The sequence below is a fragment of the Mirounga leonina genome, unplaced genomic scaffold (genome assembly GCF_011800145.1).
Source record: "Mirounga leonina isolate KUSES-001 unplaced genomic scaffold, KU_Mleo_1.0 Mir_173, whole genome shotgun sequence".
NCBI lineage: Eukaryota > Metazoa > Chordata > Mammalia > Carnivora > Phocidae > Mirounga > Mirounga leonina.
The window spans coordinates 76,329,958-76,463,141 of record NW_023270447.1 but is presented as its reverse complement, the minus strand read 5'-3'; the positions used below and the strand labels follow the sequence as shown (position 1 = coordinate 76,463,141).

Genomic DNA, 133,184 nt, shown 5'->3' with positions numbered 1-133,184 from the left:
CCCCTGAAAATTAATGCACTGGGACTCGGCTGGAGAAATCAGTCTCTTGTGGGTTCTTGGGGTGACTGGTGAGTTGAGTTTCTGAACAACACCGAGGACCAGAACCTATGCGATGATTCTACCGAGGTGCAGTTTACCCTCGGGCCCAGCCTCTAGCGGCCACCTTGCCTCTGTTCATCAAAACAGAAATCACCTACTGACATCATTACTCTGAAGCTGATGACTAAGGAGGAGACTCTTTTTTCCAAATCCATCCAACCCACTACCATCACTTTCATCTTCTAAACTTGCAGCTCTGAGCATTACAACATTTCTATCTCTGTGAACATGAACACTAATAAAAATATCATGATGCTTAACATGAGAGTCGAGTTTCAGTGTGCTAGAGAAAGGGAGCATGGGGCACCATCTCCCTGGGCCGCTGACTCAAAATGATTTCTATAATAGCGCCGTGTTGAGAACATGGGCTCCTGAATTCAGCCTAGTTCTATCCTTCGCCACCTGCATGCCCTTGTGCAAGTTACTTAACCACCCTGAATCTCGGTTCCCTCAGTGAAACAAAGTGATAATCGCACCTGTCTTGTAGATGGCTCATGAGGATTGTGCTTTGTGGTGCCTGGTCCCTGGTTAGGACTTCAGAAATGCTAGTTTTCGGGGCGCCTGGGTGCCTCTGTCAGTTAAGTGCCTGCCTTAGGCTCGGATCATGATCTCAGGGTCCTGGGATTGAGCCCCACGTCGGGCTCTCTGTTAGGTGGCAAGTCTGCTTCTCCCTCTCCCTCTGTGCTCTCTCTCTCTCCCTCTCTCTCAAATAAATAAATAAAATCTTAAAAAAAAACCCAAAAAGAAATGCTAGTTCTCATCACTGCTACTATTCTTTCACTTTGGGAGATACTGAGGGAAACTTTTATCTTCTCTGCTTTCCCTTCTGCAGATTATTCCCCAGGATATCTCCCCTGGGTTAATAAAGCGAATTTGCTTTGCTAGGGAACACAGGAAGCTGGCCAGGGAGAGGAAACCCAGCAGGCTGGAGGGGGGCATTAAACGTGTTTAATGATAACCCATCAGCTAACTCAATGATGGATTAACTAAGACGACTTCGGTAACACTAATAATCCTGCAGTTGCGTGAGCACCGCCAAACCTCACCTCGGTTACAGGGAAGAGAGCACAGAGACGAAATTTGAATTCAGGAGTCCCGCCTCCCTCTGGTTTCCGCTGAATTTACCTGGTAGCGTCTTCACTCGGCACACGTAGGGGGCGCTCTCTTTGAACCAGGTTGGAACAAAAATCATGATGGTCCCAAGGAACTCTGTGTCAGGGGTCAGGCCAGTGAACTCGTAGTCTCTCTGCTTCCCTCCAAGGTGCTGAATTTGACAGAGAAGCCAGAGTGACTCCTCTTAGGCACCAGTCGCCACCCGGAGCCCAAGCAAGCCTGTGCACACCTCTGCCTGGGTCGCAACACTCAGTACAATGGTGCCACCAGCTACCCAAACCAAGAACTGGTGGGTCAGTCCGTAATGCTCTGTTCCTGTTCCCCTACCCTCTGCACCATCACCACCATCATCACCAACATCATCATTATCCCTCCTTCTAGTTTTTTTCCTCCTCCTCCTTCTTTATCCAACATCAAAAACCCTGGACTATCCATCCCTCTCTGGCCTTCCTCATCGCTTCTGCCTTAACTGGGCCTCAACACCTTGAGCATGGACCCTTGCAGGGGCTTCCTTATTGGTCACTTGTCTCTGGTTTTGTCCCTGTCCACCTCCATATTCATCCTGGTGCCCAAGTGATATTTCTAAAAGATCAGTATAATTCCAATGCTCCCCTATTTAAATATATATTTTTAAAGATTTTACTTATTTATTTGAGACAGAGAGAATGAGAGAGAGCATGAGAGGGAGGAGGGTCAGAGGGAGAAGCAGACTCCCTGCCGAGCAGGGAGCCCGATGCGGGACTCGATCCCGGGACTCCAGGATCATGACCTGAGCCGAAGGCAGTCGCTTAACCAGCTGAGCCACCCAGGCACCCCCCTATTTAAATATTTTCATGGCTCGGCCCATATCATGGGATAAAATCCCGGTCCCTGCCTCCCTGTCCACTTACCTCTCTCTATGGACCACCTGGCGCTTTGGGCTCCAGCAATGCCAAACACCTGCTCTTCCTACCACATCTTGCCCGCTGAAGCAAGACCTTGCTCCTTTGCAGTTGCTGATCCTTCTGCCGGAGCTCCTTTTTAAACTCTTGCCTTCTGGTGTGTCTCTAACCTCTTGACCTTGAACTCCTCCCTTGGCTGCCTTGTTCCACCATCTGGTTCTCATCCTACTTCTCATTGGTCTCAGGGCCTCAATTCTGTTGTTCTGCAAGATTTGCTCTTCATCCAGTTTTTTCTCTCTCCACTTACTCTCTCACTGGAGAGTATCTGGACTATCTGGACCCATGGCTCCTGAGATCACCAATGTGTAGAAAACTCCCAAACTTAGCAAGAGCTGTCAAGTTGGACGTGCACTTCCAGCTCGGTGTTGGATGGCACCTCGTGGGCAAGTCTAACTCAGCATGTCCAAATGTATTGATCTCTTCCAGAAGTCTGGGTCCCGCTCCTTCCCAAACCCCAAACCTGCATCTGTGTGTGATTCCCTACCTCTGTTCATAGTGTCTTTCTTGTTCCAGGATTCAAGACCCAGAGCTTGAAGCCATTTTTGACAAAGCCCCTCTCATATCCCTTGTTTCTAATTGGCCTTTAATGATCCATAAACCTTCCTTTAAAGGGCCAGAAGCTGTGTTCTTGGGTGTTCAAAAACTAAGAATTTTTTTCTTTAGTTCTGTGCATTTCAGCTACGTCTTCCCCTTTCCAGGTACATGGAAGCCAGAGTTTAGGGTTATTTTTATTTTTCGAGGAGGGGTGTAAGTGGGTGAAGAAGTGTATAAACAGATTTGCAACTTATTGTTTTGTGTAACTCATACGGTTGAAGGTGCACACGTTAAAGATCGTGTGACACAAGTCCAGCAGAGTTGCCAGGTCCCAAGATTCCTCCTTCCCCAGATGTTTTACTGCCTCTGGCCTGCTTCAGGCCCAGTGATTTCCAGCCCCTAACATTGCAGTAGGCCCTAACTTTCTACCGTGATCTCTCTTTCATTTTCACATTTGGCCTGTCCTCTTTTTGCTCCCGGCAATTTATAGCTTCTTTGGACCAACCTCCCTAAAGCAACAACTATAAACTCTGGCCAAACCACCTGTCGGCATTGGAGAGCAAGCAAAAACAGGCAGATACCAGAGAAAGGAAGCAGGGAAATTCACTGGGTGAATTTCTCATCTTTTAAAATGTCTTTTAGCTTAAAAGCAGGCTTTCACCTTGTTTGATGGCTTAAACCTAAATAGAAACCTTGTAATCTTACTGGTATGAATAATAAGGAGACAGAGTTCCGGGCAATCCTAACAGCTAGAAAGTGAGGGGAGAGATGGCAGATAGGAGAGATCCACAGAGACAGAGGCCCAAGTTCTGAGTATAAACTTGGCCCAAATCCCTGCCTGGCCCCTGAAGCGAGTAGGGCAAACTCCAAGCAGCCCAGGTAAAGGTGAAAGAATGGGACGGAGATTTTGGAGTTTGAAGTTCAGCCAAATTACCTGTCTGCTAAAACAAAACAAAACAAAACAAAACTCTTTGGAGGAATAGAACAGAATCCAGATTCCCTCCACTATACCATTCGCAACATCTAGGATACATTCTAAAATTGTTAGACATGCAAAGTAAGAAAAAACGTGATCCATATTCAGGAGAAAAGACAATCAATGGCGGCCTACTCTAAGATGACCAAAGTACTGGAATTAGCAGACAATGATTTTTCTCTCTCTCTTTTTAAGGTTTTATTTATTTATTTATTTATTTGAGAGAGAGTGAGATTAAGAGAGCAGAAGTGGGGGGAGTGGCAGAGGGAGCAGCAGGGGTAGGGAGAAGCAGGGAGCTCAGCAGGGAGCCCAATGAGGGGCTTGATCCCGGGACCCTGAGATCATGACCTGACTGAAGGCAGAGGCTTAACTGCTTAACTGACTGAGCCACTCAGGCACCCCCAGACAATGATTTTCAAGCAGCTAGTGTAAATATGCTCAAGGAAGCAAAAGAAAATGTGCTCATAATGAACGACTAGGAAATCTCACTAGGATGTAGAAACCAGGAAAATTGGAAACTTTAGAACTGAAAAATATAATATCTGAAATAAAAATCCCACTTGAATGGTCTTAGTAGCAGATTGGAGTTGAGAGAAGAGTCAGAGAACTTGAAAGCAGATTAATAGCATAAGGAGAATAGCGGTGATGGTCACACAACTTTTTGCATGTACTAAAAACCATGGAGCTCTACACTTTAAAAGGGAGGATTTTATGGTATGTGAATTATATCTCAAAAAAAGGGCAGAGATGGGGGCCTGCGTGACTCAGTCATTAAGCATCTGCCTTCGGCTCAGGTCATGGTCCTGGGGTCCTGGGATCGAGCCCCGCATTGGGGTCCCTGCTCAGCAGGAAGCCTGCTTCTCCCTCTCCCACTTCCCCTGCTTGTGTTCCCTCTCTCGCCGTGTCTCTCTCTGTCAAATAAATAAATAAAATCTTTTAAAAAAAAGGGCAGAGATGTCAGAATGCTGTCTTCAAGAGATGCACTTTAAATATAAGACACAATTAGAGCGACAATAAATGGAGGTAAGAAGATATGCCAGGCAGGAATGCCTGGGTGGCTCAGCTGGTTAAGCGTCTGCCTTTGGCTCAGGTCATGATCCCAGGGTCCTGGGATTGAGCCCCACATCTGTCCGTTGGTGCCCCGCTCAGCAAGGAGTCTGCTTCTCCCTCTCCCTCTGCCCCGCACACCCCCGCTTGTGCTCTCTCCCTCTCACGCGCGTGCACCCTCTCTCAAATAAATAAATAAATATAGTCTTAAAAATAAAAAAAGACATACCAGGCAGACTGTAAGTGTGAGAAGGCTGGAGTAGCTCTATGAATAACATGTGAAGTAGACTTCAGTACAAAGAATAATACTAGAGAAAAAAAAAACATTTCATAATGATAAAAGGGTCAATTTATCAGGAGGCTGTAATAGTTAGAAATGTGTATGTGTTTGAGGACAGAGTTTCAAAAGGCATGAAGCAAATCTGCAAAGAATTAGAGGGGAAAAGAGACAAATCCACAGTCCTAGTTGGAGATTTTAATACTCTCAGCAATGAAAAGAACGATAGCTCTTCCCCAAATCAGGAAAGATACAGAAGATCTGAGTCACACGATTAGCCACCTTTATCGAATGGTTATTTATAGAGCGCTCCGCCAAACAACTGTAAGACACACTTTCTTTTTTTTTTTTTTAAAGATTTTATTTATTTATCTGAGACAGAGAGAATGAGAGAGACAGAGAGCACATGAGAGGGGGGAAGGTCAGAGGGAGAAGCAGGATCCCTGCGGAGCAGGGAGCCCGATGCGGGACTCGATCCTGGGACTCCAGGATCATGACCTGAGCCGAAGGTAGTCGCTTAACCAACTGAGCCACCCAGGCGCCTAAGACACACTTTCTTTTCAGTGCATGTGGAACACTCACCAAGATGGGCCATAAATGTAGAACTGCAATCATGCAGAGTGTGTTCTCTGACCACAAACTGAATTAACTTGTAAATAAGATATTCACTAAAGCCCAAATATTTACTAATAGACAGTGTGAAAGGGACTTGCCCTGCTCAGTAATTTCTAATTGCTCCCCTGACTACAGAGATAAATAGACCTTCCTCTGTCCACCACCCCAGACCGCTACCTCCCAGCCTGTCCGCCCAGGCTTCCCTCCCTCGCCTCCCCTACGTCAGCGGGTCTCAAACGTCACGGTGGGTAAGAAGCACTCCGGTTGCTGACTAAACACTCAGACCCTAGAGATGCCACTGCAGAACTGCATTGAGTAGATAGGAAGAAGGCCCAGGCACCTGAATTTTAAATAAATACTGCAGGAGATTCTGATGCCACTGGTTTGGGGCCATGTTTTGAGAAACTGTTCTGCATGAGAAACTGGTCGGCATGTCTCTATCCTGGGCAGTTTTGTGCTTTCCAGGAAGGTTTTAAGTTTTCCTGCTTCTCTCTCTGATCATGGTGGGGCAGTCTAGGCCAGGGAGCGAAAAATGTGGGCTGTGAACAGAGCTGGATCTGAATCTTGACTATGCTATCATTTGCTGAACAATCTTGAGTTAGTGCCTTAACCTCTCTGAGCCTCTGTTTTCTCATTCAGAAGACGGATATGGTAGCCCCCACCTCATAGGGTTATGGTAAGGAATAAATGATGTAATAGGCCTGTATTACTTGACATGCCACAGAAGTTGGTATTGGCACCAGAACATTTTCTGATCTGGAAGTTTTTCCAGAACTCTGAGCTGCCATCTCCCCTCCCACCTCCCTGCCCCTACTCCACGCCACACAGTACCTTATTTTCCTCTATCTATAGCTATTTGAATTCTTGTTTTAGCTCCTTTCCCATCCACTAGATTATAAACATCTTGGGTGTGGGAATAGTCATTCAATGGAATTGCGGACTGTGGCATATGCTAGGGAGAAAACACATATTTCCTGTATACAAAAGAAATACCTTGTATAACATTTGGCCATTTATGCCCTTGCCTTCCACCTTTCATTGTTAGTGATCTTAAGACACTGCCTGTATCCAGTTCCTGCAAATGGTGAAGACCCAGCAAAAAGAACTGGAGCAGTAGAAATAGATTTCATCATTTTCCAAAGTGGACATCTGAAGATGTTAGTAGAGGTTGCTCTCCAGGGTATTATAAGGTATTAGGCAAAAAAAAAAAAAGTTAAAAAATTATGCAAAATAATAGGGCGCCTGGGTGGCTCAGTCGTTAAGCGTCTGCCTTCGGCTCGGGTTATGATCCCAGGGTCCTGGGATGGAGTCCCGCATTGGGCTCCCTGCTCGGCGGGAAGCCTGCTTCTCCCTCTCCCACTCCCCCTGCTTGTATTCCTGCTCTTGCTATCTCTGTCTCTGTCAAATAAATAAAATCTTTTTAAAAAATTATGCAAAATAAAAGGAGTCTCTCTGGTCAAGAAATTTGAGAGAAGTCGTATTCAATAAATTGAAACTGGAGTCTTGGCTTTGCAGGACTTGTCAGAGACTTTAGCAGGCTCTTGTCTGTGTGATCTACAAGAGGGAGGGCTGTGTTTTGGAAAATGCTAATTTACATAAAACATCTCCTTTCTACTTGAAGCAATGCAGATCTAATCGACAGGGAAATGAGTTTCCCAGGCAGGGAAGGACCAGGGAGGCACATATATTTACCATTTGGTAGGTGTGGTTGACCTGGAGCTCTAAGCGGTAGAATAGGTCAGAGAAGACATCCTCCAGGCTAAGCCGGTGGCCATCCCCTGCGCGGATAGGCGTGGAGGTGGGATGGATGATCATCTGGATGGATCTCACCTTGGGGATACAGGTCACATCAGGTGGTTTGATGGTAGCTGGGAAAGGGAGAGAGAAAAGCAAAAAGAAAAGACTAGAATCAGCCAGCAGTGTTTGAGGTTGCCCCGGACCAGGGGACATGACTGACTGCCTCCCCTCTCCTCCCACCCAACCCCAGCTATGCTTCTGAAAACAACAGCTAAACAAACAGGTGAAAAGAGAATAGTACTTCAAGCAACCGGTGTTTGGGTTTAAGGCTGGCACAGGGGTGCCCAAGGGTGAGTGGGCAGAACCCAGGGAGAGGGGCACTGGCCTCCTAGATTAACGGTGCCCTTGTCCCTGCCTCCACAATCCCCACCTTGAGTCTGCCCAGAGCTCCCTTCTCCTTGGTCTATTGGCAATGACAGCTTTGGAGACTGAGGGTTCAGCTATATAAACTAAGTAATGTTCGAGGTGCCTCAAATTATTGATATGGCCTCAAAGGCCAGGTCTGAGACTTCAACCTCTCCAGATGTGATTTTCTGAATAACCAAATAACCTTTACTGGTTTACAGACCCTTTTAGGAATTTGATGAATGCTACGGATCTTCTCTCCCCCAAAATGTACATATACAAAAATTTTGCACTCAATTTCGGGGATTCATGAGCCCTACTCCCCCTGAAGCAAGTTTATAAAAATCCCTCAAGGGTCCACTGACCTCCGAATTGAAAACATCGGAGCTAGAAGAATGTTCACTTCGGTTTTGTTTATAAAATTGAAAAACTGAGTTAAAAGTCCTCAAAAAGGGAATTGGGGAAGTAAATTAAGACTACCTCCATAGAACAGATCATTTTGCAGCCGTGAAATGTCATGCTGTGGAAAAGTACTTAATGATGTGGGCAAATGTTCCTGAGGGCATTATATGAAAAGCAACCAGCCAACCAGGTCACAAAAGAGTAGAGACAGTGGCTAGTAACCATGATTATGTTTAAGTGTTCAGGTTATTTTGGACTTCTTTTATTTTTCTTTGTGCGTTTCTGTATTTTCCAGATATGTATTAATTGAATAAGCCAAGAAAAAAATAACTCATTTAATTTAATTTTTTCTTTTCTTAGAAAACCACGTGGCTGTGAAGTCCATTAGTGAACATCACCACCTACTCAGCTTGTGTGGGGAGTTTGGCAACTCATATTCATTCATTCATCAATTACGTAGTGGGCATCTCCTCCATGCCAGGCCCTTCGCGAGGGACTGAGAATGCGGGATTCCACGCCCCCGCCCGGAGGCAGGTGGGATACAGGCCGGCAGATGCCCTCACTGTGGATGGTGATAGGAGCTACGAAGACAATGAACAGTTGACCGTGACAGAGAGTAGCAGATGGTGACATCGTGAAATGAGGTCGCTGGGGCCGAGAGCGGGGACTCCCCCTTAGGAGGTGATGTGGAAGCCCAGACCAAGACTGAGGATTGGAAAAGAGTCAGGGCTGGAGTAGGGCACTGAGTTAGGAGCCCTTGGCTGGAGTCGAGAGGCCAGAGGAAGGTGAACTGACCTCGGGAGGCCGGGATGGAGCTGGAGAAAGCCAGCTGCGCACGGGATGCTCTCTAGTTGAGGCGATCTTCCCTGAAAGCCTCATCTAGAACTGCCCCCTGCCCTTCCGGGCCTCCCCCCGCCCCTCCCCTGCAGTGAGGGGCGCCCACTCACTGTGTTGCAGTGAGCTGAACCGGTCGGTCATCTTGGTGGCTGACCGGCCTCCTGCGCTGAGGGCAGTTACACGGGCGTAATAGAACTCCATGAAGTTGCCTGTCTCCATGGTCAGGTTGCAGGATTTCCGGGTGATCCGCTGGCAGCCCTCCTTCGCCAGCCACTCTCTCTCTCCGTACCTGTAGGCATGGGAGGGGCCAGAGCACACCTTGAATGATTGAGCCTGGCACTGGGCCTGTGGTTTATTAATAATGATAACGATATCTAATATTTTTTAATTTTTATTTTTAAAGATTTTATTTATTTATTTATTTATTATTTATTTTTATTTTTTTTTAAGATTTTATTTATTTATTTGAGAGAGAGAGAGAGAATGAGAGAGAGAGCATGAGGGGGGGAGGGTCAGAGGGAGAAGCAGACTCCCTGCCGAGCAGGGAGCTTGATGTGGGACTCGATCCCGGGACTCCAGAATCATGACCTGAGCCGAAGGCAGTCGCTTAACCAACTGAGCCACCCAGGCGCCCCACGATATCTAATATTTACTTAGCATATTCTGTGTCCCAGGCCCCTTATGTGGCTGATCTGTTAGTCCTCACAATGATCCCGTGAGGTTCAGACATGGTTCTCCTTCCTTTTCAAATAAGGAAGCTGAGGCTTAAAGAGGTAAAATTTGGGCAGGTGTTTGGAGCATGCATTTGGGGAGCCAGGACTTGAACCTAGCCAGTCTGAGTTCACATTCTGGGCCCATCGTTACCATAAGACTTTGAGGCAGGCACTGTTACACCTATTTTACAGATGAGGGAACTGAGGCTCAGAGAGGGGAAGTGACTTGCCATGGGATGAAGTGGCGGGACCAGCGATGGAACCCAGGTTTGCAGACCCCTCAGCCCATGCCAACCTCTTCCTCTGCGTAGGAAGAGAGATGGGCAGGAATAGGGGCAGGGGCTTGAGGGGGTGGGCACGACTCTTTGTTGACCTAGTCTCCCCGATAATAATAAAACGATTTTATTACCTGCCAGGCACAAGCACTCGTGACGGTCTTGCTTAATCTACCTAACAATCCTATGATGGAGGTACTCTTGCTGTCCTTACTTTATGGGTGGGGAAACTGAGGCTTGGCGAGATTACCCCATTGCCCCATGTTATAAAGGCCAGAGATGGCAGGTAAGCCTGGGCAGTCTGACTCCAGAGCCTGCACCTTTAACCATTATTTTATCCTCCCTTTGCAAAAGAAGCCACAAAGGAGCAAAGCTCTGTCTGGCAGGAGTGGTGTAGGCTCTGTCACCTCAGACGGGGGGTGGGGGGTGGGGCGGGGCGTGGGGACATATGATAGAGGGGGGTTTTCTTGGAAGGGCTGGTTTCAGAGCAGAGTCCGAAAAGGTCATGTGGGGGGAAGCCTACTTTTTATACTCGACGCTGTAGACAATGTCTGGGGCGCTGTCCAGCCCGCTGTCCCACGTCAGGATGTTTTCGAAGTTGCTGGACTGGAATTTTACGTGCTGAAGAAGATCCGAGGTGTCCTCAGCAATGTGAGCTGTGGGAAGTGGGAGCAGGGTGAGCAGATGGGCACGAGGATCCTGCCCCCAGCCCACCAACGAGCCGTCCAATGAGGAGGGCAGTACCAGCACCCCCTCACCAGAGACTGCAACTATCCCTGTCCCCCTTCGCTTCTTTTCAAATTTGTTATTGAGCTATAATTCGCAGCCTGTAAAATTCACCATTTTTTTTAAAGATTTTATTTATTTATTTGAGAGAGACAATGAGATAGAGAGAGCATGAGAGCGGGGAGGGTCAGAGGGAGAAGCAGACTCCCCGCTGAGCAGGGAGCCCGATGCGGGACTCGATCCCGGGACTCCAGGATCATGACCTGAGCCGAAGGCAGTCTCTTAACCAACTGAGCCACCCAGGTGCCCAAAATTCACCATTTTAAAGCATGCAAATTGGGGGTTTCTGAGTATATTCACAAAGTTGTGAAACCATTACCACTCTCTAATTCCAGAGCGTTGACATCATCCTAAAAAGGAACCCTGTGTCTGTTAAGAGTCCCTCTCCCTTCCTTCCTTCCCCCAGCCTGAAAGCAACCACTAAGCTGCTTTCTGGCTCTCTGGATCTTCCTATTCTGGACTTTTCATGTAAATACATCCTGCGTCCCCACGGCAGCGTGTGAGTGCTGCCTTTATTCCACGCCCCTGACGACACTTGTGACCATCTCTCCTTCACTTCTGGACATACCTGAAGTGGGCGTTCTCACCCACGGGATATTGGAAGGACGCTCAACTACACGTTGGCTGTTCAACTAAAACATCAAAGAATAACTTTCCCAGAGTCAATAATTCCAGACAGGGCTGGAGAGGACGTTTGTGAGCCCCTTTGTTGGCTGAACCAGTCCCTGCCCGCCTGGCACCGGGAGGAAGGCAGAGCACAGACTTGCCCGGGGCAGGAGGTGCTGACGGAGGCCACATACGGGCAGGGCGACCCTGGGAAACCTGGTTTCTTCATCTCTAAGGTGGGGATGATTTGACTTACCTAAAGGCAAAGACTAATGACAAGAGCGGCCACCGACACCTGTGAAATGTGTTTCAGGTGCCAGGCACTGGGCTAAGTCTCTTCACTAAACCCTCCTGACAACCCGAGGAGGCAGTTACTATCATTACCCCCATTTTAGGGATAAGAGAAGCAGAGGCTCAGAGAGGTTTACCTGCCTAGTGTCTCGGTTAGTATGAGACAGAGCCCGCAGTACTCATCGTGGTGCTAGCCTGGTCGTGGGGGAATCCCATAGGGCGGGGAGGGGGCAGCAAAGACCAAAGCCCCAAGAAGAGGACCAGGGAGGGGCCACTCTCCCCGAAGCAATCTTGAACTACAGATGGAGCCTTTACTTACAAAACTCTTCTCTCAGCCCTCCCGGCTTGGTCTGTGGAAAGGAAGAGGGGTTGCAGGAAAATGGTGGCCAGAGCCGGCAGCTGGCTCTGAACATGCTCAGAAGGGCCTGGTTGGCTGGGGTGGGAAATAAGCAGGTGCACGGACCCAGTTGCGTCAAGGCCTTGGGGCCTTGTGTGCACATGTCTTTGATGTGTGTGTGCCTCGCTCCACCCCGGACATGGCCATGACCACCAACAGGCCCAAGGTGTAAGGAAGTGGACAGTTATTTATTCCCCACTCCAAGTCCGCATACAATATTTCTGCAAGAGGGGTCCATGGGCTTAGGAGGCACCTGTGGGGATGGGGAAGAGTATCTGGATAGCCTGACCCTGCTGTGCATCCACTGGTTAAACCTAAGGCCACACTCCTCTTTGAATCTGAGTTGGTCAGTCCCAACAGCTATAGAAATGTTTGTGTTCCAGGCTTCCTGGAGCTCCCAGAACAGGACCTGGGGGACTTGGGGGTCAGAGAGGGCGTGTCTTACTGCCTCTAGCCAATGTGATGGCTATGCTACTGAGCCCTGGGGTGTGGCCGACATCTTGTTTGGATTTGAGTCTGGGCAGAATTGGGGTCTGATCTGGAGGGAGTGGTCCTGGATTCAGGGCTGGGTCTTAAGATGAGGGAGGGAGTACACCTGAGGTCAGAACTGAATGGTAGCTTCTGGTGGGGTGATAAAGTGGGATTTGAGAGAAGACCAGGGTCTATCTGGGGCTGGGCTTAACTACCACTAAGTGGTGGGTTAGGGGCGGCATTGAGAAGGTTGCTGGTTGGGGTCAGTATCCTGGTGGGCTAGTTGTGGTGGGAGAGCCTGGTGGCTGGGGCTGAGACATGCTCGGGAGGTAAGGGACCCAGGCTGGGAGGAGGTTGGCACCATTTTCCAGGAGGGAACTGAAGTTGTTTTCCAGAAATGAAGTGGGTGGACCTTGGATGGAGTCTTCTTTTAGGGGGCATTGAGGGCTAACAAGATCTCTCCCTTAGGATGCCTGGGTGGCTCAGTCGGTTAAGGATCTGACTCTTGATTTTGGCTCGGTTCATGATCTCAGGGTCCTGGGATCAAGCCCTACATCGGGCTCTGTGCTCAGTACAGAATCTGCTTGGGATTCTCTTTCTCCCTCTGCCCCCTACCCCCTGCGCTTGAGCTCTCTCTCTCTAATAAATAAATAAAATCTTAAAAAAAAAAATCTCTCCCTCTCCTGCCCTGCTCATTCCTTTCCCCCCTTAAAGCTATCACGTATTCCTCAGCCTGCTTTGTTTCTGCACTTCCTGGGTGAAAGTCTACATTGTGAAATCCTGGGGACACATGTGTTGTTTAGAAACTGACAGACTGGTAGCCTCTATGAAAGAAAGTTTTCATATTTGCTTGAAAAAAACAATTTTATGTCAACAAGTTGGGAAACAAACAAAAATAATCCAAAATATTCTAGAATCAGCCTAAGAATGCTGGGGCAGAGGAGACCTGGGGTCCAGAAAACCTTCTTGGCTCTTAACAACTCCTAAGGTTGTTTCCCCTTGGCCCCCATCTGTGAGGGTCAAGAGCCTCTAAGACTTCCAACCAGAATGGAGTCTTTGGGGGATGCGGTGAGTCTTCCTCACTCATCAAGGGCCCAGTGCGATGGGAATGCCCAGCTTGATACCGGAGTTGAACAGATTGGAAGGGCCCAGGAAGCAGCTGGAAACACTGTGGATCCCACCAGCTGACACAGGGGACAGCAGCAGAGGGGGCTGGGAAGCCTCGGCCCTTTATGGGCTTCATCCTGCACTTGAGCTAGAAGGGCCCTTGCAGAGGCTATCCCTCCCCGCTCTTCAGTCTGGACTATGCGTTCACTTCCTGCGAAAGTTCCCTGAATTTTATGAAACGTCTCAGGAGCAGAGAGCCAATCTGGGATCTCACATATCTGCCTGAAAGTTCTCTATAATTATAAATCAAGAAATCCACTTTATTGGATTTGGAAGCTATGCCCTTTAGTCCTGTTTTCAAAAGGGCCCTGATGTTTTAAGATCTTTTAATGCAGCAGACCTGGCCCTTCTGGCAGAAAATGCTCTGTTATTTTTAAAAAATTTTTTATTTCAATTAGATTTAATTAGCATATACTATATTATTAATTTCAGAGGCAGAATTTAGTGATTCAGCCGTTGCATATAACACCCAGTGCTCATTACTTCAAGTGCCCTCCTTAATGTCCATCACCCAGTTACCTCATCCCCCACCCACCTTCCCGCCAAGCAACCCTCAGTTTGTTTCCTAGAGTTAATGCTCGTTTATTTATTTATTTTTAAAGATTTTATTTATTATTTGAGAGAGAGAGAGAGTGAGAGCGACACAAGCAGGGGGATCAGCAGAAGGAATGGGAGAAGCAGACTCCCCACTGAGCAGGGTGCCCTACGCGGGGCTCGATCCCAGGACCCTGGAATCATGACCTGAGCCAAAGGCAGACTCTTAACCGACCGAGCCACCCAGGCGCCCCAATTAACGCTCTTTTAGATCTAGTGTGAGGGGTCAGAAGAGGCCCCCTTCGGGTCGTGGAGAGAAACAATGGCCGCACTCAAGGTTTGTCCATCTGTCCTTCTCCCCCCTCCCCTTGTTGGGCCAGTGCCGGCCAGAAGCAGAGGAAGGGACGGTACAACTATCAGAACTATTCGAGGGGTCCAAGGATGTCTGCCTCCCGCAAGCCAATTCTCCACCCACTGAGGTGAGGGCATCTGGTACCCCAGTTCAGACAGCTGGCTGCATCCCCGAGTCTTGAGGTTAGCTGAGTCTCCAGAAGAAGCCAGGTCTGAGGGACCCTTGCATCCTCCCCGATACCCTGATGTATTCCCCAATTCTCCAAGGAAACTTGTCACCCAGGGCAGCCCTGGTGGAGGAGAAACTGAAACTGGCCGTCCTGGGGATTGCATGTGTGTGTGTGTGTGTGTGTGTGTGCGCGTGCACGCGGGCGTGTGGAACGCTGATCAACCCTCCTGGGCGTGGGGGTGGGGAGCGTGACCACAGGGCAATGGGCACTCACCTGCCAGGGATCCCGCAGCCAGGATGGTCAGTAGCGTCCTCATGGAGCCGGGCTCAGGGCCCTCTTTTGGCTTCGGCTCTGGGCTGCGCACGGATGGAGCGCTGGGCCGCTTTGCCGCCGCCGCAGCACCCGCTTGGCCAGGCCTCAGGGGCGGGGAAAGGAGGGGAGGGTGGGGCCTGAGCGGGGAGCCAGGTGCAAAGGTGTCTGGTCTGTGTGCTTCGGAATTCCAAGACCTGGGCAGGATCCAAGGGAGTTCCCTCCCCACTTGCTGAAAACAGGAACAGCGACAGGCCAGCTTGTTTATCCGGTCTGGTGGCTGGTTCAACCCAAGACTTCTTCAGTGCTTTATCAGGAAGCTCAGAGGCAAAAAAAAAAAAAAAAAAAAAAGGGCAAAAACTTGACATTGTGTTTCAAACACCTGCAAGATGCCTGTGACTTTTGTCCCTGTGATTTTGTCAGGAATTTATCCGGAGGAAAATATCTGGAACAGACAGGGGCACAGAAAATATGTTCCAGAATGTTCCTGGTTAGCAAAGGAAAAGCTGTGACTCCCTGGCTTTGTTCTGGCAGGAGATACAGGATGTTTGCTGCTCCTCCTTGTGCCTCATGGCAAAGCAGGTTCCCCGTGTGGGATGACAGCTTCGGGGATAGCTTTCCTTCTAGAGAGGCTGCTGGAAGTGAGAAGCCCAGGTATTCTTATCTTGAGCCTCTGGGGCCCGGGACCTCCAAAAGGTTTGGAAAAGAAACAGATCTCAAACTTCAGTGACTCTGCTGTGTTAGCAATGGGGGCAAAATTCATGAATGGGTTTTTGGTTTGGGACAATGAGAATTCACACTGCTCACCTGAGCGGTTACTCTGCCATCTAGAGCTGTATCTGTAGGGATTAATGTGAAGTTCATTGGGATGGGTATTTAGGAAATGATTTTCTCCTTCTTGCTGGGCCTCAGGGAGGTTGAAGGGGCCTGGACTCCCGTTAAGGTGGACATAATCAGAGATCTGTGTCCCTGGGAAGGGTTTGTCTGGCCCCAGCCACACAGCAGGAGGCTGAGGACTATGCAGGAGAACTGGATCCTAAGCAGCCTCTAGAGGCATCGAGAAGCCTATGGCTTCTGGATGTAGTAGGATGTAATATCCTGCAATCTGGGGACACCTGGGTGGCTCAGTGGGTTAAGCATCTGCCTTCGGCCCGGGTCATGATCCCAGGGTCCTGGGATTGAGTCCCACATCGGGCTCCTTGCTCAGCAGGGAGCCTGTTTCTCTCTCTCTCTCCCTCTGCTTGTGCTCTCTCTGTCAAATAAATAAAATCTTTAAAAAAAAATATCCTGCAATCTGCGTTTAAGTTTTTATTTTCTGTGTTGTAAATGTTTTCTTTCTATCAGCTTTGAGGCTTTGGTAAAGTTTGTTTGACCAAACAGCCAAATTTGAGCTGTGCTTTGGGGGAATGAAGGTATGGCTTGTGCCAGTCATTTCCTGTAATTTCAGAAAACGATAAGAATGTGGGAACATTCAGACTTCATTTTTAATAATAAATAGGAAAAAAAAAAAGGAAGAGCCTCTATGTCTAACAATAGAGGGTTGGTTAAATGAATAATGGTTTGTCCACCCCGGGCAAGATGAGCACAACCTTGCAATTGAATAGTGCTGGAGAAAATGTTTGGCGGCCAAAGATTCCCCATATTTTGTCAAATGAGAGGAAGTATGGCATACACTATGTACAGTACAAGCCTGGTTAAACACACATACATATACAGGCGCCTGGGTGGCTCAGTCCGTTAGGTGTCAGGCCATGATCCCAGGGTCATGGGATCGAGCCCTGCATGGCACTCCCTGCTCAGTGGGGAGTCTGCTTCTCCCTCTCCCTCTGCTCCTCCCCCAACCCCGCATGTTCTCTCTCTCTCACTCTCTCTTTCATAAATAAATAAATAAATAAATAAATAAATAAATAAATAAATAAATAAAATCTTAAAAAAAAAACCCCACATACACACATAGAGAAAAAGTCTTAAATGATACGATTACAATATGAATGTATCAGTGGAATTATCTCTGGAAGATAATAGAATTATAGCTGGTTTTTATTTTCTTTCTTTTGCTCAGCTGCATTTTCTAAGGTACTTATAAGCACTATATTACTTTATATTAAAAAAAGCAAGGTTACTGAACAAAACAAAAAGGCACAATGAGCTGCCTTTGTCTAGGCTGTACCCCCCTCCTGCAGTTCCGTTTGCTCTCCCTTTGGAAGTCTTTCAAACACTGGTGGGAAGGTGTCCTCTCCTGGGAGCTGTTCAAGACGATTTCAGCTCGGGGCACCTGGGTGGCTCAGTCGTTAAGCGTCTGCCTTCGGCTCGGGTCATGGTCCCAGCGTCCTGGGATCGAGCCCCGCATCAGGCTCCCTGCTCTGCAGGAAGCCTGCTTCTCTCTCTCCCGTTCCCCCTGCTTGTGTTTCCTCTCTTGCTGTGTCTCTCCCTGTCAAATAAATAAATGAAATCTTTAAAAAAAAAAAAAAGACGATTTCAGCTCACCACAGGTTCAACTTAAAGATCCTTCTAGGGCTCTGGTACTGCACATTGGCAATATCCAGTATTATTGCCCTGTTTAGGACAGGAAAGGACAGACTCAAGTCAGGGCAAGGTGAGACATCAGCACCATCTTTGAAAAACCCTAACCCTTAGCCCTTATCCCAACCCCTAACCCTAACCCCTAATCCTAACCCTTAACCCTAACCCTAACCGGTTGCATGAAGAAGAGTCTAGCCCCCTTTTATGTAACTACCTCCAAACAAGAAAACCAAGGGGGCAGTGGAAGCACATATTAAGGAGGCAAATTCTTTTGATTTAAGGAAATAGCTCTCAGCATGATAGTGTAGTTGACTTTAGGATGGGCTGCTCATGGTTGCTGGGGGTATTCAGTGAATGGTTGTGACCACTGTGAGATGTTCCATAATAACTCCATTCTATGGTCTTTTTTTTTTTTTAAAGATTTTATTTATTTATTCATGAGAGACAGAGAGAGAGAGGCAGAGGGAGAGGGAGAAGCAGACTCCCTGCTGAGCAGGGAGCCCAATGTGGGGCTCGATCCCAGGACCCTGAGATCATGACCTGAGCCGAAGGTAGATGGTTAACTGACTGAGCCACCCAGGTGCCCCCCATTCTCTGGTCTTTAAAATGCAATGGTTCTTGTCTCCCCAGGGAGGGAGAAAGCATTTTGAGTGCAAAGAGCACCCCTCGTATTTCTCTGTACACTGCACAGGGCTGAATATAGAGCAACTATCCAATACTGAATTGACTTATGTAGCAGCGGATCCACCCTGCTGATTCTCTCTGGCTCAGATTGCCAGAAAAATTCATTTGTTGCTTTCTGATAAATTTCTCCAATGCACCTTGCATCACTTTGACTGTGAGCCTTTGTCCAAGCTGTATCGCTGCCTGGAATCCCCTTTCCACCCCCCTTTCCTATCTAATTCCTGTTCGTTCTCCAGACCTCTTCTCAAACTCACTTCCTCCAGGAAGCCTTCCTGGTGTGAGCCTCTCACTAGGTTGGGTTAGGAGCCCCAGCTCTGTGCTCCCCTGGCCTCCTGAATTTCACCCATCCTCATGGGTGTCACACATTGGGTTTGTTCTCCCCATTGCCGACTATGGGGACAAAGGTGTAACTTGCTCTCCTCGATATCACAGCATCTACCAAGAACTGGCAGAAAGCAAGTGCCTGGTCATGCTGGATGGATGAATATGCTGGGGAGAGCTGGCCAGTACTGGCGGTGGCCACCCTAAGCTGTAGAAAAAGTACATCCTAGGGCGCTTGGGTGGCTCAGGCATTAAGCGTCTGCCTTCGGCTCCAGTCATGATCCCAGGGTCCTGGGATCGAGTCCCACATCGGGCTCCCTGCTCTGTGGGAAGCCTGCTTCTCCCTCTCCCTCTGGCTGCTTGTGTTCCCTCTCTTGCTGTCTCTCTCTCTGTCAAATAAATAAATAAAATCTTTAAAAAAAGAAAGAAAGAAAAGAAAAAGCACATCCTAAAATGACAAATACTCAGGAATGTGACCTGCTTCTGTCCCTTCTTTCAACACCCAGGGATGTCAGAACCTGTTTTGCAGAAGGAAGAACACCAGAGGGAGGTGGGGTATGCGCTGGCGGAGGGGAGAGCACCCCTGGTTGATAACTCAGCAGTGAGAGAGCCTGAAAGGGGTCCCTGATCGCTCATGGATGGTGAGAGCAAGGAACTAAGCCCTGGCAGCCCACCCTTAAGCCTCTTCTTAGAGAAGAGCCTGAGAATCAGACTCACCCTGGAGCCCCTGGTTCTAAGCTGGGGCTGTGTCAATCAGGGACATTTACTTAGTGTTCCAGGTCGGGAGCCTGGCTCTGCTCCCAAACCTGCACCTGACTCCAGGTGACCTTGATGAGTCTTGTGTCCTCTCTGGGCTTCAGTTTCTTTGTTTGTAAAGGAGGCTTGGTCTAGACGTCCTCTAAGGGTGCTTGGGGTTTGAGCAGTCATTTTGGGGTTGGAAAGCTCCCCTGACATTCCAGAATTCCCTTCATGGCTACTGTCAGTCACACAAACACAATTTTAGCTCAGCGTTTATTGGTTCTGCTTATAATTTCAGCTCTCTCTCAGGGTAAGGAATTCCTGAAGCTTATTACATGCTTAGAAGACCACGCTTCTTTATCAAAACATTAAGGAGATCCGTGTCTCATGCTAGAACTGGGGGTCCAGTTTCATACGTGCCCCGGGAACCAGGAAGTGAACAGAACGTGTGCTTTGGGCAGACAGACCCGGGTTCGAATCCCAGCTCTGTCACTGAATCTGAGGTGTGCAGGTGGCTTAATCTCTGACGCCCAGCTTTCTCATCTGCAAAAGGGAAGTGAGAATCTCTATTCCCCAGTGTTGTTGGGAGGATTAAACACGCCTATGTCTCTAGACAGTTTCTGAGGAGGAGCTCTCACCGGAACCTCCTATTGCAAAATGAGGAACCAAAGACCAAGGGAGGGCCTTTAAAAACCTTTGCAAAAACCCGGACTCCTGGGTGTCTGGGTGTGGGGATGGCGGGAGTGATGTTTCTCTTAGAAATCTGAGTTGCGGGGCGCCCGGGTGGCTCAGTCGTTAAGCGTCTGCCTTCGGCCCAGGTCATGATCCCGGGGTCCTGGGATCGAGTCCCACATGAGGCTCCCTGCTCAGCGGGAAGCCTGCTTCTCCCTCTCCCTACTTGTGTTCCCTCTCTCGCTGTGTTTCTGTCAAATAAAATATTAAAAAAAAAAAAAAAAGAAATCTGAGTTGTCTGTAGTTTCTGAGGCCAAATTCCAAAGGATGAGAGAAGCAAGGGCATTGCATCCTAGAGATTAAGCTCTGTGGCTGGAGTGGGGGAGGACATTCCATGACAGGGCCTGGAGCTCAGAGATAGGAGCTGGGGTGCGGGGAGTCTGAGCCCCTATTGGGATCTGGCTGCTGAGATGTCTACGTAGTGCCCAGAGAAGCCAAGGCTTACAGCGGGGTGGACTATGCTTTGCCAGAATGGATGGGACTCGCCCTGGAGGCATTGACACCTGGAGAGGGGCCTCCCACCACCTGCTCATGGTTTTTCCCTCCAAGGCATGGTACTCCGAGATGTTCTTACCTTAAGATCCCTGCCTCCTCCTCCTCACCTACTTAGAGAGGCAGGGAAGGGGGGGGAAAAAACCTCTTGATAATTTATAAAAAGCTGTCAAACCTCTGCATTATGTATCATCATGTGCCAAGGGGTGGGGCTGCCTGGGCTGGAATGGGTCCTGGGGCCAACCAGTATCTCTTGAGTAATGGACTCGTAGAACTGACTCACTCATGTAGATACACTTTCTGGTCTTTTTTTTTTTTTAACCCCCCAAACTCTCATCACGTTAGCCCCATTTAGTGCACACAGTGAATGAGTTTAAGGAAGCTGTAAGCAAATAGCCAACGATCCAGTCCTAAACGATGGGAAATAAGAAGTTACAGTTAGGGGGTAAGGGTACTGTTTTGTCTTCCACATCTGCTCCCTTCCTCGCCATTTCACTCACTGAGTGGCACTGATTCACATGCGACAGGAATTTGGGATCTGGGATGGTGTCATCTAATATGCAAGATCTCTGGCTGCCTTATATATAACTCAGCCATAGCCAGCCCCTTACTGACTCCAGTTCATAGATTAATTCACTCGTTCATTCCTTCATTAATTTATTCAATACCAAGCTTCCACCCTGCGCGAGGTGCTGGTGCCAGGAGGAAAACAGTCCCTTCCCTAAAGGAGTTCTCAGGATGTAATGCCCAGTACCCTAAACCTCCCCTCTCCCAGTTCCAGGAACCCGTGTGATCCAGCGGCCCTGTAAACCCACCACTGGCCGGAAGGTGGGCAGCAAACAGTCCAAGAGACCCTCCAAAGGTGACCTGGCTTCAGAAGGTGGAGTCGGAGGTGATTGGGATCACTTGGAGAGGAACTTCTACCCTGTTTTCTGGGAAGGACCTACTGCACATCCATTCAAGGGTCAGATGCTCCAACCTCACCACGAGCTACAATATGGATGGTCTCTTTGTGAGTTGGCAAGGATATTCGGTTACAAGAAACAGGCAGTCCAGGGAGCTGATTTAAAACTACATTGCTGGGGGTGCCTGGGTGGCTCAGTCGTTAAGCATCTGCCTTCGGCTCAGGTCATGAGCCCAGGGTCCTGGGATCGAGCCCCGCATCGGGCTCCCTGCTCAGTGGGAAGCCTGCTTCTCCCTCTTCCACTCCCCCTGCTTGTCTTCCCTCTCTTGCTGTGTCTCTCTCTGTCAAATAAATAAATAAAATCTTTAAAAAAACCCCAAAAAACTATGTTGCTGGGAAGCCAGGGACAGGGCTGTAGCTGGGCCTCAGGAATGGACGGGAGCCAGGGTTTATCGCTTGTCATCTCAGCAGCTCACCTGGCTGCCACATTCCTGTTTTTTCTGCACACTGTGCTTTCCTGCTCCTTGGAGAGGGCGATGGGGCCACAGCAGGTTGGAACTTACCTGTTCTAGATCCAGGCAGCCAAGACTCTGAATTCCACGGAGAGGGACCTGTTGGATCAGCTCAGGTTGGGTCTAGCATCTGCCCTGGCCCCGGTAAATGATGACGATCAGCAGGCACCGTGCTGGTCAGTTCCTAGGTGGTCCTGGGAGAGTCACTGGAAGCTGGGAGCTTCTTCTCAGCAGTGATCTACTGGAATGAATTCAGGTTTGCAAGGCCAGCCATGGAGGATGTTCTGTATCCTTCCCTGGACCATTGTTGCAATAGGGTGCGATGCCAGGGTTGTGGGTACAGCTTGGGCCTCACTGTAGCTGGTGACCTGGGTGTTCTTCCCCCGCCCCCGCGGCACTCATCTTTCTCATGCACTCAGCTTGATGGATTTCAACAGCACAGATCGAGGACTCGCGCGGGGGGTGGGAGTGGGGGCACTCTGCACAGGACTGACAGGGTTTGTGGATACGTTCCCCACCCAGCTCCTGCTCCTGGCTGAACAAATCTGGAGAGTCCCACACTGAAACCCCAAAGCCCTCCAGGGGGACTGAGCCCCAGTTGCCCAGAACAGTGATATGTTTATGTACCTGGACAGTTTGCCTTCCCTCCCTGCCTGGCTTCCCACTCCCCTATTGGTGCTTTCTGGAAACACAGCACTGCTTTATACCCCCAAATCCTAGTCTCTGGGTCTGTTGCTGGGGACCCAACCCAAGACCCTTGTGATCTAAGAGCTAGATGAATGGGGAGGAGCTTTTGAGAAATAAGAGCACACACATCTCCATACAATCCTGCCGTTTTCTCTAAAAATAGAGCTTTTTATTTAGAACAATTTAGGGTAAATACCCAAGACCATTAGGAAATTATTTAAATATATTATCAACATAGAACAAAATTAGACACGAATACAAATACCTAAGAACAATGCATAATCTCAGTGTGCTAAAGAATCATAATGTTGCTTTCGCATGGGGCATCACCCACCCATCCTTCCAGGTGGCCCCCGAGCTCGGGCTATGCACCTCCCGGCCGGCCACTGTGTGCAGGAGAGGGCTCTGTAAACAGTTAAGTGCTGAGCACACCTGGCAAATTATGATATTGAATATCATGCTCTTTCCCAATGCTTCCCACGGCTTTTTGTTAATGATTTAAGGATAAAAGAGCTGGCATTGAGAATTACTAAAAAGCTCAGCCTCTCTCAGAAATGAAACTTTGAAAGCTTGCTTAAAAAAAAAAAACAAAAAAAACACAAGGCTGGTTTTTTTTTCTTTTTTTTAAATAACAAGGTTTAAGAAAAGAGATAATGTGGTTCCTTCACAGAGGCCTAAGACAATAGTGATGACAGCTTTTAGTTTTTCGAAATTACTTCCACGAAGCAGCTCAGCTGGGTTCCAGAAAGAACCTCAGCATGCTGAGGTTCTTCTTCTTCTGTGCTTAGGGATGTGGACAAGCCTCAGCTCCTGCAGACATGTACACGTGTGTGTGTGTGTGCGTGTGTGTGTGTGCGTGCATGGATGTTTGAGTCCCAGCAGTGGTGAAGGCCTCTTGCCAGTTTGTGCTCCTGGAAATACTTGCTGAGATCCTGGCATTTTGTTGACAAGGCCAAGGGCAAAGTGGTTGGCCCAGCTGGCCAGAGACCAAAGATCTCACCCGTAGGGACATACATAGTGAGTTGACATTTCTTTGTTTGAAACAAAGACAGGTATTCAATTAAAAAAGTGGTTTGCTGGGCGCCTGGGTGGCTCACTTGTTAAGCATCTGCCTTCAGCTCAGGTCATGGTCTCAGGGTCCTGGCATCGAGTCCCACATCGGGCTCCCTGCTCAGCAGGAAGCCTGCTTCTCCCCCTGCCCCTCACCTCACTTGTGCTCTCTCTCTCTCTCTCAAATAAATAAATAAAATCTAAAAAAAAAAAGTGGTTTGCTAACTTCTTGAGGAGTGGAGCTCCCTAAGCACAGCCTCACACGGAAGGCCATGGGGGTGCGCCAGGGCTCAGGGAGGCCGCTCTGGTGGAAGTGGGGGGTCCTATGGACCACGGATCCCCTGCAATTGAGACTCGTCCTGTGAAACCCAAGACCGTTTGAGAACGGTCTCAATGTGGCTTGAGAACCCCTGGAGCAGATGCCCTTTTCCAGATCTTTCATTTAATGGTAAACCTTCATGTTGCCTTCAAAACAGTACACCTCTGTGGGTAAAATGGCTACAAAGATGCTTTCTTCACAAATGGAGAAATCCAAGTCCTGGCAGTTAAATGGCAGGGCCCAGGTCACAGAACCACGATGGTTCAGACCCCAGCCACAAAATGACAAAAATCTCGGCCCCTGTGGGTAAAAACTCAGCTCTGCTCACCCATACACTGGTGGGTATGGGTTAATAAGACAGTGGTTTGAGAACACCCCTCACCAGCCCCCAGGTAAGGATCGTCACCTTGTAGGAGCGCTGACCATACTGACTCCATCTTTGGCTCTCCATCTTGTTCATGTTCGCTCCACGACCTCTCTTGAAGCTATGTGTTCTAGGCCCTTGGAGATTCATATACATACCTTAGAAATGCCCACCAGGGCTGGGATGGGGGGGGGAGGCTTGTTTTGGCCTCCCAGGAACCTGTTAGAGACAACATAGTCTTTCCCCTTCCTGATGCACAGGTGGTACCACAGGATCTGATGAAAGGTTAGCTGTCAAAGAGGTGCACTCCAGCCCTCTGAGGTGTGTGCAGACCCTCTGATCTCACCACAACGCCCTTCTGAGCGTCCCCTGGCTCTATCACACCTGTGGACTGAGGCCTGGATTTCCCAGAGTAAATATGTCTCTGCACGGAACATCGTCCGCCCAAGCGCCCCGTCAGTGAGTTACCCTGAATAAAACTCTGTGAAAACTATATGCAGCGGCCTGCTTCATTTCCCGGCCTCAAAGTGCCCTCTCAGTTTGGGGGACACTTTACTGCTTCTCCCATACCTTTTAACATAACGCTGCCAGAAGGTGCTGGATTCTCACAACTAGAAGGGAAAATGGGACTTCTTTATAATCAAAGAGTCTAAAGTGCTGTCTAAAACAGGGATCACAGGCCCACGAGTCTAGTTCTCTGCCGGGTTGTGACCCCAACCCCAACAAATCAGACCCCTGGAAGGTGGACCATTTGGTTCCTTCTTTTTTGGGAAAGGGGAGAGGGGTCAGGGTCCCTCTTGGCTGGGCTCTGGCTTTCTGAGAGTGCAGTTTCCTGACCAGGAGGAGGGAGGAAGTGAAGGTAGAGGCAGGAGGTAGATGAGAGGTGAGACCAGCTGAAAGGTGAACGCTAGTCGCTCAGAGTTTAGGGGTCACAGGTGGGAGATGCCCTGCAGTCCTCTCAGAGCCTGGGAGGATGGAGAATCCTACCAGCCACCGTGCAGAGGGTACCAGTGATGTGACAGCCACCATACTACACGTCTCTCTCGGGACTCTCAGCTGCAGGTGAGAAAACCTAGGTACCGTGAAGGAAGGTGGCTTACCCAAAGTCACAGGACTGGTAAATGGCAGAGCTGGGATTTGAAGCGAGGTCATCTGATCATAAAAGCTGTGTAATTCCCTGAGTCAGAGGCTGGAATTTGAATAATGACTACCGTTTCCCTTCCTGTCCAACATCCCTGGCTTACTAGATTTTTCTTCACTGGGGCCCACCCTAGAGGACTCATGAACCAGGAGGCTGGGACCTGGGGGTGGGGGTGCTCGGGAGGTGCCAGAGAAAGGCACGACACTGATAAAGATGTACTCCAAATTCCCTCCCTCCAGATCCAGATGGCCCCTTGTGGTGTTAGCCCTTGGCGTCCACTGTGACCTGACCTCACCTGTTTCATGTTTTCAGGGCTGATTTTTCTAACTGGCCTGTCACCCCAAAGCCGATGGGGTGATGCGACAGCCAATCAACCTCTGACCTCAGCCCATTCTTGTCTCCACCTCTCTTGGAGCTCAGCCCAAAGTCGGTGAGTCAAAAAGGATGGGGTGGCTTCTTACCGCTCAAGCTAATTGACACCAACCCTGGGGTTTCCGAAATGCTGCAAGAACCCTCCACGGCCTCGGTGGTGATGCTCCCAGGCTCTCAAGTCTCGGTGGCATCTCAGGTCCTAGGAAAGCTCAGTGGCACCAGACTTGGAGGGAAGCTGGGGAACAGCTCACCTGGCCATGTAATGCCCCAGGGTCCCACCTCTGACCTCAGTCTTCCGTAGGCTCCCAGCCCCCCAGTTGCTAGGACTATCATCCTCAATTTCTGATTCCCTCCCTCCTCCCCCTCCTCCTCCTTCACTTTCTTCCTCCTCCTCCTCCTCCTCCTCTTCCTCTTCAGGGCTGCTGTCCCAGCAAAAGGTCAGTGTGTGAAGAGAAACTGGGGGCTCCCCAGGGACCAGATTCAGCTCTGGTGCTGAGGAGCCCCAGCTGGCCCAGGAGGAGAGGTCATCTTTCAGGGGACTGTCCAGGAAACTCAAGTCCTTGGAGAATTCAGGCAGTGGGAGAGGCTCCTGACACCCGTCCCCAGCTGGCCCTTGGCCTGGCTTCTTCTTGGCCAAATAGCAAGAGGACCCAGGCTCATCCCAGGGGGAGGAGCCCCCCGTGCTGGCCCAGCTTCTGTCGGAAGCATCCGCAGCAGAGGAGCCTTCGACCTGGACGGGAGGACTCCAGGTGCCAGCTGCCTCAGAGCACCCCGGGATCTGGTGCTCCTGCCCTGGGAAGGGGGGTGGTTCAAGGTAGGGCTGAAAGCTGACATTGTCGTCTGCGTCCTCCTCCTCCTCCTCCTCCTCCTCCTCAGCACTGTTCTTCTCTGATCTTGCCTGGACGGTGGCTGGGGTCCTGACTCCAAGGCTTGGCCTGACCCTTCTGGTCAGTTCCTTTTGGGAACAGAGGGTCAAGGTATCCAGGGACTCAGGGCCACTGGGCTGAAAGGTTGCCATGGGGTATCTGTACCCAGAAAAGTCCTGATTTGGGAAGGGGAGGAAAGAACAGAAAATTCAGGCTTTCCTAAAGGATGGGTTCCCCTGACAACAGACCCCGAGACAAGGAGTCAAATGTAAGTAGTTCTGTGGGGGAAGTGATCCCAGGAAACCCCAGTAAGGGAAAATTCAGTGGGGCTGGGGAGAGCCACCAAGAGAGGCTGTCATCAGGCAAGTTACCCGTAGGGCAGCTGGGAGCCAGTGCAGCCCACGCACCTCAGGGCGCCGTCGGGTGAAGGGTGGCAAGGGTGAGAGCGAGGCCAGTTCCCCGGCCGGCCACATGCATGGGCGCAGTGGACACCAGAGGCCAGAGGCAGCACCCCCCACCCCCCGCCTGCGGCAGGTGTTGGCTGCTGGAAGTTGAGTGGTGACTCTCCATGTAAAGAGCAGGCGGAGGGGTGCGGCAGAGCACAGAAATGTCTAACACAGAGCTTGTAGTTCAGCTGGGATTTCCCTGCAGCTCCCAGAGCGAGGGACGTTAAAAACACTCCTGTGTGGCAGATACTCAGAATCCATCCTCAAAGCCATCCTGACCTGAGAGCCCACTGAGCCACACCTATGGCCTAGCCACCCTCGCTGGGCCTCCATTCGAACAAGTCAGACCCATCTGATCTCTCCAGGCCTCCCCCTGTCCCAGCTTCTAAGGGAGTGAGCCAGCAGACAAGTAAGGAGATTCTGGGGTCAGCCTGGGCAAGACTCACCCTCGGTTAAACTGTGAACTAAGTGTTGGGATCCTTCTAAGATTTCCGCTTTTGGCAACACCCTCTGCCCCTCCCCTTTCTGGGTACTCCTCCTGAGTCCCAAGGCTGGGGGCTCTGCTCTTGGCATCTGACAAATCCATAGCAGAGATGAAGTTATTTCACTATGGGGACTTCCAGCACTCCTCCCTCCCAGGTATATTTGCCATTTGAATTTGGTGCCAAAGGAATGAATTACTAATGGTGGAAATTTAGACATGAAGATAGGAGATGTTTGCAGTCTGGACTATCTTGACACTCTATCTGACTCATGTCTTTAAGTCCAGACCCATTTCCTTATTCTTCAACAACCCTCCCCCTCTGTTGCACACACCCAGACTTGCCATACCAGGGCCCATGGCATCTTTGCCCGCTGGAACCAGGGGTTCTCTCTGAAGCGCTTCCAGATCACATAGCCTATGGCAATGACCAACAGCAGGGGAAGCAGAAGTGGTAGCAGCACCGGGAATGCCCAGCTGGCTCCTAAGTAATGAAAAATAAGAACTACAGAAACATGGGGTGCCTGGGTGGCTCGGTTGGCTGAGCTTCTGACTCTTGGTTTTGGCTCAGGTCATGATCATTTCAGGGTCATGGGATTGTGCTCAGCGGGGAGTCTGCTTAAATGATTCTCTCCCTCTGTCCTCCCTCCCCCCCCCCAGCTTGTGTGCGTGCTCTCTCTCAAATAAATAAATAAATCTTAAAAAAAAAAAAAAGAACAGAAACAATGACCATGGCTCCCACCTATAACCATATATGTGCTGCGGGCTTCACATGCATCATCCCATGTAATCCTCCTAAGAGCAAACCCATCCTACAGACTATGGAAACCAAGATTCAGAGAGGTGATGTAAGCTACCCAAAGACACACAGTGCATGCGGTGGAGCTGGGATTTTAACTGAGGGGAGTCTATCTCTAGACTCATGCCCTTAACCGCCATAGGATGGAGATAATATGTGCGGTGGCGGCGGGGGGTGGGGGGGTCCTCACCTCCGTATCACTTGGCACTCACCTGGGGCCTCCAGGAAGAAGCAGGTCGGCTTGGAGAAGTCGCTGTATTTAGGATCACCAAAGGTGTAGATGGTTCTAGCACTGAGGCAATGGTGTCCGCTGGTGGCTGGCTGCAGGGGGATGTGGACTGGCTGGCCGCGGGGAGTGACCGGAAATCGTGTCTGTTTGGAGAGACAGCAGGGGGGTGGGCAGACCCGCTGTGGGGACAGGACAGTGTGGGGCCAGGAGGATACTCCAGTGATCCCGCGTCTTCTTTGCCCGCCTTACAGTTTCAGCATTAGGGAGCAACATCATCTGGTGTCTTCCCCACTGAGTCTTGAAGTAGAGACGGTATGCACTCAAGAGCAGCCCTGCCACTCAGAGTCACCCTCGTGTGCACCCCCCAGGGGCCTGCGGGTCCCCGTTTTGAAGGGCAGATTCCTCAGGCTTCCTGCCCTCAGGGCCTCCCAATGTATCTGGGGGTAGAGAGCATCATTCAGTCCTTACGGACCCAGAAAACTCTAGGGCTGCTCCGCCCAGTCCAGCAGCCACTGGTCCACACTGAGATGGGTTCTGAGTATAAAATGCACACTGGCTTTCAAAGACGACGTGAAAAAAGAATGCCAAGCATGCCAGGAACTTTTATATTATTTACATGTTGAAATGATAACGTTTTATTGGATGAAATAAAATAGATGATTAAAATGAAATGAACTTGTTTCTTTTACGTAATTTAGTGAGGAACATTGAAAATTACACGCGTGGCACAGCGCTGGTCTAGGATGTTTGTGATGCTCTGGGAGGCAGGGACTATGTCAGAGGAGGATCTAGGGTCCAGAGTACATATGCAGGAGGTCAGGAGTGTGGATGTTGGTGGGCTCAGTGAAAGAAGGAGGGAATAAGAACAGGGGTCAGTAAACTACAGCCCACGGGTCAAATCTGGCCTGCTGGTTTTTTTTTTTGCACAGAGCAAAAAAAAGTCCCTGGAACACGGCCATGCCCGTGTATCGCCCCATTGTCTGCGGCTGCTTTGTGGGTTAGAGGCAGAGTCCACTAGCTGGACAGGCCGCCTGACCCTTGAAGGAAGAAAATATCTGCTATCTGGCCCTTTCCAGAAAACGTCTGCCAACCCCGGCCGTCAATCAATGTGTACAGAAACACACACGTGCATGCACGAGAAACAAGTCTGAAATGGCATATTTGTGGTAGTCTCTGAGTACTTCTAGTTTCCTTCCTGGAATGTGTCTGTGCTTTCTGATTTTTTTGGTAATGAATCCAGTGCTTTGGCGAGCGGGCCTCCTACAGCCTATCGTACTTCAATCAGATTTCATTGGACCAAAAGGGTTTCGTAATTAAAAAATATATATATTGGGTAGAAAACAGGTGTGCTGTGACCACCTATAATGCGCAGGGGCAGGACGTCCCATACTGGCTTCTTAGGTGGAGAAGGGCAAGCGTGGGCCACAGGCCAGTCATACTGTACAGAGTCAGGGGGTGACTGCCAGGAGTGAGAGGTATGTGGGGTGGGCTTCCTGGAGGAGGTGTGCAGAAAGTAGGCAGGGAGGGTGAGAGGCACTGGGGTTTGGAGGGGCCGTGGGGACGGAGGTCCAGTCTGGGGGCAGGAAAGGGGCTTCTTACCTTGTTCCTGATGCCTTCCTTCCAGAAATCCACCTCATACTTCAGATCCGGTGGGGGCATGCAGTGAGGCAGCTGGTAGGTGGCATTGACGCTCAGGATCTCCTCTGTCCGAATGACTTCCAGGACAGGGGGAGCTGGCTCCACTGGCAGAACCAGAATAGGACCTGTCAGCCTCCATCCCCCTGCCCCCTGCTACACACCACACCCCCCTCCCCCCAGCCCAGAGAACACTCCTGGAAGGGGAAAGTGGCTCCAGTGTTTGTAAAGCACCTACTATGCATCAAGAACCTTAAAGCCATTTTATTTCAGCTCTGTAGTGACCCTGGGAGGCAGATAGCACTATTCTCATCATCCAGAAGGGCAAACTGAGGCTTAGAGAGGTGAAATGAACAGCCCAGACTCACAGCTCACCTGTCTTTCCTCCTGCTGCCCCTTGCACCTGGGTGCCCTCACGTACCACTGTCAGAATCCTGCCCACTTGTATCAGCTTCCTACGGCTGCTGACGCGTCACCACAAACAGGGTGGCTTAAAACAACACGCACGCATTATTTCCCAGTTCTGTAGGTCAGAGTCCAGGGGCCACTGATAACATATTAAGCCCTGAGCAGGCAGCTGGAGGGAACGGGGATCTTGACCTCCAGAAGCTGGAGGAAATTAGGGGGCAATGAAATACACAAGCTACCAAAACTCAAGAAAGCAAATGACCAGGGCGCCAGCCAAGGGTGGCAAAAGGCAGGGAGGCTCATTCCGGCTTGGGGTGTGCTGTGGGAGAGTGAGGAGAGCTTCAGGGAGGAGGAAGCAAACACAAAATTAATAGTAGTAGCAAAGTAACCTCCTCGTTGCATCTTTCCTTCTATCCTAATCTCTTCCCCTTGTCCCTCCAACTATTGGTTCATCCTTCGCTCTTCCAGCTTGCCTGCCTGGCTGCCTGCCTGCCCGTCCTTCCTTTCTTTCCAGCCAACACTCCTTTCTTTCTTCCTGTTCCTTTAGACTGTCTTCCTGCCTTTAGGCTAGCCAAGCCCCTACTTCCCTACTCTCCTTCCTCCTCACCCATCCATTCTTCTTTATGTTCCATACATCTTATCTTCTTGTCCTCTCTTCCTCCCTTCCTTCCTCCTTTGCCTCCCCTTTCCTCCTGTCCTTCCATCTCTTCCCTCTTCCCAGCCTTCTATCTACCCATGGATCCACCCATCTGCCTTTGCTTCCTGTCCTCCATCTTCCCATCAACACATGTGTCTTTCCACATAGCCTTCTTCCTTTCCCTCCTCCACCGTAACCTCCTGCACCCCCTCCATGCTGCCTTTCTTCTTACCCATACATCTTTCTCCCTTTCTTATCCACCCAGCCAGCTTCTCCTACCCAGGTCAGCTCTTCTCCCTTTCTACTATTCCCCCTGGACAATTTCATTCAAGCCCTTCCACCTCTCTCTCCAAGCCTTATTCTGCTCTCACATATTTTGAGAAGACTGGGTAGCAAGTTACAGATCTCAGCTCCGTGAGGCTATTGTTGGAGCATTTATCTTCTCCTTCTTACCACCCCACCTCCCTCTTGGTCTGGTCTAGTACCATGACCAAGATTAGAAAGATCCAGATTCTCCTTCCATCTCCACCTCTTATTAGCTGTGTATCCTGGCAACTTCCTTAACTTTTGTGAATCCTACTTTGTTTATTTTTTTAAAAATGGGTTAATGAAAATGAACCCCACAGGTTTGTCATTAGGATTAGAAATAAAATATACTGGGAAAAGAAGAGTGCTCTCCTGGCTCAGTGTTAACACTGGTGATTTCTGAATGTGGGACACATGGCGGATGCTTTCCTCTCTATTTTTCTCTCCTTCTCTCCCCCGCCCCAATTTCTACAGTGTACAGAAGTTACTTTTGAAACTGGAATTTTAAAAAATTCTTTCTTTTTTTTTAAAGATTTTACTTATGTATTTGAGAGAGAGAGAGCACAAGTGGGGGGAGGTGACAAGGGGCAGAGGGAGAGGGAGAAGGAGACTCCCCATTGAGCAGGGAGCCTGACTTGGGGCTTGATCCCAGGACCCTGAGATCATGACCCGAGCCTAACGCTTAACTGACTGAGCCACCCAGGCACCCCCCAAAATTGTTTCTTAAAGAGAATTTGAACATTAAAATAGGAGTAAGTATATAAAATGCCTTGTGTAGTTCACGACTAAGGTTGTGTTCGCTAGAAGATAAAGAAGATCACTAGGAGGAGTGCAAATGGAATTGCTGGTACTGGCAGAAGTCCCCTAACCCCCTGCCACAAAGCCAGGCTACATGCGGCTGTCCTCCGCTTTGGGAAGGTGGGAGACGGTGGCCGGGACAGCAGTGCCACTTAGCCAAGTTCCTGGACAGGGAGTCTCCCACCAGGTCCCTTAGCCACAGACTTACCTTCAAAAAGGTAATCCAGGTACTTGGACTCCACCGAGGGGGACCTGGCACTGGGAGAAACCGCCCATACACGCCCCTTGAACTTGTTGTACAGGTCTTGTTTCTCCAGGCACATCAAAGAACATGCCAGCTCTTTGGTTCCTGCACACTTCTTCACTTTTCGCCACCGTCTGGGGGTTGCAGCGCTGAGGGAGGAGACAGGGGAGCCTGGGCTGTGGACTCTGCCTCTGGGGCAAGGTTGCTTAGCGGACACGTGCTCCCTTGTCCCTCCATCTGCCCGAATGTCCACCCATCCGTCTGTCCTACCGGAGCTCAGACTCTGGAGAGAAGCAGGTGGTGGGATCCTGGCTCTGTCCTTCACTAGCTCTGGGGCCTCAGGAGGTCACCCCCCTCATCCTCCTGCCTCCCCAGGGCCACGTGGTGGCTGCTATTGTGAGTGCTAGCAACCAGTTCCCACGTTCTTCATTCAGGCCTTTCAGGCTCCCTGCTGCGTGCCAGGCATCGTGCTGGATGCTGTGTGGCTGTCAGAGGGGACACGCAGGTCTGTGATGCCAACCTTCGGACAACACCAGGGTCCAAAGAAGGGACTTGCACACTGGGCATGATCCCTGGGGAACTGGCAACGCCTGACAGGTCCTGCCCTCGGGTACTTACGTTCTGGTGGGAGGGGGAGAAAGCCAATCATCCCATCAGCGAGGTAAACCCGGGACCGGGTAAGGGCAGCGGTAATGGGGAGTGGGGGAGGACTGCTTGCCAAAGGTGGCTCAGGAAAGGCCAGGAAGGTAGTATTGAGGCCTCGATGGCAAGGGAGCCAGGTGTAGGCCTGGGAGAAGGAATGGCAAAAGCAGAAGCCTGCAGTGGGAAGGAGCTTGACCTGTCCAGAAGAGAGCCAGGTGGCCAGCATGGCGGCAGACTAGTGGACAAGGGAGGGAGAGGTGTGGACAGTCTGGAGAGGTGGGCAGAGGAGTGGGTGGGCACAGTAGGTGGGGCCTCCGCATCCTGGTAAGGAGCTTGGATTTTATTCCAAGTGTGCTAGGAAGCCCCTGGAAGGTTCCAAATAGGGGGACTGACGTGACCTAATTTCTTTTTTTAAAAGATCACTCTCAGGGTGCCTGGGTAGCTCAGTTGGTTGAGCATCCGGCTCTTGGTTTTGGCTCAGGTCACAATCTCAGGGTCGTGAGATCAAGCCCCATGTTGGGCTCTGTGCTTAGTGGGGAGTCTGCCTGAGATTCTCTTCCTCTCCCTCCTCCTCTGCCCCTCCCCCACTGGCTCTTGAGCGCATGTGTTCTCTCTCTCTCTTTCAAATAAATAAATAAATCTTAAGAAAAAAATAAAAGGTCACTCAGATAAACCAGCTGGGAGGCTGCAGTAGTGATCTAAGGGAAAACAGGTGAGGATGACGAGAAGCGGCTGGACTGGGGATATATTTTGGAGGTAAAAGCAGATAGGACCTGCTCATGGATTGGATGTGGAACTTGAGGAGAGGAAAATCCACGGTTACTCCTGGGTTTGGGGACCAAGCGATACGTGAATGGAGGAGGCTAAGAAGGGCGTAGGCAAAGAGAACAGATTTTTGGAAAGAACTCCTCTGTTTTGTTTTTTGGTAGAGCTATAGTATGTTAACATTAACAATAAAAAAAAAAAAACCCTGTTGTAGTTATATCAATATGAGACAAAATATAGACTTCAAAGTCCAAAGAAATACTAAAGATGAGAAGAATCACTACATAATGAGAAATTATTCCATTTATCAGGAAGATATAAAAATTCTCCCTTATATGTGCCTGCTAAATAACTAGATACTCTATACAGCAAAAATAGACAAAACTATAGGGAGAAACAGAAAATCCACAATCATAATGAGAAATTTTTAATACACCTCACTTAGTAATTAATGATTGAACAAAGAAAAATAATCAGCAAGTATATAAAACACACAAAAAAGAAAAACATAATTATCAAAGTTGGTCTAATGAACATAAATAGAACGAACTAGTTGAGCCAAACATGAACCATCAACAAAATATTAACAAAAATACTAGCACAGAGTCCTATTGGTTTAGGGCCCCACCCTTATGACCGTATTTAATTTTAATTACCTCGTGAAAGGCCCCATCTCCAAATACACTCTTGTGGGGTGGGGGGCGGTTAGGGTTTCAGCATATGAATATGTGGGTGTATGTTTCAGTCCATATCAGGGCTACTATGAATTAAACTGGTATGAATGTTCATGTACAAGTCTTTGTATGGACATTTGTTTTCATTTCTCTTAAAAAGCGTTAGGAGTAGAATCTGGGAGATTTGGTAACTGAAGGTGAAACTTGACAAGAAACTGATTTCCAAAGTGACCGTACATTCCCACCAACAATGCACAGAGTTCTAGTTACTCCACGTTTGACAACACTTCGTATTGTCAGGCCCTTTAATTTTAGCCATTCCAGTTGGTGAGTGGTAGTGTTTCACTGTAGCTTTGATTTGCATTTCCCTGATGACTAAGGCTATTGGACATCTTTTTATGTGCTTTTTGGCCATTCAAATATCTTCCTTTGTGAAGTGACTATTCAAGTCTTTTCAGGTGATCTGTTTTCTTATTATTAAGATGCAGGAGTTCTTTATCTATTTTGGATACTAGTCCTTTTCTAGTGTATATACTGTGAATTTTTTTTTCTCAGTAGCTGGCTTTTTCATTTTCTTCAGGCTTTTTTTTTTTTTTTTAAGAGTAAAAGTTTTAAATGTGATGAAATCCAGTTTATTAGGTATTATGGACTAAATTTTATTCCCCCCCCCCAAAATCATATGCTGAGGCCCTAACCCCCCATATGACTGTATAGGTCCTTGGAGATAGGGCCTTTCAAGAGGTAATGAGGGTTAAATGTGGTCATAAGAGTGGGGCCCTAAACCAATTGGACTTACATTCTTTAAGAAAGAGAAAGGGATACCAGGCATGCTCTCACACAGAGAAAAGGCCATGTGAGGACAGAGGGAGAAGGTGACCATCTGCAAGCCAAGGAGAGAGGCCTCAGGAGAAAGCAAACCTGCTGATGCCTTGATCTTGGACTTCCAGCCTCTGAAAGTGTGAGAAGTACATGTCTGTTGTTTAAGGCCCCCAGGCTACAGTATTTTGTCATGGTGGCCCTGGCTGATTAAGACAGATTTTAGTACCATAAATGGGGTGCTAATGTAAGAAATAGCTAAAAATGTGGAAGTGGCTTTGCAACTGGGGAATGGCTAGAGGCGGGAAGAGTTTTTGGGTGCATGCTAGAAATACCCAGAGTGCCCTGAAGAGACTGTTGATAGGAATATGGACTCAAAGGTCGTTCTGGGAAGAGCTTGGATGCAAAGGAAGAATGTCTTACTGGAAACTGGGGGAAAGGTGATCCTTGTTGTAAAGTGGCAAAGAACTTGGCTGAATTGTGTTTTGGTGTTTTGTGGGAAATAGAAGTTAAAAGTGATGAACTTGGATATGTCGCGAAGGAGATGTCTAGGCAAAATGTTGAAGATGTGACCTGGTTTCTCCTTACTGCTTACGGTAAAAGGAGAGAGGAGAGAGGCACGTAGAAAGCACTGTTAGGCAAAAAGGAACCAGAACTGGAAAATTCTCAGCCTATGCATATGGCAAAAAAAGGAGAAAGTACGTTCTAGAAGGAACACCAAGGGTCAGGGTGTGGTTGGGAAATCATTTCATAAGGAGATCATGGACGGGACTCATGGACTTGATTAGCCATCTCAGTAGAAGCCAGGAACAGAGGTGGGATTAGAATTATCTTTCTACCTATCTACCTACCTACCTATCTCACCCTGTATCCTGAAAAGATCAAAGCAATAGCTAAGTAGTAATCAGCACAGCTAGGATACACATTGTGTTCTTTAAAACCATTTTCTACTAAATGGAGAAACGGCTGATTCAGGTTTTAGGTCAGAAATTATACAAATGAGCCTGAAACATCTTGGTATAACAGCAGTAAAATAATTAAAACTACTCGCATCAAATTAAAAGGACTCAGGAGCTAACTTGAAAGGATTTTCGCTGGCCAAAGATGGGACAATTCAAGCTTTAATGAGTAGACAAGTTGCAATGGATTGAAACCATCAAACATGTTTAAGTACTTGAGTTCATAAGGATAATAAAAACATCAAATCAATTGCCTTTGGGAGATGATCTTGAAAACGTGCACAAAAATTCATGATCTTGAAAACTTGCACAAAAAAATCAAGCATTTGCCCTGTCTTGCCTATCCGAATAGTACACTGAATATCAAATACGACAAGAGAGGAAGCATCTCTTTGTAAAATAATTCCACCTAATAAGTGAAAAAAATAATACAATTAGAATATCATCATTTTAGAATCCTCACAGGTATTGAAAAAGTATAAAAGAGAAGGACGATATCATAAAGGTCTGGAGGATGGACTTTCAATTCTAATCAATCTATCCCGGCCCCGCTATTCCCAGCTGTGTGACTTTGAGCAAAATATATTCTGGGTGCCTCCATCTTCTGCCCTGCAGGGGGCAGGTGCCGCACCCCTCCCCCCGGGGCTTTGTGAGAATAAGGACGGTTAATGCGTGGACACAGTGCCTGACACACAGCAAAGCACACAGTACATGTTAGGTGTTTCCTGCCTCCTGATACATTTCTGTACAGTTCTTTCTTTTGAAAGCTCGCTGGCAATCTGCCCTTTTCCAAGGTAGGCCCCCCTCACTCACATCTGGATGTTACAGAAGGAGGGACCATGAAAGAACAGGAAGCACATAAGCTTCGGGGTCAGACAGACTGGGGTTTTTCTTCTGGCTCCATCCCTGGTTTCCTCGGGCAAACCATAGCACCTCTCTGAGCTCAGGTTCCTTGTCTCTAAAATGGGAGAAGTTCAGGGCTCAGTCGATTAAGGGTCCGACTCTTGATTTCGGTTCAGGTCCTGATCTCAGGGTCGTGGGGTTGAGCCCCGTGTCGGGCTCCATGCTCCCTCTGCTCCTCCCCCTACTCACACCCTCTCTCCCTCAAATAAATAAACAAATAAAATTAAAAAAAAAAATGAGGAAGTGCAGTGCCAGCCTGGGTATACAGGGAGGAAGAAGTGAAATGTTCATGCAAGACGTTAGCACTCAGCCTGGAACAGGTGGGTTCTGCGTACTCAGAACTTACCTCCCCTTCCTGCTTCCTCCTCCTCACCCATCCTGGATGAGTCCTCTTGACTATCTGCTTTCATCATCTTACTCTCCTGCTAAAGAACCTCAAGTGATTCCTATTTATGTGCAAATCAGCAAATCTGCTTCCACTTTCAGATTTCTCTGGATTAGTCATGGCTGCCCGGACTGCGGGGTTGAGAAGGATCTCAAGGCTCCGTAGGGAAAAGGGTGATCCTCTAGCAATGCCTACCATGGGCCCTGCAGGAGATACGTCTGCCCTCCCTTGTCAGCTGGAACAACTCCAAGCACCTCATCCAGGCCCTGGAGAATTCCACCCCTGGGCCCTTGTAGCTCTAATTGAGCCCTGTTTGACTCTTCTCAAAGATCCTCCCGAGCCCTGGCAGACCCAACACCTGTGTACTGTCTCCTAATCAACACCATTCCCACCTCCAGACCTTTATCAACGCTCTCTCCAAACACCTGCCACATGCTGTCTCCCATGGGACACAGAGAACCAGGAAGCTGACCACACACACTCCCAGACAAGCCCATCCAGCCTCTGCCTTCCTCCTCAGGCTCCCCAAACACCAGACCGGAGGCTCCCCTCTACCTTTGATAGGCCACAAAATAGGTCACATTCTGGGAGTAGCCAGGCCCTGGGAGCCATGTCAGGTGCACGCTGAAGTCCTGGGAGAGCAGCGTCACGTTCTGGGGAGGGGCCAGATGGGGTTTCCCTGTGGGAGAGATAGAGGTCATGAAGCCTGGAGCTCCTGGCTGGTCTTGACATGGCCATTTGGAGCTGAAGAGAGGTGTGGTAGGCAGTCAGGTGCTCGGTGAGTTTGAGAACCAGGAGTCATCTGGGGTAGCTAAAGCATAGACGACATGATGTAGGCTGGGCACCCAGGGTCAGGACTCTAATCATAGCTGGGCCACTGATTGCTTGTACCGCAGCCCCTTCCCCTCCCTAGGCCTCTGCGGTCCATCTGGCACCTGAGGGTTTCAGTGGAACACCTCCGAACAGGAACCATCTAACATCTATTGGATTTGCTGGACTCCAGGAGGGAACAGCCCTGAGGGTCTCAGGAGCAGATGCTCAGTTCTTTTCTTAGCCATGTCCCCAGAGCTTGCCTGCCATGGTCCCTGGCACAGAGTAGATGCACAATAAATATTTGTTGAATGAATGAATGAATATTGTGATAATTTGGATTATTCCAAAGGCCTTCCAACTGGTCTCCCTGCTTCTAACCTTGTCCTTTCAGTCCATTCTCCACATAGCAACAAGGGCTAAAATGAAAGTCAGATCAAGTCGCTCTTCTGCTTTAAACCCTCTAATGGCTTTCACTTCATTCAAGGTTAAATCCAAAGTCTTTATAATCTGCCCCCCGCTCCAAGACCTACCTAATCCCACTCACTGCTCTCCCTGTGCTCCCTGCTCTCCAGCTGCATCGGTCTTTCTGCTGTTTCTAGAGCATGCCAGGCACGCTCCACCTCCACGCCTTTCCAGGAGCTATTCCCTCTGCCTAGACTGGTCCCCCTCTCTGGATCTCTATCAGACTCACGCCTTTGCTTCCTTCACATCTCTGCTCAGATGTCACTGTCTCAGTGACACTTTCCCTGACTATCCTTAACTGGCCCCTACATCCCCTCCTTGACACCTCCTCCTCACTGCTAACCCTCATCTTCCGAAATATACACTGATTACACCCCTCCCCAGTTCCATGCCCTTCCCTGGCCCTTAGAATAAAGTCCACGCTCTTTATTGAGGTACATGACAGGCCATCTTGTCGACCTCTCTCTTACAGCTCCCCAGCAGGCTCACGAGGCTGCAGCCAATCTTGCTTCCTGTCCTTCTCAAACTACTACATCTCTTGGGTGACTTTGAACCCAGCACTCTTTGACTGTCTATTGTTCACTATTTAAAAAAAATTTTTTTTTTTACCATCTAATCTTTTAAAGACTTGATTCAAATGTCAATTCCCTGACATCTCTAAGTAGTGGTAGTGAGGGTGATGGGGATGATGGGGATGATGATAGCAGCTAACAGGTATTGTGTCCTAACTATGTGCCAGGAGCCATGCTAAGTACTTTGTTGCATTTTCTTTCAATCCTCCCCACACCCCTAGAAGGTAGATACTAAGTGTGATCATCACATTAGAGATGAGGGAAACAGAGGACTTGTCAGGTAATAAGTTGTAGAATCAGAATTCAAATCCAGGGCTAGTAGCCAACTCCAAATTCTGAGCTCTTGACCACATTTCCTCCTTGAGCTTCTCATGGGGCCCATTCAGCTTTATTCTTCCAACATCTATGAACCACTATTGGCTAATGACATCTGTGGACCACTGCGTGCCAGAAGTTTCAAAGAGGAATATAACTCCATTCCTGCCCTTTAGGAACTCATGGTCCTGTGAGAATTCAGCTCCCTGAAGTGTCACACAGGGCATGACATAAATCCACACCGGTGACAGAATGGCGTGGGGGACGGGTTGGGGGGAGCAGTTCTACTGATGGTTCTCGGCACAGCTCCCCACCCCTGGCCTTTTAACCCAAATATGGGTGCCTGCTTCCACCTCATCCTGTGATCCCCACTTGGAACCGGATCACTGGGGGTGCAGATGCTGTCACTGTTCCCAGCTTTCTAGCAGGTGAGCTGCAGAGGCCAAAGTCTGTCTGCAAGCAGATTATAAGGTATGTTGTGGGCAGGACATGCCCACAAGAGAAATAGCAGCTAGAGTGGTTACCATCTACTGAGCACTGGTTTGGCATGTTATGCACAAAACCTCATTCAATCCTCAGGACAAACCACCCTATGGGGTAGGTGTCATTCCACTTCCATTCAGGGGCACTAGACTCAGAGACAGATGGTAAATAATTTGCCTGAGGCCACGCAGCCAGTTTGTGTGAGAGCCAAGATTTGAACCTGGATCTGGCTGCGCTTCACCCTAAACCATCACACGCTGCAATTTGTGTCGGGTACATTAAATATTCCCCAGGTAAAAGTGTAGCTGGGTCCAGACAGGAGAACTATTGAGGTTGACAGTGAAACAGGGGGACAGAGGATCCCCTCCCCACCCACACATACACACAGGTGCACTGTCCTTGGCCAGCTGCATTATCAGTCCCTGCTGTGGAGGTGCCAGGGGCTGGGACATCCCTGAGCCAACCCAGGTGGATGGACGGTCTTGCTCCAGCTGCCCGCCCGGCAGCCAAAGCTGGCCACGCTTGCGTCAGCCTCAGTCTTCTCTTCCAGGTGTTCCACCTGTGCTTTCCTTCTTGGGCAATTCCCCTGATTGCTCTGAGCCTCAATTTCCCCAACCGAAAAGAGAGAAGACAGTCCCTACCTCATAGGATGGTTGGGTTGTACCACTTAAGTAGGGGAATGTGGTGTCCAGCGCAAAGAAGTTGTCAAGAAACGTTGGCTTTTAATATTAGTATTAAATTATGACCAAGGGCCCTTCTTGCTCTTAAATTGTTAGCCTAAGACTAGGAAGTCTAAGATTGGGGGCAATATTGGGACCTTCTCCTGACTGGTTGGGGTTTGGTGGTTGGGTCCTAGCCTGGGGTATTTTGTACCACCTTACTTACCAGTGGGAGCCCAGAAACAAAAAGTGGCTTGTTAAGAGCAAAAGGAGAGCACAGACTAAGCCAGAGCTCCTTCCCCTCAGTCTGGGTGTGGCGCTTCTGAAACCGTCTGCCCGAGGAAGGGATGGGGGCCGCGCCGGGGGGCAGGACTTCCCCTAACAGCGAGGATCCAGTGTCATATTAATGCAGGGGACAGTGCCTTTAGGAAACCTTAAGCAGGACTTTATAAACCAGCGCAGCTGCTTTTTAAAGTGCCACTGTTTTTCCCTGTTCGCCGGGAGTTGCATTGGCCTTAGGAAACTGGATCAGTTTCGTCCGGGAAAGGAATTTCAAAGACTCTGGTCTGTTTCGTCCCAAGTTCCACTTTAGAAGACAACGGGTGGTGGCTGGGCGGGTACGATCGCACCTGCTCGGCTGGCTGCGGGCAGGCTGCGGCCACGACCCTCCTTCCAGGAGCTCTGCCACCCGGGGTAGGCGCCCCGCGGCCCCCGCCCGCCCCGCGGGCCCCGCGCTTACCTCGAGTGGACTGCAGCAGGCACAGCAGCAGGGGGACCCACCGCCCGACCCCCGCCAGGCCGGCTCCAGCGCCGCCAGCCGGGCGCCACCAGGTCCCACCTCCCCGAGCCTCCCGGCTCAGCGGCCCGCAGGTTGCGGCGGCCGGCAGCCAATGGGAGGCCGAACCGCGGGCCCGGGGCGGGGCCCGGCGGGGGCTTTCCCTGCGGCGGTCGGGCCGCTGCGAGCGACCTGGCCGCCAGCTCCCCGCGCCACCCGCGCTCCGAGACCGCTGGTGGCTCCCAGGGCCTGCCCTGCGCTTTGTTCAGCCCGACCCCGGGCGCTGGGGGGTGGGGTGGGGTGGGGTGGGGATAGGGGGCGTGGAGCCGGGAATCAGTAAATCCGTATATGGGGGGAGGGAAGGGAAGGGAAACTGCTTATTACCAATAACCGCAGTTAGGAATTCCAATATGGGACTTTCAAACAGGACTAAGGCAAGTGTTCAGAGCCAGTTTAACAACACAGCCTCAGACACCATTGGCGGTGTCTGAGCGCGGTCTATGTACCCGATACTAAGCCAAGCACTTCCCACACGTTATCCACTTTAATCTCTCTGAAAATCTGGTGCGTCGGTCCTGTTATTCTGTACATTCTTCACCGGGGGAGTGGCAGCCTCCAGAGCTAACGGGCTCGTTCTGGGGAAAGTTGGTGCCTCCGACACCAAAGCCTTGGTGCATTACCAGGCACCTGAAGAGTAATCACTTCCAAGCAATGGAAACAGCCTCACCGCAGTGTAGTCTCCTGTCATTAAAAAAGGATGTTGCCCAGGGATATGTAATGACTTGGGTATGTTTGCAACATACTCAGTGGCAGAAAAGCAAGTAGCAAAATATGGCCCCATTAAAAAAAAAAAAATCTGTATGTCCATAGGTATGGATAACAGATCGAGGATCTATACCAATATGTTTGTGGTTGTTAATTTCTGGGTGGTGAGGAGATATATATCATATATATGAGATATATATATATTTAAATTTCTTCTTTCTGCTCATGTTTGGTTTCTAAGTTTTTCAATAATTTATATGTATTGCTTTTCCAACAAGATTCTAAAAGCAATCATTGCTCTCCTTTATTAAATGTTATTTTTTCTCTTTCCACCACTCTCCAAGGAGGTATGGCCTCCTCTTTACAGATGAGGATACTGCCATTCTGAGGCCCAGAAAGCTGATGCAGGTGCTGGATTCTGGGTTCAGGCCCAGGCCAGACTCCACGACCACAGCAACTCTGGGTAACTGCTTTGTCCACTCTCTGGGTATCAGTGACAGATGGGGTGACCACTGGTCAGCTGTGACCACGCCCGTGAACTAGGAGTAGACCCAGAGCAGAGAGAATCCTGGGCTCATCTCTGTGGCAGATGCTGGCTCTCAACTTGTAGCCCAGCAGTTCTTGGTCGAGAGAATGCGTTTTCACAGAACTTGGTAGATCTAAAAGTTGCCTTGAGTTTGGTTCTGGGTGAAAACATTCAGAAATTCCTGGATGGTTCTGAGATTTGCCTCATGACTTCAGCTCAATCGGCACGTCTTATAACAGGGTCTCACAGGGACCATATTTGGACCTCAAAGGCAAGGAAGATGAAAGGATCCCTATCTTTGAATTTCCTTTTGAGTCAGAGATTGTGTCTTCATCCAACCAACTGCAGCTCTTTCAGGCCCAGAATCCCACTGAAGTGGGAGCAGCTTGGCAGTGGGGACAGGGCGGTGGGGAAATGTCTTCATCTGCCACCTGTTCCCCCCACTTGGCTTGTCTGAATCTGGCACCTGTTCTTTTTGACAAAATCTGCCACATGCTTGTTCTCCGCTGTTCCCTCTGATAAGGACAATCTGTGTCCTAAGATGGCCGACCAAGCCAGTGGGAGAGTCCCAGTCCTTGCCCTGGGGCTCTTCCAGGTTCTTCTCCCTGCTCTGCTTCGTGCTTGCACCAAAAGTGCCAAGTACGTGGAAGTAGAAGTGTATCAATTGCCCCCTTTGTTTGTGCTCAGTGCTCAGATCTTTGGAGACCACTTTCCTCTGAGCCCAGCAGAGTTAAATAAACCTCCTGTCCTCCAAGATTTCCTCGTGCCCCTTGGTTCTTCCGTCGGGGGAGCCAGTCCAGGTTCCGTAACACCCCCCACCCCAATCTCAGGTTAGGAAATCATGTGTCTGGTTGCCTTGCTGTATCAACATGAAAGGACATTTTGAGACCACAAAGGTCAGGCTAGTTGCATCTCTCAAAACCTTCAAAGAAGTCATCTTGGTTGTGGGCCAGAAAATCTCAGCCAGTGACCACAACCTAACCTTTACACAGGTCCTCAAAGTGCTGCTTCAGTTTCTTTCCACTCTCTCAAATACTGAAAATGAGGCCAATCTGGAATAAAATGAGCATATTTCTATTGAGATCTCTTTATCAAAAACAGCATTCGAGGGGTGCCTGGGTGGCTCAGTCGTTAAGCATCTGCCTTCGGCTCAGGTCATGGTCCCAGGGTCCTGGGATCGTTGGGCTCCCTGCTCGGTGGGAAGCCTGCTTCTCCCTCTCCCTCTGCCCTGCTTGTGTTCCCTCTCTCGCTATGTCTCTCTGTCAAATAAATAAATAAAATCTTAAAAAAAAAAAAAACAGCATTCGATAGCATTAATATTTATTTGAATCCTTGTTACACAGCAGGTGCTACAGTTTATTATAGTATTTGATCCTCACAACAACTCCATGAAGTGCGTGTTAGTATCCCTTTGAACAGATGAAACTCTGGGAGGTTCCATTGCTTACCCAAGGTCACACAGCTAATTAGTGACAGGGCTGGAATTTGGACCTTGGTCTGGCTGTCCTCAAAGCCTGTGGGTTTGAACTTCTGCTATTCTTCCTTCAGATGGTTAAGGGCAGACAAAAATAAAATTCCCCAAGCTTGATCACTTTCTGATTTGCAAAGATCACAGCATTAAACTCTGGGATGTCCCAGCGCTCCTTGGATTAGATTATCAGGTAGAAGGAGTGGTGGCAAGGTGGAAGTTGGGAAATGTTTCACAACTGGGGCTCGGTGCATGGGAGGAAGCCCTGCTTGGTAGCATTTGTGGAAGCCTGAATACCTCTGCCACAGCCCATTTCAGTGTGAGGTCACTGAACACAGAGTTGTGAAGAAATGCTTCAAGAAGAACCAATTGGTTCTTCTGGGCCTATGTAAGCCTGCTTTTCCACAGGGTGGAAGAACTCTCACAGAGCTTCTCCATGTTTAGAACAAAGCATATCCCAAACCCTAAGTGGCGTGTGGGGCTTATGGTCCACAGCCAGGGGCTCAAGATCTCTTACACAAAGTCAAAGTTTACAACATGGCCTCCATGTCCTCTTTGAACCTCTCATCTAGTTCTCCAGGCTCCAGCCTCACAGACAGTCCTGCTGGTTTCTCTCTCTCTCTCTTTTCCTCTCTCCTTTTCTGCCTCCCTCCCTACCCCCCTTTTCTCTTTCTCTCCTTCCCTCCCTCCCTCTTTCTCACACCTCCCAGCCTTTGCCCTTCTCAGATTTTTCTCTCCCCCTAGTCTTCTGGGTAATATGCCCTCCCCTGGGGCGGGAGGGATGAATAGAGCATCCTGATTGACAGCTCTTCTTACCAATTCCACAGAAGGAGGGTGGCTCTCCAAAAGTGGATGCCACAGAGACAAACAGCATGTGTCTACTACAGCCGGTTACATACAAGGAGACCTAAGAGATCACCCCTGCCAACTTCCTACCCTGAGAGTCTCTCCTCTCCAACATCCTGGAAAGATGGACATCCAGGTGCTGCTTGGGCTCTTCCACCAATGAGCTCTCACTATCCTTCGGAGCTGCGAATGCTGTTTCTGAACTATTTCAGTCAGGAACACCTCCCTTCAACTGACCCACTTCCTTCTAACATCCCCCAATAACCCAGCTCTTCATTTTGGGGCCTCACAGAATAATACAAGACCCTCCTCTCCATGTGACCCTTCCAGATGTTAAGTTTTCTGGATTCTTCTTACCAGGTGGTGTAGGGGTGACCACCAGTTTCCTGGGGATAAAAGACCACCCTGGAAATCAGGAGGCTTGAGCTCCAGCCCTCATTCTGCCTTTAATGCAGAGTAGCGGCCACCCTGGGAGTAATTGTACCCTGTTCCCATTTTACAGATGAGGATACTGTAGCCCCCCAAATGCAAATGTTGAAACCCTAACCCCCAAAAAGATAGTATTCTGAGGTGGAGCCTTTGGGAGGCAATAAGGTCATGAGGGTGGGGCCCACATGAATGGGATTAGTGCCTTTATAAGAAGAGACGTAAGAGATTATTTTTTTCTCTGACATGGGATACAAGGAGAAGACATCTGCCATCTCTAAACCAGGAAGAGTGCTCTCAGCTGGAACAGAATCGGCTGACACCTTGATCTTGGCCTTCCCAGCTTCCAGAACGGTGAGAAATAAATGTTTAAGCCACCCAGTCTATGGTATTCTACTATAGTAGCCCCAACGAAGACAGATACTGTAGTAAAGAGAGGTTAAGAGACACGCCCAAGGTCACACAGCCGGAAATGGGGAAGGTGGAATTTGCATCCAGGACCACATCATTCCAAAGTTTCTGTTCTTTTCACTTTATGGCCTCGAGCAAGTTACCTCATTTTGATAAGGAAAATCTGTGTCCTAAGATGACCGACCAAGCCAGCGAGAGAGCCCCAGTCCTTGTCCCGGGGCTCTTCCGGGTTCTTCTCCCTGCCCCGCTTCACGCATGCACCAAAAGGTGCCTGTACGCGGAAGTAGAAGTGTATCAATTGCCCCCTTTGTTTGTGCTCACCACTCAGACCTTTGGAGATCACTCTCCTCTGAGCCCACCGGAGTTAAATAAACCTCCTATCCTCCAAGATCTCCAAGTGCCGTTTGGTTCTTCCGTCGGGCGATCCAGTCCAGGTTCTGTAATATTTGGTTCCCTGACCGGGAAACCCAACCACGCTGGCCCATTGTTGCCACTGGTTTGGGGGCAACGTCGGGCGGTGACGGAAAGAGAGATCATAACGGAGAAGGCGCGCCCTGCCTAATCTTCGGCAGTCTCCCGCCCCGGTCGCCTCGGGCCGGCCCCGCTCTGCTGTTCCCGCCGGACTCAAGGAGACTTGGCAGGTGAGGGCCTGGTCCCGACGTCGGATTCCTGGGCCCCAGGACCCAGACAGGCCCACCCTCATTGGGGTGGAAGGGGAGCCTGATCACCTCCCAGAGACCTCTTAGAGGTTTCTCAGGTAGGGATTCCCAGGGAGGGAATGTAATAACTTCTGGAGTGTGAATGTGTGAGTGACTGTGCAGTCCGACCTGGCTTGCTCAAGCGGACTGATTCTGTGACTCCACGGGCGGGCACCCTTAAGGTCCCCAGAAGCCTACGGGGTCTGAGTGGGCCTGTCTGCGATTCTGTGGTGAACAGCATACAGTCTATGGCCGCACTGGAATAGTTTCCGATCGTAAGTCACAACGCTGAGACGGCTATGGCTAAGCCTCACCTAAGCTCCTTCAGGACACGGCTAGACAGGCACCTGATTGGTCTCTTCACCTCAGGAGGCACCCCCCCCTTTGTCTCTGTGCCACCGCACATGGGGACATCACCGTGGGGTCAGGGCAGAGTAAACCTATGGTTCTGGAGACCATGATCAAAAATTTCAAGAAAGGGTTTTTCGGGAGACTGTGGAGTCAGGATGAACCCTGGCAACTTGAGAACCCTATGTGAATTGGAATGGCCCACCTTTGATGTCGGGTGGCCTTCAGAAGGGACATTGGATGTACCAACGATTCGTCGAGTATGGTGAGTCCTAACAGGAGAACCAGGATACTCCGACCAGTTTCCGTACATTGGCTCCTGGCTAGGAATTGCCCAGATCCTTCCCCGCTGGGTGCGATTCGCTTGCAATAGGCAAGGACAGGCCAGGGTCTTAATCACCTCATCCAAGCGACCTAAAGAAAATGAGCAAAAGCCCCAGTCTCTACAAATCCTAGCCAGAGATCCCGAGGATGAACCGATTCTGCCCTCACCGTACATACCCCCAAGACCATCTACACCTGGCCCTTCAGCTCTAGACACTCCGCCGCCATCGGTTTCACCGGTGCCCCCAGGCCCAAAGGGCCCACTTTCTCCAGGACCAGCAGCCAGGCTGTGCCCCAGGCCAGGCGCAAGCGCCCTCCAAATGCTGGTACGAGAGACGCAGGAACCTGAGAGGCGCGATGAAGATGGGACAGTCCAAACTGGCCGTTCCATGATGTATTATCAGTCCTTCTCCACCACCGACCTCCTCAACTGGAAACATAACACCCCATCCTACTCTGAGAAACTACAGGCCATGGTAGACTTCATAGAATCCCTCTTCCAGACTCATCAGCCAACCTGGGAAGACTGCCAACAGTTACTCCGCACCCTGTTTAACACAGAGGAAAGGAGGAGAATAATGAAAGGTGCACGGCAGTACCTGGAAGAGCATGCACCAGCGGGAGTCATCGACCCTGCTGCCTGGGCTAATAGGGCTGCACCTGAAGAGCGCCCAGCATGGGACTTCACCACAACCGAGGGACAGGCCCATGTCCGCTGGTACCAGGAGGCCCACCTCTGGGGAATCCGGGCAGGAGCTAAGAAACCCATGAACATGACTAAGGTATCCTCGGTCACTCAATAACCAGGGTAGTCCCCCGGGACTACAATGAAAGACTATGTGAAGCCTACAGGATATACACTCCATTTGACCCTGAGGCACAGGAAAGCCAACAGGTGGCAAACACCTCCTTAGTGGCTCAGACAACCCCAGACATCAGAAAAAAACTTCAGAAACTGAAGGGTTTCGCCAGGATGAACATCACCCAGCTAATAGAGACTGCCGATAAGGTTTAGGTGAACAGGGAGGTCGCAGCTGAACGGGAAGCCAACAAAAAGATGAAAAAGAAAGTCAGCCTCCTCGCCATCGCCCTGAAAGAAAAGGACAACACAAAGGCGGGGAGACCGCGACCACCAAAAGGGGGGAGACCCAGAACATCCTTGGCAACGGATCAATGTGTCTACTGGAAAAACGAATGTCACAACCGGGGAAAGGCTCAGAAGCCCAGCTGCTACAAGGAAGAACCCTGAGAGGAGGACCTCATAGGCCTTACAGGAATGGACTCAGACTGAGGGCAACCAGGCTCTTTCTTCCTTGGCCCCCATGAGCCCATGGTCAGAATGAAGGTGGGGGGCCAACCAGTGACTTTTATGGTTGATACTGGGGCCGAGTACTCTGTTGTCACCTCCCCAGTGGCCCCTTTCAGCAAAAGGACTGCGACCATCCTTGGGGCCACCGGGACACGGGTGATACAACAGCCCTTTTGCCAGGCTCGCCAGTGTGAACTTGGGAGCCACAAGGTCTGACATGAATTCCTTTATCTGCCTGATTGCCCCATCCCTCTCCTGGGCTGAGACATACTCTCCAAGCTTAGGGCTCAGATAACCTTTGAGCCCACTGGACACACTAGCTTCCGATTGAACCAAAGGCAAGAGGAGACGGGGTCTCTAATACTAGCAATTACCACGCCAAGGGAAGAATGAAGGTTATTCTGTGCCCAGGCCCAACTGAGCAGCCCACCGGAATTCAGACTCGCCTTCCCTTCAGTATGGGCTGAAAACAACCCACCTGGACTAGCCCAGAATCGGGCCCCTATCATTGTTGAACTGATCCCAGGAGCCCAACCTCAGAGGCAAAGGTAATACCCCCTTCCACAAGAAGCTAAGATCGGCATCCAAGAACATCTGGCCAAACTCAAAGAAGCAGGTATTCTAGTCAAGTGCCAGTCAGCCTGGAATACCCCACTCTTGCTAGTCAGGAAGCTAGGAGGGGGATACCGACCAGTTCAAGACCTGCAGGCCATCAACAAGGTGACCATCTCTCTGCACCCAGTGGTCCCGAATCCATACACCCTCCTCGGCCAAATTACAGGGAGGGCCAGATGGTTCACTTGCCTAGATTTGAAGGATGCCTTCTGCCTCCGCTTAGCTCCCAGAGCCAGCCACTGTTTGCCTTTGAATGATCTGAACCTGATACAGGGCGCCAGATGCAACTGACTTGGACGCACCTCCCACAGGGCTTTAAGAACTCACCAACCCTCTTTGGGGAAGGGCTGGCTGTGGACCTCTCCAGCTTCCCAACAGAGGCCACATGATGCACCCTCCTCCAGTATGTGAATGACCTCCTACTCACCAGTGACACATAGGAAGACTGCACAAAAGGCACAAAGGCCCTCCCACAGCTCCTGTCGGACTCGGGGTACGGAGTCTCATGGAAGAAGGCACAAATCTGCCAACAACAGGTCTGATACCTTGGTTTCCTCCTCACCCAAGGGAAAAGAGAACTAGGGCCAGAGAGAAAGAAAGTCATCATCTCCCTGCCACAGCCCCAGACAAAAAGGGGCCTACGAGAATTCCTGGGGGCTGCAGGATTCTGCCACATCTGGATCCCTGGGTTCTCGGCAATAGCAAGATCCCTCTATGATCTGTTAGGGGGACCAGATCGAGAACCCCCTGCCTGGACTGAGGAAGCAGAAGCCACCTTCACAGAGATAAAGACCGCCCTGGGGTAGGCTCCAGCCCTGGGCCTACCAGATACAGAGAAACCCTTCAATCTCTTTGTACATGAAAAAGAAAAGATAGCGCTCGGGGTACTTACCCAGACTGTTGGGCCCTGGCAATGGCCAGTTGCATATCTGTCAAAGAAGCTGGACCCCGTGGCAGCGGGATGGCCACCATGCCTCAGCGCGCTGGCAGCCACAGTCCTACCAAGGAGGCGGACAAACTTACCCTGGGGCAAGAACTTAACGTCAAGGTCCCTCATGCAGTTTGTCCCTCATGAATGCACAGGGACACTGCTTCCTTTCCAACTCTCGGCTAGCACAATACCAAGGGCTCCTCTGCGAAAAACCACGGGTCACCCTCGAAACAGTACCTACAAGAGGGTGCCCGGAAAGCGGGTTATGCAGTAACCACAACCACTGAAGTCCTAGAAGCTAAGGCATTACCAGCTGGATGGTCAGCTCAACGGGCTGAATTATATGCCTTAGTCCGAGCCCTCACCCTCGGGGAGGGAAGCGAGTCAACATCTATACTGACTCTTGGTACACCTTTGCTACTGTGCATATACATGGAGCCATCCACAAGGAAAGGGGCCTCCTAACCGCAGCAGGAAAAGTTATCAAGAACAAGGAGGAGATACTGAGACTCCTCAAAGCCATCTGGCTTCCAAAGGAAGTAGCAATCCTGTGCTGTAAGGGACATCAGAAGGGAGACGACCCCATAGCGCGGGGAAATCGTCTGGCAGATGAGGCAGCCAAGACCACAGCCAGTGAGGACATGGACAGAGCCCCTTCCCTCACCATGGCCCTACCACCCCCGGAAGAAGTCCCTCCGCCCAATGACACTAAAAAGGAAAAGGAATGGGCCATGGCTGAGGGAGCCAGCCTGACTGAAAAGGGATGGTGGATGATGCCAGACGGGCACATCTTTGTTCCAACAGCAACTGGAGCGCATCTAGTCAGGGAACACCACCAACTCACTCATCTGGGAAAAACTGCATTAGAGGCGCTTCTCAAGAAGCACTACTACATCAGTCAGCTGCCAGCACTGTGCCGAGCAACGAGTGAATGGTGCATAACATGTGCTAAAAATGAGGCTCGGATGGCACCGCGGTCCCCGCCAGGTGTCCAGAGGGTGGGAGCAACCCCCTTCAAGGATCTAGAGGTAGACTTCACAGATGTGCAGCTGACCAGGGGGTTCAGATATCTCCTAGTAATAGTGTGCACATACTCTGGGTGGGTCGAAGCCTTCCCAGCTAGGACGGAGCAAAGCCGGGAAGTAGCTAAAGTCCTCTTGCAGGAGATCGTGCCCCAGTTCTGCCTGCCATTAACAATCCATAGTAACAATGGACCTACATTTGTAGCAGACCTTGTACAGGTCTTGACCAAATCTCTCAACATGACCTGGAGACTGCACACCACTTACCGGCCCCAAAGTTCAGGGAAAGTAGAGCGAATGAATCGCACTCTCAAGGGAACCTTAGCTAAGTTTTGTCAGGAGACTAACCTCCCATGGCCGGATCTGCTACCCCTAGCTCTCCTGCGTGCTTGCTGCATGCCCAGGACATCAAGTTTCTCCCCATTCGAATTAATATATGGATGGCCTCCCCCGTGCTTGGGAAGCCTTCCAGGAAACTTACATAAGGTTGGAGATAAAGGGATAAAGGAGCAGCTTCAGGCCCTGGGGGCCACCCTACATAAATTACAAAAGTACACCATTGAGAGGGCCCCAATCTCCTTAGAGTCTCAGGTACACTCCTTCCAGACAGGGGACTCAGTTTGGGTCAAAGATTGGGAAAAAGACCCCCTCAAACTGCAGTGGACAGGGCCTCACACTTGTTCTAACCACCCCTACTGCCCTCAAGGTCTCAGGTGTCACCCCATGGGTCCACCACTCCAGAGTGAAGAAAGCTCATCATTCGGACGAGGAGCTGCACCAGTGCAGAGTCCAGCCAGACTTCACGAACCCGCTGTGGCTTCACCTTCGATGAGACCCCACCGACTGATAGACACCTGCTCACCGTGGTCCCTGGCTCTCATCGGCATGATTTCCCTCATCTTGGGAGTTGGACTCTACACTGTTGCCCCTCCTTGACTGGACTTTCCCCCAGAGGCTTGCTGTTGTCATTGCTTATTGGGTGACCCTAGGGTGTATTACTGCACTTACTTGTCCACGGGTTTCATCTGCTGACAGGTTAGCCATGATGGCTCCCTCTACCTAAGGTCATAGACCCCACTTTCCCTGGCCCTCTGCTGTCTACTCCTGAGTGCATTTCACCATGGCTTTCCTGGCCCCAGTCAGTCCCGGTCTTCTTCTACCTGGTGTGCTATTCCTCCTCACTGCCTCTAGCTTGCCCAGCCCGGCAAGGGGGGCAAACTCTCGTATCACCATTACTGGCAAAGGGACTTTCCAGCTTATCCCCCTCAATCCCGCACCAGCACCCTCACTGACTTCTTCCACCCGGGATGGGCACACACCAAAGGTTGACCTCCATTTTGATGGATGCCAGCTTCTTGATACGTCCTGGGAACCTCATAGACGGTGTTCCTACCATGGCCTTCACTCAGGTTACCGGCTGGTATATATCTACATCTGTGGGGGCCCTATGCCTCAACAGCCAAACACTTGCCCTCAGTTCTGCTCACAAGCCCAGGGATGTGAGTCCTGGGTGGCAACTTGGCCGGGAATGGAACAATGGTCCAATGGGTGGTGGCACCTCAAACAGCGCAGTGACATCCAGATTTCCTTGTCACGCAGTGCCACCCCATCTTCTTGCCCTAACAATCACTGTATACTGCTCACTCTCTCAGTCCCAGAATGCAATGTCACATCATGGGCCACAGGAATCACTCTCCTGTTGGGCCAGTATCACTCTATAGGGAGCAAGCCCATGGCCAAGTTTATGGTTAAGTCCGTGTTCTCCCCAAGCCTTGCAGTCAACCCTCAGAGTCAGACAGACAGTAGCTCGCCCCGGCATATCCCTGGGGCCCCCTGGGGCCCCCACCCACACACAGCAAGCATCTATAGCGCAACTGTTAGGTATGATTAACGCCTCCCACCAAGTGCTTAACCGCTCAAATCCACCCCTACGGTCTGACTGCTGGATCTGTATGAAGCCCGGCCCGTCCAATACCTAGGTGTCATCCTCAACCAGTCCACCATGTCACCTCCCACCTCGGCACCGGGGACCTCAGATTATCCCTTTCTGGCTCCGGTCCCGCTGTATGGCAATTCTTCTTCTCCCATCACGGGCCACAGTCGGCTCTGTGCGCCTAACAACACTTCTCTGGCTTGTGATCAAGGTGTATACATCTGCATCACCCTGGGCCATCAATCATGCATGCTTGTCAGTCTCTTACCCGATCTTTCAGTCCTCCCCGGGAGCGATGCCCCACTCATATGGGGAACCTCCTAGCCACCCTCGAAGCTCCCCTGCGACCATCCCTCTTATCATGAGCCTGCTGGCAGCATCAGGTGTTGCCCTCGGTGCCACTGGCATCGGGATGTCTCTGGTTCAGTACCAGGGGTTAACTCAACAACTCACGGCGGATTTTTCTGCCCTCACTCAGTCGGCCCTGGCCCTGCAGTGCCACCTCGATTCACTGGCCACAGTGGTTCTCCAAAACGGGCACTTGCTCAAGGGGGCTGCGCAAGGGGGCCTCTGCCTCTTCTTACAGGAGGAAGGTTGTTTCTATACTAATGAGTCGGGAGTGGTCCAAGAAACTCTGACCCAATTACAGGAACAAGTACGTCGCTGGTGGGCAACACTCCAGCGGACAACTTGGTGGGATTCCCTCTCACAATGATTCCCTTGGTTCGCCCCCCTCGTCGGCCCCCTCCTATTGCTTCTCCTCATAGTAGCATTTGGTCCTTGTATTCTTTTTTTTTTTTTTTAAGATTTTATTTATTTATTTGAGAGAGAGAGAATGAGCGACAGAGAGCACGAGAGGGAAGAGGGCAGAGGGAGAAGCAGACCCCCTGCTGATCAGGGAGCCTGATGTGGGACTCGATCCTGGGACTCCAGGATCATGACCTGAGCTGAAGGCAGTCGCTTAACCAACTGAGCCACCCAGGCACCCTGGTCCTTGTATTCTTAATGCCCTTACTAGGTTTATCACTGCTCAGATTGCTAAAATCAGACTCCAGTTGCTCGTTACTCACTATCGCACCTTAGAGAATGAAAATGATGCCGTCTAAACTAGGTGTTTAAAGGAGCATCAAAGTGGGGAATGATAAGGAAAATCTGTGTCCTAAGATGGCCGACCAAGCCAGCGGGAGAGTCCCAGCCCCTGCCCCAGGGCTCTTCCGGGTTCTTCTCCTGCTCTGCTTCCCGCACGCGCACCAATCTGGGTTCTTCTCCCTGCCCCACTTCGCGCACACACCCAAAGTGCCCAGTATGTGGAAGTAGAAGTGTATAAATTGCCCCCTTCGTTTGTGCTCGGCGCTCAGACCCTTGGAGATCATTCTCCTCTGAGCCTGCTTGCGTTAAATAAACCTCCTATCCTCCAAGATCTCCGGGTGCTGCTTGGATCTTCCATTGGGTGATCCAGTCCAGGTTCCGTAACAATTTCTCTGTGCCCCAGTTTCCTCCTTCACAATTTGGGAACTTTAGTGTATTAGAATCACCACAGATCGCTGGGGCTCATCCCCAGTGTCCCTGGATTCAGTGTGTCTATAGGATGGGATATGAGGATTTGCATTTTAACAACTTCCCAGGTGCTGCCGGTCTGGGTCCCACACTTTAAGAACCACCGTAGTAATGGATTCCAGCTCTAACATACCATGAGGTGGGGTGGGGTGGGGGGTAGATTTTACTTTCCATTTAGCTTGAGCTTAGGTCCCTATTAAATGGTGTGCGTGTGCGTGTGTGTGCGCGCGCGATGGAGAGCACATGAGCCCGTGCGCAAGTGAGCAGGCAGCCGAAATTGTGCTTCACAGTAGAGTTAATTCAAGGAAATTTCAAGAAATAGGTAAAATAAGTGGGGATAATGAAGAGTAGATGCCGAGTCAGATTTGAAGGGAAGCGGGAGGAACAGGCTCAGAGTCCTATAGGTTTTGTAATTATAATAATTCCACTTATTGAACACCTACTATATGCTAACTGTTTTCGATACTTTAGCTCATCCAATTCTTACAGCCAGTCTGTAAGGTTAAGTATCAATACTGAAGCTTTGCCAACGAGAAACTGAGGTTCAGAGAGGATAAGAAATGGGGCCGGTGGGAATGTAATAGGAGGAAAGGTTGACAGTGTCTCAAAAAGTTAAACCTCGAGTTACCACACGACTCAGCAATTCCACTGCTAGGCATAGCCCCAAGAGAATGGAAAACATGTCTGCTTAAAAACTGTACATGAATGTTCATAACAGCATTATTCATAATAGCCCCAAAGTGGAAGTAACCACATTGTCCAACAACTAATGAGAGGATAAACAAAATGTAGGTCCATGCCATGGACTACTATTTAGCAGTAAAAGGCATGAAGGACCCACACATGCTACCTCATGAGTTAACTTTGAAAGCATTATGCTAAGTGAAAGAAACCAGACACAAAAAGCCACATACTGTACCATTCCATTTATTTTTTATTTATTTATTTTTTTAAAGATTTTATTTATTCATTTGAGAGACAATGAGATAGAGAGACAGCATGAGAGAGGGGAGGGTCAGAGGGAGAAGCAGACTCCCCGCCGAGCAGGGAGCCCGATGCGGGACTCGATCCCGGGACTCCAGGATCATGACCTGAGCCGAAGGCAGTCGCCCAACCAACTGAGTCACCCAGGCGCCCTGTACCATTCCATTTATGTGAAATGTCCGGAATGGGCAGATCTACAGAGATAGGAAAGTCGAGTCATGGTTGCCAGGGGCCGGGGGAAGAGGAGTGACTGTTCCTATGGGGTTTCTCTTCCTGGTGATGAAAATGTTCTGGGATTAGATGATGGTGATGGTGGCTTGATTTTACGACTATATTAAACACTGCACACTTCAACAGGGTGAATTCTGTGGTAGGTGAATTCTGGCTCGATTAAAGCGAGGGGGTTGCTAAGGGCACAGACGGAGAGGTGGAGCAGGGATTTGAACCTAGGGCCATATGGGAGCCTGGAAAGAGCCTGTGATGACGGGCCTTGGCACAGCCCTTCTTCACCTCGGGCAAGCCCCCTCTTTCTTCCCCGCTGGCCTCAGCTGCCCCTGCTGCTCCCTCGGGCCCTGATGGGAGGAGGACATGGGCAGGCGCCAATACGGGAGCAGGGAGCCCCGGGAGGGTTGCGGGTGGGGTAGGCAGGGCGGTGGGTTCTCCCTTTCCCATAAGAACAGCGGGGCTCTTTCCAAACCTGCCTCTGTCTGCTTCTTCCAGGCCTGGGGGGCCCCTGGGCGCTTGACAGTGGTTCCCAGATGTGCTGACCGCCGGGCGTGCAGGGACGGCCGGGCACCTGCCGGGACCCAGCCCAGCGCCCCAGGCCTGCCCGCCCGCTCCTTCTGGGAAAGCTGGAGCCGCGCACCTCTGTGCCCCAGTCTCTGCTCCTGCCGGATTCTTCTCTCTCAGTGGAGTCTCAGTTCCTGTCGCCTGTCCTTGTGGGCCTGCTGCAAGCCGCATCCTCCTGGGGGGCTCCTGCCTCCCTCCCTTTCCTCCTTTGGGTCTTTCTCTTATCACTTTCTTTTTAATAATGAATTTTTGATAACACAAGCAATAGATGGATACACTTTCCTCTTCACACGTTAAAAGAGTACAGATTCACCATTCTCCCATCTACCGCCAATCACACCCAAACCGTAGGTCACTGCTGTTATCAGTTTTTTGGGGGGATTTTCCAAGTGTTTTTCTATGGACCCATGGAAAACAGATGATACTGTGCATCTGTCTGTGTGGTTTTATATCAATTGTTAAATACTCTATCATTCTGTGACTTGCTTCTGGCATTTTTCACCCCACAAAACTCCATGGAGAACTTTCCACATTGTACACATTGTACATGGAGACCTTTTTTTTCCCCACTGTTCAAACTATTCCACAGGTCAGATGTGTCATATTTTATTTAACCCTTCTCCAGTTGATAGATATTTAGAATGGTTTTAATTTTTCAAGATGACACAACACCTCAATGATCACCTCTGCATACACTCAGGTGGGTGTTTTTCTGGGGTAGATAATACTGAGGGGTGGGTCTGTGGGGTCATACGATGCATTTAAAAATTTCACAGGTACTGCAAATTGCTCCGCACAGTGGCTAAACCAATCTAACTCCTACCAGTAGCATACATGAGCATATCCTTTCCCCACCATCCTCATCAATCTTCCATCTCGTCAAACTTAAAATTTGCTGCCAACAGTGTTTTCTCACTGTTGTGCTAATTTGCATTTCTGTGGGAGTTTCCTGAAAGTTCTAGGTTGCTGGTGTGTGGAAAGAACTCAGGAATTGGAGGAAGGTGGTCTGAACACCAGACATACCCTGTCACCATCTGCTGTGTGACCTTGGGCATATCTAGTCACTTCTCTGGTCCTGGGCACACATACGTGATCTCTCTGCAGCCCATATTCCTCTCTGCCTGAGAATCTTGGTCGTCAACTCTCTCTTGAGTCCTTCTCTCTGAGATCTGAGTTTTCTTGGTCCCCAGGGAATCTCTTCTGTCCCTTCTATCACCACCCCCTCCCCCGCTGGGACTCTGACATGCTTGGGTAAGGCACTGTGTCCAGAAGCTCCCCACCGGAATGCACACATGTGCCCACCAGTGGACAAATCTTCCACTTGCCCTTTGCTTACTGAATAAATTTTGAAGGGGACATTCTGACCAGCTCTGAGTAGGCAACAGGGGCAGGGCACCAGGTGGAAAGGGCTTTATTTATGTATTTTTTCCTTTATAAAACTTGACTTTAGAAAAGTGAAACCTGCTGGGCAGAAAATTTAAGAAATTATAACGAAAAGAAAAATAAAACCTAATCCTAATCCAGAGAGACTCATTGGTGTCATTTGTGTGTCTACCTTTCATAGATGTGTACATGGATAGCATTTTTATATGCATTTTTGTTCTAATTTTTCATTTAGCAGTATATAAGGGCATGTCATTCAAAACCTTTTTTTAAATCTTGACTTTTTTTTTTTTTTTTTAGTAACTGCTTTCAGGAAAGCTGTACCAATTTGGGTTCCTGTGAGGTATGGATGAGTAAGCTTTGGAAGGAGCAGCATGATCCTCACCCATCTGGACACAAACTCTGGCTTTTAAGAGACAAAGACCTCTGCTGGGAGGGAGCGTGGTCAGAGTCCCAGGCACCTCCATCGCCTTCAAAACCTGTCCCCCACCCAAAAGCTTTCTTAGATAATCAACTGCATTTTCTAAGAGTGAACCCCAGGGGGCATCACACACCAAAGAAAAGTGATTGACTCACATTTCCCCAGCTAATCCAAGGCAGAGAGAAGACCGTCTCTCCTGGGCTCCTTGACCTCCTCCTTACCTGACCTCCTGCATCCTCTGGGTGGGGTGGAGTGTGTGTGTGTGTGTCTGTGTGTAATTCTCAGATGTGCCCATAGGAAATTCTGGGAGTTAGAGGGGTCAAGGAGCGTACAACATCATGGTAAGAGCCCTGGATTGCAGCTTCTCTGGTGTACCTCTTTGGGTCGATTACATCACTGTTCTGGGCCTCCATGTTTCTCATCTGTCAAATGGGAGTGACAATTCCCCGCCCTTTTTTACTGTATGTGTGTGTAACTTCTGCAAAAGTACTTTGAAAACCAAGAAGGCCTAAGAACTCTGCCTGCAGTGTGGAGACCAAGTGCAGACGGTAAGGATGCATGTTGCAAGACTCGGTAGATGGTGCTGTGTCAGTCCAGGGTAGGTAATGGTGGTGGCAGCTGGGGAGGTGATGAGCAGTAGTTGGATTCCGGATACATTTTGATGGTAGAATCAATGAGATTCGTTGGAAGATTGCATGTGGGGTGTGGGAGGTAAGAGGGTCAAGGATGATACCAAGGCTGTGGCTGAGCAAACAGAGACCAGGAATGCCTTGTGCCTGGATGGGGAAGATGGCGGCAGGATGGCTCTGGAGATGCCAAGCAAGGGTTCGTATTTGGACCTGACAAGTCTGAGATGTGTTTTAGTCACTGAGTGAACGAGTAAAGACAGGTCAGAGGATTGGGCCTTGGTCCCTTTCTCAGGGAACCTACAGCCAGTAGGTTGGACTAGTTCAGAGACAAAGACATACCTGACGTACATGCTACCACGTTCCTGCCAGCACCCCTGACGGATATCATTAATTCATCGGGGCACTCAGAATCCTCAGCAGAGGTCGAGGCCACCACTACCAACCGAGTGGAGGTGACAGAAAGATGAAAGACCTCCATCATCCTTGGACTTGACAGGAGGCCCAAGAAGGCAGTTAAAACCATGGGCTTTGGAGTCAGAGGGACCGGGGCTGGAAAGCTAATCTTGCTACAAAGTAATTTGAGACCTCGGAAGAAATAATGTGACCTTCCTGTTTCAGGCTCCCCATCTGACAAATGGGGTTAATAAGAGTTCCTATCTCACACGGTCACTGGGGAGATTAAATGAGATGACCCAGGAAAATTACTTAGCACAGTGACTGGGACACAATAAGCTCTTAATAAAAGCAGCAGCCGCAGTAGCTGTTGAACTGTGTTATTCCAGCTAGAACATTCCAGAACTTATCTCCCTTCTGTTTCTCACGTCTAGGACAAAGATGCTGTAATGCAGGGGCTGTCCAGCAGGAGGCACTGTTGACATTTACATCTCTATTGCCCACAGAGCTTCAGGAAGTGGGGAGCAATTTTGCCTGGAGTAATGACCTCCGATGATTGTCCTGGCAGATGCCCAGACCCTTTTTCCCTGGTACAGTAAACCCAGCTCCTGGCTCCCCCCAAACAACAGTGCTCAGCTTCTTTCCCTAGGCCTGGTCGCATCTTCTCAGACGCTGTGGCAGGCCTCCTCCTACAAACTCAAGCCAAGCCACTGAACCCGGCGTTCCAGGCCCCCAGCCTCCCACGGTCCAGCCTCCCAGCTGCTACGGATTTCCCCAAAGTGACCAGGCATGTGTCTTTTGGACACTTGGCATGTTGTGCGCCTTTGGAATTTGGGTCCCCCTCAACTCTGGGAAGCCCTTGTCCCAATTCCTCGTCTTCAGAACAGGAAGGAGATGGAGGTGGGTTCTACTAACCCACTGGGCAGACGGAACAAAAGGAAAGCACATGCTCCATAACACGCCCCAGCTCAGGGTCACGGGCAAGCTAAAGGGGAAGCCAGAACCTGGGTGTCCCCAGCCTCAGGCATGGGTGAGTCACTCGCCACCCAGACCGCATCCGTTGTCAGACTCAGGCATTCGTTTGGCATGTGTTGAGCACCTGTGATTTGCCAGGCCCTGTGCCCGTGCTGGGCCAGACCAAAGTGGAGTGAGGCCCTGTGCCGGGCCTCCGGAGGGCCACGCAGCGCTCAGACGGGTGGTAACAGTGGTGAGCAAAGGTGCCGTAATGGAAGGAGGGGTGCTGCTCAGGGGGCTAATTTCTGGATGCCTGTGGTAACCCTCGAAACCACGGCCTCACTCGAGCAGGTGCCTTTTTTAAAGGGTCCATCTTGGGTCGGTGTTTCCTCATGCCCAACGTCCAACATGGACTCCTCCTCAGCCTCCACATCCGTTTCTTGGCTAAATGTTACCTCTTCCCTGCCTCCCTTGCACCCCCTAGACACACACACACATCTCTATGCACGAGCACACGTGTGCGTGGACCCACACCTGTATATAGGCACACGCACGCACACACTGCTGCTCAGAACGAGATGGCGTCATGTGAAAGCCCTGGAAAGGGCCAGTCAGAGGGGAAACAGCCTCTGAACAACCTCCTTTCCTTCCCCACCCTTGCTGCACTCCCTTCCACAGAATCCACCCCTCCCCCACTTTGCGCCCCTTCTTGATCTGACATCAGAGGCCTAGAGAACATCTGTCCCCAACCACTCCCAAGCCCAGTTTTGTACACAGGAGATGCCAAGACTTATCAGTTGATAAACTATGGCGTGCCTTGGCCACCCTCCCTCCATTCCGTGTGAGAAATCTGCGATCTTTGGCATGTATTTGTTCCACAGAGAGCTACCAGTAGGTCATCAGCTGTCACTGTGAACAAACAAGAAGAGAAAACAAAAATCAGGCTGCTTCTTGGGTGCCCCAAGCCACAGTGACACACATGGTAGTTTTCATGGAAGGCAGCGTGGAGTCAGCCTGCTCGCCAGCCTGGGACGGCACATGGCCAGTTGGGGTGGGTGGTAGTTATTATACACATTGATAAAAATAACCTCTTTTTTTTCTGCACAAAAAAACAATACACGTTAGCTGTACAAAAATTAGGAACTAGCCATTTTGGACACAACAAGAAAAGCAAACGTGTCCCTGTCACCCCACCTCCTAGAAACAGTCAATCCCTGGGAATGCCCTGGGAGCGTGCCCACAGATACACAACTTTCTTTTTTCTTTTATAGAATGAGTTAATACCGTGTGTGTGTGTATATATATATATATATATAACATTTATGAATGTATATAAATATGTGTGTATAATATATATATGTATTTAGAACCTGTTTTTTCTTTTCTTTTTTAAGTTTTTAAATTTTTATTTATTTGACAGAGGGAGAGAGACAGCGAGAGAGGGAACACAAGCTGGGGGAGTGGGAGAGGGAGAAGCAGACTCCCCACTGAGCAGGGAGTCAGACACGGGGCTCCATCCCAGGACCCTGCGACCATGACCTGAGCTGAAGGCAGACGCTTAGCCGACTGAGCCACCCAGGGGCCCCAGAACCTGTTTTTTTCTTGAATAATATATTTTGAGTAAAAACAGCTCACGTTTATAGAGACTGTATGTCAGGCACAGCGCTCAGCCCTTCGCGTGCAGGATCTCATTCAGTCAACCCCCTGAGGTAGATGTTTGCTGTCCCCATTTTACAGATGGGAAAGCCAAACAGTGAAGGGCTGTCTCTCGCCAAAGGGGCAGCGAGAGACAGAGTGGAGCCCCGGCCTGGGAGGCAAAAGCCCAGCCTCCAGCCCAGCCTCTCCCTGGTTCAGGGCATCAGTTTTCTCATCTGAGGAATCAGGGGGCTGGGCTAGAACCACCTTCCCCACTGGGGCGGGGGCGGCAGACCCCTTTCCCACCTACAGAGCCGCCTCCTCCAGGACCTTGCTTGGTCCACCTTCTGAGGCAGACAGGAATCACTGATGCTCACTGAGCTAGCTGCCTGCCGGGCTGTTCTAAACGGTTCATTGGACAAGGTAGGGGTTATTTCCATCCCTCTTTCCAGGTGAGGAAACTGAGGCACAGAGCGCTCAAGTCACTTGCTTGACGTCATTCCATTAGTGAGGGGCAGAGTCACCACGCAAACCCAGACTCCCTCCGTGCAGAGCCTGTATCCTGTCGCTCTCCAGGGCTATGTTGCACATCCTGACTCAGGAAATGCGCCTAAGTCAATATTTACCGGGAAGAAAAGTTTCATGGGCTGAAGACATACCATGACATATTCTCTAATATGATTTCTTCTAGTCTATTTTGGGGAATTTCTGGCTGCAGCTACTACATTGCTTTCAAGGCTCATACTAGCTTGTGACCTGCAGTTTGAAAATCCATCGCTCCTGCCCTTTCTCCTCTGCCCCAGGGAAGCCCTTTGTAATGCGAGCAGAGTCTCTCCATTTGATCCTAGGAAGTGGCCAGCACAGGCGCTGTGACCCCACTTCAGAGGGGAGAAAACTGAGGACCAGCGAGGGCCAGGGCAGGTCCTGCTGGGGTCACCGAGAGAGCACTGGATTTGCGTTCTAGAGACCAGCTAAGGACAGACCCAGGAAGAGCCGGCCTTCCGCGGAAGAATCGCCAGTCTACACGGTGCTTTGACTGATCACCATCCTTGCAGGCTGTCACATACCCTACAGCATGAAAGTTTGGGTCAAACTTCACGGGCACTGGGGAGTTAGGAGCCCTCTTGTTATAGATAAGGCAGCTAAGGCTCAGAGAGGTCGAGTGACTTGGCCAGGGCCACCCAGCCTGTAAGAAGCCAGGTCTGGTTTGGGTCTGCACTGTGTTCCCAGAACCAAACTCAGGGCCTGACACATAGCAGGTGCTCAGTAAACATGTCCGTCTGGCCGACCTCAAAGCCCTCTCCCTCTGCCATTGCTCTGTGGTTTCCTCATTAGCCCCCTCCCTGGGAAGCATGGTCCTGGGGCTGGGCAGGCTCTAGGGTAGTTTGGGGCTTGCTCGGGTTCTGCCTGGGCAAGGGTCCCTGGGGTGGGTACTCTTTGCTGAGTTTCGGTTCCAGGTCCCTGCACGCTAGCCAGGCCCTGCCCTGTCAGCTGAGAGGGAGGGAGGGAGGGATCTAGACCGCTCCCCTGGGCTGGGGTGGAGGAGCCTGGCTGACGCCTGTGCTCCTCGTATGGCCTCTCCCACCCCTTGCCACTCCTGGCTCAGGCCTCTGGTGGGGCCCGAGATCTCTGGTCCTACCTCCAGCCTGAGTCGGGTTATCATTCCTGGGGCTCCCTCCCTTGGCAACAGGCACCAGATTCCTGCATCTCTGCTAGGGAAGTGGTTGGGGGTGAGGGAGCTGAGCCTCAGGTGGAAAAGAATAGACACAGAGCCTTACACTCTCTGTTCTTTTTGGAAGGGCATTGTCTTTGCCCCAGAGAAAGGAGGTAGGGATCCTGGAGTCTTAATGCTAATCCTCTCTTCCCTGAGCAGAAAAGGATCTGACCCCCAGCAGGAAGCCCAAAGCTGACTCAGGAGATGGTTCTGGACCTGGGAGGGGAGGAGGGGAAGGATGAAGGGCTAGAAGCCAGGGCAGCGAGCCAACAGCTGGCTTTGACAAGGCACCACATGGTTCAGAGCGTGCCAAGTGTTCCAGGGGTGTGGCATTTTCACCTCCACCCTCCTCCCTGCCCATCTGGGCCCCACCCCTCCTAAAGAGCTGGCTCACCAGCCCCTTCCTCCAGGAAGCCTTCCCGGATTGATTCTATCCTGCATTGCCGGGCATCACTTTGCATCCTCTGGGAGGGAAGGAGGTGAGACTGAGACCCAGCTTGGTGTAAACTCACAATCCAGTCATGAGCCTCCACATCACAGAAATGAGCATGCACATTGCAGGAGGCCCCACCTGTCTTCCATCTCATGCTCAGATGTTGGGTCCCTCTTTGGAAATGGCTGTCAACATGAATTTGCTGATGAAACACACACACACACACACACACTCACACACACACACACCTTGATCATCCTATCTTGTTTTTTGCCAGCAACTGTAGATGTTTCCAAAGCGAATTCTAGTGGATGCCTATTGATGTTAGCCCACCCACCTGACTCTCCCACCGGAACAAGGGAGTCCCGTGGTCAAACAGGTTTGAGACTGTGGGATTATGGAGTGGCAGTTTCCCACAGTTTCCCAAATTTACTTGACCTCACAACTTTTTTTTTTACGGTGGAGCCTCTCATGGGCCTGGACTGCTACTGAGTACCCTTTGGGACATGCTAGGACAAAGAATATTTTAGAAAGGGCAGACCCAGCTTAGCAATAACTTATTACAACAACACAACGTACTTCCATGGACTGAGGGCTAACTTTATGTGTTAAGCCTTTCTGTGCTAGGTCTCAGCAAATTCTCAAAACAGTTGGTGAGATGATTCTAGAAGGAAGCATATCTAGGTCATTTGGTGGGCTAATTCATGAGAAACTCCCAAGCCAGGGGGTTTACATTACCTGGAGTGATGTTCAAAATAGTTACCAACTCCCATGGTCCAGGCATTGACCAATATGCAGGCATACCTCGCTTTGGAACACTTCGCTTTATTGCACTTCGCAGATCCTGCATTTTTAAATTTTTTATTGATTGATTGATTGATTGATTGATTGATTTTTAAGATTTTATTTATTTATTTGACAGAGAGAGACACAGCGAGAGAGGGAACACAAGCAGGGGGAGTGGGAGAGGGAGGAGCAGGCCTCCTGCGGAGCAGGGAGCCCGATGCGGGGCTCGATCCCAGGCCCCTGGGATCATGACCTGAGCCGAAGGCAGACGCTTAACGACTGAGCCACCCAGGCGCCCCTATTTATTTATTTTCAAATTGAAGGTTTGTGGCAACCCTGCATCAAGCAAGTCTATTTATCGTTGCTATTTTCCTGAAAGCTGTTGCTCCCTTCGTGCCCCTGTGTCACATTTTGGTAATTCTCACAACATTTCAAACTTTTCATCATTATTGTATTTGTTATGGGGAACTGCGTTCAGTCATTACACCTCGCTGGAGATCAGATGATGGGTAACATTGCTTAGCAATAAGATATTTTTTTTAAGACATGCACGTTGTTATAGATCTAATGCTATTCCACCCTTAATAGACTACAGTATAGTATAAACATAACTTTTTTTTTTTTTAAAGATTTTATTTATCTATTTGAGAGAGAGAGAGAATGAGAGACAGAGAGCATGAGAGGGAGGAGGGTCAGAGGGAGAAGCAGACTCCCGGCCGAGCAGGGAGCCCGATGCGGGACTCGATCCAGGGACTCCAGGATCATGACCTGAGCCGAAGGCAGTCGCCCAACCAACTGAGCCACCCAGGCGCCCCTAAACATAACTTTTATATGCACTTGGGAAGCCCCCACATTCACTCGACTTGCTTTATTGTGGTGACTGGAACAGGACCTGCAGTATCCCCGAGGTTGCCTGTATTAGAGGTCTAGATGTAGTGAGATCCCCTGGTGAGCTGGGCTTGAGTCCTTTACTCACCGAACTGTGGGGAGACCTGGAAGACTGGAGGGTAGGAGACAGGATCTCTCAGGTGTTGAGCGGGGGTGGTTAGAGGCTTTTGGGGGGTTTGGGACAACAGCTGCTTACCAACCAGATTGGAAGTGTCTCGCTATTTTGACAATTTTGTGGATTCACTCGAGCTGAGTGTAGGCCCGACTGGACCACAGTAAACACTCTTCCCGTCTGCGGGGAGGAAACAGGACACCGGCCACTGCCCGGGATCACATTTTGGTTTTATTTGCAAATTGAGAAACAGCCTAAGGCAAAGATCAGAGCACGGACTTTGAAATCAGGCGGTTCTGAGTGTGAATCCCAACTCAGATTGTAACTTGCTGCCTATCTTTGGCCAAGGCTTTTGCTCTCTCTAAATCTGTTTCTTCATCTGTGAAATGGGGATAACCAGACAGTTCACCTCATAGGGTTGTTAGGAGGATCAAATGAGAAAATGCATGTCAGGCACAGCCCCTGGCCTCTGGTAAGTGCCCCAACAAATGGGAGCCTTCATCAATAAGGGCAGTGGTGATTATTATCAACAAAACTATGGGCTATTTCAGCCTTGTTTTGAGGAAGACAATACAGGTTTGGGACTTTCTATGCACAAAGTCCAGCTTTTTTCTGGATATTGTCGGACATTAATTAGAACAGTGAAATTGGGAACATATCATGAGAAATATAACCGTGAGCAGCTTCAAGTTGCCAACGCATCGGTTTCTGCAACGTGCCACCCTGCGCAGGTGTCCCAGGACTCATACTGGGACATCCCGGCGGAAGTACATTCAGCCAATCGGAATATAGCAACACACTCTTCCTGGACAGGACATCCAATTAAAATCAGCAAAGCCCCGATCTCTACTTACCAACCAATCAGAACTCAGTAATTACCTAATCCCTAGCTGCTGTTCATTCAGAACTTGGCAGTATCCAGATCCTCAGCTGTTACCCAATGAGGACTCAGCAATGTCCTGATCCCGTGCGGATTGCTCAGTAGGAGCCCGGATCTGTCTCAGGCTGACCAGTCACGCATACAGAGCTGTTGGTTTGATCTCCACCAGAGCTGAGTTATTCTGGTGAATTAAGAGAGCTCTTTAAAAAGACTTATAGAAAATAAGTTAAAATTAAGACTAAAATTATTTATGCTGTTTATGACAAATATTGTTTGTTTTATTATCTTGTTAAAAAAAGCTGTTCTTAAATGGCTATGCTTGTTGTGGGTAGGTCTCTGGAAAAGACATGCACAGAATAGTAAATTGGAAACAGATGATTTCAAATGACAAAAACGGGCACTTCTCCTCATGGGTGACTTTTGCTGAGGTCCTCACCAGCCAGGAACTGCCTCTGTCGTATTGGTGACTTGACCCAATACCTTCTCAGTAAAAATGGCCTTTGCCACTGGTGAATGAGCTGGCTGCCCACTGCCCACCAGTCCAGGGGAGGCCTGAGTCTCCAGTCCAGAACAGCACCCCCTCAGAGCCAGTCACCTGGAAATGGGGGCCGGGCTGCCCCGAGTTATGCTAATGGCTGCCCAGATGAGGCCTGGGTAATCACTGACCAGGGCACGAAGGTGACTGAATCCTTGGCGTAAATGCCTGCCTCTCAATGGTCCAGGGGTCCTTGCAGCCTGGAGACCAGTTTCTTGGCCCACCCCACAAAGAGGTGCATTCACCATTACAGCAAGAGGAGTTGGTTCAATTCTCTGGAGGGTTCAGACCTTGGGATGGAAGCCTTGGGGAGCCCCAGGGTTTCTTCTGTGGGGCTAGGACAAGAAGCAGCGCCTGCCCATCTCAGTCGGCTTGAGTGTGATCCAGCTGCTGAGGCAGAGGGTTGAGTGCTTGGGCAGTGAACGAGGGGCAACATGGGTGGCTGAGCCCTGCCTGTGCTTGCAAGGCTCCCTGGACAAGTCACTTTCCCTCTTTGACCTCAGTCAGATGAAGGTGCCTGGAGATGTGATTGCCAGGGTCCCTCAGCCTGCTTCTCAGCCCTGCCTTCACCGTCTGGCGCTGCCCAGTTCCTTCCTCTGTCCCTCCACCAACAGTCTCTCCCTCAACCAGACAGATGTCTGCCCTGACTCCCGAACACGGTATGTGCAAGTTCCTACTCCCATCTCAGCTCCATCCACTTTTGCTAGAATGTGTGCGGTAGTCTCTCAACTGTCTTCCCATATTCACCCTGCTACTCCCCACATTTCTTCTTACAATAGCCAGAGGTGCCTTTTCAAAATACTACTCTCCTTATGTCACTACCCCCATCTCTCCCCCCAAAACCCCTTTGAGGTCACACTGCCCTTAGGACAGAGACAGAATTCTTCCCATGTCCTACAGGGCCCCGAAGGATCTGGCCTCTGCCTACCTTGCTGGCTCCTTCTGTGCATGTTCTCCCCTCAATCTCTGCAGCCATATCAATTCTCTTCAGGTCCCCTCCATTCTCTGTGTTCTTTCTCACCTCAGGACCTTTGCACGAACTGTATCCTCTACCTGGAATGCCCTTTCCAGCGCTCCTCCCACCCTTCACCTATTTAACTCCTGCTTATTCTTCTTCTCAACCCAAATGGCACTTCCTTAGGGAGGCCCTCCCTGACCCAGCCCCAGACTAGGCTCTCAGAGGAAGCCAACCACCCCCCAGTGCACTCCTCATTACTGGTGAGTGCACTTCTATGTGATTATCCTTCTCCTTGGGGGCAAGGGCCGCTCCACATGCCCACCACCAGAGCAATGTCCACAAACCCCAGCGCAATGTCCAGCTCTCAGACACTCAGTAAAGGTTTGTTGGAATTTTTTTATTTAACACATACTTGTTCATAAAGATTTGACCTATATAATATGTTCTTGTTTGACCCTCCTTCCCTGTGACCTTGCAAAGTGAGCAGGGCTTGGAGTATCATAATCTGTTTACAGTGGAGGAAACTGAAGCTTTGAAGAGCAAGTGGCTTTGTCTAAGATTACTGAGCAAGGAAATGGCCAGGGTGTAAGACTCGAACCCAGCTCTCCCACCGACACTTATCACACCTGATCTCTTTCTTCTGGGACCCCAACCCTTCCTTTACCATCTGCAGAGAATTACATTTTTATCATTTGTTCTTTTGCATCCACTGCTAAATCTTCCCTCTGGCCTTTTATGGTTCTGGAAGTAAGGGTCACAGGCAAGGTTAGAGGTAGACAGGGCCTTGCAGGGGAGGGTCAGGTGCCTCGGTTACACAGGAGAGAACCGGGGTACAGAGCATGCCCCTGCAAAGCATACTCATCACCAAGTGAACAAAAGTACCCTGAGCACTGGCTGTGTGTTGACCACTGTTCTCAGTGCTGAGGGCATAGCAAGGAACAAGACAGACTCAGTCCCTGATCGCCAGTTGCCAACATTCTCCCAGGGAAAAATAATAAATAAATCTGACAATTTTAGAATATGATATGTCTTATAAAGAAAAGAAATTTTAATGGAAAAGGGATAGAGAGTGATTGTCCATGGTGGTCATGGAAGGCCTCTCTGAGGAGGTGACATTTGAACTGAGACCTGGATGATGGGAAGGAGGGAGTCGCAGGATGTTCTGGCAGAGGAGAACATTCCAGGAAGAGGAGACAGTTAACGCAGAAGGCCCAGACAGCAGGCCCAAGTGCCCAGTGTCCGGCGAGCAAGGGTGACAGTGGGGGCTGGTGCAGAAGGAGAGGGGAGTAGGGACCAATCACAGGGAATCTTGAGGTCACGGTGAGAAAAGTGACTTTTAGTTCTAATGTGACTGGAAGCCAGCTGGAAGTTCTGAGCAGGAGAGTCCTGCCATCTGATGCACGTTTGTAAAATACCACTCTGTCTACCACGTGCCGATGGACTATGGCAGGGCGGACAGGACGACGGGTGAGAAGTGGCCGGTCATGTGGACCAAGTTGCAGGGTGGTGAGAAGTGATCAGATGGGGTAAATCTCGACAGCAGACCCACAGGAGGTGCTGACGAACAGGATGTGGGGCGTGCGGGATATAGAGGAAGCCAGGATGATGCCTGGGTTTTGGATCTGAGCAATATTTATTTATTTATGTATGTATGTATGTATGTATGTATGTATGTATGTATGTTTGTTTGTTTGTTTGTTTATAGGAGGTGGGGAGTGCCAGTGCTCACGAGGTTGGAGGAGGAGCAGAGGGAGAGGGAGAGAGAGAGACTCTTAAGCAGGCTCCATGCCCAGAGTGGAGCCCCACATGGGGCTCCCTGTGGGGCTCGATCTCACAACCCTGAGATCATGACCTGAACCAAAATCAAGAGTCTGACGCTTAACTAACTGAGCCACCCAGGTGCCCCAGCTTTGAACAACTTTTATTGGGCTGGGGAGCCTGGGGGTGAGCAGGGATGGGGGGGTGATGATCAGGGTTAAGTATGGGGACATATTAAGTTGGAGATGTCAATGAGACATCCCAATGGCCCAGTGGAGTGGGCAGGTGGATTTAGGAAGCCTGGGGTGGGGGTCATCAGTATAGAAATGCGACCAGGGAGGTCCCCTGCCTCCTGGCTCGCGTGCTCTTCCTGCCATTTGTCTCTCTGTCCCGCCCTTTCATGCTGCCTCGGTGGCTCTCCTCTGGGAGCAGGCGGCAGAGGCGGGCCTCTGGGGTGATGCAGAGCCCTGCCCTCCGCTTTCTCCGCCTGCCCTGGCCCCGTTCCCTCAGCAAACAGCCTCAGGCCTCCTAGGCCGCTGTATTTCAGCGAAGCGTTCCAGTTTGGCAAAGCAAATATAGCTGAGGAGAAAGGCAACACCTTGCAAAATAGCACCAGGCCCCCAAAGGAGAGTTTCTTGGTCTTGCCTTTAACTTTCTCAGCTGGCCGCAAGCCAAGAATGTGTCCTGTATTTTCTTCCTTGGTCCCTCCCCACCGCCCACCCCATCCTTGGTGTCTGCAGTTTCCCAGAGTGTTAATCTCCCATCGCAGGAGTGGGAGACCTCAGAGATGGCCCGGGGGTGCACAGCTAGCCTGGGCCATCCTCCTCCCTCCCGCCAAGCCCTGGGCTTCCGGCAGAGGGGTGGGAAGGAGTGTGGGCTCTGGAGCGGAACCACCAGGAGGGGAGTCCTAGCTTGGCCGCTGTGTGACCTCAGGCAAGTTACTTCCCTTTCGGTGCCTCAGTCTCCTAGGATGGTAACAGTATTGCCCACAGGTCTGTGGTGAGGCGAGAAGGAGTTGTTAATACGTGTAGGGCTTAGAAGGCTGCTTGGACATAGTAAGTGCTCAATAAGTGTTGCTGAGTATTATGATTTTCCTGGGCTTGGTCAAGATAGAGAACACAGGCCCCTGAGGGGCGCTGCCTGCGTTCGGGTATCAGTGCCACGACTTGTCACTTAACCCCTGGGTGCCTTGGACTTCTCTGTAGCACGACCGTCATCACAAGCTTGTTGGGCTCGTGGAGGGGCTACCGTGCAGCCCTTACCTGTGCCTGGTGCAGGGGCCTGCGTGCTGTGTGGGTGCTGAATGGGGGGAAAGCAGGGCACTGCCATCCCCGGGCTTCCTACGTGCAGCGCAGGCCCCTCACCTGCATGGGCCGGGCTGCAAATCACTCCTGGCAGACTTCCTGCTGATGCTGGGAATACGCCACCACGACGGCCTCACTTCCGTGGCTTAGCACGTTGCATGATCGAAACACAGCTAGCACCGGAAGGGGTCCCCATGGGCTCTTTGGTCATGTGAGGACCTCAGCGTGAAGATGTTTATGAGCTGTTTTCCTGAGAGGGCTATGCGAAGGGAAAGCGTGCTCCCCCATCACGCCTCTCCACCGGGCTCAGACCCCCGGGTCCTCCTGGCGCCTGCCGCAGGGGGTTCTGGCCCCTCGACCCGCCTGCCAGCCCGGCCCAATGCACCGCTCACCACACATGACCTGCACGGCCCCGAGGCCCTCCTGGACTTCTTGGGCTTTCCGGCCCCAGGGCCTTTGCTCATTCTAGTCCCCTCACCAAAATCACATCCCTCTCCCCTGACCCCGTTCACACTGTTCCTCGCCTCTCTCCGGTGGTCTCTGTCAGGGTTTCTGAGCCTTGGCACACCTGACATGGGGAGCAGAATGTTTCTTTGTGGTGGAGATTGTCCTGCACATTGTAGGATGTTTATCAGCATCCCTGGCTTCTACTCACTACCCAGCCGTGACAACCAAAAATGCCTCCAGACATGGCGGATGTCCCCCAGGGAGTGGTGGGGTTGAGAGCTGCTAATGTATAATATAAGCAAGGAGTCTGGGGTTGGCTGGACCTTGGCTTTCCACCCTGGCTCGGCCCCTGCTAACTGTGGGGCTGGGCCAGAGCTGCGTGGGCCTCGGTGTGCTCGGCTACAGAATGGGCACAAGAAAGCCTGTCCTGCAGATGACATTTTAAGACCCTCCCGGTAATAGGTGTCTGAAAAATTGAAGCTAAAATGCCAGTGACAACAATGCCATTTGACTCGGGCTGCGTTCCTCCTCCCAGGCTCCTCATTTCGGGGGACTGCGTCCCTGTCCCTCCACCCACTTCAGGCGGGTCCCAAACTCTGGAGTCATCTTTGATTTTGACAGCCCACATTGCCCATCAGCAAATGCTTTTGGTACCTCCCAAACCACCCCAAAGTAGCCCTTCTCCCCACTTCACTCTGTACCCCAAATCCCCCGTGGACACTGTAGCAGCCTCCTCCATCCCTGGCCTCCCCTCCCCCCCACCACCCTCCTGGTCTAATCCTCGGTAGACACAGCAGCCCAAGGGGTCTCCTTAAAATGAACTTAGTCAAACTTGAGTCAGTCACAGACTCGGAAGCAGGGCCTCTACAGCCTCACGGCCCTGGCCCTGCCTGTCCCCCCTCCCACCTTGCCCAGCGGCCACCATCCGCACTGGCCTCTTCCTCAGATGGAATTGGGATCACCTTGCCACTGGCCTCTGGCCTCGGCGCTCACCTGGCGGGTGCCCCCACACTAGTCACATTCCCGCTCCTGTGAGGTCCTGGGGGGCGGGGGGCTGCCTGACTCCCCCCTACAGCATCCTCCCCCACCCCAGTAGCTCTCGGCCCCTTTATCCCACTTTATTCTCTTCATGGCCTTTATCACAATCAAAACTCTGCTCTTTATTTGTTTACAATCTTGCCTATTCATAGCCTTCCCCAACCAGAATGGTCAGCTTCTTGGGAGAGGGACCCTGTCCTGCCCTCTGTGCATCTTCACGGCCACAGACAGGCATCCGGTAAATGCTCGGTGAATACGGAACTCCAGCTGTAAGGTGTTGTCCATCTTTAAAACACAGATCAGGGGTGCCTGGGTGGCTCAGTCGTTGGGCATCTGCCTTCGGCTCAGGTCATGATCCCAGGGTCCTGGGATCGAGCCCCTCATTGGGCTCCCTGCTCCACAGGAAGCCTGCTTCTCCCTCTCCCACTCCTCCTGCTTGTGTCCTTGCTCTCGCTATGTCTCTCTCTGTCAAATGAATAAATAAAATCTTTAAAAAATAAAATAAAATAAAATAAAACACAGTTCAAATGTCATCCAGCCCCCCTCCTTTCCCCAAATGGAAGCCTTGTGTCCCTCCTCTGGGCCTCCGAAGCATCTGTATCTCTCTCCCTGGCTGAGTCCCTTGGCCCTGATTTTCCCAGCTCCGCAGTGAGCTCCAGGAGAGCAGCGACCCGAGCCTGCTTATTTCTGTGCTCTGCACAGAGCTTGGCACAAAGAAGGTTTGCATAAACACAGAGAGGGACAGTGAGTACCTAAGGAGGGCTGAGAAGGGCCCTGTGGTTTGCTGATGGTTTCAGAAGCTTGGCAGACAAATTTCATGTCTCCTGCTATAGCAGATTAGAGATGGCTGTGAATTCTGTGACATTCCTCTTACGGAGAGGCAGGGTTTAAGTCCCCTTGAACCTGGGTGGGCCCACGACTGCTCTGACCAACAGAATATAGAGAAAGTGATGCCCTTCTAGGTCCTGGGTCCGGCCTTGAGAGACGGTAGCTTCTACGTGCTATCACGGGGAGCCTTGAGCTGCCACAGGGGCAGCTCTCACGACCTTGGCTGGTGACACCCGGCGTGGGGGCCCCGAGGCCACGTGGAGGGGCAGCGCCGCCCAGCTGAGCCCCGCCTCACCGCCGCCCCCACAGAATTGCCAGGAATGTGGGTGAAGCTTCAAAGGAGCCCAGCTGCCCTCTGAGCCCCGCAGCCTCAGGCATGCCATCTAGAGCTAAATCGTTGCCCCGCCGACCCCTGCCTGGATGCCCAGCCCACAGAAGCATGAGATGCAATGAAATGTTTGTTTTTAATCACCAACTTTGTAATAGGTTATCAGGACACATGTCAGCTCCGTGGGAGGCAGCTGCCTGGGCAAGAGTCTGAAGCCGTGACTGGTGGGGAAGGTTCTGTGATCTATGAGCGAGGTCTGCCGTCAGGATCGGAGGGAAGATGGGGCGTTACCCGGGGCTGCCCTTGCCATATTCCTGGCGAAGTGTGCCGAATACAGTAGGATGTGATTTTATTTAGTCCTCACAGGTAGGGCTTATCGTCCCCATTCAATAAGTGAAGGGACTGAGGAACAGAGCGATTATAAAGCTTGCCCAAGGTTACTCAGCTCACAGGGGGCAGAGTAGGTTCTGTAGCTCCAAAGTCCACGCTTTTCCCACTCAACAAGGCAAGAGCACAAAACTCTCCCCCGTCAGAGGTTTTCAAACCTCCCCTCTGTCCCGATGGATTGCTGACCCCTCGCCCTGCCTTCTGTTTTTTGTTTTTTTTTTTAAGATTTTATTTATTTATCTGACAGAGACACAGTGAGAGAGGGAACACAAGCAGGGGGAGTGGGAGAGGGAGAAGCAGACTCCCCGCTGAGCAGGGAGCCCAATGCGGGGCTCGATCCCAGGACCCTGAGATCGTGACCTGAGCCGAAGGCAGACGCTTAACGACTGAGCCACCCGGGTGCCCCTTTTTAATTTTTTTTAAAGATTTTATTTATTTATTTGACAGAGAGAGAGAGCAGGAACACAACTGGGGGACTGGGAGAGGGAGAAGCCGACTCCTGCTGAGCAGGGAGCCCAATGCGGGGCTGGATCCCAGGACCCTGAGATCATGACCTGAGCCGAAGGCAGACGCTTAACACCTGAGTCACCCAGGTGCCCCCCTGCCCTCTGTTTTTTTGCCAGCCCTCAGTCCTCACGGCCAGGCCTTGACTCCGGGGCTGGAGACAGATGGCACGGGGCCAGCATCCCCAGGGCCCCAGATCTGCTGGGTTTCCCCTCTGTCATGGGAGGCTGGCGCTTAGGTATCTCTCAAGGGTGGAACCAGGGGGGTTTGTAAAGGGCTTAACAAAATAACCCGTTTCACAGCTCCAGGAGCCCAGCAAAGCCAAGCGCTCCATGCAAGGTTCTTAGAGAGCAGTCAGACCACACTTTCTTGGGGGAGTCGGAAGCCTTGGGTGGGGAGGGGGCGGAGCAGGGGACTGCAAGCTCAGGCCCCGCTCTACCCCTTCCTGGAGGTGTGATCTTGAACCAGTGACTTAGTTTTTTCGTCTGTCAAGTATTAGACCACCCTTGCATGGTAATTTTGGAAAATAAAAGGTTTAAGGTTAGTGAATTTCTAGAACAATGCTTGGCACACATTGGGGCTTATTAAATATTTCTTTTCTTTTTTTAAAGATTTTATTTATTTATTTGACAGAAAGAGAGAGAGACCACGAGAGAGGGGACAGAAGCAGGGGGAGTGGGAGAGGGAGAAGCCGGCTTCCCGCGGAGCAGGGAGCCCAACGCGGGGCTCGATCCCAGGACCCTGAGATCGTGACCTGAGCCGAAGGCAGACGCTTAACAACTGAGCCACCCAGGTGCCCTTATTAAATATTTCTTGATGAATTAACAAAATGTTGGATAACTCTTTGCAACGTTGAGGTGCGTGCTCAGGTCTGGATCCCATGCTGGCCAGCTGGTTCTCAGTACTCCCTGTGCTTGGCATAGAGTAGGTGCCTAATATGTATTTGCTGAAAAAAATTCTTCTAAGTCCAACCTAAGGTAGTCATTTTAAGGCACGATAAAAAATGATATAATACATTCCAAAGCAGACAGAATTTATTCAGGTGACGATAATACTTCTGCTCTTCAGACCCCATATCAGGCAGCCTTATCTGTGAACCAGGAAGTAAGCAAAAAAAAGAAAAAGAAAAAGGCCTCTGGACACACGGAACAGGCAATATAAAGTTCATGCACCAATACCTATGACTTTTCTCCTGAAAGTACCCTCTGATCCTCATTTTTAACCTAGTTACTCTTGGTTTACAAACAAATCCAACAGGCATCACATGGTGGTTTTAAAGCCCACGCCAGACTGGAAGGAGCGAGCTGGAGATGGAGAAGTCCCCGAAGATGGAGAAGCGAGTGCTCAGGCGGGCGTGATTCCAATGGGAAATTGGGCTTCACATCCGTAAAATAGGAATGACAACACAACTCAGTACAACCCCATGATAATATGAATTCTAGTAAACCAGGATGGGCAATGGGCTCCTGGTGCCCTAGAAGTTATGGCCAGCTAGCTGAGCAGGCTACTCTAACTTTGCAGAACACCATCTTGCCTTTTGTGTGGTTGGACTCTTCGGGCTCCACTTTGTGCTCTGCGTCAAGCTCCGTCGTTAGGGCAGGTTTCAGGGAGGCAGCAATGTTGCTTACCGAGGACTTCATGTAAGTCAGGAGTTTCTACGCACTTCCTCTCTTGATCCCCACAACCAGCCCGTGAGATTGGTGTTATTATCCCCTTATGAGACAGCAGGGTTTCTCAGCCTTGGCACTGTTGACTTTGGGGAACAGATAATTCTCTCTTGTGCATTGTAGGATATGAACAGTATCGCTGGCCCCTAACCACTACAAGCCAGGAACACCCCTACCCCCCAGTTGTGATGACCAAAAACGTCTTTAGACAAAGCCCAATGCTCCTGCGGCTGAATCACCCCCAATTGAGAACCTTGGTTAGAGGCCTAGAAACTGAGGCTCAGAGACAGTGAGGGTTGTCCAAGGTCAAACAACTCGGGAGTGCTGAGCCTAAGCTCTGAGCTCCCAAGAGGATGCCCCACAGAGACTGTTGTGTGGCTCAAATGGGATTATATTCTGGAATAAAGGTCACAACTTGCCATTCTGAAGCCTCTAGTAACCAAGCTGGGCCCTTTGGGATGACCTTTGTTCTTGGGGACAAATTCCCCCTAACTTCACCCTTGACCTTCTTGACCCTTTCCCCTTCTGCCCTTTCGTGAGGGTTTCTTCCCAGTTTCCTCTCCACAAGGTGGTGGTAGCAAGGAAGGGCAGTATCTGAGACCTTGTACTCCATTTTTGATAGGCTCCTGGTTTCTTCAAAGAGTGATTTCCTAGGAAGAAATAACACTGCCCCTCCTTTCCCCCAGTCTGGGTTGCTAGGGTTATTACCTGAGCTGGTTGCCTTGTCGAGGGCACAAGTCAAGGATGGCAGTTAGGTTGGATGGAACCCAACAACCCCAATGAATTTGGTGGGGCATTGTGTTGAGAAGGATTCTGAGCTCGTATCTGAGCTTAGTGGGGAAGAGGATTGTGCTGGATAATGGGCACAAGGGGTAAGGGTGTACGGAGCCGTTTCTGTCCCTGCCTTAGGGTTAGAGGGAGCTGATTCTCCCAGGCATGTCCTGGGTCAGGAAGACAGGCTCTAGAAGGCAGGCCTTCAACAAAGGGATGGAGCATCTGTATCCCTCTGGGCTTCGTTCCCTGTGATCGGGATGTGCAAGACTCTGGGCATTCTAGGTGGAGGGTTCTCTTGAGGGTGGGGGAGAGGGCACCTCTTGCACACAGAGGTAGACAGGGAGCTGGGCATTTGTTGAGCTCGCTGGGTCCAGCACTGCGGGTGAGTGGCGTGTGACACAGAGAACTTAGCTGTGTGACACCATTTGTGCTTCTTTCCCTTATATCCTCCCTGGCCTCAGTAGCGTCTGGTTTCAAGAGTCTCAGCTGGGTGCCTGGGTGGCTCAGTCGGTTAAGCGACTGCCTTCGGCTCAGGTCATGATCCTGGAGTCCCGGGATCGAGTCCCGCATCGGGCTCCCTGCTCGGCGGGGAGTCTGCTTCTCCCTCTGACCCTCCCCCCTCTCATGTGCTCTCTCTCATTCTCTCTCTCTCAAATAAATAAATAAAATCTTTTTAAAAAAAAAAATCAAGAGTCTCAGCTGCGCTGTGGGGCATGAAGGTTAAAACTCCAAGGCCACACTTGAAGCTGACTACCGAAGGGCGCGCTGTGCTCCTCTCCCCAGGACAGTAGGGATCAGTGGGAGGCCCCCCAAGAGAAGGGGAATCTCGAAGGACAAGGTTTGGAGCCCCCCCACTCTGCTGCCCACCTTGGAGGCTGTGGCTCTGGATGACAGATTCCCTATAAAACACTGCCCTCCCCGGGCGCCTGGGTGGCTCAGTCAGTTAAGCGGCTGCCTTCAAGCTCAGGTCATGATCCCAGGGTCCCGGGATCGAGCCCCGCATCGGGCTCTCTGTTCAGAGGGGAGCCTGCTTGTCCCTCTCTCTCTGCCCCTGCTTGTGTTCCTGCTCTCGCTGTCTCTCTCTCTGTCGAATAAATAAATAAAATCTTAAAAAAGAAAAAAAAAAACCACTGCCCTCCCCAAGGCTAGGGGCCAGTTCAGGTCTTGAGTTGGAGGGATCTGGGAAGAATCTGAAACCATTTCACCAGTATCCGAAAGGATGGCTGCATACACATGTCACAGCCCGACTGCCCGTGGGTACACGGGTCACAGGCCCTGGCTTTTCATGGCAGCAGCTTTCAGATAGTCAGATCTTTTAAAAAGCTTATTTATTTATTTATTTGAGAGAGAGAGCAAGCGAGAGAGAATGAGCAGGAGGGAGCAGCAGAGGGAGAGGGAGAAGCAGACTCCCCCCACTGACCAGGGAGCCCAATGAGGGGCTCGATCTCAGGACCTCAAGATCATGACGTGAGCTGAAGGCAGACAGCATCTTACCCGACTAAGCCCCCTAGGCGCCCCTATAGTCAGATCTTTTATTCCATACTGTGAAATGATAAATTTTCAAAACAGTGGAAAGCATGAACTCTCCTGGATGTGAATTAATTCATTCAATAAATATTTATTGAGCACATCTGTGTGACCGGTCCAGTATCAGAATAGACAAAAATCCCAGCCCTCATGTAGATGACACTCTGGTGAGAGAGACAATGAGGAGCAAGAAAGTAAAGTGGAGGACGTGTTCGGCAGTGATAAGTGTTAAGGAGAAAAAATAAAGTGGAGAATAGGTGAAGGGGGAAGTAAAATTTTAAATCAGATGGCCAGTGGAGATGAGAAGGTGAATGTTGAGTCCAATGCTGAAGGAAACGAGGCTGCCAGCCACAGGTGATCAGGGAAGAGCATTCCAGGCTGAGGAAACAGCAAGTGCAAAGGCCCTGAGGTGGGGGCGTGTCTGCCTATTATGAGGAACCTCTAGGAGCAGAAGCAATGTGAGTGAGGGGAGAGTGGGAGGAGAGGGGTACTGAGAAGTGACAGGCCCAGGCCATGTAGGATGTACAAGGTGTGGTAACGAATGTGAATTTTCCTCTCAGTACAGAGGCCATGCCACACAATGTTAATGGTGGTTTTCTCTGGGGAGTAGAATTTTAAATAATTTATCTTTACTTTTTTGTTGTATGTTTGTGTGTTTGCTTGTTAATACAATGAAGGCATATTGCTTTTAGAATAAGAAAAAGACCACATATCTTTTTAGCTTTAAAAACGTATGTTTGGGGGTGCCTGGGTGGCTCAGTTATTAGACGTCTGCCTTCGGCTCAGGTCATGATCCCGGGGTGTCCTGGGATCAAGCCCCGCATCAGGCTCCCTGCTCCGCGGGAAGCCTGCTTCTCCCTCTCCCACTCCCCCTGCTTGTGTTCCCTCTCTCCTGTGTCTCTCTGTCAAATAAATAAATAAAATCTTAAAAAACAAAACAAACAAAAAGTATGTGTTTTTGCTGAGTTTTGCATTCTCCCCGCCCCCTGTATTTTAAGGCAATTCTTAAGCACATCACAAAATTGGATTGGATTTGTCTTTTGGAAGATTTTTTTCCTAGAAGTAAAAAACACCTGAAATCTTTTATGGGATGAAGTGAGTAAAAGAAATCATCATATTGAAAACACAAAGTAGAGTACATTTATAAAGTGGGAAGTAATGTTTTCTTCCACTCCAGTGATTGCGGACATTGTCCAGTGGAAGGAACACTGAGCAGGGTGTGGGGTGCTGTCAACAGCGGGGGGCAGTGTGAAGGGCATAGCTGGAAGCTGACTGTCCCCTGCCCAATCTGTCCCTGTGCTAGGTCCCGTAACCACCTGGGCTCAGTTTTCTCCTCTATAAAAAGGGAATAATAATTATGCCCATGTTAGCGCAGGAAACGAGCCATTCAAGGCATGTTGAACAAGAGAGATTTAACATGGGGAATTACAAGATTACAGAATCACTGGAAGGGAATCAGCTCTAGGCAGGGCCTCTGGGAACCATGAGAAGTGATGCACTGAGAAGCTACTACAACTTTGAGGTCAGGCTCAAGACATACCCCTAACTGCTAATCACGGCTCATCAGGAAGGCAGATCCAGAAGCCGCCAGTGCAACTACCTCTTGGCACCTGTGTTTAAAGGGCACTCCAAATCTGCTGCAGAAAAATGTCCTATGTCCCCACCTTTGCTGGCCAGCAGAATGACTAAAAAGGAAAAGGGGGTTCTGCCTGTCCTCCACCTACAAACGTCTCACTAGGATATAACTCCTAACCAGAACCCTAGGTGCAAGGGAGTCTGGGAAATGTAGTTTTTCACTTTCTAACCTTCTCACCAAGATAATCTGGGTCTTTTGGGAGCAGATGCAGGGACAGAATTAAGCATGCAAGGATCTTACTAGGGGAGCTGCCTGAATAAGAGAAAATAGGTAGGGAGCCAGACAAAACTGGGAGACTGCAAAGCAGGTCTGATTCCAAGTGAGGGGGAGATGGAGAAAAGGTTGGGTGGGAGCATCTAAGGAAGTTTTGGCAAAGCCAAAGTCGATAAAGGACTCCCTGTCTTCAAGGGCCGAGTCTGTGTTGGCATCTCAGTCTTTCACTGGGCCATTCCATGGGGATGGATTTCAAAGCTCGGCAATAACCTTGAGGGCGGCTGGGTGGCTCAGTCATTAAGCGTCTGCCTTCGGCTCAGGTCATGATCCTGGGGTCCTGGGATCGAGCCCCGCATCGGGCTCCCTGCTCCGCAGGAAGCCTGCTTCTCCCTCTCCCACTCCCCCTGCTTGTGTTCCCTCTCTCGCTGTGTCTCTCTCTCTCTCTGTCAAATAAATAAAATCTTTAAAAAAAACAAAACCAAAAAACCTTGGGCAATAACCTTGGGCAATAACAGCCTCCCCCCGTTGTTGTAGCAAATTTTCGAGGCATGTTCTCGCACCTGCTTCAGGAGGGTGGGATGGAGGTGGAGTGACTCAATCCACAGAACCCACCCTGATAACAATAGCTGCTTCCTCGGATCATTTGAGGGTTAGAGGTGATGGTATAAGCAGAGCACTTAAACTAGAACACAACCTGCTATAGAGTAAGCGCTCAGCGAGTGTTGGAGCGGTTGGGAGATCCACAAACAAGGGGGCCCCTTCTGGCCCTCAAGGGCCCCTCTGCCCTGGAAACGAATAATTATAGGAGGATGTGCTGCAGACCTAGAGGATGTACACTGGCCGTGTGTCCTCATCCACAGGGAAGCCTATCATGACACAGGAGATCCAGTCCCCACCCTGGCGGTGCTGATCCGGCTGGTGGAAGGTGGGGCCTGGACATACCTCAGATTTAACAGCAGGCCTGCGCTTCTAAGACCAGAGTTGCAGGTGTGCGGGGAAGGAGCGCTTAGGCTGGGTAGAGGGAGGGGAAGAAAGACTTTGAAGAAGACACGGAGCCTGAACAAGGTCTTGAAGAACGAATAGGAGTTCAAAGTGAAGGAGCGGAGGATGTTCCAGGTGGGGGGAACAGTGCATACAAAGGCCAAGGGGCTCCCACAAGCAGCTTGGTGTGGTCAGGTCAAGGATTTTTTTTTTCTTTTCTTTTATTGAACATGTACTAGTGGCCACAGGCTCAGTGCTAGGGGTTTAGCATGCTTTCCATCACTGAGTCCTCACAGCAACCTGTGAGGTCAGGATTATTACTACTCCTGTTTTGTAGGTGGGGCAACTGAGGCTCAGAGAGGCTGAGTGACTTCCCCCAAGTCACACAGCTATTTTAAGAGGAAGTCAAGGTTGGAATTCATCTGTGTCCAGAGCCCTTGCTGTTGATGTTCCTGGGAGAAGAGGCTGAGGAGCAGGGAGGGATCTATAAGGGACATATGTGCACGTAGAGTGGCATATCTGGGAACACAGACTTTGGCGTCGTCAGAAGTGGGCTCAAATCTGCTGCTGGCTGTGTGGCTTTGGGCAAGTTAGTTAGCTGCTCCGTGCCGTGTTTACTTCATCTGTAGAATGAGATAGTAAAGCCCACCTTCTGGTAGGTCATGAGATTAAGTGAGTTAGGATGTAGAAAGCACCTAGCTCTGAGCCTGGTACGTATACAGTAAGCGCAGTAAGTCACTGGGAGCTGTCATTAGCTCAAGCAGACTTGTGGACAACGGGGAGCTGAGGGCTTTAAGCTGGAAGGTTGCAAAGACCTCTAGGAGTTGTGCGAGGGAGCAGCGCCCCGAATGAAAGGAATATGCTGCTCAAATGGCGTGCTTTCAGGCACTGGCCAGCAGTGGCCAGGACGCTCTGGGGCAGGTGTGAATCCTGGAGGCAGCTGGCTCTGTGGTCATTCCAGAAGTCTCGCTACGTGGCCAGTCACCCACTGCCTGGTCCACAGATGGCAACTTAAGTTACTTTGGAAAATCTCGGGAGGGGCCTCCTGAACTGAGGGGAGGGAGAAAGCCATCTCGCAGGGTCCGCTGATACAAAATTGGGGCCACAACTTTATAGACAGTTCCCTAAATGTTAGGACAAACACCGAAATGTGATGTGTACTTATTCCTTGGGTGGTGCAATAATTCGGGGTTCTTACTCACCCCTTGTGTTTTTGCATGCTTTCCACCTTATGTGCTGATTTCTATTTTTTGAAAAAACAAAATAAATGTTATTTCAAAGGGAAAATATAGCCCCCTCCCCCTGGGGAGGCTGACTCACATCTCTGGCAGCACCCCGCGAGAGGGCCGAGCATCCTACCCTCACTCTGTGGGCCTTCAAAACCATGTGGGACAGGCAGCCCTCTGTCCTTATCAGCAAGCCCACAATGGCTTGTGTGTCGCTCGGACTTCTTAAGGCTTGGGACCACTTGACGTTCGTAAGTATTATTGAGAGTTTTTGCAGGTTATATCTGTTGCTAATTTTCACGAGAGAAATGAAACCTGAGAAATTGTAGTAATAATTCATTCAATAATTCATTCAAAGCAGTCGTCCTCAGCCGGGGGCAATTTTGCCTTCCAGGGGACACTCGGCAATGTCTAGACATTTTTGTTCATCACGACGGGGGGTTAGTGAGCGCTCCTGGCGACAAGCGAGCGGAGGCCAGTGATGGTGCCAATATCCTTCATGCACAGGACGGCCCCACAACAGAACTACTCGGCCCGAAATGGCCATAGTGCAGAGGGTGAGAAACCCTGATTTAAAGTAAGGGTAATAAACTCATTAGATGCGGGCATTAAAACATATTGTTATAAGAAATAGTATTTTGCAGGGGCACCTGGGTGGCTCAGTCGATGAAGCGTCCGACTCTTGGTTTCGGCTCAGGTCATGATCTCAGGGTCATGAGACTGAGCCCGGAGTCACGTTCTGCGCTCTGCGGAGAGTCTGCTGGAGATTCTCTCTCTGCCCCTCCCCCACTCATTCTCTCTCTCTCTCTCTCTCTCTCTCTCAAATAATAAATAAAATAGAAGTTTTTAAAAAAAAGATGTATGCCTGGGTGGCTCAGATGGTTAAACATCTGCTTGCGGCTCAGGCCATGATCCTGGAGTCCTGGGATCGAGCCTCACATTGGGCTCCTTGCTCAGCGGGGAGCCTGCTTCTCCCTCTCCCTCTGCCTCTCTCCCTGCTTGTGCTCTCATTCTTTCTCTCAAATGAATAAATAAAATCCTTAAAAAAAATAAAAAATTTTTTAAATATTAAAAAATTTTAAAAAAGAAATAATATTTTCCAAGTAAGAAAAAAGCCAGAAGAGTGGCATTGTTTTCCGATTTTTGCAGACCTCTTCAATGTCTGTTTTCTTATGGCCACTACTGCATTCAATCTGTTGCAATACCACATGTCATGTACCTTCTGGAAAACTCCAGAGAATGAGTTTTGTCAGGGAATAAGAATGAAAGAGACAAAGAATGTCTCAATACTATTAGGAAAATTGTTTTGACCTGTGGACCCCCTAAAGTGTCTCTGGAACCCCAAGGAATCCACCTTTGGAGAATGGCTGCTGTAGGAAGACCCTCCCAGACTATTTCCAGAAACAACTGTTGTGTTTTGGGTATGAACACATCTGGCCCCTGCTGTCCCCCGTGGGAGGGCAGTTGGGGGCTGGGGAGGGAGGGACTGGTGAAAAGCCAAATGTGCGTGGTGCCCCGAGCCCAGCCCCCCTTCTCCTCACTCTCTGGCGTTACTTCTGTTAGCCCCTAGACAATTTCTAAGGACAGATCTCACATTTCACCTCCGCGAGAAAACAGGCCAGACAAGTGGGAATAAAAGGAAAGAGGAGAAAGGGGTGGGGGAGGTGGGCTTCCTTGGCTGTCCTGAGAGGGAGGAAGGGGTGCCCCCAGCTGCTTTGGGGTCCCGCGGCCCTGGGTGTGTGCAGACGGCCCACGCCTTGGCCTTGCCCGTGAGCCCGGCCCTGGCAGCAGCAAGCAAGGTGGCCTGCCTGGTCTCTGAGTCACCCACCTGAGTTTCACAGGGTGAGATAGGCTAATGTTTGGCAAGGAGAGAGGGAGCCCCAGGCTTTGAGCCCCAGGAGGGGTGAGCCAGGGTGTCGCCTCTTCTCTCAGAAGGAGCCCTGGATCCAGGTCAGGAAGCCAACCACTCAGGAGGCCTGGCTCCCTGGGTCCCCCTCTGGGTGAGCCCTTCATTGTCCCCACGCCCCTGAGTGGGTGGAGAGTTCTTTTTTTTTTTTTTTAAAGATTTTATTTATTTATTTGAGACAGAGAGAATGAGAGAGAGAGAGCACATGAGAGGGGGGAGGGTCAGAGGCAGAAGCAGGCTCCCTGCCGAGCAGGGAGCCCGATGCGGGACTCGATCCAGGGACTCCAGGATCATGACCTGAGCCGAAGGCAGTCGCTTAACCAACTGAGTGGGTGGAGAGTTCTATCTGCCACATTATGGCGGCTGAGGAACCAGGAGCACCAGGGCATTTATGGAGCACCTGCTGTGTGTAGCAGGCTCTGAGCCAATTCCTTGTGGTGACTTTTGCATTTAATTCTGGCCACAACCTGCACTGTGGGGATTGTTATTACCCCCCTTTTATCCAAGAGGACAACAGAGCCCAAGGAGAAAATTATTTATCCATGGTCCAGGGAGACTAGAACTGGAATCGGGTCTTGGTGTGTCAGGATCCACAGCCCAGACTCATAACCTTTCTCCTATAAATTGTTGTGCTAAGAGTCAGGCGTTTACTAAAGTACCAGATTACGAAGGCCCGCTCTGAGCCCTGTGCTACATGCCCAAGATACAGACAATAAAACCCACTCCCTGCCTTCCTCCCCGCTCTCTCTGGGGTGGGAAGGTGTGGGGCCGGGGAGGGGAGGGCTGGCCAAGGAAACAGGCAATTATACTGGATTGTGCCAAGTGCTGTGATGAGGTAAGCAGGGTGCAAGGGAGCCCCGGAGGCCCCTGACTCAGACTGGGGAGAGGGTGGACAAGGACGGCTTCCTGGAGGAGATGATGCATTAGCTAGAGACAAGTTGGGGGTCGCCAAACAAAGAGGAGGAAGAGCATCCCAGCTGGAGGAATGGCAATTTAGGGGCACACACCCAGTGACCCTATTCCCCCTTTTGACTCGTTACTGGGACTCTACTTCTAGCTAGGAGTTCTGGGGCTCTGGGATTTCTACCACAAGCCCCCTACCCTGTTTACATTCTATTTCTAGGAGAGAATCAGCCTGGGCACTTATCCAGGGAATAACAGTCCCTGCATGGAAGCCAGGGACAGTAGTGGTGGATGGGGACTCAGGGTGGTTCCAGGCCCGGTGGTGAGGGGGTGGGGGTGAGGTTTGGGAGTGGGGGTGCAGGAGGTCAAGCTGCTCCTGGAAATAGATATTTGTATGCTGAGTATGGTTTTCATGCTGGGCACGAACCTGGACGCTGGACATAAAGTACTTCCCTGGAATTTCATAGTTATGAACCTCGGGATGAACCCAAGACCTTACACAATTCCACACCCACATACAAGACCAATCCTGACAAAGGGGTCTCGTGTTTTCCTTTACCAGCCAAAGCCTACAAACCATGTGGCTGTGGCCTGCAGAGGTTTCAATTTGCTTGCTTGGCCCACTGTGAAATGATATGTGTTTGGATGACTTTTTCGGGGGTGGGGGGTGGAATGTATACTCTTTCTAATTAATATATCTTCCTATCACACAACCTCCTTATTGGTACCATCATGACGCCACTTTGCAGAGGAGGTAAAGAGGGCCCGGAGGAGTGAAGGCACCAGCTTGGGGGAAATAGTGGGGCCGGAATTGGAGCTCAGACAGCCTGGCGCCCAAACTCCCGGATCCTCACCCAGCTTCTCTGATGCCAGAAAAATCCATGAATCTGGGAAGGCCCCCTCCTCCCTTCAGCCTGTCTGAGCCTGGCCTAGCCTAACTCTTGATGGCTGGCTCTTTCAACCCTTTCTCTCCCCCGGGGGGGAGCGCAGGAAGGGAGAGAGAGTAAAGTGTCCAGAGCGTGTGTTTAAAGTTTTCCCAAGTGACTCAGGGGCTGGGCCCCAAAAGAAAGTTAGCCCAGCATGCCTGGGCAAGCCCCCTGTCCTGGTTCCCCTCTTTACCCAAACAAGGCGATGAGTGTGGGGCCACTTGGGGCCAAGAGGGGCTGTAAGGAGGCAAGGGGGGGGTTGGTGCCAGTTGAGGGGGTAGAATTAAAACTGATCACCAGGAGGGAAGAGGTTTCTTGCTTCAAAATAACTTCAAAATAGGAACTCCTGATAAATCTAAAGAAGAAAGTGTAAAACCCACAACCCCATCACTCAGGCATAAACACTGTTCATATTTTGGGTGTGGTTCCCTCCAGTGCTTGGTGTATGCACCTAGCTATATACATATTTATATTTATAATAATAAATGTATTCATAATAACATTTTATTATTGCCAAAATAGTGTGTCTTCACTGTAGAACATTTAGAGAGTAGAAATGAAGACAAGGTAAAAAATGATGATCTCAGCTAGGATGACTTTCTAGGTTTTCCTGTTTTCTTGTGAATTATCTTATAATGAATATATTAATACAAATCACATGCCACTTCTGCCTGCTAGTCTTCAGCACGGAGGTGGGCTCGCTGAAATCGTTTCTCCAAACAAACAGAACTTAAAGATAAAGTCATGGATTTTAGCCTCTTTGACATGGCAGACCCTCTTGAGAATCTGGTCAGAGCTACAGACACACAAAAATGCACACGGAAACATTTTCCCAAAATGTCAGGGGGTCCACAGACTCCCTGCAATCCCCCTTTACATAGGAGCCAAGGGCCCCAGGCTCAAACTCCTCCCGGTTCCTGAATTATCAAGTGAAAACGGGCTTCTGATCCTAGAGCCCAAAGGAAAGTCACACCCAGCACCTCCTCCCTCCCCCCACTCCCGCCCACACTCCCCTTTTTCACCTGAATATTTTTATCTGGGACGGTTCCGTGTAGTTGACAGTTTAGGAGGGGGTTTCTGTTAGTTTAGTATTTCATTCCTTGGGAAAAAACCTTCATTGTCCTCATTTTGTTTTGCTTCTAAATACTTAAGTTTTTTTATTTTGATGTGATTTCCAACATACAGAAAAGTAGTATGGCTAATACAAGGAACTACTACACACTCTGTTTTGTTTTGTTACAAAAATAACACATGCCAATGGTAACAGGTCAAATGACACCGAAGTGTGTGGAAAAAAAAGTTAATAGGCTTCCATTTCCCCTCCCAACACACATGCGTATGTATGTATTTACATGAATATGTTCCTTTTGCTTTAAAAAAAATTCCCTTATTTTATATATACAGAATAGTTTCTATGCCTGAGATTTATGTTTTTTGTTAACTGAAACTATATACAGGGACTCCTAGCGGGCTGTCGGTAGAGCGTGCCACTATTGATCTTGGGGTTGTGGTTTTGAGCCCCATGTTGCATATAGACATTACTTAAAAGAAAAAATAAAGACACTAAATACAGCTATCCAGGGCTGGCCGGCTGACTTCCAACCATCAATAGGGAAAATGTTCAGAAAAACATGAGGGAAAAGGAAAATATAAGCAGAAAATCAAGGGAATGGTTGAGCAGCTTTCAAGGAGCATGTGTGAGGATCTCGTGGTGGTCCGGAACACAGCCCTCTACAGTTTGCTTCTTTCATTTAATATTCTGTCTGACATCCTCTAGGTCAACTTCATTCCTGTTAGTACTCCATACTTTTTCATTGTATTGTTGGGCGGTACTTTCTTCAACCCCTCCCCTATACGTACACATCCAGGTTGTTTCTGCTTTGCAAAAGCAGATAATCATCCTGAGTTAATAGTCATCTTGTGACATCTTTAACTGGGCTGTACCTAGACCATATAAAACTTTTGTGCGAATCAGCGAAAGGTGCCTCCCCAGGCAGACATGGGCCTGTAACAAGGCACTCCCCTGGCTTGGCAAGTAGAGTGTACGCTGGATTCCAGCCCCACATGCCCCTCAGCCTGGTGTCCTTGTGCAGTGAACAACCTGCACATCTATACATGGCAATCTCATCTTGCATACTCATTTTTCCTCATGTATGAGGGATCTCTGAAAGTAAGACTGCCCGGACAAAGGGTATGTGTGCATTTTTAACTGTAAAAGATTCTGCTAGATTCATGTGTGTGTGAGTGTGTGTGTGTGCACGTGCATGTGTGCTTACCAAATTGGTATCATATTATATTTGCTATAACATATTCATATGAACTGTAACATCTTTCAGTCCTAACATATTTTGACTGCCTTTTCTGTCACTACCAATTCTATGTTTGCACCTTGATTTTTTAAATACCTTTTGAGGTATAACTAACATACAATAAACTATACTTTTTTTGGCGGGGGAGGCAACAGAAAAGGCTTTATTAGAAAATTCTCACCCTGGGGCGCCTGGGTAGCTCACTGGTTTCGGTATCTGACTCTTGGTTTTAGCTCAGGTCGTGATCGTGGTCGTGGGGTCCAGCCCCATCTTGGGCTCTGCACTCAGTGGGGAGTCTACTTGGAGATTTGGGGATTCTTTCTCCTCTCCCTCTGCCCCTTCTCCCACTCAGGCACACATTGTCTCTCCCTCTCTCTCTCCCTCTAAAATAAATAAACAAATCTTTAAAAAAAGAAAAGAAAAAAAGAAAATTCTCACCCTGGACTGGTGAAGCATAAATTATACCTATTTAAAATGTACAATTTCTGGGGTGCCTGGGTGGCTTAGTCGCTAAGCATCTGCCTTCGGCTCAGGTCCTGGGGTCCTGGGATCGAGCCCTGCCTCAGGCTCCCTGCTCCGCGGGAAGCCTGCTTCCCCCTCTCCCACTCCCCCTGCTTGTGTTCCCTCTTTCACTGTGTCTCTCTCTGTCAAATAAATAAAATCTTAAAAAAATAAAATAAAATGTACAATTTCTTACATATATCGCCTCATTACATTGTATAACTGAAACTAATACAACATTATATGTCAATTATATCTCGATAAAAAATAGATAAGCCTATAAATAGGCCAATAAAAAATGTAAAGCTTCAGAAGTTCTGACATATGGATACACTGTTAAAACCATAACCAAAATCAAGACAATGAACATATCCATCACGTCCAATAGCCCCTTTGAAATCCCTCCCTCCCGCCCCCACCCGCACACTCTCCAACCCCCAGGCAACCACTGCTTTGCGTTCTTCACTATAGATTAGTTTATCCTTCCTACAATTGTAAAAAAATGGAATTACACAGTATGTATTCTCTTTTGTCTAACTTCTTTCACTCAGCAAAATTATTTTGCGATTCATCCATGTTGTTGCATGTATCCATAGCTCATTCATTTGTATGGCTATAGGATGTACCACATTGAATTGTTTATCCATTCACCTGTTAATGGACATTTGGGTTGTTTCAAGTATGGGCCTCTGACAAATAATACTGGTGTGACAATTCACGCACAAATCTTAGTATGGATATAGGTTTTCATTTTTCTTGGGGAAAAACCTCATAGTAGAATGGCTAGATCATATGGCTGGTGTGTTTTCAGCTTCTTAAGGAAATGCCCAACTGTTTTCCAGAGTGGTTGTACTATTTTACATTCCTACCAGCAAGAATTCCAGTTATTCCACAAGCTCATCAACACGATATAGCTGGTCTTTTTAATTTTTACAATTTTATGCGGGACAATTTTCTCATGCTCACTTTCCATCTGTGCACCTTATTTGGTGAAGTATCTGTTCAAATCTTTTGTCCGTTTGTAGATTCGGTTGGCCATTTTCTTATTATTGAGTTTTGAGCATTGATAAATTCTGGACAAAAAGTTCCTTATCAGATGCCTGATTTGCAAACATTTTATTGCTTGCATTTTATTTCTTTATATTTTTATAACTTTTTGTTTTTATTTACTTTGATTATATTTCTTTTATTTTTTTAACAATTTAATTTTTTGTTGTTGTTTGCAAACATTTTATTTAATTTTGTGGCTTGTCTTTTCATTCTCTTAATGGTGCTTTTTGAAAAGCAAAAGTCTTTAATATTAATGAAATCTAATTGATCAATTTTTCCTTTATGGTTTGGGGTTTTTGCACCTAAGAAATCTTTCACTGATCCAAGATCATACAGGATTTTTCCTAATGTTTTCTTTAAGGGCGCCTGGGTGGCTCAGTTGGTTAAGCGACTGCCTTCGGCTCAGGTCATGATCCCGGAGTCCCGGATCGAGTCCCGGATCGAGTCCCGCATCAGCTCCCTGCTCAGCCGGGAGTCTGCTTCTCCCTCTGACCCTCCTCCCTCTCATGCTCTCTGTCTCTCATTCTCTCTCTCTCAAATAAATAAATAAAATCTTTAAAAAAAAAGAAGTCTTATAGTTTTGGGGTACCGGGGTGGGTTGGTTAAGCATCTGACTCTTGATTTCGGCTCAGGTTATGATCTCAGGGTCATGTGATCGAGCCCTGCATGGGGCTCTGTGCTCAGCATTGAGTCTGCTTGGGATTCTCTCTCTCTCTCCCTCTGCCCCTCCGCCACCTCAAATAAATAAATAAATCTTTTTTTAAAGATTTTATTTATTTATTTGACAGAGACAGAGAGAGCACAAGCAGAGGGAGCAGCAGAGGGAAAGGGAGAAGCAGGCTCCCCGCTGAGTATGATCCCAGGGTCCTGAGCCCAAGGCAGACGCTTAACCAACTGGGTCACCCAGGCACCCTAAATAAATAAATCTTAAAAAAAAAAAAAAGAATTCTTACAGTTTTAAGTTTTACATTTAGGTCTCTGATCCAGTATGAGTTAATTTTTATTTTGATATGTGATTTTCTTTTTAATTATCTAAAACCTTATCACATAATTTACAAATTTGTGCTGATATATCTCCCCCAACTCTTCTAACCAGTTGGCAGAAGCACCATTACCAATCATACGTATATGGTAATTTTACAGTTGTGTCTTTGAATAGCTGTTTAGAAGACAATCCTGAATTAGGACCTAGTCTGACTTAGTAAAAAATTCACAAGCCAAGTTTGCTGCCATATCTTGTCACACTGAATTTTAAAAGCATCTGAACTCACGGATGATCTACAATATGTGAGAAGTGCTAAATAGTCTTATTTAATACGATACATAAACCACACTAAAATGCCATTCATGAGGCAAAAGACAACATTTTTGATGCAGGGAATGTTAATTAAATTGGCATAGTTACGACCACAAAAAGAAAGTGGACATAGCCGACTACTCTTCAGCCCTTGTCGTTAACAGGCCAATGAACACAATCTGAAACACAGAGAGTGGAGTCTTGCTGTTCTCTACAACAGTGATATATGAAATATATTTTATATATATATAAACATATTAATATAACTCGTTATATAAATCTAATATAAAACCAATCTCCTACAGGTTTAGAGCTGGCATTTACCATCTCTGGGAAAAGCTGAACGTTACTAATCAATTCCAATCATATCTTTAGAAGGGGAAAACAGTGATAGTACTTGCTGAACCAGAATTCCTAGCAAAGTTCAGAAAGTTGATCACATGCATTTAACCTAGTCTGACTTAGTAAAAAATTCACAAGTTTGCCAATTCACAAGCCAATCTTATTTATTTATTTATTTATTTATTTATTTATTTATTTATTTTAAAAGATTTCATTTATTTATTTGAGAGAGAGAGAGAGCACAGAGGGAGAGAGAGAGGGAGAAGCAGGCTCCCTGCTGAGCAGGGAGCCCCATGCGGGACTCGATCCCAGGACCCTGGGATCACGACCTGAGCCAAAGGCAGACAACGCTTAACCGACTGAGCCACCCAGGCGCCCCAAGCCAATCTTATTTAAATCAGGACTGTCCAAAAGAAATATTTTATCAGCCAGCTATGATCTGAATTCTGGTGTATGAGATCAATTTAAATATGGTACACATTTAAAAAGTCGTGAGACATTTTTGTTTTGTAATAAGTAAGGCTGTGGCCAACTGTTACTCCTTAGTAGCTTTTTTTTTTTTAAAGATTTTATTTATTTATTTGACAGAGAGAGAACACAAGCAGGGGGAGTGGCAGGCAGAGGGAGAGGGAGAAGCAGGCTCCCCAAAGAGCAGGGAACCAGATGTGGGGCTCGATTCCAGAACACTGGGATCATGACCTGAGCTTAAAGCAGACGCCCAACCAACTGAGCCACCCAGGAGCCCCTCCGTAGTAGCTTTTTTGAGGTAAGCTATCAAGTCTGCACTGTCCCCTGTCTTCTTAATGCCAGCCAAGATCATTTTTATTCCAGGGATGTACTTCTTGGGATTCTCCAAATACTCCATCAGTGTCTCCTCTCCCCAGGTGATGCCTTTGTTCTTGTTAGCATCCATGTAAGAAAATTCAGGTGCCTGACCTGTCTTTCGCCCAAATAGACCATGGCAATTTGGCCCACTCTTGTGCTCACCTCCCTTTGTCAGGGTCTGGCACTGGGCACACTTCTGAACAAAAACCTTCTTGCCCTTCTCAACATCACTCATTTTTAAATTGCTCTTTCATCAGGTGCGAAACGAAGATGCCCACTTGCAAGCCAGATGTCTGCTCTCTCCAGTAGGAGTTAATTTTTATACATGTGGTATGAGGTATGGATGGAAGGTTTTTGGTTTTCTTTGTTTTTTGCTTATGGATATCCACTTGCACGTAGATTTTAATGGCAAAAAATAACCATTTCCCAGCAAATTTCCTCCCCCCTTCCTGAAGACAAGTTGTACCCAAAAAGGAAGACCTAGAGTGCTGTGTCCACTGTGGGCACTTGGAATGTTTTTTGAATGAATCAATGAGTCTGTCCCACCTCAAGGAATCCCAGAATGTCAGAGCTGGGAAAGATCTTGGATTATCTAGTCCAGACGAGTCCCCTTATCCCCATTTTATAGGGAGGGACACTCTAGCTTCGGGACAAGGAGTATCTGCCCACAGCAAATAGGTGACAGAACTGAAGCTTAAACTCAGGGCCCCTAACTCTTTGTCTGGAGCACTTTCCATAACACCATGCTAGCTCTTGTCCCCAAGACTGTTTGCCAGCAAAAGGCCTAGATCTGCAATGCCATCTTGTGCAAGTCCTGACTAGGTGAACGCATCATCTGTAGGAAAGGCCACCATGCTGTGTGTGGGCATTTGCTTGTGCATCTCATTTAATGCTCACAACAGCCCATGAGAAGTTCATTATGGTCGCCGCTCTACAGATCAGGAAACTGAGGCCCAGAGAGCTTAAGCGATACAGGCTCATTGAGGAAGGGGGAGCGGTGGGCTCTGATTCCTGACTGTCAAACTCTAAAGCTTCCTTTTCCCTCACATATTCCTCCTCTGGCCTGGCTCTTATCCAAGGGATCCTGCAGAGGTAGGATGGCAGGTTGGTTCAGAACCTAAACTGGAGCTGAACAGCCTGGCATGAACCTCACCTTGGGCAAGTCAGCTGTCCTTTATGAACTTCAGTTTCCTTCTCTCTAAAGTGGGAATCATGCTATTAACAATGCCTGGCATACAGAGCTGTGAGATTAAGAGAGATAACACGCAGACCAACCCTCAAGGAGTCTCAGTGGTCGTCCCCCTGGGGACCGGGAAGGCTGGGACAGTCCATGGCAGTTCCCAAAGACCTGCGAATAGAAGGGCAGAGGAGCCCCTGCACTGGGCCGAGGTGAGGCTGAGCAGAAGTGAGAAGGGGCCAAAGAGGAAGAGCAACCAAGACAAGAGGCCAGGAGGCTGCTCGCCTGCCCCAGGTTCCACAAAGAAGGATAAAACCTTAGCCTGACCCCTTGGACCCTCCAAAGGATCTCCAAAAGGCGAGGAAAAATTACACGCTCAGATACACTCTCACTCACAAATGGCTTCTCACAGAATTCTTGAGATTCACAGAACACTTACAATGTGAAGACCAGAGGGTGTGGTGTGGGGATCCCCTGTTGCCTGTTTTCTGAGAATGATGGAGAAGGCATTTGAAGGGGTTGGTTCAGGCCATCATGAAACTACAGCTTCAGGCTTAGGAGGGATCTCAGAGGCTACTGTCCACTCTTTCTCACTCCCTTCCCTCTTCCCCATTCCCGGGAGGCAAGACAATACTATAGGTAAACACAGGCTTCAGCGCCCACAGCCGTGGGTTGGGATCTGGCCTCTTCTGGCAGCTTTGCAGATAAATCATGTGCTCTCTCACTCACCTCTGGGCCTTTGCACATGCTGATCTGTCTGCCTAAGCCCTCTCTCTCAACCTTTCATCAGACCAGTGCCTCCTCCTTTCTTGGGACTTAGCTTAGACATCACTTCCTCTGGGGAGCCTTTTTTTGACCACTGCCTACCCCATTTTGCCCTGAGTTAAAGACTTTCAAAACATTTTCAGTTTTGTGCAGCACATACATGTCGTGCTGTGTTCAAAGGATCTGTTTTTTTTGTCTGTCTCCCCCACTACCTGGGAGCTTCTCAAGTGCAGAGATGATGACTTCTTTGTTATGTAGTTTTAGACAATTGATTTAACTTCTCCAAACTTCAGTTTCTTTACTGGGTTGCTTAGATTAAATCAGATAACCAAACAAAATTTATATAAAGTCCTTCATTTAGTACTTGGCACACAGTGGATGCCCAAGAGATCCCTTAGCTCATAGTGACGATGAGCAACTGCATTTGTCAAGACTTGCTACAATCAATAAACTCTAGAAATTTCAGAGGTTTGAAACAAAAAAAGTTATTCTACTTCTGGGAGTATACCCCAAAGAATCAAAAGGAGGAAATCTAACAGATATTTGTATTCCAGTGTTTATAGCAGTGTTCTTCACAATATCCAAAAAATAGAAACAACCCGAATGTCCACTGACAGATGAATGGATAAACAACATGTGGTGTATACATACAATGGGGTATTATTCAGCCTAAAAGGGAAGGCAATTCTGACATCTGCTACAACTTGAATGAACCTTGAAAACATTGTGCTAAGTGAAGTAACCCAGATACAAAGACAAATACTGTAGGATTCCATTTATATGAAGTACCTAGAGTAGTCAAATTCATAGAGACAGAAAGCAGAATGGTGGTGGTCAGGGGCTGGGGGAGTGGGAATGGCCAGTTATGATTTAAGGGGGACAGAGTTCTAGTTTTGCAAAATGAAGAGTTCTGGGGATGGATGGTGGTTGCAAAACAATGTGAGTGTATTTAATGCCACTAAATTGTATACTTAAACATAGTGAAGGGGCCCTAGGTGGCTGTTGGTTGATCGTCCAACTCTTGGTTTTGGCTCAGGTCATGATCTCAGGGTCATGAGATCAAGCCCCACATCAGGCTCCACACTCAGCAGGGAGTCTGCTTGAAATTCTCTCTCTTCCTCTCCCTCTGCCCCTCCCCCCACTCACATGCTCGCTCTTGCTCTCCCAAAATAAATAAGTAAATCTTTAAAAAACAGTTAAAATATAAGTTATATGTTATGCTTAATAATAAAAAAAGAATGTTAAAAAAAAATATGAGGGGGGAAATCAGAGGGGGAGAGGAACCATGAGAGAATATGGACTCCGAGAAACAAACTGAGGGTTTTAGAGGGGAGGGGGGTGGGGGGATGGGTTAGCCCATTGATGGGTATTAAGGAGGGCACGTACTGCATGGAGCACTGGGTGTTATATGCAAACAATGAATCACAGAACACTACATCAAAAACTAATGATGTACTGTATGGTGACTAACATAACATAACATAATAAAAATATAAAATAAATAAATGTTTTCTCTTCATTCCAGTTATAGTCAATGAGCTGCTCCTATTTGGGATTCTCCTTTATGCAGTGGTTTGGGGATCTAGGCTCCTTCCACCTTGTGCCTCTGTCATCTTCCGCATGTGGGTCCCAGTGTCACCAGTGGTGAGGTTGCAATAGAGGTTGCAAACTATACCCTGTGAACCAAATCCAGCTAGCAGTCTGTTTTTATATAGCCTTAAACCTAGAAATGGATTTCCATTTCCAAAGCATTGTGTAGAAGAGGAGGAGGTGGGGGGAGGAGGAAGAGGAGAAGAGGGGCAAGGGGGAAGGAGAAAGAAGAGTATGCAACAGAGATTGTATATGTCCTGTAAAGCCTCAAATACTTGTTATCTGGCCCTTTACCAAAAAAGTTTGCCAACTTTGCCTTAGAAACATTTCTTATGCCAGACAGCTAAGTGGTACACATCACTTTTGCCCATATTCTATTTGCTAGAACTGTCACATGGCCATACCTGACTGCAAGGGAGTCTGGGAAATGTAGTCCAGTTCAGAAAGAAAAGGAAATGACCTTGGTGGTCATCCCACAATGATGATGATAGTGATGATGGTGATGAAGAGCACTGGTGATCTCTCTCCAACAGTTCCATTCTTTCCCCAGAGCAGCAATAATATAGTCAAGGAAGTTTACCTCAGCCCAGTTTAGTTCAGGACATTCCTGGTGATCCCATGTCCAGTGACTGGTTCAGAGACCCAGGCTTAAGCCAAGCAGGGAAGAGCATTCCTCTGGCAACAGTTATTGGTTCAGGGATGGGGAGGTGATCCAAGTTGTCCCACACAGACTTAAAGGAAAGACTTTTGTTTGATGGCAGGTAAGAAGACCTCTCTCTTCCTTTAGCTGTGGCCAGAGGAAGCACGACATCCAGAAGGCAGCCATCCTTCAATAGGTACAAGAGGAGCCTTAGGTGGGGTCAGCTTTGTACGCCCCAGAGCAGAGAGACAAACAGGACCCTGAAGACATTGTGGGGCTGCTACAGAACCAGCCCGACGTTCAGTTATGAGACCCATAAAAATCCCTCCTGGTTTAAGCCACTTGGAGGCATGGTTTCTGTTGCTTCCAGCCCAAAGCACCCTAACTGATCTGCTGGCTTCTAGAACAACCCTGCCAAACAGCCTGCCAAGCTCTCCTGGAGACCCCCATCCTGGAGTTCTCCCCTTGTGGATTGCTGCTGAGGTCTTCCATATGTGAAGCCTGAGTTTACCTTGTGGCAACTTCCACCTGTTGTCCTAGAGCATCAGAATCAAAGGAAGCCTGCTTCCTCCATTTTGGGAAGAATACTTTTGATTTCAGTATTCACGGAGCTTCACTTGTGAGATTTCCCCTATGATCTGTACTTTGCACTGGACATTTTTCTTTAAGTTGGATGTTAAACAATTCACTTTAAAACTGTGTTGTTGGGGCGCCTGGGTGGCTCAGTTGGTAAGTGTCTCCCCTCGACTCAGGTCATGGGATCTAGCCCCGCCTTGGACTCCCCACTTGGCAGGAGGCCTCCTTCTCCTTCTCCCACTCCCCCTGCTTGTGTTCCTTCTCTCACTGTCTCTCTGTCAAATAAATAGATAAAATCTTTAAAAAAAATAAATAAAAATGTGTTGTTATTCTTAGCAATAGTATCCATGAACTCTTGGGTGTGGATTGCTATTTATGATTTTTTTTTCCTGAAACACTGTAAAATAAATGCATATGTATGCAATTATTAAATAGAAAATGCAACTCTGCATGTTGACTAAAACCATTTCCTGAATCCCACTTTGGGAAACTCATTTCTCATGGATCTGAGTGGATATATGTTTTATGTCTCCAATAGGACTGGCACCCCTTGACGGCAGGGGGCATGATTTCCACAATTCACTTATACCTCAGAACAATTCTCCCCACTTACAGATGCAGAAACTGAGGCCTCAGAAAGAGGAAGGGGCTTGTCCAAGGCCACATGGAGAGATCCAGGGCTGATTCTGCACTTTGAAAGAGAATGGTTCTAAAAGAGAGCCCTTAGGGACCTTGCTCAATGCCTCTTCCTTTCCTTCCTTGGGAAACTGAGGCCCAGACAGGAGAACTGACTTGCCCAAGGTGCCAGGGAACCAAGCCTAGAGGTGCTAGTCCAGGGCTGTGTCTGTTATGCCACACTGCTCTTTGCAGACCCTCTGGTTGATCCAGAAGACAGCTGTGATCACATTACCTGATTTGTCATCTGAGGATCTCAAAGCACCAGCTCACTAGTGCTGTAGCTCAGGGTGACTGGGTTGGTCACAAGGCCTTGTCTCTGTGTGGCTGGCCAATGCCCGCAGTTCAGCTCTCAGGTTTGCTAAAGACAACTGGAGTAATAGGTACCCCATGGCCCTTTGGAAGCACCACGATGATCTTTCTGGTGTGGGCATAGGATATAGACTGGGGTAGTGGTGTGACGTTAAATGTTTAACAACCAGCTGTCCAAGGAGAACCAAAAAAGCTCTGATTTGTAGCATTTTCCGAAGTCTATGTTGTAAAGACTCCCTCTATGCTTGGTTTCAAGCTACCAATCTGACATCACAGAATGCAGAGTTAGGAAGAGATGCCCACACTGGCTCTTGAGAGCTGGTACGAGCTGGCTTGAACACACCACTGGGTCAGACTAATTGGTGTCTTATTGTTGAGCACGATGGTCAAGCACACTCACTGCAAGTCTGGCCGAGATGGGTCTGGGTGGGTACCGGGACAGGGCTGCCTTTTCCTCAGCCCTGGCACGTCTCCTGACGCCCAGCCTAAGGGAACTAAAGAGAGACTGGGGAGTCTGTTGTATGTTGGCCACCGTCGACTCCCCCTTCAAGAATGCTTTACATGTCAGGGTTTCTTTTTTTTTTTTAAGATTTTATTTATTTATTTGAGACAGAGAGAATGAGAGACAGAGAGCATGAGAGGGGGAGGATCAGAGGGAGAAGCAGACTCCCGGCCGAGCAGGGAGCCCGATGTGGGACTCGATCCCAGGACTCCAGGATCATGACCTGAGCCGAAGGCAGTCGCTTAACCAACTGAGCCACCCAGGCGCCCACATGTCAGGGTTTCTATAGGTGAATTCAGCAAATCTTCACAAACACCCTCTGAAGTAGATGCTATATTCCACCCCCATTTTAGAGATGAGGAAAACCAAGGCACAGAGAGAATAAATAACCTGCTCAGGGCCATATGGTTAGTGAATGGTAGAGCCAGAATTTGAACTCAGGCAGTGTGGTTCCAGAGTCTACGCCCAGAATGACCATTGCACACCATCCACATGAACAAGCCCTCCTGGGGAACTCTAGAGAAACAATAAAAAGGCTTTAGAGAAACTCTTCCAGCTGGGGTTACTCCAGTATGCAAAAACAAGACAGTTTTGTTGTTCCTAACACACATTATTCAGTGCCTATCGTGTGCAGACATTGCACCAAGTGCTGGAATAAAATGGAAGGGAAAACAGGTGTGGTCCCTGCTTTCCTGGAGCCCACAGTCCAGTGGTGGTGCCAGACATCCATTCAGGAATCACAGGAATCGATATAAAATCACAAAATTACCACAGCAGCAGGATGCAGTTCACTCTAAGAGCATGTGAAGCAAGGTTTTGATCTGGTTCTAGATCGAGGAGGTAAGGGATGCCATCCTTGAAGAACAGATATTGAGCAGAGATCTGAAGGATAAGCAGGAATTATCCAGGCAAGGAGGCTTATCTGAGAAAGCACTCCAGGAAGAGGGAACAGGAAGTGCAAAGATCCTTTAGTGGGAAGAAGCCAGGCTTGTGAGGAGAAAGGAGACCATGGTCAGTCTTTAAGAACAATGGAAATTCTTTAAAATTTAAGTGTGTGGGAGGGGTGTACATAGGAGACTCAATCCAATTTACCTGACCTCAAAAACGCACTGAATCCTGACAAAGACCCTATGAGGCAAGAGACAAGTTCTGCTCTCCCCACTCTATCAGTGACAAGAGGGGTGAAATAAAAGTTACAGGAACACATGATCTGGGACTTTGGAGAGTCTCCAGGTGCGGCCCTCCTCCTGACTGTACCTCTTCACCTCTTCCCCTCCCAGGCCCTCTTGAAATCTGATGAAAATTAGTGGTTGCCACCAGAAAAAGGTACCTTCTCACCTGTGAAAATTCTGCATACAGTTTTGGGGGATTTGTGAACCTCTTGAAACCCTTTCAGATCCCAGGTGAAGAATCACTGACCGGCTGATTTTAAAAGAGAATTCAAACTCCAGGGGGCCAGGGAAAGCAATGATAAACCCCAAAAGATGAATTATCAAATGGAGAAATTTCAGCCAACAACCTAGATCTGGTCAGAGGTTGAAATCTTATTGGGACAGTTCCCTGTTGGGAACTGGGCTCCCGAGTGTCTAGGCCCAAATGAATGAGCTGTGTCATCTGTCTACACCCTGCTCAAATATTCACAGGGCACCTAGTCTGTACCTGGCCTTGAGCTCAATTCTGGGAACACAGGGATGAATCAGAAACAGAGCTGATCCCTGAGGAGCACACAGGACAATGGCAAAGATGATTACTTTGGGGTTAGTATTAAGACAAAGGCAATCACAATATGCAGAGCAAGGCCCAACAACCCTTTCCTTGCTGGGGCTGTAAAATATATCCCTTATTGGGGTACCTGGGTGGCTCAGTGCATTCAACATATGACTCTTGATCTCAGCTCAGGTCTTATTCTGAGTGTGGAGGCTACTTTAAATAAATACATGAAACAAACCTCTTACTGATGAGAATATGGTGACAACCAACAACTAACAACCAGAAGGGGAGTGCCAACCAATGATGAAACTTGATCCTAAACTGGGAAAGGTCTAGAGTCACACTAGAGGCCTCCCCTGTTCTTAAGATGCCTGGGGGAAGATGTGGGGAAGAAGGAGTTAAGAAACATGGAGAATTAAAGGATTGGAAACAATTGCATGTCCCTCAGTGCTGACTCCCTCTTAATGAGAGGCCATAGAGGGCAGGGGTCAGCCTCTCTTTTCCTCAACCGGTGAAGGGGTGCACCTCATCCAGTGAAAGCTCAGCTCCAGATCACGGCCTGCAAGAAGGTCAGGGCACATTCAGCAACAACATCATAAACCCAGCAGATGTCAGAGCAAGAAGGGAAACTGGCTTCAGGGACTTCCCTGAGCCTTTTCTGCATCACCCAGGACCACCAGTGAGCAGGTAGGTATGAGGTTGAGAAAATCCAGTCTGTCTGCTTCATCATCTCTCCTTATCATGCAAACATTGTAAGCCATTGGGGAAGGGGATGGTGTCTGGGAAAGTCAACGGTCCGCAGTTCCAGTCCTGACGTTGTGGCTTCTTTAGTTTGTGCTGTTTGGATTTGAGCATGGGATTATCCATTTGACAATTAGTAATAACCATCCTCATTCAAATCTTATTACCCCGGGAGGTAGGTGGGGGAAGGTCACAGAGTTAGGAAACGAAAAAATGGGAATTTGAGACCAAGTGGACTGACTCTAAGACCTGTGATTCTAAACATTATATTCCCCTGCCTCCTGCTGAGAGAGAGAGAGAGAGAGAGCGCTTGTCCCCGACACTCAGTGATGGCCAGAGTGGCATTATCCTAAGGAGACATCTGCTCCTTCCCTCTTGCTCCAGAGTTCCAGTGCTACTCCATGAAGCCTTCCTAGAGCACCCTGTCTTCACCTCTTTTGAGGCATAGATCTTTTCCACTTTGTATTATATTTCTGCAAATGTCTCTTTCTCTCTCCAAGGAATCAGACACTCTTTGTAGACATGGGCTTCATCTGCATCATATTGATGTTCTTCCTGGTGCTTAAGCCATGGCATCCATCAATAAAGTACTATCTAGGCTTCTAATTCATGGGCAAAGGAAGTAATTTCCCCATCTTGGTCCTGGGGTGGGTACACAAATGCTGTTCCAGGGCCATGGACAATACCACCCTGGCCAATGCCTCATAAATATGGACATGAAGGACGGACTCGAATCCATCTGTGGATCAAACGACCCTGAGAGGTGGCACGTTAAGTCAGGGATATGTGCCAGCTCAACCTGTGAACTCTCACAGTGCAGAAAGTTGTCGGCAGTGGCTCCCTGGTGGCTGTGCCTGCGGACAGACCCATTCGCTGGGCCACCCCACCTCAGCGGATTCAGTCAAGGTGGAGCGGAGAGGCTGTCGGTGCGAGGTTCTGCCCAATAGGAGAGCTCAGTGCTGGACAGTAAACCAATCAGAGCCTCCCACGGGGTGTAGGCCACGCGGTGCACCCTGGGACCGGAAATTCACCCTCGGGGGTCAGGAAGCGTGGTCCCTGTGGGCCTCCGTCCGTGTCTCTGGACGAGGGGGTGGTGCCATGGGAGGACCCTACCAGGCCGTGGGGAGGCTGCTAGCGTCCCCCAGATTCTCTTTGTTAGTCTGGTCGACGATCTCAGGTGTGCCCGTGTGCGGCCTCATCCGCGGAGATTTGCTACTCCTCTTCCCCGGCCTGGCTTCCTTTCCTGTGGTCTTACACAAGCCCCACCTGCTTCAGGAAGTTTCCCGTCACCGCCTGCTCTTCCTATAAGAAGCAGTGCTCTGAGAAGTTGAGTGACTTGCATGCAGCTAGGATGGAACTGTTAGCATTCTGTCTTTGATAGGCTGCATAGCCAGTTTTTAACCACGAGGCTGTAGTGCTTCTTCCCCTGAGTGGTCCTGAAACCCACCCTGTCTTGCACAATGTGGGAGTAGTCGGTATCAGCCCTCATCACTTAGCTTCCTCCTACCTCAATATCACAGGCTCGGAGCGGGAAAGTGGCTGCCTCAGAATCACAACAGACATTGAGTATCAGAGCCCAGTTTTGAACCTAGCTCTGTATGATGCCAAGGTCTTTTTTGTTGTTGTTTGTTTATTGATGTTTTAGTAATCTCTACACCCAATATGGGGCTTGAACTCAGACCCTGAGACCAAGAGTTGCATGCTTCTCAGACTGAGCCAGCTAGGCTCCCCTGATTCCAAGATCTTAATAATTAGAGTTCAAAGTAAAAGTTTAGAGTCTTGCGTTGTTGGATATTTGGTGGGTGCCTGCCTTGGCTCCTCACAAACCTGGAAGTGTAGGAAGAGCATGGTGCTATGTGCTGAGGAGTTAGCCTAGCACTGAGTACACCGTAGGTCATAAATATGTGCTGGCTTGGTGAAAGCATTTTCTCTTGACTCTGCTTCGCTGCCTAGTGTCATGATTAGGTCACCCAGGAGACACCACTACTGTTGTATAAATCCATCAATTCCTCAAAAGGAGTGATGAACAATGAATGATTGGTCAACATATTGCGTCATTGGCAGACATGTGGCGAATTTCCCATCCTTCAAGGCTGGCTGCGTGGCGTCACCCATGGGGGAGAGCACAGACTGAGGTCAGACTGGCACATGCAGCTGAGCAGCAATAAACCAGTGGGACTGCATCAAACTAAAGAGCTTCTGCACATCAAAGGAAACAATCAACAAAACGAACAGGCGACTTGGGAGAAAATATTTGCAAACCGTATTGCTGATAAGTGGCTAATATAAAAAAATACATAAAGAACTCATACATACAAAACAAACCCAGATTTCAAATGGACCTAGGTACACTTTATACAAAGAAGTCATACAAAAGGCCAAAAGGTAAGCAAAAAAGGTGCTCAACATCACTAATCATTGGAGAAAGGCTAATCAGAACTACAGTGAGTTTTGGTTACGATGGCTGTTATCAAAAGGACAAAAATAAGTTTTGTGAGTATGTAGAGAAAAGGGAAAGTTTGTACACTGTTTTGGTGGGAATGTAAATAGCTACAGCCATTATGAAAAACAGTATGGAGGTTCCTCAAAAAACTAAAAGTGGATGGGGCGCGTGGATGGCTCAGTTGGTTCAGTGTCTGACTCTTGGTTTCAGCTCAGGTCATGATCTCATGGGTTGTGGGATCTAGCCCCATGTTGGCCTCCTCGCTCAGTGGTGAGTATACTTGAAAGATTCTCTCCCACTGCCCTTCCTCCTGCTCATGCTCTCTTTCTCTCTCTCTCTCTAAAAATAAACAAATAAATAAATCTTTGAAAAAAATTAGAAGTGGAGGTGGACTTAGGTGGCTCAGTCAGTTGACCATTGGACTCTTGGTTTCGGCTCAGGTCATGATCTCAGGGTCATGGGCTTGAGCCCTGCTTCCGGCTCTGTGCTCAGCGGGGGAGTCTGCTTGTCCATCTTCCTCCCCTTTTGCCCGTCCCCTCATGCTTGCTGTCTCTCAAATAAATAAATAAAATATTTTAAAAAATTAGAAGTGGAACTACCATATGATACATCGATGCCTCTTCTGGTTATAAACCCAAAGGAGATGAAATTGGTACCGTGAAGGGTTATATGCACTCCCATGTTCATTGCAGCATAATTTACGATAGCCAAGATATAGAAATAACCTAAGTGTGAAAGGGACAAAGTGATTGTCATATATACATATATGAATATTAATCAACCTTAAAAAAGAAGGAGATCTGCCATTTATGACAACATGGATGAACATGAAGAACTTTATGCTAAGTGAAATAAGCCAAACACATAAAGAAAAATACTGCATGATCTCACTTATATGTGGAATCTGAAGAAGTTGAATTCATAGAAGCAGAGAGTAGAACAGTAGTTGTGTGTGGGGGGGAGATGAGGGAAATTGGAGAGTTGCAGTTAGGTAAAACAAGTAAGTTCTAGAGATTTAATGTACAGCAAGGTGATTATGATTAATAATACTGTATTGTATACTGGAAATTTGCTGAGAATAGATCTCAGGTGCTCTCACCACACTCACCAAAAATATTATGTGAGGAGTTGGATATGCTAATTAGCTTGACTGTGGTAATGATTTCACTGTGTATATAAAAACATCATGTTGTACTACTTGTATATAGACAATTCTTATTTAAAAAATAAAATTGGACCCAAAACAATCAGACCAAGTTTCAGATCTTGGGTCTATAATTTTCTATCTATAAGACCATGTCTGGTTTCAGTTTCCTCCTCTGTATGTAAGAATTATCAACCTGACATGTGCACAACACATCGACACATTAGTTTTCAAATGCTTTTTGTTTGTTTGTTTCCTAATACATATCCATGAGGGAAATTGATCCAAAAGAGAGATTCATTCCTAGGTCTCCTGACTCGGGATCTAATCCTTTTCCTCCAAATAAATCAATCTCTCCTGTTCTCTTTCTCTCTCTCAATGTCCCCCAACCCCCGCCTGTCTCTCTCTCTGTCTCTCTGTCTCTCTGTCTCTCTCACACACACACACACACGGACACACACACATTCTCTCATTTAGTAAGCCAGACCTGGGTTCAAATCCTGCCTCTGCAAATTTTTTTGTTGCTTGATCTTGGACAAGGATTAAATGAAATAACTGTATGTTATATGCAGTCATCATTATAGTATAGCTCCGTACTTTTCTGCCTCTGCTGCTGAATGTGTAATCCTCAAAGGCAAAGCTTTTTGATACTCATCCTATTTACCTCTCCCCACCCCCAGCAGAACTGGCCCTGACCACACGCAGGTACAGTTACTAAGTAACTACTAAATGCCAGGCACTGTGCCAAAGCCCATGAGTGATCACCTCTCTGCTTCTCACAGAAATCCTGTGAGCAGGTCACATTAGCCCCATTTTACAGCTGACAGATGTGACAACTGTGACTCAGAAGGGTGAAGTGATTCAGTGAATGTTACCCAATGAGGAAGAAGCAGCACCAGCTTCCAACCCAGATCTGTCTGATTCTGGAGCCCATGGAGGCTGACCCTGGCACCATCCAGCCCCGCTGAGAAGGTGTCCAACTGGCACGTGACCTGTCGCCTGTGCTTATTTGTGTCCAGTAGTATCTGAAAGAGGCCTTTCTCTAGTTAGACTCTCTTTCCTTAGGGCCCTGCAGTCAGGCAGCCTTCAAGGGGCCAAGACCCACATCCACTAGCTTGACCCGGGCCCCCAGTGGCGACAGGGGCTTGGCACTGTGCTGAGCGCGTGACCTTGTCAGCGGATGGATAGACAGATTGGGTGACACAGAGAACCCATGAGACACAGCCCTCATTGTGAAACCACTCTTGGTTCCAGAGCAGGGAAAATTCCTTCCTGCCCACCTCCAGAGGGATGGGCCACCTGAGGGCCAACCACCCTCACAGGAGTAGAGGAGGTTTTAGGACAGATGCAGGTGTGGTAGGTGGTCATGAAATTTTCCAGTCCCTTCCCCTCCCCTGGTCCTGAGGCCATCTTCGCCGCCAGCCCACCTCATACTATGCGTTGGAGTTCCCAGCACATTTTCCCTTACAGGAGCCCATTCTTGAGTCTCTCAGCCGTGCCTTTCAGGTAGGTGTGGATGGAAGGCAGCTTGGCCTGCTGACAGAACTAGGTGGTAAAGTCATCAGACTTGGTTCAGATCCCAGCTCCACCACTTACTGACCTATGACTGCAGGAAATGTACTAAACCTCTCTGAATCTGGGCTCTTTTGTCTATAAATGCGGAGAAGAGTAGCCCCTTCATCATAGGTTGTTGTGGGAATGAGATGACTTATGTCAGATTTGGAAGAACTCAAAAACTGAATTTTTTTAAAAAATGACATATTCCCTACATAATTATTCTGTAGTCTCTTGCCTATTGGATACCTGACTTGGCTCTTAAGTGGCAGAGCTGGGACTCACACTCGGGGGACAGTATAAGATGTTCCAGCCAACCCGAATAGGACTGCAGAAGGACTCGGGCTGTCCTTCACTTCCCTGTGTCCTCATCATGCTTCTCGGGGATAGGAGTGGGCACCCCGCCGGGGAGTAACTGCACTCAGTCAGCAGTAGGGGGGTGCGGCCAGATGGAAGGATATAAGGGGATTCTGTGATGAGCCTTATATCCTTCCCAGTCCCCCATCTAAGATCTCCTCCTTGCCAGTCCTCTGCCTAGTGCTGTAACTTTCCATCCTCTTGGTGATTTCCCAAGATGAATGCACCACGCCTCAAATAAGCTGTTTGCCTAAATGATAGGATGCTCTTAGTTCATCCAATGAATGACTATTTATGAAGTCTCTACAAGGTAGACAACCCTGTAATCAGGGCTGGAGGGTGGACGTGCTGGACTAAAAGTTCTGGGCCTGAAGGAGCTTCCAATACAGCAGAGGACCCAGGAAGCAGTGCTGGGTGGATGTATGTCTGTCCGCTGCTCCTACTTCCTGGTTCACGCACACCACGGTTCTTCTTAAATCCATGTCAGTCCCTCTGTCTGGCTCTGCACGTGGTGGGTGGGGTTCGGCTTCTTTCAGTCCCCAAGGGCTGTCTGGCTGGGTGGGTTTAGAGAGCCAAGAGCAGACAGCTATTTAACATTCTCTGCAAGAGGGACGAATGAATCACAGTTGTCTTGGGCGGTGAGTGCCAACTGGCTCTATCTCTAATCAGTACCCGGAGTGGGAGACGCTTGGAGGACACAGCAGCGTCCATGTCCCTGCCCTCAGGCCCTACCTGGAAGGCAGCTGGCTTTCTGGGAGGCCAAAATGTCTGGCAGAAGTCCTTTCTTGAGCCTAGGGTCACCTTTGCCCCAGGTTATCAGCTCTATCGGATATGACGAATTTGAGAACGTGCTACTTCCCAGGCTTCCTGGGCCCACTTTCTTTTTCTGTTGCCCTTAAAAAGAAATGCATCTTATTTTGTTATTAGAAAGGTAATTAATGCATGTCTAAAAATTTGGAAAAAGGGAAATGTGCAAAGAATTTTTAAAACCATATTTAGACCCACCACCCAAAGACAAGCACAAATTTTGGCATATTTTCTTTAAGTCCTCTTTAAAACATCTTTTTAAATTTTATTATTTTTTTATTGAAGTATAGTTGATACACCATGTTACTTTGGTTTCAGGGGTATAACACGGTGACTTGACAAGTCTACACTTTAGGCTGTGCTCACAAGTATAATTCCCACCTGTCACCATACATTGACTATATCGTCTTTGCTGGGTATGGAGTTTCAGCTGTACAAGATGGAAAAGTCTAGAGATCTGTTGTACAACAATGGGCAGACAGTTAATAATACTGTGCTGTACACTTAAAAATTATTAAGAGGGTAAATTTATGTTATGTGGTCTTGTTTTTTTGTTTTGTTTGCCACAATAAAAAAATGCTTTGTTTTTATGTGGCTGTTTTGCTGTGCATGCAGTTTGGTATCCTGCCTTATTCACTTAACAATGTAAACTATTAAACTAAACCTAAATTCTTTATTACTATTAGTTTTAGTGGCTAAATAATATTTGCTAGGTAGAGATACCATAATTTAACCTTCCCCTTTTGGACATTTAGGTTGTTACTTACTAAACAGACAAAGATGGAGTTGAGTTTCTCACATATAAAGATTTTCCTTATTTAGATTCCCTGGGCTAGCCTCCCTGAAGAGAAGGCGCAGGATCAAAGGATGTAAACATACCAGGGCTTTTGATAGACATTGCTAAATTGTTTTCTAGAAAGGCTGTATTAATTTCCACTCCTACTAGCAATGAATGAGTGTGCCTGTTTCACCACACCCTTGGCAATACTGAGCATTATCATCTCAAATCGGGGCTGATTTGGTAGGCAAATATTTGTATCTTGTTTTAATTTTCATTCCTTTGATGGCTAATAAGAAGGAACATCCTTCCGTGTGTTTGTGAATTGTCCATTCCTATGCCTAGCCATTTCTCTCCTTCATCCCTTTGGCTTTTGGAGTCTTCTGGGTTTGTCTTAGGAAATTGTGTAAGATCTCCCGGGACTGCGCTTTTGATACATCCTGAAACTCACATCCCAGCCTGGAATCGTGTGGACCCCATCCCCTTCCCCAGCCCTGTGCTGCCCTGGCCTGGACTCTCCCCCCTCCTACACATTCTTCAAGGCCCCGTTAAGACTTGACTTCCAAAAGCTTACCCTGCTAGCTCCAATCTCTCTCTCCCTTTCCACCGCATTTGGCATAACCAGGTATTTCGCAAGGTGGTTATGTTTATGTTTTTAGCATCATTCAGGGTGGGTCTCTCCTGCCTCACTGCATCTGGCCTCCCCAGGGAGCGTGGGTCTCCCCCGCACCAGCATGGGAGGCACACTGAAGATGTGCAAATAAATGCACGTTGAATGGACTTGGCGGAGACCCGCCAGCTCTGAAACTCCCCTGTGGCCTCTGCCACAGCAGACCGTGCTCCCACTTGGCGGGGGAGGGGAAGCATGGTGGTTTGGTGACAGGCGGGCTTGAGCTCGAATCCCAGCTTCTCCACTGGCTTACTGAGTTACTTGCACTGGGTCTCTGTTTTCTCAGCTGGCAAATGGGATAGTGGTTCTTATCTGTGGTGTGAGGATTAAATGAGATCATTTGAACCAAGGGATGTAAACACTGCTTGGTACAAAATAAACACTAAAAAAAAAAAAAAGGAGATATTATTACTTCTTCACCATCAATTCGTATCTCTCCCGTCCTTCAGAAACTTGATTTTTCTAAGATGCCATCTGAATTAGTTTCCTGTTGCCACTGTGACAAATTACCCCAAACTTAGCATCTTAAGAACACAAATGAATTCTCTTATAGTTCTGGTGGTCAGAAGCCCAAGATGGGTTTCACTGGGTCTGAATCAAGACGTCAGCAGGGCCAAGCTCCCTCCCTGGCTCGAGGAGAGAATCTGTTTCCTTCTGTTTTTCTGCTTCTAGAGGCTGCTGCTTTCCTGACTCGTGGCCTTGTCCTCCACTGCAACCTCTGCTCTGTCCTCACGTCTCCCTCGTGCATCTCTGACCTTCCGGCCTGTCCTGTATGAACCCTTGTGAACACACGGGGCCCACCCAAATCATCTTCCCATCTTGAGACCCTTAACTTCATCGCATCTGCAAATCTCTTTTACCATCTCAGGCGATATAGTCACAAGTTCTGGGGGTTAGAAGTGGACATTTTGGAGGGCAATTATTCAGCCTACCACACCGTCCATGTCCACTTGATTCGGCCTTCTCCACCGCTATGCACTTGGCTGTTTTGCGTTCCTCCAAGAAGGAACTAGAAGGGAAAATGAATGATTACTGAGTGAGCCCTGTAGTAGTTGCCCCGATTCACCTGGGGATCTATATCTATATATAGATCTGGGTATAGATATAGATCCCCATCCAGAAGGAAATCGAGGCTCAGAGAGGCTCAGTGCTTGCCCGAGGTCACACAGTAGACACCAGGCAGAGCCCTAGTTAGAGCCCACCAGGGCCTCCTGACTCCAGAGCCCAGACTCCTTTCACCACCTGATGTTGCCTTTTACTTGAGGTCATTCTATATTAATTTAAATTCAGGTCAAGAGGCTCCTGGGTGGCTCAGTCGGTTAAGCGTCTGCCTTCGGCTCAGGTCATGATCTTGGGGTCCTGGGATGGAGCCCTGCGTTAGGCTCCTTGCTCAGTGGGGGCCCTGCTTCTCCCTCTGCCTCTGCCCCTCCCCCCTGCTCGTGCTCTCTCTCTCAAATAAATAAAATCTTTTAAAAATAAATAAATAAATTCAGTTCAATAAGCAAGTCTTGAGTGCCTGTCTTGAGCTAGACACCATATAATATATAACATGGTTTCTGTAATTTTATGGAAAAGTGGTTATCTGACCTTAGGCAAGTCATTCGATTTTTTAGAATGTTAGTTTCCTTCTATGCAAAAGGAGGAGGGGGCCACAGAAAAAATGAGAGTTATGAGCAAGCACTTTACAGAGGAGGAAACCCAAGTGGGCAAGAGATGTATGCAAAGATACTTCACTTCATTAATAATCAAGGAAATGCAAATTAAAACAACAAGGACAATGTCTGCAGTTCTCTTTGCCTCTCCAAGCAGAGTTTAACCTTTGAGACGGTGCGGGCTCCAGGCTTTCCTCTCTTGGTTGGCCCTTCGTACCGTGAGCCAGATGTGTGTTCACAAACCCCATTGATGGTTTCAAATCTGTCAAACCCAGATGATCTCAGAAAATGCCTGAGAGGGGCGCCTGGGTGGCTCAGTCGGATAAGCGTCTGCCTTCAGCTCAGGTCATGATCCCGGGGTCCTGGGATCGAGCCCCGCATCGGGCTCCCTGCTCAGCAGGAAGCCTGCTTCTCTCTCTCCCACTTACCCTGCTTGTGTTCTCTCTCCGGCTGTCTCTCCCCGTCAAATAAATAAATAAAATCTTTTAAAAAAAAAAAAAGAAAAGAAAATGCCTGAGAGTTGATATTGCATATCCATTTATTTATTTTTTTTATTTATTTTTTATTTTTTAAAAAATTTTTAAAGATTTTATTTATTTATTTGAGACAGAGAGAATGAGAGGGAGGAGGGTCAGAGGGAGAAGCAGACTCCCTGCCGAGCATGGAGCCCGATGCGGGACTCGATCCCAGGACTCCAGGATCATGACCTGAGCCGAAGGCAGTCGCTTAACCGACTGAGCCACCCAGGCGCCCCTTGCATATCCATTTAAATCAATACCTTCAACATGTACGGAGGGGGCAGAGGGATAAAGTGTGGGTAAGGAAATAGAGTCATTCCTGGCCAATCCTGCCTGTTTCCAAGACAAACCTTGTTCTGAAGACAGGGACCCTGTCTAACAGAACTTCCTTCTTTTCTGTTTCCTCCTTCATCTCCGTGAGGACAGGGACCTCGTCTGTCTCATTCACTGTATTCACTAGATCACTTGGTACTTAGTAAGTGGTCAAGAAATATGTGTCAGATTGAGTGAATGAACTGCTGCACTCTGGGTTTGGCTTTCTTATCTGGAAAGTGATAGAGCTGAACTTAGTGATTGGTTGATTGATTCCTTCATTCATTCCAAAACATGTTGATCAAGCCCTTCTTTGCCAGTCCCTTGCTAAATGTCAGATGTTTGGTGTTGAACAAACAGGTGACAGTTCCTGACATCTAACCACTGAGGCAGACATTCACAGTTAACTTTAAAGGTACAGTTGTGCTAAGTGTCCTAAAGGAAAAAATACAGAGTTCTATGTGGGCGTTTAATAGGGGGAGGCTAAATTTAGAAAATCCAACCACCTTGTTAGAATTGTTGATCCTCAGACATACCTATTTGTTTGATGGTCAGGCAGATAGTGCCCATGGTCAAGAGCTCCAGATCAGCTGAAGCAACTCAGATTCCCAGAGGCCAGTGGTTCCCCGGACCCCATTCAGGATTCTTTCCCCTTGGGTCTGCAGCCCCTCCAGCTCTGCCATCGTTAGGCCAAGATTTGTTCCTGTTTAAGTACCTTCAACAGCTCTCCACTTTTTTTTTTTTTTAGAGGGAGAGAGAGAGAAAGAGTGCATGTGCAGGTCGGTGGGTGGAGAGGAAGGGGCAGAGGGCAAGGGAGAGAGAGAATCTTAAGCCAGCTCCATGCCCAGCATGGAGCCTGACTCAGGGCTCGATCTCACCACCCTGAGATCACGACCTGAGCTGAAATCAAGAGTCAGACGCTCAGCTGACTCAGCCACCCAGGCGTGCCTACAGCTCTCCACTTCTTACAGGATGGACTCCAAACTCCTCAGAATTAAGTTCTTTTGTGATCTGACCCCAGCCTCATCTGTCTCAGACTTTGTGTCCCAATACTGCTGGGCTGACCCCAGCGTTGTTGCTCACTACGTGTGGCCTGGGGCCTGACCCTGCTCCTCTCAGGCCCTCCTCATGGGCACCTGTGACAAGATGGGTTTGGACTCAAATGATCTTCAAGTTTTATAAATGGTATCATTCCAAGATTACTCTCCAAATACACTGTTCCTTTTCCTGCTCGCACTTCGGCCCAAACTGTGCTCTCTGGCTGGGATGCCTGCAATTACCACCCGCCATTCCTATGTGATGGTGTTCTAGATTGGGGCTCAAATCCCACTCTCATCAAGAAATCCAGAGAAATTCTGTTTCTGGAATAATATGCTTGGACCTTAATAAGAGTACTCATTACCTTCTACCATGGGCAGCTGTGTATAGACACAGTCTGAGTGTCGTCTCTGAAGTACGGGAAACAAGGGTTCAAATCCCCGAAATGGGGGATGATCAAACCTTTCTCCCAGTCTTGTACAGACTACGTGTGGAAATAAACAAGCATTTCACAACATCTGGCAAACTAAGAGCTAAACATATGGTCATTCTCCCCCACTACACACTAAGTCCCTTTATGACAGAACTCCATTTGATGGGAAATGAAATAACCAATAATTGCATACCTACTACATGCCTACTACATAGCATTACGCTATGCACACAGAATTCCTTAATCGTCACAAGCGCTTGGGTGGTGCAGTCGGTTGAGGGTCCGACTCTTGGTTTCAGCTCAGGTCATGATCTCAGGGTTCATGGGCTCCATGCTCAGCATAGAGTCTGCTTGAGAGTCTCTCTCTCTGTCCCTCCCCCCACTCATGCACTCTCTCTCCCTAAAATAAAAATAAATAAATCATTTTTTAATTTTTTAAATGGATGAAGTAGGTATTACCATTATCCCCATTTTATAGAGGAGGGGATTGAGGCTTGGAGAAGTGAAGTGACTCAGCCAAGCTCATGCACTGACATAGCACTGTCAGAAATGAACATTTTATTTTATTATTATTATTAAATGGGCAGAGCTGGATCTGAACCCAGACTGTGTGCCTTCAGAGGCCACGCTGACTTCGAGTAATTCAACCACAGTTCAGCACAGCTTAGTAGGTCCCCTAGAAACTACTCTCAAAGTGTATGGCTGTTGTCAGTTTATTTCTGTTTCCCTTATGAGACTGTAAGTTCCTGACAGAAGTGTCTGTGTCTTACTCCTCCGTGTAGCTCTGATATTCCTCAAGTGTGCCTTGGAAATGGACATTTGCTGGATGGATGAGCAGGTGAATGGACGGATGAGCGAATAGAAGGACCAACAGATGGACAGGCAGATGAACCAACGAGTGGATAGACACAAGAGTCCCCAGATGAAGGGTTTGCTCCCCAAACATTCCTCTTTAATAGTTCTCTGCCCCCTTCCCCAGGGACAGCCAGGCTCAGAGTAGAAGACTGTGGGAGACCAGTGGGGAAGAAAATACACCCTACGTGACCACCAAGCCTCTCAAAGTGTCATCATGGTGGATACAACAGATTCCAGCCTCAAGAGTCATGCCAGCCTCTTGGATGCCCCCATGGTGAGGCAGACTTCGCAGGTACCTATTAAGCATGGGACTAGAGCCTGATTCATGCTTCAGGCTTTCCTCCCTCTTTCTCTCCACGGGCACCCACTAGCCCACCCCAATTCTTGACCATAATAAGGAGAGAGGCCATGGATCAGATTCTGTTGCCAGAGCTGCCAAACCCCCAGAGGGGGAGAGGCCCCAAGGCTGGCTTTGGACCAGGGCGTGGGTCAAAAGCCACTGCCTCATTCTCAAAATAGGAGCAAAGGCCCGAGATGCATAATCACCACACTGAGCTGATAGCATCTCTCCTCCCCACGATGGGTATCCTGGGAAGAAGGGAGGGAACGAGGGCGGTGTGAATATCTCCAGCCCACGCTCACCTCACTGGGGCGGGATAAAGGAGATGATGCACTCAGAGCGCTTCACAAGGACCTGGCCCATAGTAAGCGCTCGATAATTCGTGTGACCAATTATCACTAAAGATAACGAACTGCTGATGAGGTAGCACTGCACTCTGGCTACATCTAGAAAGGATTTGAAAACCCCTGGCTTTAAACCCACCTCCACAGCACACCCTGAAGCGGTGAAAATAAAGATAAAAAAGAAAGACTGGGTTTGGTGCCAGGAAATGTATCAAGTAAAGCTCCCGGCAGCTATTAAAACCACCCGTGAGGGGAGCCTGGGTGGCTCAGTTGGTTAAACTTCTGCCTTTGGCTCATGTCATGATCCCGGAGTCCCGGCATCCAGTCCCTGCATCTGGCTCCTTGCTCAGCGGGGAGTCTACTTCTTCCTCTCCCTCCCCTCCTCCCCTCCTCCTGCTCAAGCTCTCTGGTGCGCACTCTGAAATTTAAAAAAAAAAAAAAAAATCATGCATGGAAACAAAAAAAACAAAGAACCCCCCCAAAAAAAACCACGTGGCATGCATATACTCATTATTAATTTTCTAGGCACCCCAGGGCCTTTGCATTTGCTGTTCCCTCTACCTGGATCCAGTCCAAGGCTGGCCCATTCCCATCACTGAGGCCTCAGTTCAAATGTTACTTCCTCAAAGAAGGCTTTTATGACCCCCTTTCAAATGTTGCCCCCAACATATTGTATTGTTTTTTTCATAGCACTGTCAGAAATGAACATTTTATTTTATTTTTGTGATTTATGGCCTGATAACTCCAGTGAAGGGGAGACCTTTTCTCTTTTGCGCATTTCTATATTTTCAGTGCCTAGAGAAAGTGCCTAGAAAATATTTATGGATATCGTAAATATTTTGCTGAAAGAATGAAGTTATTATTACTGTTCTGTTAGCATATTAAAATGTCTGTGGTAGGCTAAGGCAAAAGGGTGGTCTCAAACTAGTAGGTCATGATTCTCCTTTTTTAAACTCTTGTTTCCAAATGTGCACACACACATGCATGCACATATTCATTATACGCTCTCAAATGTATACATACACATTTACACAGTATACATCAAAATGTCTTTTTCAAGTTTATTTACTTTTAAGTGTTCTCTACACCCAACATGTGGCTCAAACTCATGACCCTGAGATCAAGAGTCGCACGCTCTTCCGACTGATCCCACCAGGCATCGCATGGGATACACCAAAATGTTGAATTTTTTGTTTACAGTCAAGATGCACTTATTTTAAAATCCGAAATAATCTATAAAACAATTTCTATTCTGGAAAAAAAAACAATGTTAAAAACTTTTCCTTTAACAAGAAAGCAATGTTGGTGGGACATAGGAGTGTGGGTCTGGGGGACAGACTGCCTAGGGTTTAAACCCTGACTCGAGCACTTTTAGCTGTGTAATGTTACATAAGTGCTCTGAACCTCAGTTTCCCTATCTAGAAAATGCGAGAATTCATGCCTACCTTTTACTGGGGATGTGGAGATAAATGAGATCATCAGCATGAACATGCCGGTCCGAATGCCCGGCTCTATTGGGAAGGCATGTGCTAAAGTCCAGTTCTTCTCCAAGGCTCAGTCCAGCCGTCATTTCTCTATTTGGTTTCCTCTTCCATAAAACAGGGAATAATCATAATACCTCCTCCTTCGGGTTGTTTGAGCAACTGAAGACAATAATGTATGCACAGGGGTGCCTGGGTGGCTCAGTTGGTTAAGCGACTGCTTTCGGCTCAGGCCGTGGTCCCAGGGTCCTGGGATCGAGCCCCGCATCGGGCTCCCTGCTCGGCGGGAAGCCTGCTTCTCCCTCTCCCACTCCCCCTGCTTGGGTTCCCTCTCTCGCTGTCTCTCTCTCTGTCAAATAAATAAATAAAATCTTTAAAAAAAATAATAATAATGTATGCACAGCGCTCAGCATGTTACCTGATACGTCCTCAGTACTTAGTAAATGTTAGGGATCATGGTCATGATCACTGTGGTGCTAACATAAGGGTAGGTAAGAGTATGGGCTCTCCAGGGTCACCCCATCTGGATTCCAGAGCAAGTTACTTCACCTTTCTGAACCTTAATCTCCTCATCTGAGAAATGGGATGATAAGAGTACCAAATGCGAGAGGTGCGTAACGCCTTGGCACACTGCCTTGCAATGAAGCCCTTAGCGCTCTCCTCCCCAACGCAACTTTACCCAGTGCCTACTTGGTCCTCAGCACCCATCCCTCTGGGGCAGGAGCTGGGCTGATGTTCTGTCTGAGGGTCCCCGGCTGCCCACACTGCACAGTAGAATGACCGACGGTCCTCAGGAAAGCGAACCGGGCCCTGGCTGAATGCTGACTGGGCGGGAGGACGAGCATCTGGCTTGAAGCTCAGGAGCGAGCGCATCTTGATGATCCCGGGCTCGGCAGACAGCGTCAGAAAGCTGGGGCCCCCCTTCAGGGCAGGGCCTGGCCTGCGGCCCAGAGGAAGCCCTTGGTTTTGATGGTGCCCTGAGCACACACCGCCCCGTGCCCGAACAGAGCTTCCTTTGTGCGGTGACAGGATGGCACGTGACTCACCGAAGGGCAGCCTCCACCTTCAGAGCTGCAGCGACGGCCGTGCTGAGCAAGCTGCCGCCCAGGGGGACCCCGGGGCCTCACAGCTCTGGACATCTCGTCCTCACGATGCCAGCGCGCTGGCCCGAAAGCCTGGGGTGAGACGAGCCAGAGCCACAGTGGGGTCGGGAAGCCCCCATCTCCTGAGGCCTCCGAGCTAATGAGCCTCATGGCCTCATGGCTGTCCGTTCCCCTCGGCAGCTCGGCTGGGCCAGGATTATTAGCTCCGCTGTGTAGATCGGGAAACTGGCTCAGAGAAGTTGAAGCTGAGGGACCCAAAGGTACCCAGCCAAGCCCCAGGCCCTTCCTGCTGCCCAGCGTGAGCCCCCGGCGGCGTGGACGGAAGGGGAAGGGTTAACAGCGCCCAAGCCACCGTTTCGTTTCCCTGAACATCGAGTGAGCATTTACTCTGTGATGGGCGCCAGGCCACGCAAGGTGCATGCGTTCCCCCTCTCGATCCCAACCTCACTCTCTTTGAGGTGGGTATATTATTATGCCTCTTTTTTTTTTTTAAAGATTTTATTTATTTATTTGAGAGAGAGAGAATGAGAGAGAGCACATGAGGGGGGGAGGGTCAGAGGCAGAAGAAGGCTCCCTGCCAAGCAGGGAGCCCGATGCGGGACTCGATCCCGGGACTCCAGGATCATGACCTGAGCCGAAGGCAGACGCTTAACGACTGAGCCACCCAGGCGACCCCATGACACCGCTTTCTTTTTTTTTTTTTTTTTAAGATTTTATTTATTTATTTGAGAGAGAGAATGAGATAGAGAGAGCATGAGAGGGGGGAGGGCCAGAGGGAGAAGCAGACTCCCTGCCGAGCAGGGAGCCCGATGCGGGACTCGATCCTGGGACTCCAGGATCATGACCTGAGGCGAAGGCAGTCGCTTAACCAACTGAGCCACCCAGGCGCCCTATTATTATGCCTCTTAACTGATGAGAAGACGGAGACCCGTGAAGGTTATCTGTCCCAGAGCACACAGCTAGTAAGTGGCAGAATCAGAATTTGGACGCAGATTTGTCTGTCCCGCAAACCAGGAGTTTTCCCTTCCGTTTTATATGCTCCTCCATGTGGCGTAGACCCCGGGAGAATGAGTTTCAGAGTCAGGGATGGTGGCTGTACTGATTGAGGATGGGGAGAGAGGGGTCCTGGAGAAGAGGGGAGGAATTAAGTTCAGAGGAAGCAGGATAAATGGGGAAATTATTACCATATGTTGATTAAAGTCTTTTTTGGTTTTTTTTAAGATTTTATTTATTATTTGAGAGAGAGAGAGACAGCGCGAGCTGGGGGAGGAGCAGGAGAGGGAGAAGCAGATTCTCCCCTGAACGCAGAGCCTGACATGAGGCTCGATCCCAGGACCCTGAGATCATGACGTGAGCTGAAACCAAGAGTCCAGTGCTTAACCGACTGAGCCACACAGGCGCCCCCCATTGCAAGTCTTTTTTAAAATTCATTTTGTTCGAGTATAATATATATATATTCAGAAGAGAGTAACAGACATTACAGAAAAGTGAACCAATCATGAATTTTCAGAAACTGAACACTCCAATCAGCACCTAAATGAGGAAGCAGAACCCTTCCAGTGAACCCCCTCATGCCCTCTGCCCTGACCGCTATCCTGACTTCTAATCCCATCAGTGGATCGCATCTGTTTTGTTTTGAATGAAATCACACATCATGTATTCTCTCGTATCTGGCTTCTTTCATGCAATATCGTGCTTGTGTGTAGCAAGTGTGTTTTTCAACATTTTATTTGGAACATTTTCAAACATACAGCAATGCTGAAAGAATTTTACAGTGAACTCCCACAAATCTACCACCCAGATCCTACTATGAACATTTACACCTGCTTTTCTTTCATCTAAAGCCATCTCTCTATCCATTCATGACTATGTCTATTTTATTGTGCATCTCAAAGTAAATTGCTAACATCAGTGCACTTCCCCTAAATACTTCAGCATGTGTGTTATTAAAGAGTTTAATATTTGTTCACGATTTTTGTCCTTTGGGTGTAAAATATAGATATGATGAAATGTACAAATCTTAAGTGCACAATTACTAAGTTTTGATAAATGCATACACATGTGTCACCCCAAACCCTTTCTAGATATAGAACATTCCCATCACCCCCAAAACTTCCCTCATGCCCCTTCCCAGTTAGTACTCCCTCTCCCCACACCCCTAGGCAACTACTGTTCTGATATTTTCCTTTTTTTTCTCTTTTCTTTTTTTTATTTAAATATTTATTTATTTATTTGAGAGAGAGAGCACAAGCAGGGGGAGGAGCAGAGCCAGATGTGGGACTAGATCCCAGAACCCCGGGATCATGACCTGAGCCAAAGGCAGACGCTCAACTGCCTGAACCACCCAGGTGCCCCGTTCTGATATTTTTCTATGATATGTTAGTTTTGCCTGTTCTAGAACTTCATATAAACGGAATCATACAATATATACCCTTTGTGTAAGGCTTCTTTCACTCAGTATAATGTTTTTGAGATTTATCCATGCTGTTATTCATATCAGTAATTTGTTCTTTTTATCGGGTAGTGTTCTATCGTAAGAATATACCGCAGTTTATTTATCCATTCTCCTAGTGATGGACACCGGGGCTGTTTCTCCTGGAAAAGGTGCTATGAACACTCTTATACAAGCCTCTTTGTGAAAATACGTTTTTATTACCCTTGAGTAAATATTAAGGCATGTAAGTCTTAAGTATTGGGTCACAGGGTAAGTATATGTTTTGTTTTATAGGAAACTGACTGATTCTTTGCCAGAGTGGGTTTTATCAATTTATATTACCACCAACAATGAATGAGAGATCCAGTTGTTTCACAGCCTTATCAACATTTGCTGTTGCCAGTCTCTTTCCCGTTCCTAGCAAGTGTGTGGTAGTAACCCAGTGCAGTTTTAGTTTGCATTTCCATGAAAAGGCACCACTTCCTTTAGGTGTATATAGCTCCTTGCCCAGCCTCACAGCCTAGCAAGCAGAGTACATGCTCTCTTGTGCAGACCACAACCTGCCCAACTGTACATGGCAGGCCTGCTTCAGGTCTTCTTATCTAATGAGCACAATGAATAAGAGCCAACCCTAGGAGCACCATCTTTATTTCAAAGAAAAACAGCATTTATAGTGGTTGGGACTGGCCTCTGCTGTCAGACCGCCTGGACTCAGACTCGACCTCACCACACACCAACTGGGTGTTGATGGGCAAATCACTTAACATTTGTAACTCGTTCTCTCTAACCTACTCATAGGTTTGTTGTGAAGATGAATGAGATAATACACATAATATGCTCAGCACAGTGCCTGGCACACAGTAAACACTAGGAAACATTAGTTGTTTTATTATTGCTATGTCTGATCAGAAAAGTTCAGTATGTGCTGATTGCAGAAAGAAGGTACATAAGGGGCACCTGGGTGGCTCAGTTGGTTAAGCGTCTGCCTCTGGCTCAGGTAGTGAACCCAGGGTCCTAGGATCAAGTTCCGCATCGGCTCCTTGCTCGGCAGGGAGCCTGCTTCTCCTCCTCTCTCTCTACCTCTCCCCCCTGCTCATGCTCCTTCTCTCTCTCTCTCTCTCTCAAAAAAAAAATAAATAAATAAAATCTTTTTTAAAAAAGTAAATAAAAGTAGAAAGAAGTTTGAAGTCACCATAACCCTGCCACTCAAAGATAACTGGTATTAATACTTGGTGTATTTTTTTTCTAGTACTTCCTATATAGAATTTTTTTAAAAACACAGTTGGCATCATACTGTATCTGCAATTTCCTATCCTTTTCCTATAACTAACCCTACATCATTAATGTCTCCCCACGTCCTTGCGTATTCTTTGAATGTTCTACTCTGAAAGGCTGTGTAACGTCCCAGCAATGGTTGTACCACATCTGGAACGTGCCATCCGTGTGTAAGGTCATAAAACAGTGGGTTCAAGAGCAACAACCCTGGACACAGCCCTGTACCTCCTTGACTACATGTGGTATTTCCTCAGGATGGCTTAAAGCTGTTGGTCAACAACACTACCAGACTGGAGCACGATGTTAAAAACATCTTTTCACTTATTCCCAAACGTGAAAGTATGAGACCATAAAAAATATTGTGAAGAAAAAAAATAAGTCAATACATGAATGTGAAAACATAGCAAGTAAGAGCCCCCCCCCACTCCCCTTTTAATACCACTAGTAAAAAACAGTCACTTTGATGTACATGCTTCCAGACCTTTTTTCCATACGTATACACCACTGATCCAGGGTAGGAGGGGGCTCTGGAGCCTGCCCAAACCCGGGTGCAGCCCTGACCCTGCCCCATGTGACTGCATGTGGGCAAGTTACCTCGCCTCGCCATGGGCCCCATTTTAGAAGGTCTCAGGCAGCTGTTTCTGTTTTTGTTTTTGTTTTTTTTAAAGATTTTATTTATTTATTTGAGAGAGAGAATGAGAGACAGAGAGCACGAGAGGGGAGAGGGTCAGAGGGAGAAGCAGACCCCCCGCCGAGCAGGGAGCCCGATGTGGGACTCGATCCCGGGACTCCAGGATCATGACCTGAGCCGAAGGCAGTCTCAGGCAGCTGTTTCTGGAGTGATTTTTCAAATGTCTCCAGAAACACCCCCCCCACCACCACCACCCTCCTCAATCCCTGAATGGATACAGGAGAATGGGTGAGAGCCCATTCCTGAAGCTGGGTGGGAGTCACCTTTGCCCTTAGGAGCAGACATTTCTGATGAACTGCTTCCCAAAGGCCCTTGGACCCCAGACAAGCCTGGGTTCCCCCCTACCCCGAGGTTTGCAGCAGGTAGCAGGTTCTCCTGGCAAATGGGGGATTGCACAATTCCCTACACAGATGGATGCCTCACGCCCGCTTACTCAATGCTCACCCAGGTGGGTGTGGCTACGTGGGGACAGGTGGGGCCTTGGCCTCACTTACCAGTCGGAGGCCCCAATCATGGTCATACCGTGCCTGTCAGGGAGCATGGAGAATGCCATTTAGAGCTTTCTCAGAAATGACATCAGCTACTCCAGTCTAGGATGTCAAGTTGTGGCTGTTCACCATGGGATAAGAGAGCATCTCACAGAACTTTTAAACAAACATGGAGCCAGCCACAGTGAGCGACCCTTGCCTCACTGAGGCCGTCGCCAGGAGTTGCAGGGAACACCTTCTGTTTACTCCCCCTGCTGTGTATCGCCTCTTCGAGCTGACCTCATTCAGTAGCACAGGGAAAATCAACTGTGTGATTCATTACAATCACAAGACACACTCGGCTTTACCTGAAAACTCGGCAGAGCTGCTTCCTGCAGGAGCAGGGAATTGGGCCACATGTTTGGTTTATTTACTTACCAACACACATCTGGCCTACTTTGCTATGATTCATCTCGAGAGAAGTGGATCAGATGGAACAGCGCCCAAGGACGAACCAGGCTGGGAACGCAGGCTCGGATCCTGGAACTGTCTTCCTGATAACCTCAGAAGCGGGCTTGCCTCTTTCCCACTCCCACTCTCCTCCCTGATGAGGTTCCTCCCCAGAAATCCTGAGCGTTTTGGAACATTTTCCACAGGTCAATGGGACTGGTCTTTTGGAGGGATGGGTGACTCAGGTCAAGTCCCCAGGAAACCACCACGGGCTCAGGGCACAGCTGTGGAGCCCCAGCAAGTTACAGAACCTCCTCAAGACTCAGTTTCCTCATCTGCAAGACAACATGTTTCCTCTTGGGGGGTTGCCAGTGTGCGTGAAAGAACACTGTGGGCAGGCTTGCTTCTGGGCCTTTGCACATGCTCTTCGCTCTTCTGGAGACACAATTCACCTCAACCCACCCCAGGCCCGGTGCCTCCACCTGAATGACATCAACAATCCTTCCGGGCCGGGAGCTTCAATGTTATCCCTCCGCCCCCAGCCTAGCCCACACCCGGGAGGAGTACCCACAGCCTTTTGTCATTCCCGCCTCAGCTTCATCCCAGCTGTGATTGAAGGAACTCTTGCTGTTTAATGCCTGCCTCCCCAGCCCAGACCAGGAGTTCCGCAGAGGAAGGCTGGGTCTGCGTGGCTCAACCCTCCATCCCCAGCTCCTCGCACAGGCCTGACCCATAGCCGGCCCTCAGGGAACATCAACGTCCCTTTCAGAATCAGGGGATGGCCAGCAGGTCTAAAGCCTCCCTCACCTATGTGGGGGGCCCTTCGACTTGGCATCCTGCGGGATAAAAGCTGGGCCAAGGCCAAGGAGACTGTGGTAGAAGCCTGGAAGTTCAGGCTAGGGTGCCTTGCAGCTCGGGGCCCGTGGTGGAGCTCCCCTTGAACCTGGGGTTCAGTCAGTTCCCCGATTCTGTGGTCAGATTAGGGGTGAGCAGGCCCAGGCAGGCCTGTTCTGAAGCACAGGCCGCTGGGACGGGCAAACCCAGGGCCTCACCCACGCTGCCCAGGACCCCGAGCGCACGCAGGCTGTGACACGCCCGGGGAGACACGGCGGGCAGTGACAAGCTGGCTCCAGTTTGAGAGGAAGGGAAGCCTCCGATGTGTAGTGTGGCCCCGTCGGCCTCCCGCGCAGAAGGGAGGCCAGCCAGACACGCGTGCTAATGAATGCACGCACACCAGCGTGCACACACGCCACTCCGAGAAAACGTGGGGGCAAGGCCCAGCCCTCTGCTGCGGCTTCTCAGGGGCCCGAAGAGTTGTCTATCTCGGTTTACGAGCTGAGGAGGGTGGTAATGCTGAGAAGCATGGCCCAGAGCCATAGGCAGGGCTTGTCTGTGTGCCCTGGGGAGTCACCCTGAGTGTAAGAGTAAAGCCACCAGCATCCGCTACCACCAAAGCCACCCTTTGTCAGACCCGCTGGGCGCCAGGCACCGCGTCGGGCCCCTGGGATGTAGCCGCGAACAAGAGGGAAGAAGCTCTGCCCTTGTGCAGCTTATGGCTGGAGATGACAGGTGGTAAGTAAGTAACTTAGAGCAGGCGAGAAAGTGACAGGTGCTATGGAGGAAAATAAAATAGGAAGGAAAGGGGTGGCTGGGCCGGGGGACGCTGAGGTTCTAGGCAGCGTGATCAGGAAAGGCCTCCCCGAGAAGGTGACCTGGCACCCTCTCCTGTAACCTTCTTAACAGACTCTTGACGTTCTTACTATTGTCATCCCCATTTTACGGATGAGGGAACTGAGGCTCAGAAGGCCTCTCTGATATCCAAGGGCTAACCTGCCCTGAAACCCTGTCCCCTTGCACGGTGGCCCCAGCCTGACATGCCCCTGGAAGCGCAGACCGGCAGGACTAAGGGGGCCTGTGCTCAAAATCCCACCCTCTGGGTTACCTGAAGAGGGCAGCTGCTGGGTCTCCCTAGGGCCTGGCATTCCTGCTGGGCATGCGTCTCCAAGTCAGACCTGTTTGGGCTGGACAGCCCAGCCCCTGCAAAAGTCCTTTTGTGCTTTCTCAAAGGGCCTCACAGAGGGTTAAATGCCCTCACATTAGTGCTAATTTGGGGCTGACTTTCCTATTCAGCCAGTGACAAAGCCAGGTGTTTGCACAAGGGCCTGAGGAATGGGACCACACGCACTGCCACAGAGCGGAGCGGAGCGAGGCTCCTAGCCCTCCCAGCTCCACCGCCCTGCCCTCCTGTTCCTCTCACAACCGGAGCGCTGTTTCTGGCCCTGCCCCATCTCGGCACCAGCCTTTGCCCGGTCTCCCCCTCCCTGCCCCCCCCGCCCCCCCCCCCGTGGAGGACCTCTGGGAAGGAGTGGAAGCCCCATCTGCAAAAGGGCCCAATGGACCCATTGTCATGAACAGAAATGTTTGTAATAACAAGAAATGGAAACAACCTCAGTGACCCTCTAAGGTGGAGAGGAGAGAAGACACCACACAGATATTGAAAAAGGGTGAGGCAGGTCTGTAGGTACCAAACCCCAAGTGCCATACTGGGGCACTTGATTTCAGCTCAGGTCGTGGGATTGAGCTCCTTGCTCAGCAGGGAGTCTGCTGGAGATTGTCTCTCTCCCCCTCTCCCTCTGCCCCTCCCCCTGACTTGTGCGCGCGCGCACACGCGCTCTCTCTCTCTCTCTCTCTAAAATAAATGAAAAAAAATTAAAAATTAAAGAAGGAAAGAAAAAAAGAAAGAAAGAAAAGAAAGTGCAGCACTGCCTACTGTCACGTGAGAGAAGAGAACTGCACAATTACATGGACAGTAGCATCCCATTAGGGTTCACTGAAAAACAACCCCAAATAAGTGCATATGTCCTTGGATATGATTGTAAACATATGTAAGAGTCTGATGTAAAAGATTTAGAAATCATTGCACTTTGGTCAGAAAAATCATAGATATATCTTTTAAATGTTTTTTTTTAAGAGTCTGAAAACAAACCATCAAAAAACTATTAATGGGGAAAGAGCGATTGGCTAGGGGTCTGGATAGGGAAATAAAAGAGGACTTTCAATGTTTTAATTTTCTTCTGAATTGTTAAAACATTTTTAAAGAAGGAGAATATATGTATATATATGTATTTATGTATGTACATATCTCCGTGGGGTGGGGGGAGAAGCACTCCCATTTCATTATATACGGTCTTCCGTAAAGTCACCCCAGACACAGCATCAGCGAACACTGAGCTGCTCCTCCTAGGGGACACACAGGCGCACGTTCCTGCCAGCCTCGGATCAAACTGTAACCTTGCTTTATGTGTTTCTGTGTAAATGGACCTTATTTAATATAAATTGTTGATTTATTCACGCTGACCTCACAGCCAACAGCACTGTAACTCAAGACGAAATGGAGCTTCTCTGACACATATATTTTGTCTGTAAAGCGCATCAGAGCCTTGTTACTTTTAGGAACCCTGGACAGCGCTTCAGCACTACACTTGGGAGCCATCTTCAGCGCGAAATGACCAAGGAAAAGCACGGAAATGTGAAAAGTGTGGCACTCAGCTGACCTCGAGAAAGACTCTTATTTATAGCATAAAAACTGACACAAGGAGGCAGAGTGTCACCTTCTTAGTCCTCAGCTGGGAAAGTGCGTGTTGAGCAACTCCTATTTCCCCCCACACTGCATGTCCAAAAATGACCATAAAGGTGGCTCAAAGTATTGCTTTGGGGATTGAGAATAAATTTTAGCAAGTTGGCAAATTCACAAATACAGAATCTGTGAATAATGAGGATTGAATGCATGTACTTCCATCTTCTCCTTATTCCCAGGATAATTCTCATCTTTCAATTTTAAGGCTCAGTGTGGCATTTTCTGCAAGCTCCCTGGTACCCGGGCCAGGCCACCGGGGGGCTGTGTGATCTTGACTCTGTCAATGTCTGAGCTCGGTTTTCTCTCCCTACCTGGCACAGTGCCTGACAATATAGTAGGTACTCAAAAAACCGGCCGCTGTTGCTATAATCACCGTCATCCTATGACCCTGCATCTGTGCACTGCGCGGGAGGGTTGGCGGCGGGGGGGCGGTGGGGGGTGGCGGGGGTTGGGCCAGAGGTTTGGAGAAGTTCATCTGCATCAGAGCACCAGGCTGGCATCCGTCTGACATACTCTTTGGCCCATCCTTCCCCTCTCCGGCTGTACCTACAAAACCAGACAACATTCTGAATGTTGAAAATTATAGTCAATAAAATGACCTCATGACACCAGGAAAAATCAGGATATTTCCCCTTTGAAGTGATGCCATCTCCTCTCTGCTCCTATCACCTCTGGGGTGGCCCTGGGGCTCTGTTCTCTCCTTGGGATTCCCATGAGACTGCTGAGCACAGATCCCACTGGGTGATGGTTAACGCTCAGGATACTCAGGCTTGGGGTCAGAATAACCGCTCACCCTGGGGAGGGCTGCATACTCATTAATGCTCTCGGGCTCAGCACAGAGCCCAGCACAGATCGGTGCCCTGGAAAAGCTGAGTTGAAAAAATAGGGACCAGGGGTGAGTGGAGCTTCCTACCTACCACAGACCTCCCCCAACACAAGTAGAAAGCCATGAACCTGTGGAGAGTAGATACGATGCAGCAATTGTCTTCATAAGTGGTATCCAATGCTACTGATATTTTCAGCTTAATCGAGTGTATCTAAAATCCGAAGTGGCCCCAAATACCTTTTTCACTCTAATAAAACTATGAATATATAGCTGGGAGAATAATGGGAACTTAAATTTTAAGAAACTTTTAATATTGAAGAGAATAAACCCAGTAATGGGGAAAAGAAGGAGTCAATGAACAGTGGTAGCACTCGTTATGTATTTCTGAAAAGGGACAGGGAAGGAGGAAGCAGAATGCCTGACAACCAACCAACCAACCAACCAGTCAAGTGAACCAACACACGAATGAGACAGAGATGCATAGCTCTCCTCCTCTGACCATGGCTGGAAAGGGCAAGCAATGAAATGAGCCGGGGGATATGAACAGGCATTAGCATAACAGGTGCAATTGCCATGTGATTGGCTCTGTGCTGTGGCTTTTGAGTGTATTAACTAATTTAAGCCCCACACCAATCCTAGGAGATTAAATATTACTGGCCCCATCTTACAGATGAGCAAACCGAGGCTCCAAAGAAGCAAAGTAAACTGCCCAAGGTCACAGGGCGGGGTAGCAGGCGGCTGAACTTGAATCCACACAGCTGGTTCTAGAAGCTGCCCTCCTAGTCACTATGAGACCCTGTCCCTCTGGGCTGTGATGGCCCTTGTCCCTCAGAGGCACTTCCAGGTGGTAGACATCCCACATCCCATAGGGTGATGATAACACTAGGGTGGGGTTGTGCCTTGTTCAGGACCATGCCCAGATTCCACTGCCCAGATCACTAGGTCCGGACTCCCTTCCTTGCCTCTTTCTCATTTCTCTGCAGCCTGTCCCAACACACCTTTCTGGTCTTATCTCCTTCCCCTTCCTTTCTTGCACCGACTCTGCACCCCAGCCCAGCCCAGTCCAGCCCCGATGCTCCCCGTTCCCTAGTCACATCCTGTGCATTCCTGTCTCCAGGCCTTCCCTGCTGCTCTTCCCTGCTTGGCCCAGAATGTGTTCTCCCATCCCTGTCTACTGCAATCTTCCCCACGTCCCAAGTCAAACTTTGATACCACCTTGCTCATGAAACCCTCCCTGGCTGTCCCTGTTGGAATACATCACACCTTTCCAGCCTCTGGGCTTCAATAGCTAACCCTTGATCAGCCCCAACCCCTACCCACCACCCCCACAACGTACCCAGGGAAATTCTCACTGACCAGCAGCCTGGGCTGCATGTTTACATCCCTTCTCACTGCAGATGTTGGGATGCTGGAGGGCAGGATGCAGCAAGGGGCTTTATGAAGTTCATGTCTTTGTCCCCACAGTCTAACCAGTACTTGGCATAGTAAACAAAAATATTTCTGACCCTGCAGATACGATAATATCTTGACAGTAAAAGTCAGTGACAGTTTAAAAGTTATCTGTTCCATGAGTCCATGTCTCGTGAGTTATCTGCTCCATCAGGTGGATAATAGTATGATGGTGTCCCCAGATCTTAAATGCCAGGGCTCCGTAGGGCTCTCTCAATATACATCATTTTTCATCACACCTCTGTGCCTTTGCCATGCTGTTCCATCTGGAATGCTTTTCCTCACCACAGTTGCTCAGAGAATCCAACCTTGCAAACTTGGTTCAATGTGCCCTCTTTGGGGAAGCCTTCCCTGACCACTCAGCACCCTCTTTTGCCCCAGAGCTAACCACTTCTTTTGAGTTGCCTACACACTTCACACCTACCTGGGGGGTTACTAAGCTTGCTGCTGTACTACAGTGGATTTGTCTGTGTGTCTGTCCCCTGATGGCTTTTGGAGGCCGGGGACATGTCATACCATCTCTGTGTCCTCAGGGTCAAACATGGTAATATTCAAGCATTTTTAGGGATGGACCTCTTTCTCCAAAAGAAACTCTATGAGCATCTTCCGATAAAACAGATATGAGGAAAACAGTTCTTGAAGCAGGGGGTGGGTAGGTACCCCTGCCTGTGTGGTCGCCTAGGAACCTGCCTGGGACCCTCCCTTGGAGCTCCCGAGTCTCTAGAAACATCTGAAAGCCCCTGACTCAGCACAATGTAGGGAACAAGGTCACTGCTCAACAAATACCTTTTAAATGATTTGAAAACCGGGGCGCCTGGGTGGCTCAGTCGTTAAGCGTCTGCCTTCAGCTCAGGTCATGATCCCAAGGTCCTGGGATCGAGCCCCGCGTCGGGCTCTCTGCTCAGCGGGAAGCCTGCTTCTCCCTCTCACACTCCCCTTGCTTGTGTTCCCCCTCTCGCTGCCTCTCTCTCTGTCAAATAAATAAATAAAATCTTTAAAAATAAATAAATAAATAAAATAAAATAAAAAATAAATGATTTGAAAACCAAACCTTCATGACCCAAAAAATGAATTCCTTAGAGTAGAATTTCAGACACCTTGACTGCAAGGAGGGGTGCACTTGGGCTTCGAGGCAGGAGGCAGGGGTTCAATCTGAGCTCCATTGCTGTCTGGCTGGGCAGGGACCCCACCTCTCTGGACTTCATTTTTCTCACCCATAAAATGAGAATGATAGCACCTCAACGGGCCTCGGGTTTGTGATTATTCCTAGGGGCGGGGCTGTCTACCCCCCCGTCCCCCTACCCCTGCACATCATTCATGTCCACTGAAAGAAGACCAACTGCAGTCAGGATGTAGGCCAGTCAGGTATACAGAGTTGAGCAAGAGTTGGCACCAGATCCTGGTTCTGACATTGACTAGCACGCTGAGCCTCAGTTTGCTCATCTGCCAAATGGAGATAATAATAGTAGCTCATAGGGTAGCAGTAAGTATGTGGCCAGGTCCAGAATGCTCTACTTTGAGGCCTGGCTCCCTCACTTTCTAGCCATGTGACCTTGAGCAGGTTAGGTTACTTAACCTGTGTGAGCCTCAGTTTCCCCATCTGTACAAAGGGGCTAATAGTGCTCATTTCATAGGATTATTCATAGATAAATTAATTAACATGAAATGCTTAGAACAGTGCCTGGCACATAGTAACTGCTATATATATGGGAGCAATGGATACTGCCCTCCATGGGTCTGTTGTGAGGATTAAATTAATTCATACTTAAAATATGCCTAGCCCAGAGCCTGGGATATGACCAAAATTCATTTGACAGGAGCTGATATTTAATATGAATTCAGCTCAAATTCAGCATATGGCATATAAGCTTTGGGGGAAAAATAAAACCAAAAACAAAAAACAGAAGATGGGCAGAAACTCCAGGGCTTTGGCTCTCACTCTGCAATCTCCCGTGAAAGGGGCTGCGGCAGCTTCTCTGTCTGGGTGGGTGCCCCACGGTGCAGTTCTGGGTGTGGCCCGCCACCTGACTCAGAGAAAAGCGCCCCCTCCCACCTGTTCCCCACCCGTCTCCCGCGGCACCCTGTGTCTGCCCATCCAGTGGTGATCAGACCTGACCCTGGAGAGCTGCAAAGATCCTATCACTGCCCCAGGGCCAGGGCTGGCAGGAGGGGTTATAATTACAGGTTTCATCGCAATTATGGATATGATGAGCACCGCTTTCCACAGCTCCTCTAAGAGCTCTGCCTGGGCCCTCCCCAGCCCCTCCCACCTGCGTGCTGCCAGAAGCCGGCTCTCCCAGCCCAATGAGCTGAGCACTTTATTTGAAGTATCTCATTTAATCCTCACAAAGGCTGTTATTTCTCCCATTTTACAGATGAAGAAACTGAGTCTCAAGGAGGCAAAGTGACGCACCCCAAAGTAAGTGGGCAGGACCCGCTCCCAGGTCTTTCTGGCCCATGTCCTATGATCTTAACCTCCACCCCAGCTTGTATCCCAAACAGCACCAAAATCTGGTTGTCACTGAACAATTGGGAGACTGGGCTCTAGAACCCAATAGCCCTGGGTTTGATTCTAGGCTCTGACGATGTGTGATCCTGGGCAGTCACACCACCTCCCTGAGCCTGGATTTCCCACTGCCCCCCTCCCCCCAGGTTTGTTGTGAGGACTATGTGAAAAAATATAAAGATACAGAAGTATCTGTTAATGCCTGGGATAGAGAAGGGTCCAGTAAGGGTCAGATACCATACAAGTGTCCCTAAATCACTGTCTACCTAAGTATAGTCATCAGGGCGTGAGGAAAGCTCTTGGTATTGGACATGCCAAATGTGACATTTCCAATTTTCTCCAGATTCTGACTCATGAAAGTGTGGCCTGAGTCACGGGGTTTCCATTTTGCTTATATTAAGCCATCAGGTTGTGGGATCTCTATAAGCCACAGAATGAAATAGATCCCAGTTTGCTGTGTGAGTGGATTCCGATCGATGAACCTCTCTGTTCCATGAGTTTCTCTCCAGCTGAATGTGCTGATCTTTTGCCAGGAGGCTCATAGGGACCACGGTGCAGAGCCTGGAGCTCTGGGAGGGAAAGGGGTTTTAGAAGCCCTAGGTAGTCCTGTCCTTGTTTCCTGTTTCCTGTCCCTGGTTTCCGGTGATAAATGACTAGGAGGGGAAGATGTGCAATAGGGAGGGGGAAAGGGTGCGGAATCTCATTTACTGATCTGGGAGCACCTCTCTAAGACAAAGCTTGCAGTTCTAATTATCTGCAGTGACCCACTTCCGTCTGTGGCCCAGAGCAAGTATCACTCTGATTTGCGGTGACTGTGCTCTGATCCCTTCTCTCAGACTTACTCACCTCTCCCGGGGAGGCAGGAAGGAACCATGAGGCAATCCCAAGGACCAGGCACAATTCCATTAACCCCAGAAACGAACCTCGGGTTCCCATCTGCCAGATCACACCTGCAACGAGGCTGAGGCTTCATCCTAATTTATGAGCTTCTCCATTTTGCCTGTTATTATGACCCTCATATTAATGAGCAGGCTTAGGACATTCAGGATTTCCTTCATTAGTGTTTCCTCCTTCCTGAGTATTCTGTCTTAGGATTTTTATAGGTCATTTGCGGCCTTGCAAAGTTTGACATTGTCCCAGGCGACTCAGTTTCTTCACTGGGAAGGACAAGGGACAGGTTGAGGAACAGAAATGGCTGGCTCATTCCACTGGGCAGGTGGGAGCTACTTCAGCTCAGGCTGAGGTGGCTCTTAATCCCCAAGGACCAGAGGCTCACCATTTCCCGTTACTGGAGGGGCAAACCCAACACATACAGCTAGCATGGAACTGAGGAGATTTTGTATATACATTCTTCTAAAATTCAGAGGGCCAGGGTGCTCAGGTGGCTCAGTCGGTCAAGCGTCTGCCTTGGGCTCAGGTCATGATCTCAGGGTCCTGGGATCGAGCCCCGCATTGGGGGGGGTCCCTGCTCAGCAGGGAGCATACTTCTCCCTCTCCCTCTGCCGCTCCATCCTGCTTGTGCTCTCTCTCTCTCAAATAAAGTAAAATAAAATAAAATAAAATAAAATAAAATAAAATAAAATAAAATAAAATAAAATAAAATAAAATAAAATAAAAT

General features: G+C 49.0%; 3 protein-coding genes across 3 annotated transcripts in view; all 3 read right to left on the bottom strand.

The window, feature by feature from the left end:
• The window catches only part of IL22RA1 (interleukin 22 receptor subunit alpha 1), a 21,232-nt gene extending 5,983 nt beyond the window's left edge, over positions 1 to 15,249 (bottom strand). The window contains exons 1-5 of the mRNA XM_035019487.1: positions 15,018 to 15,249; positions 10,495 to 10,627; positions 9,094 to 9,272; positions 7,295 to 7,470; positions 1,225 to 1,363 (exon numbers count right to left, since the gene is read on the bottom strand). Of these exons, the coding sequence (XP_034875378.1) occupies positions 1,225 to 1,363; positions 7,295 to 7,470; positions 9,094 to 9,272; positions 10,495 to 10,627; positions 15,018 to 15,060 (670 nt within the window). The 5' untranslated portion in view covers positions 15,061 to 15,249. The remainder of the gene's footprint in view (positions 1 to 1,224; positions 1,364 to 7,294; positions 7,471 to 9,093; positions 9,273 to 10,494; positions 10,628 to 15,017) is intronic.
• Positions 15,250 to 22,760: 7,511 nt separating this feature from the next.
• IFNLR1 (interferon lambda receptor 1) lies at positions 22,761 to 47,510 on the bottom strand. Its single transcript, XM_035019010.1, has 8 exons — positions 47,419 to 47,510; positions 41,929 to 42,128; positions 38,441 to 38,564; positions 32,706 to 32,890; positions 30,313 to 30,455; positions 28,697 to 28,856; positions 28,036 to 28,169; positions 22,761 to 26,934 (listed from the first exon to the last, which is right to left on the bottom strand). The coding sequence occupies exons 1-8, from the start codon at positions 47,508 to 47,510 to the stop codon at positions 26,140 to 26,142; spliced, it is 1,833 nt and encodes a 610-aa protein (XP_034874901.1). The 3' UTR covers positions 22,761 to 26,139.
• Positions 47,511 to 47,965: 455 nt separating this feature from the next.
• Positions 47,966 to 93,549, bottom strand: LOC118019630 (cytochrome c-like). Its single transcript, XM_035019009.1, has 2 exons — positions 93,225 to 93,549; positions 47,966 to 48,099 (listed from the first exon to the last, which is right to left on the bottom strand). The coding sequence occupies exons 1-2, from the start codon at positions 93,547 to 93,549 to the stop codon at positions 47,966 to 47,968; spliced, it is 459 nt and encodes a 152-aa protein (XP_034874900.1).
• Positions 93,550 to 133,184: the final 39,635 nt, after the last annotated feature.

Bases quoted from the DNA above. Each gene is read 5' to 3' on its own strand.
- IFNLR1 (XM_035019010.1), bottom strand. From the start codon at position 47,510: ATGTGCGGTGGCACAGAGACAAAGGGGGGGGTGCCTCCTGAGGTGAAG. The intron at 30,456-32,705 runs GTAAGTCTGTGG...TGGTTCTGCCAG, and splicing joins CCTGGATTACCTTTTTGAAG to TGGAGCCAGCTCCCCCTGTC. The intron at 28,857-30,312 runs GTAAGAAGCCCC...CTCTCCAAACAG, and splicing joins AGGAAGGCATCAGGAACAAG to ACACGATTTCCGGTCACTCC.
- LOC118019630 (XM_035019009.1), bottom strand. From the start codon at position 93,549: ATGAGTGATGTTGAGAAGGGCAAGAAGGTTTTTGTTCAGAAGTGTGCC. The intron at 48,100-93,224 runs GTGGCTCAGTTG...CTCTCGTACCAG, and splicing joins TACTACGGAGGGGCTCCTGG to CATTTGGAGGGCGCTTGCGC.